Source organism: Pyrus communis, chromosome 7 (genome assembly GCF_041283825.1).
Source record: "Pyrus communis isolate YQ-2024b chromosome 7, ASM4128382v1, whole genome shotgun sequence".
NCBI classification, from domain to species: Eukaryota; Viridiplantae; Streptophyta; class Magnoliopsida; order Rosales; family Rosaceae; genus Pyrus; species Pyrus communis.
In genome coordinates, this window is record NC_142571.1 from 21,146 (window position 1) to 147,080 (window position 125,935).

Here is a 125,935-nt window from a genome sequence, read left to right on the forward strand (position 1 = left end):
AGTGATTGGAAATTTTTCCGCTAATATAGTTGGAGATGCAAAAGTATCTCATGTCATTGAAGAAAATATGTCTTCAGGTCAATCTTCCATACCTAGGGATGTGGGACGAAATAAGGCTAGAAAATTGAAGGAAAATGACGAGTTAGCCTTTCAAGAGGAAATGACCTCATTGCAATTAATAGCGGAGCAAAATGCCATTGTTGCGGAAGAAAGGAAGCAGAGACACGAAGAACAGGCAAAACAAATACAAGAAGACAATAATAGGAACATGGAAATGAACACTACAAATTATACTTCAATGGGTAAGGCATATTTTGAAAGGAAAAAAGGGAAATTATGACCTGACGGGAGTTATTTTCAACATCCGACTATACTCCTACAATGACAGATGAAGATCGTTATTATTAGTTATTGTAGTCTTTAATATTTAAGTTGTTGTAGTTTTAATATTTAAGATGTATTTCAATTAAGCTGTATTTTGTACTAAAAAAATATTGGGTAAATTACATTTTCATACCTCAGGTTTGGGGTCTATTTCAATTCCTTACAACATCTTCAAAACATTTCACTTTCATACCTTAAGTACTATTTTATTTCAAAATAATACCTCGTTACATTTTCCATCCATTGATCCGTTAAGTGCTAACGTGGCTACCACATATATGCCACGTGGCAAAAAAATTATTTAAAAAAAAAAAAAAACTTCAAAAAGCGGAAACCCACCTCTTCTCCCTCCCAAGCATCCCAACATCCCTAAACCTGCAACAACAAGAAGGAGAAGGAGGAAAAAAATCCCATAAATCATCTTCGCGCCGGGGGGGCGTGGGTCGCGCGGTGGGGAAAGGGTCCAAGAAGGAGGAGAAGGAGGGACGCGGTGGGGAAGGGATCCAGCAGGAAGAGAATGAGGGACATGGTAGGGAAGGGGTCCAGGAAGGAGAATGAGGGGAAAAAATCCCAGAAATCATCTTCGCGTGGGGGGCGGGGGGGGGGGAGATATGGGATCTAGGAACGGGAGGGATAGTTTCAATTTTTCCCCCCCCTCCTTCCTTCTTCTTATTCTTCTTCTTCTTCTTCTTCTTCTTCTTCTTCTTCTTGCAGATATGGGTCAGTTGGGAGGTGGGAGGGATAGTTTCAATTTTTTTTTTTTCTTTCTTCCTCCCTCTTCTCCTTCTTTTCTTGTAGACTGTGGGTCGCTGTGTGTTTCAATTTTATTTTATTTTTAGGTGAGAAAATTCAAGTTTTGGGTGGGATGGGATGGGTTTTTGGATGGGAGGGGAGGTGAAGAGAGTGGAGGAGAGAAGGGGGGTTGCGGGGATGGGGTGGGTTTCTACTTTTTCAAGTTTTTTTTTTTTTTTTAATTCATGTTTAAAAAAAAAAATTAAAAAATTATTTTTTTTGTCACGTGGCAGACATTTGGCAATCACGTCAGCATTTAACGGATCAATGGATGGAAAATGTAACGGAGGTATTATTTTGAAATAAAATAGTATTTAAGGTATGAAAGTGAAATGTTTTGAAGATGGTGTAAGGAATTGAAATAGACCCCAAACTTGAGGTATGAAAATGTAATTTACCCAAAAATATTTAAGTTGTATTTCAATTAAATGGTGATCTTTGAATTAATGTCTAAACCAATTACATCTCGACACGGGTCACTTGAAAATCATATCCGAAAAATTATTAAAAACAAACTTAATATAGTAGTTTAATTCAATTAACCAATAAAGTTTAAGAACAAACTTAAAAATAATAAATTCTTGGGAGGGCTAAAAAATAACTCATTCAGTTGTAAATAGTATATAAATATGATCTAATACTGTTTATTTAAAAATAATTTTTTAAAAAACTATTACACTAAACAAGGCTAAACATAGCACCTTCGAGTTAGAGATGGCCTAAGCATCTCTGTTAGGGCCCGTCAACTTTGCTGAGTGAGGCCATGGTATTGGGTTACTCCTTCCAACACGCGAGTCGTAACAAATGCACGAGCCCAACAAAGGTGTCTCCTTTGCCCAGAGAGATTCTTGAAGTGGTGTCTCGTTCATCACTAGAAGGACAGTTTCGTTAAACTGGGCTGTTTTAGTCCGCGTGTCGCCCCTCCAAGAGCCGGTACATTTGGTTCCCACACTCACTCAAAATATTGAGGCACAAATAGGTGATATCCGAATTTCTGTGTTCTCCAAAAAAAAAAACCATTTTTTACTTCTCACACACCTCTTGTTGATTTCTGTCCCTTAATCTTCTTCAATTCATTCGATCCGATGACCGAAAATTAAAAGGATGTGTAAGAAGTAAAAAAGGATGTGTGTATACCACACCCCAAAAAAAAAATGGAACATATATTATTAACAATGAACCACACAATGAGTAAAGGGGACACAGTTCCAATAGCAAGGAATTGACCAAAGAAGAAAATCCAGTAGCAATGTTGAAGTAAGCTGACAAATGACTAAACATAACCTTACTAAGTAGGATCGGCTATATGAATCCTAGAACGCCGTTCAGTTTTGAATTAAAAAATAATCCAGAATGACATGTAGTTGAGAAGAATCCCACACCTAGAATGCTATTTAAAGATTTTCCATGGGAGTGAACTGAAAAGTTTTGGGTTTCACGACCCAATACCCAATAAAGACAGAAGCACACAACGAGATTACTGATAAGAGAAGGGCAAAAACACTGGCAGCATTAACCGAGCTACTTGGTCTTGCTGTGGTCAGCAGAGAACTTCTTGAAGAGATATCTAAGGGAACCCAGTCACAGCTAATAGAATAGTGTCCAGAGCCACGCCACGGTTTTTTATCAACTGGATACCAGAATGCAACTGACATCTTACTTGATCCTCCAATTGTGAATTGAACGTCCTGCAAGAGCGAACACAATAAAAACTTGTTTAACAGAGACCTATTACACTTTGAAATTGCCTATGGAATCTATAAATATAAATATGTATATAGATATAGACCAATAATAACATTATTTCAACTATGTAATATTTCTAGTCTCAAGTTACATAAGATGGATGTGCAAACAAATTTCAAATTGAAGTTTTAAAGGAGGATCAACAGTATTGTCAGTAATCAATCGAAAAAGACCTTTTGTACAGTATGTTTTGACAGCATGTAAATATTCTAAGAGATAGTTATAGCTTAAATTGCCAAATAAAGTTTGTAAGTAAAATAACAAAGGAGAACCAAAAAACAAAGCAAAGGAAAGGATCATTACATGATTGCAACAATCTTGTCCTAGGGATATAAACGAATTTTCCACTAGCAAGAATGCTAAGTAGTGTTTGTCCATAATCCTCTTTGTTCAACAATGAGCAACTTTCATAACACATGCTACAAGGTGTACCAAAATTTAATAGGGAAAAGAACTAAATTCCAGGTCGCTAGAAATTTAAAAGCATCAAGTGAACCTGTTGGAGACGATCCATAGTTCTCAGAGGCCTTGAGAATTCAAAATAAAATGTGCCCTTTTGAGCATCTGATGAATACGGGCTATCTTCCTCCACAAAACCTGTAACAGTAAACAAAAAAAAAAGTGTAACATTGAGGGGAAAAAACATATCTTTGGGTTTAAGGAGGGTTGAGTAGGTAATTCAAGCTCATGTCACATTCATGGACCTTTCCAGCGGTGGACCATTAACACAAAGTTATACATTTCTCTTCTCAAAGTGCAACATATACAGTTACATCCATCATTATATAATATTTAGATGATATACCAATTTACCTGAGTGAACATTCAAGCTACTGTGCCACCAAGCACCTTTCCAATCATTTTGTGCACTAGAATCATTTGCTGAAAATGGGAAAAGATAAATTAAATGATTTGATCACTGAAACTTAAGCAGCTTTCTGCACGTGGGGGGAAGAGGGGTTCAGAAGATAATAGTTAACTGTTGCTAGGTAGGCCAGAGATACTCAAGATAATGAATGAGATCACTTTTTAAAATAAACCAAACTTACGAGATTATCATCTTTGACATTGAAATATCATTTCAAAAACTTAATGCGCCTTAATGACTTCCTAACTCTTGTAGCAACTTTCCCTAGTCCCTTTTTTCTATCATTATGTAGGTTTTCATGCCCATTAAGAAAAATAGATTGAAGTAGTAGTCGGATAAATAACTCCCAAAAATACCTGAAGAACCAATTCCATCTAGGTATCTACAATGCGGATTCCATGCATAAAGATCAACCAAATGACCAAACCTGTTGAAACAAAGATAAATAGAAATACAATAAAATGGAGTTTAGAAATGATAAAACAGAATCCATTTTCCCAAACAAGTGGATCATTGCAATAAATTCAAGAGAATGAGTTGTACTAGAACGCACCTGTCACCGCCATTTCCATTGCTGTTGTCTATAGGGTTTCCACCATAGAGCCGTCCAGGAATAGCATTTCCAATTGAGAAGTGCATAATGTCAACTTCATGACCTTTGCAGGTCTTGTTTGTGCAAGAGTCAACTCCTTCCTTGCAGCCACCCATCTAACAACACAAAAATCCATTTGGCTTGAATTCCCGACCGAGTAGAAAGGGATGGCCAGTATTGTATAAGTTGATAGAAAAATAGAAGTATATCCATATTCCATTGTTGGTTCAACAGGCCAGTGGAGTAACTTACGCTATGATAAGTTGCATCTCTGCCAATTTGAAACATGAGGGCAACAGATGGGCATTTATTGTTGTCCCTAAATCAAAGAAAAACAAATCTCAAAAAGTGTCTTGCTAAGAAAAAAAGGCATGAAATAATTAACTGGTAATGCAATCCAAGAAATCATGCACTTAGACATAATCAATTCAACCAACACGTCGTCAAAAGTAGAAACTTACCAGACAATGACGACTAACATAATCTTCAAAGAATATATGAGGGTAAAAACAACAGTAATTGTAAAACAAAACAAAAAAAGTAGAAGAAATCGCAACTCTTGCCACCAATACTGAATAATAAAAAGGTTTAAACATGCAATTTTAAAATGAAAATTGGATTCAGTAAGTTTTATTAAATTAAAAAATTATAACCAAATCAAAGTTCAAATAAAACTGAAACTTAGTAAAACTAAGTCTGGATAACTACGCAACCTTTTGGGGTGATTCCAAATTGGTCCTAACCTTTTAAAACATTCCAAATAACTACCTAAAGTTTTGAAAAATGGACATCTGTTAGGTTCACTACCGTTGAGCGATGACGTGGTCAAATATGAAGCGTGTTTGAACTCTCAACTCATCTATGGTGCTTTGAATCTCCAAATAAACGCAATTTAGCTAAACAAATTTAAGGTTAAACTTGGCTAAAAGGGATCGATTTGGGGATTATAGCACTAAAGATGGCGATTGGTGAGAACCTACTTTAGTATATGTCCACCTCAACATTGAATTCTAGTAACGTCATAGCTTAATGTTAGTAAGTTCTTGACTTAACATCGGTGACCTAATATATGTATAACTTTCAAAATGTTAAAATGTTAAAATGATAAGTAGTTATTTGGAATGTTTTAAAATTTTGACACTACTTTGGAATCGCCCTAAAAGTTTGGGTAGTTATTCGTACTTAACCCTAAAATTTGACCACAAAGATATGAAATATTCATCCAGTAGATAAAACTTACCCCTTAGAGTAAGCGTACGTTAGGATTTTTGGCTAGTCAAATATGTCCTAGTCGGTTGGGTTTGTTTTAGGAAAATTACAGGTATACCGACTCTTGTCCTAGAGGGATTAGGAAAGTTCAGTTTTCCTTATTCAATTTAGGTTTGGATTTCTAGAAGTCTATTTGGATTTGGATAAGTGTAATTTCCTAATCCACTTAGAAATAGGAATTCAATCAGCCTTGGGAGATGTAAGCTGACCCTGTGCCTATAAATAGGGTGAGGCAAGGCTTAATTTTGAGAGAGAGAAAATAGCCAGAGACAGCCGAGAGTTTTGAGATTAGTTCTAGGGTTTGCAAAAGTTTTGTAATCTCTATTATTAATCAAAGGAGCGGTGATTTCTCTACCTAGAGAAATCACAACTGGAGGTAGGCAAAAGTTCTGCCGAACCAATATAATTCTTGTGTGTTTCTAGTTTAGTCTATTGACGTTGGTTACATTAGAGAACAAGGTCTAGTGGGCGTGTTTTTCAACAGCGTAGTCCCCAACAATTTAGTAAAAATAAGTCTGGATAACTACGCAACCTTTTGGGGTGATTCCAAATTGGTCCTAACCTTTTAAAACATTCCAAATAACTACCTAAAGTTTTGAAAATGGACATCCGTTAGGTTCACTACCATAACCGTTAAGCGATGACGTGGTCAAATATGAAGCGTGTTTGAACTCTCAAGTCATCTATGGTGCTTTGAATCTCCAAATAAACGCAATTTAGCTAAGCAAATTTACAGTTTAACTTGGCTAAAAGGGGTCGATTTGGGGATTATAGCACTAAAGATGGCAACTGGTGAAAACCTACCTTAGTATATGTCCACCTCAACATGGAATTCTAGTAAAGTCATAGCTTAATGTTAGTAAGTTCTTGAATTAACATCGGTGACCTAACATATGTATAACTTTCAAAATGTTAAAATGTTGAGTAGTTATTTGGAATGTTTTAAAAATTTGACACTACTTTGGAATCGCCCTAAAAGTTTGGGTAGTTATTCGTACTTAACCCTAAAATTTGACCACAAGGATATGAAATATTCATACATATAAAACTTACCCCTTAGAGTAAGCGTAGTCCCCATCAACTTGAACCATGAAGAAGGCATCACGGCCATCATGCAAAGCCTGCAATAAACTCATTTCTAATTGTGCATCAAAATATAAGAAAAACAAAACTCAAATACATCATACATAGACACACAAAAACAAAATCAACCAAGATTATTTAGGATTGTTTTAAGATTTTTAAAATCACAGTAACAATACGAGTACCTTAACAGTCATCTTTCCACCTTTGTACTCGTTTTCAGCATCTGGGTCAAGAGCAGGGAGGAGGGAGAACTCGAACCCATCGATATCCTTCCAGTCGTCGGCATGACCATCCAGAGTGATAAGGCCCGATCCGAACTCGGCCTGGACCCGGATCTCAGATTCCGACTCGCAGCTCCATTCCCCCGACTCGGTGTGAGAATTGGCCTGTCGTATCAGCAACACGCAGTATGCTAGTACCACCACCACTAATCGAAGCACTGCACACAATAATTTGATGGATATGCATCCCATGAAAACTTATTGGTTCTCGCTCCTGACTTTTCTATACTGTTTTTCTTTCAAATAAAAATTAAAAGAATTAAACTGGTTTCACAAAAAATATAACCTCAAATCTTCTGTACCTAGGGTCCCCGTACCAAAAATTTTACACCAATAATATTTGGACACATGTACATTATTGGTTTCCTTAACCCTTGATTCCACAGTAGAGAAATTTAAGAATGCATAGAAAAACAGACTATTGTAAAACAATGATAAATTAGGGTTTAGGGTATGTATTAGTTCCAAACAATAAATTGAAACTTGACCTTCTATGTTCTTATAAGAAACAATGAGGACTCCAATATCTGAGCTACTTTGAAGTTTCAAAACTCCAAGGGTTAAAAGTCAGGGGCAGTTGGATCCTAATACAAAAGTTTAAGATGCCATTAGATATCGATCTTAGTCCAACTCCCTTTAAATTTTTTAGCTATGTAAGATTCATTATCTACTAGTGCCTATATCGGTGCCCCCTTGAGGTAAATAATGGAAACAAGTCCAAACTCTAAAGTTTTACACATTCTTTACTCTATTTTGGATGTTTAAATACCTTAAATCTACCCAATATCTAGGGAAAAAAAAAAAAAAAAGTTACGCCCATATTTGGTGCCTAGAAATAAATACAGTTGAAAGAAGTAATAGAACCTAATCATTAAGGAAAGTTATCCCTTCCAATCACCACTTCATCTAATTTTCTTCAAATCCATTTACAACTTCAACATGAACAACCACAACAACAGTTGATGCGAGTTTGCATCTGAGGACAGAAAGTACTGGAATTTCATGCAACTACAAAGATCTCGTTAAAATGGAAATTAGGGGTTTCAATACTAACTTAAACACGGAATAACATGTAAATCAAACCAACGAATGTATACTTTTTGGATCTATAAATTTTAATGATAATCCAAGTCCACTAAATTTTTTTTATTGCAAAAATGGTTGGGACGCCCAACAACGGAAGATTAGAAGGAATTTGGCAACGGAGTGGATACAATACATGAACAAGGAAATGGGTAGTGAAAACCATAACAAATATTCACACAACAAGAATATAATCTATGAAAAAATTGAAAGCAAGAGGAGAGACGGACCTTTGAGGTCCAGAGAGCCGTGTGAAATTACACCTGAGCCGAAAAAGGCCGCAGTAGCTTTTGGGTGAGCGGCCGAATGGGATTTTTTCTTCTTAGAGGTACCACCAATGCTAGTGCTTTTCCTTTGCCTGTAAAAACTCTTCATATTCTCTACTTTTGGATTTGATTTTGATGCCATCCCAAACCACTAATCGAAGCACTGCACACAATTTGACGGATATGTATCCCGTGAAAACTCATTGGTTCCAGCTGTTGACTTTTCTATACTTTCTCTCAACTTTCATTTCTTGATTAAAAATTCATGGTTACTGGTCATTTAAATAATTCAAACGTCTAGCTATAGTCATTTTCGTCAATTCCATTAAAATTTTTGTCAAATGAGTCACGTGTCATGCACATAAGGTTGAATCAATAGGCAAATATGAGAAACTAAATGAAAAAGTTGTAGAAATTGTTCCTCAACTTTAACCAAATTGGAGAAATAGTCCCTCAACTTTAACCTGATTGTAGCAATGATTCTTTTAACATTATTCATTTTGACTGAAATTCTGACGAAGTTGACGAAAATAACCATAGTTGCGCGTTTTGAGCTATAATTTCCTCTCTCATCATAATGTCTTTATCTTCACACCCAATTTTCTAAGTACAAATTTATCCATTTGTAAAAGGATAATGCTATGAAGACTAAATTTTTAAACTAAATTTGCAAACCAACTGATATGTCACTAATAAGAAATAAGTACGTTAATCAACACTTTAATAATCCAATCATCAACCACCACATCTTTTGATTTACAAATTTGGTTTAAAAGTTGTGGTATCATCCCTGGTGGAATCTTTGATCGTAAGAATCGATCTTATTCACTAAAAGCGAATGAATTCATGGGACCAACTAGAAAAATAGGAGGCAAGAGCATTCTCCCCAACCGAAAGAGGGAAGGGATGGGCGGTGAACATCCTAAATGAGTATTAGGTTGGAGCAACGCTACACTAGCCAATGAAATTGATGAGTTGAATAAAGGCTCGACCAACTCTTGTGTAGAGATGCAATTAGGGAGATGCGTCCTGGATAGACCTTTTGGTATCGAAAAATCTCTTGAGCAATAAGAATATTCTCACATATATGCCTACCTAATGGAGGCTGATTAACTTCTTCATCAAAGGCCTCAGACGATTCACCACTGGCTTGGTATATATTTGTTAAAAGGTGCAACTAATGGGTCTAAATTGCACTATTGTAAGATGATTCTTTGGGCACTAGGGTAATTGAGGTACAACCAAGGCCAGTTCTTCAAATTTGTAGAAAGCTTGACCATCGATAAAAAGTTTTTAGGGCCGAAGCCAAAAGGAGGTTGACCTGCTTCATTCGCCAAGCAAATGATCTTAGCTTCATGAGAACAACATGCGATCATAGTATAATTCTTCAATAGGAGATTCATAAGCGAATCGCTTTCGTTTCCTCTCGGACTGCCCATTCATGAAGTAAGGTGCATGAGTTCTTTGCACATCGTGAGTAAGAGAGGAATTGATGCTACATCTCTTTAGAGCCCATAAGAGATCCAGGGCTGGTGGCATCCCCTCAGAAGAGCCTATACGACCCCCAATTTAATATACTCTATATATTGATCTTATCTTAAGTGGATCAATCCCTATTCTGTTTCTCTTAGAAGTTGGTTAGCTAATTCTCATTTTGTTCTAGGATTCTTCCTATCCGTAGGTAATTTATGGCACCTGGTAGGGCTTGTGCAGCTATAGCACGATTTGAAAAAGAAAACTCAATTCAAGCATGGGTTTGATTCCCACTCCATGTTTTGAGAAATATTTACTATTTGAAAATAGGAACAAACAGAGTCATTGTCTAAAGAAATGCCTGGAGAAAAGGCAGATGTATAGAACATTTCAACGAAATAGTGGCCCAAGCCTAGACCTCTTGTTTGAAATTGGTTGGTCAAGATGCGCCCAAGGTTTAGATTAAGATAAAGAAGTCGCTAAACGCTGCCCGATTCATGCGAATGCTTCCTCCAACTAAAGAAAAGATCTTGGCGGAATTGCCGCACATGAAATGTCTTCGTAGTTAGCCAGTCCACTAACCCAAACTCAAATCTTGGCCGGAATTGGCCCCATTTTTTAGTTTTAATACATAACTCAATTTTGGGCCAACTGTTGGAGTGTTTTGGGGTGGGAATAGAAGTCAAATTTTCTATTGGTGGCACTATTACTTGTCTACCATCTGATAATTTCTCTAAGGGTGTGCAATGTTTGTGTCAAAAGAGCAAAGCTAAGGCCATCTCCAACCAATTTGGCCAGAGGGTCATAGGGCCAAAATTAACTCGAAATGACACGAAAACCGTCTCCAACCGAGGGTTAGGCCAAAGGGCTTGTGGACCCCACCGGGCCAAAACCACCAAATCAGCCCAGCGGGCTGGCCATCTCCAGCCAGCCCGATGCAACCATTCTGAACTGTTTCATGAACTCAAGCTCAAACAAGTGGAAAATTCAATCAAAAAATCGAGCCAGCCAATCTTAACAAACCATCCAATTGAAATCACAATGTAGTTTACAAAAGGGAAAATTTGAAATAGGTTCAATTTTATAGGCCACCTTTTGAAATAGGTCCAATTTTTAGTTATTTTGAACCCATATCAAAAAATTCCTTTACAAAATTAGGCGTTTTTTATGACATCACAAATCTAATCTATGCTTCAATTTAAATACAAAGAAGATAGATTTCTAAATTTCCAAGAAAAGCACAGAAATTTGGGACATTCAAGAAAAACCCATTAAATTGGAGCATAAATATAGCTTAAATTCAAAAAAATACGAACATGCATGAATAATTAAATTTATCATCTTTCTTGTTGACCAATACAAATCACTAATGTTATTCATCCGCTTAAATTAGAAAAGAAAGCAGACTTTATAAGGGAAGGGATTCCCATTTTTCTAAAAAAATGAGAATTATTTGCGAGACTCACTCAACGTCGAACCTCAACGATCCGAACCATCTATTTTGTAAGACTCGATTCATAGATTTTTTTGCAAAAAATTAATTCAATCTGTAACCATTTGCCTATTTAATTATCACGATGAAATTTCAATTTCTTAGAGAGCAAAGTGTTCATAAATTTCTTTGAACTCAATTAAATGCTTCAAATATTTCTGATTTCGCTAAAATTTTGCAAGGATGATCTATGAGTTGCATCTTAAAAAATAGACAGTTTAGATCGTTAAAGTTTGATGTGGTATAGGCCCCCACAATTAATCTCCATTCCTTTATAAAAAAAAAAAAAAAAAAAAAAAGGGATCCATTCCCTTAAAAGCTTATATTAGAAAGTGTATAAGTTGAAGAAGTTAGTCCATCATAAAATTAATTGGCAATAAAGGTAATGTCAAACTACTTATAAGCACATGCAAGATCTCTCATTTCTTTAATGTGAGATTTATTCTTAACATAATTTTGCAGCCCTTTGATAACTTTTTTATTTTTTATTTAAATGAAATTTTTTTTGGTAACTAGTTTTGGGTTTTTTATAAAAGAAAATGAAAGCTGAAAATTGAAATCCAAATTTTGCACACTCTAAAAGAGTAGTTTTCATTTTTTTAACAGAAATTAGTTACCAAAAATATTTTCAATTTAAAAAAAATGAAAAAAAAAAAAAAATGAAAAAAAAAAAAAAAAAACTTAAAAGGATATGGTTATCAAACGGCATCTTTGTATGTCCAAATAGTGACGAATTTCGGGCTTATATTTCACACGACAAATTCTGAGTTTGATTTCTGATTATGATGAATCACACGATGGTGAGAGAGGCTAAAATTTCTCTGCAAGTCTTCTCAGCCCCTAAAAGGATGGACTGACGTACTGAAGTCACCAGTTAGTCCCCTTTTAAGAAAAAAATATAATAATAAATTCTTCCATCCAAAATTACAATGAGTTGATCGTATCCCTTGAGTATCATCATTATTTGTGGTAGGGTTGGGATGACCATTTTTAATGCCAACGGAGATGAGAAGTTGGAGAGTACACGACAATAGTTTTCCCCTGAGAAAGCAACTTTGGGTGTACAAGACAAGTTGAACGATGTTTAGAAGCATTTATGTAGCCAAAATTGGCTTGCTTGCACGTTACATCCAAGGGAAGGGCCGGCCCTTTTATCCCCATTCTTCTTTGCATCATTTTTACATTCCCCCTTCAATTGAAACAGAATATGCTTCTGGTTCCGTCTGCTGAACTTATTGTGCTTCAAACTTCCATCCCATGAAGATTATCTATATCATTAATTTGTTTATAGACATTTAATCTTAATTTCTTTTAAGACATCAACAATGGGAAATTGCCTTTCCCTATCACCTTCAGCAACGAGTGTTTTCAAGAAAACCAAAGCTTTGCCTATCGAAACCACGTTCAAGCTTCCCTCTCCATTACCTAGCTGGCCTCCTGGTACGTACTTGTTCATCTTTCTAGCTATTTAGACAGTTCTGATATGTGTTGCAATGAGGATTTGCAATCGGTCCTCTCTTCAAATGTATTTGCAGTATAAACTTAATAACCAGTTAAAGCTTGAACCATATATATTATATCTCTATACACACACACACACACACGCCTACGCATTATATATACCTCAAGACTTTGTTGTTGTAATTTCTGAGTTTTATATAATATACTTTCCAGTTGTAATGCCAATTAATCTATATTTACCGGTGTACATGAACATGATATATGGATCATATTTTATTAGGTGATGGGTTCGCAAGTGGAATGATCGATCTGGGAGGATTACTGGTGTGTCAGATATCGTCTTTTAACAAAGTTTGGGCTACTCATGAGGGGGGACCAGGCAACCTTGGGGCAAGCTTCTTCGAACCTTCACCCCTACCCCACGGATTCTACATGCTTGGCTGCTACAGCCAACCCAACAACATACCCCTTTACGGATGGGCCCTTGCTGCTAAACCAACAAAAGACAACGACGATGACCCTTCTTCGCCCTTGCTGCGGCAACCAGTTGATTTCACTCTCATTTGGAGCAGCGAGTTCTTGAACATCAAGAAAGATGGCAATGGCTATGTCTGGTTACCCACAGCCTCAGATGGTTATAAAGCCATAGGCCTAGTTGTCACAAGCTCTCCGGAGAAGCCATCCCTCGATAAAATCAGGTGCGTTCGTTCCAGCCTCACTGACGAGTGCGAGGCCGACTCGTGGATCTGGGGACCAGGTACCGCCAGCGATGCCAATGGATTCAATGTCTTTAGCGTCAGACCCAGCAACAGGGGGACCCAAGCCATGGGTGTCTCCGCTGGCACTTTTATAGCTGCTCAACAAAATGGTGGGTTGTCAACTGTGGCTTGTTTGAAAAACGCCGCCATATCTAATCCCCAAGTATCTATGCCTAACCTAACTCAAATTGAGGCATTACTTGAAGCTTACTCTCCATTTATATACTTCCATCCAGATGAAGTATACCTCCCTTCTTCGGTGGGTTGGTTTTTCACCAATGGGGCCCTTCTGTACAAGAAAGACGATGATTTAAAACCCATTGCGATCGAAGCAACTGGCTCCAACCTTCCCCAAGGTGGCTCAAATGACGGCTCCTATTGGTTGGACCTACCCGTCGACAAAAGCGCCAATGAAAGAGTGAAAAAAGGAGATCTACCCAGCTCTCAGGTTTATGCACATATAAAGCCCATGCTGGGCTCAACATTTACTGACATCGCTATATGGGTGTTCTACCCTTTCAATGGCCCCGCCAGGGCCAAAGTTGAGTTTCTGAATATCTCCCTGGGGAAAATTGGTGAACATGTTGGCGACTGGGAGCACGTGACCCTACGAGTCAGCAATTTTACTGGGGAACTCTGGAAGGTCTACTTCTCGCAGCACAGCGGGGGCATATGGGTGGACGCTTCTGAGCTTGAGTTTCAGAATGGTGGAGGGAACAAAGCCGTGACCTATGCATCTTTGCACGGCCATGCTTTTTATGCCAAGCCAGGACTTGTATTGCAAGGCACTGGAGAAATAGGAATTAGGAATGATGCTGCCAAGAGTAAGATGGTATTGGACACTGGACGAAGCCAGCCTATAATCATTGCAGCTGACTATTTGGGCTCCGCTATATCCGAGCCGCCATGGCTCAACTACTGTCGGGAATGGGGTCCAAAACTTAGTTATGACATTACTGACGAGCTAAAAAAGGTGGAGAAACTTTTGCCCGGAAAGCTCAAATCTGCATTTGAGAAATTCGTAAAGAGTCTACCAAATGAAGTGTTAGGGGAAGAAGGGCCTACTGGTCCCAAGATGAAGAACAACTGGACTGGCGATGAAAAATGAGACTTCAGTTAATTATATATGTTGTATGTATAATTTAAGGGGATTCGTTCTACATGATCAAATGAATTCGTTTGTTGCCTTTCACCAATTAGTCTACTACTAGTTGCAGGAGGAAGGGAGAAAAATCTTAATTAAAACTTTGCGCAGTTGTAGGAGGAAGGGAGAAATCTTAATTAAAACTTGGTGTAGTGGAGAAGGGAGACGCTTTTAATGTGAAAACATTTTTATTTCTACACATATTATAAAAACTATATAACAGTGCATGGCTTTTATAGCCAATACAATACATCATAATTTATTTAGCTAATTAAGAACAACTTTGTAACTGAAACATGTAGAGAAATAACTGACTCTATAGTAATCTCAATCATCACACCTCTAGGACTTCTATCTTTTATTAATCCATATTCGTGACTCTTAACTCAATAGCTGAAATTTGGTTTAGTTCTCCAACACTGGTAAGGCCTCTTTGTCCATTACATGTGCGTTTATTTGTTACACAGTGGGACTATGTTTAATGGGATTGAAGGGGACTTGCGTTTACTAACTCTCTCACTAAAGGGCCATAGCATGGACTGCAAAGACCCTCGTTGCGTTCTTCTTCGCGTCGCGTCCTTCCCTGCTTTCTTTTTCGCGTCGCGTCCTACACTCACCAAACTCTGGCAAGATCACACCACCAGTCCAAACCACCACAGATCTCTCTCTCTCTCCCTCTCCTTTTTTTTTTTTTTTTTTTTACTTTACTTGTTCTTTGAAGTCTCATTTGATGGATTATGTGAATTCGTTTCGTTTGGTTTGTGAAGGGAGGCTGGATTTGTGGGTTTTCTGGGATTTCAATTGGTTCTAATCAAATTGAACGATTTCTGATTTCTCTGGAATTTGGGTTAAGCATTTGTTATTCGAAGTTCTGCAATTTCCAAGGTGCAAAGGAGCACCAGCAATTTGCGAAGAAGATTCCCTTTTTTTTCCATTTGTTAGTCCAGCTTCTTAGTCCAACATTGCACCAAAAGCTTCATTAAGTTAGTCCAACTTAGTCTAGTCTAAACTAGTCCAGCTTAATCCCTAAAACTAGTCCAATCCGGAATAGTCCGGTGCAATAAACACACCCTACAAGTAAATGGGAAGTATGTAACCTAGTACGACACAAACCATAATATTGAACCTATAAATTGGGACATGCATAACTAATTATGTAACCTAAAAACCAAACCAAACTGTAGAGATATCCATTTCGGTTCTAGTATGAGCGGTAAACTGGACTTGTTGATGCATAAAATTGGATGGACTTTTGGAACAACGTAAAACGTTAAGTTTGTGACTTTCGCAAGGTTGCTCCGTTCACCTAGTGAGGATAATATATAAAGAGATAGAGATATGGAAGCAAATACAAAATGTACGTGGTTCACCCTAAGTTGGGCTAAGTACACGGGGTAGAGGAATTCTTAGTAATAGTGAAGAGTTTACACAATGCATAGGTTCAAGCATTATCATCATTAGCGAGTTCTAATGACGAGTTTAAATACAATAATGACATTAGGGATTAATTGTAGGAGAATGGTTTTTTTTTTTATAGTTGAGGAGAGTCGCTCACTTTTGTTTGCGGTCGATGTGAGACTCTAAGAGCTTTATTCTAATGTTGACACGTGTCTTGTTGTGATTGGTCTTTTGATTGGAGATGAATTCTTATGCTTCAGCAGGGGTGCCCCAGCATGAATCCTTCAGTGGGTCCTTGAAGATATGAAGTTAACCGGTGCTCGGTAGTTTTGAAATTGATGAAGTATAGTACAAACAAGACCAAAATCGAACTGTGCCCACCCTTATGAAGAAATACCTTTGCTTTAATCTAGAGACTTGCAATGGCTTTTGAATAAAGTTAAGAAATAGGGTCTTATTGGGATGTTGGGCGGCATCAACTACAGGTATTAGGAGTGGAAGAATTGCTCTACCACATAGGCCATGGCTTTTAGTGGTTATAAAAAGACACCTACTGTTTTTCTAGACGTTGTAGCCTTGTTCGGAACTCCTACGGGGTCTCACAACAACATCATCGTCCTCGAGCATCTTCAATGGTGGCTTTATATATACTCTACGAGGCTACTATATATATATATATATATATATATACACACATATATAGGCCCTTTATGCAAAGGGATCCCCATTTTTTGAAAAAAAAATTGGGGATTATGAGGCCCACTCCACATCGAATTTCAACGATCTGAACCGTCTATTTTGTAAGTCACGATTCATAGATCATCCTTGCAAAAATTCAATTCAATCTGAAACCACTTACCTATAAAGAACAAATTTCAATTCAATTCAATTTGAAAAATAGACGGTTCGGATCGTTAAAGTTTGATGTGGTGTGAACCCCTCAACTAATCCTTATTTTTATAAATAAAAAAAAAAAAAAAATGGGGATACCTTCCCTTAAACATAAAATGATATAAGATGTTCTACTAAAAGGGCTTACTTTTATCAATTTCAAAATAAAAACACACTACATATTGAAATGACATTGGTAGCTTAGAGAGCTAAACCGAAAACATAAACAAACAACATGCCTAAATTGCAAGGTATTACAATTTAGTTAGTTAAATGCTACAAACACAAAACTTAGCCTCTTGTGCATGTTCATACTACATGTGTTATCAAATTATTACGAAGGGCAAAATGGGCATTTGAATCATCCACTACACTTCGGTTACGTAGATATTGATGCAGTGTTACAAGATCTTGATATGCATCACTCGTGTTGGGTTTTTGCGCATATTATTGGGATTAATTCAATTCAAATAATCACACGCAACAAAAACTAACATGCAATATGTTATCCCATTTATATATTTGGTTCGTTGTAATTGATAAATCAACAAACAAAGAAAGAGAAGAGATTAACTTACTTGAATCTCTAGCCACGTGCATGCTGCGTGATTGGATCACCCACTATTCAATATTCCTTTTCATGGTTGCAATCTTCCTCTGCATGGTTGATCACGCGAAGCTTGCAAGCGTTGAGCTTCTAAAAGTATCCACACTAATACAATAGCAACCAATGATGGAGTGATCGATTTAAATGTGCTAGCAAATCTCTCACTTGGATCAGTGTAAAATGGACGACACTAAGGTGTTTTGGCTTAGGATTTTTGTCCTTTTAATCTGAGAGACATAACTGAACAACTTTTGCATTGTGTGTATTGAGAAAAACACAGAGTATATAGATACTCTTTGCCGCACCCCTTTACACAATTTACCTAAATAAATGACGACATGAAAATAAAACCAAGAATAAACTAAGAACTTACAAAGAAAAAACGACGTTATACAACATGTTGAATCATCAAATAAAAAAATAAAAGAAAAATTAATGAAAATGACTTCAAAAATTTAAATTTTAACAAAAAAAATTATATAATAATTTTATTTAATGATAAGGACAAAAGAAAGAATAAAAAAAGAAAAAAAGAAAAAAAAGAGCCAATGCACGCCATTACACCTATAGCCCTTTGGCCCCCTCGTTTGGAGATGATTTTTTGTCACATGGCTATGTTTGGCCTATGACCCTTTAGCCCCTTGGTTGGAGATGGTAAGAAATATGGTCTGACACTGTTCATTAAAATATTAATTTCTTTGAGGGTTGTAGGGCTAAAACGAGCCTCTGGAGATGGCATTAATGAATAGTGTCATACCATATTTCATACCATCGCCAATCGAAGGGGCCAAATGGCCATAGGCCAAACGTAGCACTGTGACAAAAAACCACCTTCAACTGAGGGGGCCAAAGGGTCATGGGTCAAACATAATTTATTATTTTAATTAAATTAATATAATTAATTAAATTAAACTACCATATTAAAATAAGATTTTCGGACATATTGGAAAATTATTGAAAGAGGTGGTCATTTGAAAATTATTGAAAAAAATTAAAGTTCACGGTTGCGGTTATAGGTAACTGTTTAGATGAATAAACAGTTATGAGTATAACCGTTTATCTGTGAAATTTAAATGGGCGGTTATAGGTATTACTCATGGTTATAACTAGTATCCATCGGTTATGGGTAAAATCCGCGGTTATAACGGGTATCCATTTACCTATTTAATTTAATATATGTAAAATTAAAAAAATAAAAACCCTATTATTTCAATTAAAGACTGTTATTACCCATTTCCCTATTTTAATTTACTTTGTAATCATATGATTTATAATTAAAGACTTGTTTGGATGTAGCAGAAAAATATCGTTAATGAACTATTATTTCAATCATTGGAACTGTATGAGGATTTAAATGATTAAAATAGGGAAATGTATGCTAAAATGTACCTATAATAGTGTTTAATTGTCAGAAAATGAAAATTAAGACAACTTTTCTTTTGGTAATTTTCAAGTTGTTAAAAAAAAACATGTAAATGAGTGAAAAAGGGGTAAATGGGTAAAAAAAAAAAAAAGGTAAACAGGTTCAAAAACATTTGAACCGGTAAATGGTTATACTTGTGCCTGCATAACCATTTACCAGTAATTGAATAAACGGTATACCCATCACTGTTCACCCTTAGTTGTCAAACAAATCGCTGGTGGAAGATTTTAGCCAATCGTCATCTCCGGAGGAACTGGTGCTACAGAAGAGAGAGAGAGAGATGGGTGGAGCCCAGGCGATGAAGAGGATACCTCGCATCAAGTTTCCTCAGAGACACCCCAAATCTTCTGGTCCGTCTCTCTTTTCCTTTTCTCAAACCATTGTTTCGATTTTCATCTTTAATAAATTTAATTATTTATGCATGTTCGTATTTTTTTGAATTTAAGCTGTATTTATGCTCCAATTTAATGGGTTTCTCTTGAATGTCCCAAATTTTTGTTCTTTTCTTGTAAATTTAGAAATCTATCCTTCTCTGTATTTAAATTGAAGCATAGATTAGAATTGTGATGTCATAAAAAACCGCCTAATTTTGTAAACTACAGTGTGATTTCAATTGGATGGTTTGTTAAGATTGGCTGGCTCGATTTTTCGATTGAATTTTCCACTTGTTTGAGCTTGAGTTCATGAAACAGTTCAGATTGGCTGCATCGGGCTGGGTGGCTGGCTGGAGATGGCCAGCACGCTGGCCTGATTTGGTGGTTTTGGCCCGGTGGGACCTACAAGCCCTTTGGCCTAGCCCTTGGTTGGAGACAGTTTTTGTGTCATTTCGAGCTAATTTCGAGCTAATGTATGCATGCAAGTACGTATGTTTTTAATCTTACCTATTGATTTGAGGTTGAGAAATTGATTGATTGGTCGGCAATTCCATCCTTTGTTGTTTCCTTAATCTCGATTGATCAATTACTGGTTTGCATGATTAATTGCAAATTAATTATACTTGCTTGCTTCCTCTGTGTCTTTTTCCTAGGCTATATTGATGGATTCTTTGACATTCTCGCCTACAATTGAATACTTCAATTTGAGGATTGAAAAATTCCGCCTTAGTTCTTGAATAATATTATTACACATAACTTGCCGTAAACACGCTTCTTTATTTATTCATTTTGGTTTTCTTTGGAACTTGCTGCTTCTTTTACCGCTGGACTGAGATGGATGCTTAAAACTCAGGTTGCTTGTGCGAGCAAGTTTAGCATTATATGATGCTTCATGACTAGCTGATGAAGGGTTTTTGTGAGACGGCTGTTGCGTCGAAATGTTCTTCTAAAAGTTCAACAGATTCAACAGATAGAGGTTCATCGTCTGCTTGTTCAGATTCAGGATCTAGGGACAGTAAGCACGATAAGGCATCCCTGTGGTCAAACTTCTTTGCGTCTGCTTTCTCAATCTTCGAAACACATAGTGAGTCATCAATTACTGAAAAGAAGGAAAGTCACTCTAGAAACAATGGATGGACAGCAGCTGTGAGGAAAGCTGTGACTATTGGATCTATGAGGAGAATTCACGAGCGTGTACTTGGATCCAGAAGGACTGGAATTTCTTCTGCTAGTGACATATGGCTTCTTGGTGTGTGCTATAAGGTCTCACAAGATGATTCCTCTGGAGATGCACCTATTGATAATGGATTAGGAGCATTTGAACAGGATTTCTCATCAAGAATTTTGATGACATATCGTAAAGGTTTGGCTTGCAAACACCATTTTTAACTTTAGCACTTATGACTTTGTGGATAAAAATCAACATGTACATATTTATTTCTAGGATTTGAGGCTATTGGAGATTCAAAGTACACTAGTGATGTAAATTGGGGTTGCATGCTTCGGAGTAGTCAGATGCTTGTAGCCCAGGTATGGTACAGTGTTTTATCCATTTTGGGTTCTTGCATTCTTATGTGGTTAATAACTGGTACATGTGTGAATGTTATTGTTAAGGTTTCTTGATCATGGCTTCGGTCCTTGCAATTAGATAACTTTTTGGTGTCTTCATAGATGCTTTACTTATAGGGGGATTGTGCTTGCTGATTTTTTGTGTGCCTTTATTTTTTATTTTGTGGACATCTTGTCCACTTTTTTTGTAATTTTGTTGTCATATGCAATAATATTTTGTTTCTTCTTCTTCTTAAAAAAAAAAAAAAAAGTAGTGAATGACTAGAGTATATTTTTACAGGCGATGCTTTTCCATAGATTGGGAAGATCTTGGAGAAGGCCCTTGCACAAGGTAAAGTTGGGTGAGGTAGGATTGTTTTTTCTGTGATATAGTTTTGCCTTAAAATATTTGCAGTTCACATCTTACCCCTTTACATATATTTTCTTAAATCACATTCAGGAATCTGATTGGTCATACATGTTTTTTTATACCTCTGTTATGCAGCCTTTAGATGAAGCATATATTGAGATCTTGTATCATTTTGGTGATTCCGAAACATCAACTTTCTCCATCCACAATCTTCTTCAGGCTGGAAAGGCTTATGAACTCGCTGCCGGATCATGGGTTGGCCCATATGCCATGTGCCGCACTTGGGAGACTCTAGTACGATGTAGGAGAGAAGTAACTGACCTTGATGATCAGCCACTTCCAATGGCTGTTTATATTGTTTCCGGGGACGAAGATGGGGAGCGAGGTGGAGCCCCAGTAGTCTGCATTGAAGATGCTTCTAGACACTGTTTGGAGTTCTCAAGAGGCCAAGTTGATTGGACGCCTATTCTTTTATTGGTTCCTTTGGTTCTTGGACTTGAAAAAGTCAACCCCAGGTGCTTCTTTTATTTATAGTATACGGATGATTATGATTGATATATGCTGAGTTGCTGACGCGGGAGATATTTGGTCATTTTATTTGTTGTCTAGCAATTTGAGTTAGTGTTATTTAGCTTTTGTTGTTTCCTTTTTCTTACGTTGTTAGATTAAGAATTTAGGAAGTCCTTTCCCAAAACTGTAAGCTTAAATGTCTCACCGAACCATAAAGTTAACTTGGAGCCTAGATGACATAGGGAATTATAAAATTAGTGAAATTCATAACTCCAAACATCTAAATTTTAGACCATTTATGTTACTTAAATGGGATCATTAATTGATTATCAGGTGCTGCTTTAGGATAGTTTAGAGTTGTATTACAAAGTAAGAGGTTTATGATGGATTTTATTTTTCATTCTTTTTCCTAAGGGTTGTACCATTTTGTTGGTGGACCTTTGGTTCACTAATTTTTGTTTTGTGATTATAAGCTCTTTAATAAAATATTGTTTCTGATAAAATAAAATAAAAATTATAATCAGGTACATTCCATCGTTGCGGGCGACATTCACCTTTCCCCAAAGTCTTGGCATCATGGGTGGAAAACCTGGTGCATCAACTTACATTATTGGTGTGCAGGATGAAAAAGCACTTTACCTTGATCCCCATGAAGTTCAGCCGGTATGGAATTTCTTTTTAAATACTTCTCATTCAGATATCTTTGTATGTTTTCAACCAAAATAAAAGCTAATAATCTGAAAATCTGCATTGTTCAACGAGCAAATTGTCCTTCAAATGGCAAAGAAGTTGTATGGCTTATGTGAAACAAATACTCTGATGAATTTTGAATAAATCTCATACTAAAGACGTATAGGTTAGGATGGACTAGTGTCTAGTCATAATTTGGGTGACATCCAGTTGTCTCCCATTCCAAATGCACTCATGGTTGTCGTTTTCTTTGATTGTGGATTTTCTAGAACTAACTGTGGAGAGTAATGCTGCTAAACTCTATGGCAATTGCATCAGCTTGGAAAATCTGTATTATTGATTCAATTTGTGTAGGTGACTAGAGCTCCTCATGAGGTGTGGACTGTATGAATCCTTTGTTGTATTCCACTCAATCGAGGACTATCGCCTCACTCAAGTTTGCAAATTCATGTCCGTCCGCCCACACAATACTTTTGGGCTTCCTCTTCTGCCAATATTCTCTATTTGAATAAAGTCACTCGTATACCAAGCATTTTTATGTTGTTGTACATGTCTAAATCGAGCAAACCACCTTAGTGTGCTTGGTTGAAGATCATGTTCTCTATTATCTGGCATAATATCTGATGCAGTAGCAACACCTTGGTTAAGAAAGCCCAAGTCCAAACACAAGTCTGTTTTCCCAAATTGTTCTCTGTTTCTCAGTGTAATTCTGTTTCCTAAACTTTTTACTAGCTGAAGGCCAGCATCAACATGGCATATGTTGTCTTACAACAGATTGGTAAATAGAGCTTATTCATCCTCCGTTCTTTCAAATGTGTTTTTTTTCTTCAAGTACAGTAATATCAAAGCAAGACATTCATCTACGGTTGAGGGTTTGTCTAAAGGTTGTGTGGGCAATAAGAAGGCGCTCAATGAGTTGATTGGGAAACAGCTTAAACATATTGTTGCTTCGGTTAGGGAAGATGCGAATGGGCAAAATGCAAACGTGGATTCTCGTTCGTCAGTGTCTAGACAAGAACCTAGGGAATTTGCGGTAGAGAATGGTTTATGTGGGATGCAGATTAAATAGGAACCAAGATGAATTGCAGAATAATTCAAGCTTTGAAACTCTGCATGCATTCTGTCCGCATCTTAGAAAATTGAAAATAGTATAAAAATCAGCATGAATCAAGTTAATTTCAATTCTTCATTATGTTCCCAAAATAAAAATTTATAAAATTAGGATGTTTTAGTGACTGATCAGACTTCTCCAATTAGGGGTTTTGCCCAAATTCAATGTAAGACTCAAGTGTCTATCATGTATATAGGTTGTTTTAGTGACTGAAGAGATTAGGGTGGTGTTCAAATTTGAATACGAGTCTTAAATCGGCATGAAACAAGTTAATTTCAATGTCAATATTATATTCCTAAAGTAGACTCGTATGGTTTAGGATTTTGTTCAAATTCTAGTGTAGGTCTTTAAGTTCCAGGTGTGAAAGCTTTGGGAGACTGTCAGATTTTGGGCTACTACAGGCATCAGTAATGGCTGTCTACATGATGTGTTCTTTCTTGGGGACTTTTGTGATTGGAAAGCTGCAATAGTCTAATTTCTACGAGTTGATCTTGTAGCTGTTATTTATCCTACGGGATTTATAAGCCATTTCATGCCTCATATTATTGTTCTCTTAATTCAGATGCCATTTCTGTCTTATATGAGTTTTTATCTTCTAGTATTATTGGAATATTCCCTTCAAGTTATTCCTAAGAAGAAACAACTCTACCATCCAAATTGTTCCTTTCTTTTTCTCTTGTTGTATGTTGAAGTTTCTGTCCAATAAACTCAGTCTATCTAGAGTTTGTTTCACCGGTATAGAGTCTAGCAAACAAGCTTTTGCTTGATTTGCCTCCTAACACCATGCCTATCTAGAATTCTCTTTTTACCCGTGAAAGTTCCTGTATTCCAGGTCTTCAAAAATATTCTACTTTCCTGGACTAGTCTCTTTACCTGCAAGATGTCTGTTAAATTCTATGTCTACACAACACAATTGGTGCCACTGTGGTGCTTCCGGGAACACCTTAGACAACCACTCCCTCTTTTTCACTACACTTGGATGTGATGCAGCGCATCACTAGTAGGAAATGTTCCACTCATCTCATAGATCCAGTTCGTCTATAATCCAGTGTATGAAATTTCAAATTTACCCTTTTGACATTAAATGAGTTGAATAATAGACTGTAAAGTGATGGAAATATAATAGGTAAAATGTACTTAACAGTTTCAAGTTCCCCCACTTTTCTCGCTCACTACTATCTGCAATGACTTCATCTAACACATGTTGGCCCCACATTTATCTGGGATTTGGACTGGCTGTGGTATATGGTACCACATGAAGCATATGGAGTGATAATTATTAATTACATTGGAATGTTCTTGTTACAGGGGTTTTTATTTGTTCTTATTTAGGTTGGATACTTGTGATAATGTTTTGAATTATTACATTAGCTGTCCTATTGTTCATGGCAGACTGGTTTTTTGTCGTTGGTTGTGCCAGGTAATCAATATCAGAAGGGATGATTTGGAGGCTGATACTTTATCCTACCACTGCAAGTAAGATTCTTTAAGACTACCTGTCTTCATTGAATTGGGTGTTTAATACTAACTACTGGTAATTTGCAGTGTTATACGGCACATTCCCCTTGAATTGATTGATCCATCCTTGGCGATTGGATTTTATTGTCGTGACAGAGGTTTGCTGGTCACTCTGCTGAATTCGTATTTTTGCAAACGTTGGTTTATGTACTTTTAGTTAAGTTGATGTACTTAGTATTGTTTCATGGCTGGCAGATGATCTTAATGATTTTTGTTTTCGAGCCTCCAAGCTGGCAGATGAATCAAATGGTGCTCCACTGTTTACTGTGACTCAGACACATAGTTTTCCCAGGCCGGTTAACCACAGTGATGCGTTGGGTGATGGTGCAGTAGAAAACGATGATTCATTTTCTGTTCTGCCCATGAGCGATGCAGATGGAAGTGCACAAGAAGATGACTGGCAACTCCTATGATGACTATTTACTGGGTATGAAATGAATATGGGTGTTCGACAACGTTGTACATTGTGGGTGATTTTGGGCTGTCGTGGTTGTATCCGAGCACTTTTGGTTGGCATTTGGATTGCGTGCTTTATTCCTGGAGTTGGGGTGAATTGGACATTTGCGAAGAAAAAAAATTATGATTCTTATGACTTTAAATTATTATCAATCCCAAAGTTTTTAGCTAGCCTTTTTATTTAGAGTAAATTATGGCAATGGTTTATTAACTTTAACTCAATTGGAGCAATGATCCCTCAACTAAAAATCCATTACCATTAGTCTCTTGACTCATCAAAACTTGCAGTTATGATCTCTTAACTAAAAATTCATTGTCATTGGTCCCTCAACTTTAACTCAACTAGAGAAATGGTTTGTCAATTTTAACTTAAGTGGAGCAATGGTCTCTTAATTTTAACTCAATTGTAGCAATGATTTTTTTAACATAACTCATTTTGACAAAATTCTGACGAAGTTGACAAAAAAGATCATAACTACATGTTTTGATGAGTTGAGAGACTCTAATTGTAGCAATGGCTCTTTCAACATAATTTATTTTGACAAAATGCTAACGAAGTTGACAAAAAGGACCATAACTACACATTTTAATGAATTTTTAGTTGAGAGACTATTGTTCTAATTTAATTATAGTTGAGAGACTATTACTACAATTTACTTTTTTATTTATGATAAGAGAAATGCTACCTACATTTCCCACTTACCTTTTTCTATTTACTTTTTTTTTTATTCAACTTTTGACATGTGACTCTACTACTACTACGGAAAATGATTATAGCTGGATCATTTTCCTATAAATCATAGAAATCTTGTGATTATGACCGTTTATCGTATATCATGGAATTAGAAATCATTTCAAAATTAAAAATAAATAGTGCTTAACAAAAACTGATTGTACAATGAACGATCACGATCACGAAATTCCTACAACAATGATCCGCCGAGGATCCTTTCCCTGCTACTATTACATCAAACTATCGGGAAAAGCTTGGTCAACCATCGTTGAATCTAATCCAACGCTGCAGAAAAATAAGCCATTCAATATTACCTTCATTTTTTCTCTCTTTCCTCACATCTTTGCCCTGTCGAAAATCGATGAACGACAACCAACAAAGAATGACGAATGAAGGAGACCGACAAGCGATGGTGATTGACGGAGAAGACGAACGTCGTGTCCAAGATTTCTTTATTTACTGCTATCCAAATCTAGCTATGTTAACAACGGAGCTTGTTGAATGTGGCGGCAATGGTCATCAACAGCTCGAATCTAGCGATGGCATTGAGAGACAGACGTGGAGAGAGATGCGTTGAGGAAAGAGAGTATAACTGTTTTAAGTAAAAAAAATATTAAAACAAAAACGCTTTTATTTCTCCACCCTTGGATTTTTATCCAAGGCTGTTGACCAAGATTTCCCTGGACTTTGCGTTCCAGGTGAACGGGATTGTCAAATCCAAATTACCTATTTGATTCATAAATTTCAGTAAGTTTTTTTTGAACCAAAATGGTCCCTGAAATTTGCATAACTTCTCATTTTGGTCCTTGAGATTTGAAATCAATAGAAGTGATCCTGAGATTGTCCACCATTAATCATTTTGGTCATTTGGTGAAAAATTATGTTAAGTAAGATTCAAAATGACAAAAAATATCATCAATTTAATAAACAATAGGACAAATGATTTGACAAAATTTGAGGGTATTTTTGTCATTTTATCCTTATTCAATAGAGATATTTTAGAGAATGACCAAAATGATTGATGGTTGATAAATTCAGGGATCAATTCTACCGATTTCAAATCCCAAGGACCAAAATGAGGAGTTATGCAAATCTCAGAGACCATTTTGGCTAAAAAGCCATTTCAATATTTGTTATAAAGAAAATTGTAGCAATGGTCTTTCAATTTTAACTCAATCAGAGCGATGGTCACTCAACTAAAAATCTATAATCATTGATCCTTTAACTCATCCAATCGTGCAACTATGATACTTTTATTCAACTCTGTCAAAATGAGTCACGTTGGAATGACTATTGCAATAATTGAGTTAAAGTTAAGAGACCATTTCTCCAATTGGATTAAACTTGAGCGACTATTTCTCCAATTGTATTAAAATTGAAGGACCATTGTTACAATTTTTCTCATTTTGTTTTCCATATTTGCATCTTGATTTAGTCTCATATGCATGGCATGTGGCTCATTTTGATTGAAGTTCTAACGAAGTTAACGAAAAAGACCATAACTGCACGTTTTGATAAGTTAAGGAACTATTGGTCACAAATTTTTTGTTGAATGATCATTGCTACAATATCTTCGTTCTTATAATATTGTGTTGATCAATTTCTTCGATCACAACGCCATATCTCAATCTTTTCAACGGGGTAAATGTTTTTATTTATATAATGATATATTTACATCGAGATGGTGGGAGAATAAATTGGTTGCAGACTCACCATTCTCGAAATTCAAACCTAAGAGTCTGCACTTAAATTAAGAGGAATACGACTAGACCATAGTACTAAGTGATAATGGAGTGAATGTTTCCTTTCAAGGATGATATGTTGCACATAAAAAAATACACAGTTCAGATAGTTGAAATTCAATGTCGAGGGCCCTACATAGTCTTTATCTCTTTTTTGTGGGGATCTGTAACACCAATTTTTTTTACACAAGTTTTGTCACATGTTTTTGTAGGGCCAACTTTTTAATGTATTTCAATGATCTATCTCTTAAGTATTTCTCAAAGATCATGTCTACAAAAAATCATCTAAATCTTAAATCATATGACCGTTGGATTAAGGATTTAGAGTTATTTCGTAGAATTATATTCGTCCATTTTCTTAACTACAAATAAATAACTTATGGGGGCAGATCCGTGACACCACTTCTTTTACACAATTTTTATACACGTTTTTGTGGGGCCCACTACATAATGTAATTTTAACAACTCAAACCTTTTATCTTTTAGAACATCATTCATGCATCATCCTTGCAAAAAATTAGACAAATCCAAGACTACTAAGACACTCATTTGGAGTGAAGAAAATGGAGGAATATGGTTCTATAAAAAAGAGGAGTTTTAGCTGATCGAACTCTCGAAACTCTAAACGTTTAATTCAACGGTCATATACCATGAATTTATCCTATATATATATATATATATATATATATATATATGTCTTCAGGCGAATTTGGTGTTTTTTAAGCCATTTTTGTAGCAATGGGTTATACTGTGATTTTAGAATAATAAGTAAAAGAGAAGTGTTCGGTAAATTGTATTTTTAGTAGTGTTGAGACTAAATAAAACCGTGTCACACTGTTTGATAAATTTTGATGTAAGACTTCAATGGATGTTTATAATGATTTAAATGGACATGATGTTAAAAATTTCATGCAATAAGACATTCATAGTGAGGTGAAAAATTGAGTTTGATTCCGAATTCATCATAAGCTAAGCTCTTGAGTTCTATACAATAAGGAGTAGGATTTTCTCCCCTTTTTTTTCCCTTCCTTTCTCTCTCCTCTTATTTAAATGGTCACGGTTAAACCACATCAACATCTTATATCATTAACACAATTTGACAAGAAAATAAAACCATGAATAAACTAAGAAAATACAAAGAAAAAACGACGTTATATGCCATGTTGAATCATCAAATAAAAAAAATAAAAAAAAAACTAAGGAAAAGGGTTTCAAAACTCTAAATTTTAACCAAAAATTATATAATAATTTTATTTAATGATAAGGATAAAAGAAAGAATAAAAAATAAAAAAAATAAAATCAGCCAATGCACTCCATTACATCTTTTGCAGTCACCCTCTCGCTTTTTGGATATTGGGAAGTTAAGGCCATCTCCAACCGAGTAAAGATTTTCTTTTTTCAAAAAATAAAAAATTCGTCCAAAAAAAAAATGTGAGCAAAGTTGAACTTGATTCCGTTTTGAACTTCCTATTTACGACCCGATAGAACCCGACCTTGATGACTAGCCCAACCCAGTTTGTGAAAGAGTGGATCGGGATTTAGATTGACGTTCCGACCCGGCAACCCGCACCCTTGAACAAACCCTTGACCTTTATAGTAACTTCTGTTCATCCCTGAGTTGTCAAACAAATCGCTGGTGGAAGATTTTAGCTCTTCTTTTCAATCGTCATCTCCAGAGGAACTGGTACACCCCAAATCTTGTGGTCCGTCTCTCTTTTCCTTTTCTCAAACCGATGTTTCGATTTTCATCTGTAATAAATTTGATTATTTATGCATGTTTGTGCTCCAATTTAATGGGTTTCTCTTGAATCTCCCAAATTTCTGTGCTTTTCTTGTAAATTTAGAAATCTATCCTTCTCTATATTTAAATTGAAGCATAGATAAGATTTGTGATATCATAAAAAACGCCTAATTTTGTAAACTACAGTGTGATTTCAATTTGATGGTTTGTTAAGATTGGCTGGCTCGATTTTTCGATTGAATTTTCTGCTTGTTTGAGCTTGAGTTCATGAAACAGTTCAGATTGGCTGCATCGGGCTGGCTGGCTGGAGATGGCCAGCCCGCTGGCCTGATTTAGTGGTTTTGGCCCCACCGGGCCCACAAGCCCTTTGGCCTAGCCCTTGGTTGGAGACGGTTTTCGTGTCATTTCGAGCTAATGTATGCATGCAAGTATGCAAATATGTTTTTAATCTTATGTAATGATTTGGGGTTGAGAAATTGATTGACTAGTCGGCAATTCCATCCTTTGTTGTTTCCTTAATCTCGATTGATCAATTGCTGGTTTGCATGATTAATTGCAAATTAATTTTACTTGTTTGCTTCCTCTGTGTCTTTTTCCTGGGCTATATGGATGGATTCTTTGACATTCTTGCCTACAATTGAATACTTCAATTTGAGGATTGAAAAATTCCGCCTTAGTTCTTGAATAATATTGTTACACATAACTTGCCATAAACACGCTTCTTTATTTATTCATTTTGGTTTTCTTTGGAACTTGCTGCTTCTTTTACCACTGGACTGAGATGGATGCTTAAAACTCAGGTTGCTTGTGTGAGCAAGTATAGCATTATATGATGCTTCATGACTAGCTGATGAAGGGTTTTTGTGAGACGGCTGTTGCGTCGAAATATTCTTCTAAAAGTTCAACAGATTCAACAGATAGAGGTTCATCGTCTGCTTGTTCAGATTCAGGATCTAGGGACAGTAAGCACAATAAGGCATCCCTGTGGACAAACTTCTTTGCGTCCGCTTTCTCAATCTTCGAAACACATAGTGAGTCATCAATTACTGAAAAGAAGGAAAGTCACTCTAGAAACAATGGATGGACAGCAGCTGTGAGGAAAGCTGTGACTAGTGGATCTATGAGGAGAATTCACGAGCGTGTACTTGGATCCAGCAGGACTGGAATTTCTTCTGCTAGTGACATATGGCTTCTTGGTGTGTGCTATAAGGTCTCACAAGATGATTCCTCCGGAGATGCACCTATTAATAATGGATTAGGAGCATTTGAACAGGATTTCTCATCAAAAATTTTGATGACATATCGTAAAGGTTTGGCTTGCAAACACCATTTTAAACTTTAGCAATTATGAGTTTGTGGATAAAAATCAACATGTATATATTTATTTCTAGGATTTGAGGCTATTGGAGATTCAAAGTACACTAGTGATGTAAATTGGGGTTGCATGCTTCGGAGTAGTCAGATGCTTGTAGCCCAGGTATGGTACAGTGTTTTATCCATTTTGGGTTCTTGCATTCTTACGTGGTTAATAACTGGTACATGTGTGAATGTTATTGTTAAGGTTTCTTGATCATGGCTTCGGTCTTTGCAATTAGATAACTTTTTGGTGTCTTCATAGATGCTTTACTTATAGGGGGATTGTGCTTCTTGATTTTCTGTGTGGCTTTATTTTTTATTTTGTGGACATCTTGTCCACTTTTTTTGTAATTTTGTTGTGATATGCAATAATATTTTGTTTCTTCTTCTTAAAAAAAATAAAAAGTAGTGAATGACTAGAGTATATTTTTACAGGCGTTGCTTTTCCATAGATTGGGAAGATCTTGGAGAAGGCCCTTGCACAAGGTAAGTTGGGTGAGGTAGGATTGTTTTTTCTGTGATATAGTTTTGCCTTAAAATGTTTGCAGCTCACATCTTACCCCTTTACATATATTTTCTTAAATCACATTCAGGAATCTGATTAGTCATACATGTTTTTTTATACCTCTGTTATGCAGCCTTTAGATGAAGCATATATTGAGATCTTGTATCATTTCGGTGATTCCGAAACATCAACTTTCTCCATCCACAATCTTCTTCAGGCTGGAAAGGCTTATGACCTCGCTGCCGGATCATGGGTTGGCCCATATGCCATGTGCCGCACTTGGGAGACTCTAGTACGATGTAGGAGAGAAGTAACTGACCTTGATGATCAGCCACTTCCAATGGCTGTTTATATTGTTTCCGGGGACGAAGATGGGGAGCGAGGTGGAGCCCCAGTAGTCTGCATTGAAGATGCTTCTAGACACTGTTTGGAGTTCTCAAGAGGCCAAGTTGATTGGACTCCTATTCTTTTATTGGTTCCTTTGGTTCTTGGACTTGAAAAAGTCAACCCCAGGTGTTTCTTTTATTTATAGTATACGGATGATTATGATTGGTATATGCTGAGTTGCTGACGTGGGAATATTTGGTCATTTTATTTGTTGTCTAGATATTTGAGTTAGTGTTATTTAGCTTTTGTTGTTTCCTTTTTCTTACGTTGTTAGATTAAGAATTTAGGAAGTCCTTTCCCAAAACTGTAAGCTTATATGTCTCACCGAACCATAAAGTTAACTTGGAGCCTAGATGACATGGAGAATGATAAAATTAGTGAAATTCATGACTCCAGACATCTAAATTTTAGACCATTTATGTTACTTAAATGGGACCATTAATTGATTATCAGGTGCTGCTTTAGGATAGTTTAGAGTTGTATTACAAAGTAAGAGGTTTATGATGGATTTTATTTTTCTTTCTTTTTTCCAAGGGTTGTACCATTTTGTTGGTGGACCTTTGGTTCACTAATTTTTGTTTTGTGATTATAAGCTCTTTAATAAAATATTGTTTCTGATAAAATAAAATAAAAATTATAATCAGGTACATTCCATCGTTGCGGGCGACATTTACCTTTCCCCAAAGTCTTGGCATCATGGGTGGAAAACCTGGTGCATCAACTTACATTATTGGTGTGCAGGATGAAAAAGCACTTTACCTTGATCCCCATGAAGTTCAGCCGGTATGGAATTTCTTTTTAAATACTTCTCATTCAGATATCTTTGTATTTTTTCAACCAAAATAAAAGCTAATAATCTGAAAATCTGCATTGTTCAACGAGCAAATTGTGTTTCAAATGGCAAAGTTGTATGGCTTATGTGAAACAAATACTCCTTGATGAATTTTGAATATATCTCATACTAAGGACATATAGGTTATAAGATAGACTAGTGTCTAGTTAGTGTCTAGTCATACTTTGGGTGACATCTAGGCTAGTGGCTAGTCATAATTTGGGTGACATCCAGTTGTCTCCCATAATCCCATTGCAAATGCACTCATGGTTGTCCTTTTCTTTGATTGTGGATTTTCTAGAACTAACTGTGGAGAGTAATGCTGCTAAACTCTATGCCAATTGCATCAGCTTGGAAAATCCGTATTATTGATTTAATTTGTGTAGGTGACTAGAGCTCCTCATGAGGTGTGGACTGTAAGAATCCTTTGCTGTATTCCACTCAATCGAGGACTTTGCCTCACTCAAGTTTGCAAATTCATGTCCGTCCGCCCACACAATACTTTTGGGCTTCCTCTTCTGCCAATATTCTCTATTTGAATATAGTCACTCATATACCAAGCATTTTTATGTTGTTGTACATGTCTAAATCGAGCAAACCACCTTAGTGTGCGTGGTTGAAGGTCATGTTCTCTATTTCTGGCATAATATCTGATGCAGTAGCAACACCTTGGTTAACAAAGCCCAAGTCCAAACACAAGTCTGTTTTCCCAAATTGAACAATAAGGCAGTTTCTGTCAAAAGAAAAATTCCCGTGGTTGTGTAAGAGTCGGGCAATACAAAGATTGAGCAAGTGAAGTTCTTATAGTAAAATAGGCTAAAGAGTGAAATGAAGTGTGATATTAGTCAATATATTTGGTGCTTTAATATCTCAACTACTTTCTCGTCTCTATCTTCCTTATTGTTCTCTGTTTCTCAGTGTAATTCTGTTTCCTAAACTTTTTACTATCTGAAGGCCAGCATCAACATGGCAATACGTTGTCTTACGTCAGATTGGTAAATAGAGCTTATTCATCCTCTGTTCTTTCAAATTTCTTTTATTTCTTCAAGTACAGTAATATCAAAGCAACACATTCATCTACGGTTGAGGGTTTGTCTAAAGGTTGTGTGGGCAATAAGAAGCCGCTCAATGAGTTGATTGGGAAACAGCTTAAACGTATTGTTGCTTCGGTTAGGGAAGATGTGAATGGGCAAAATGCAAACGTGGATTCTCGTTTGTCAGTGTCTAGACAAGAACCTAGGGAATTTGCAGTAGAGATTGGTTTATGTGGGATGCAGATTAAATAGGAACCAAGATGAATTGCAGAATAATTCAAGCTTTGAAACTCTGCATGCATTCTGTCCACATCTTAGAAAATTGAAAATAGTATAAAAATCAGCATGAATCAAGTTAATTTCAATTCTTCATTACGTTCCCAAAATAAAAATTTATAAAATTAGGATGTTTTAGTGACTGATCACACTTCTCCAATTTGGGGTTTTGCTCAAATTCAATGTAAGTCTCGAGTCTCTATCATGTATATAGGTTGTTTTAGCGACTGAAGAGATTGGTGGTGTTCAAATTTGAATGCGAGTCTTAAATTGGCATGAAACAAGTTAATTTCAATGTCAATATTATATTCCTAAAGCAGACTTGTATAGTTTAGGATTTTGTTCAAATTCTGGTGCAGGTCTTTAAGTTCCAGGTGTGAAAGCTTTGTGAGACTGTCAAATTTTGGGCTACCACAGGCATCAGTAATGGCTGTCTACATGATGTGTTCTTTTTTGGGGACTTTTCTGATTGGAAAGCTGTAATAGTCAAATTTCTATGAGTTGATCTTGTAGCTGTTATTTATCCACTGGATTTATAAGCCATTTCATGCCTCATATTACCGGTCTCTTAATCCAGATGCCATTTCTGTCTTCTATGAGTTTTTATCTTCTAGTATTATTGGATTTTCCCTTCAAGATATTCCTAGTAAGAAACAACTCTACTATCCAAATTGTTCCTTTGTTTTTCTCTTCTTGTATAGTGGAGTTTCTGTCCAATAAACTCAGTCTCTCTAGAGTTTGTTCCACCGGTATAGAGTCTAGCAAACAAGCTTTTGCTTGATTTGCCTCCTAACACCATGCCTATCTAGAATTCTCTTTTTACCCATGAAAGTCCCTGTATTCCAGGTCTCCAAAAATATTCTACTTTCCTGGACTAGTCTCTTTACCTGCAAGATGTCTGTTAAATTCTGTCTACTCAGCACAATTGGTGCCACTGTGGTGCTTCCGGGAACACCTTAGATAACCACTCCCTTTTCACTACACTTGGATGTGATGCAGCGCATCACTAGTAGGAAATGTTCCACTCATCTCATAGATCCAGTTCATCTATAATCCAGTGTATGAAATTTCAAATTTACCTGCAATGACTTCATCTAACACATGTTGGCCCCACATTTATCTGGGATTTGGAGGGGCTGTGGTATATGGTTCCACATGAAGCATATGGAGTGATAATTATTAATTACATTGGAATGTTCTTGTTACAGGGGTTCTTATTTGTTCTTATTTAGGTTGGATACTTGTGATAATGTTTTGAATTATTACATTAGCTGTCCTATTGTTCATGGCAGACTGGTTTTTTGTCGTTGGTTGTGCCAGGTAATCAATATAAGAAGGGATGATTTGGAGGCTGATACTTTATCTTACCACTGCAAGTAAGATTCTTTCAGACTAATTGTCTTCATTGAATTGTGTGTTTAATACTAACTACTGGTAATTTGCAGTGTTATACGGCACATTCCCCTTGATTTGATTGATCCATCCTTGGCGATTGGATTTTATTGTCGTGACAGAGGTTTGCTCTGAATTCATATTTTTGCAAACCTTGGTTTATGTACTTGTAGTGAAGTTGATGTACTTAGTATTGTTTCATTGGTGGCAGATGATTTTAATGATTTTTGTTTTCGAGCCTCCAAGCTGGCAGATGAATCAAATGGTGCTCCACTGTTTACTGTGACTCAGACACATAGTTTTCCCAGGCCGGTTAACCACAGTGATGCGTTGGGTGATAGTGGTGCAGTAGAAAACGATGATTCATTTTCTGTTCTGCCCATGAGCGATGCAGATGGAAGTGCACAAGAAGATGACTGGCAACTCCTATGATGACTATTTACTAGGTATGAAATGAATATGGGTGTTCGACAACGTTGTACATTGTGGGCGGTTTTGGGCTGTCGTGGTTGTATCCGAGCACTTCTGGTTGGCATTTGGATTGCGTGCTTTATTCCTGGAGTTGGGGTGAAATTGACATTTGTGAAGAAAAAAAATTATGATTATGTTATAAATAGACAAAACTTAGAGAAATAACCTTTGCTAAGGACAGAAACGAAGCGAGTGCGAAATATCACACTGTTTTTGTTTTGTAACTATAACACAAATGATTGCAGATAAAAGAGGAGAGGAGGGAAATTGATATTATTGCTTTCAGTGATTTTCTCATTTTCAGTTACTATACCTTAATCACCTGCAAAGTGCTTGATTTATAAAGCCACATCCGTAGGTTTACAGTGAATGAAACATAAACAACACTATTAGGCATGTGAGAAAGTTAATGTTGGCATGTGGGCATACATTTCCACTGTTTACAACACTCCTCTTTGGATGCTCACAAATCAACATTAGTTGTCTCGTTAAAATCTTGTTTGGAAAAACTCAGTGGGAAAAAACCATAGTGAAGGAAAAAGAGTACAAGTTTACATGTATTGTTGATATAGTGTTAAGCATGTTTATGTTGCCTCATTTAAACCTTGATAGGAAAAACCTAGTGGGAAAAATCATAGTCGAAGGAAAAAGAGTACAACAGGCATGTATTATGGAAGCTCCCCCTGAATTGTATCTCCCCCTGATTTCGCATTCTTCAAATTTAGCTCATTGGTAAGCCGACGTAATCCGATACCCTGCACTAGCTTATGGAATGTGCGCTTAGGTAGAGATTTGGTGAACAGGTCTGACATATTTTCATTGGAACAAATTTGTTTGACTTCAATAACTTTAGCCTTCTGAAGCTCATGTGCATTGAAAAACTTTGGAGATATGTGTTTAGTCTTATCGCCCTTGATGAATCCTTCCTTCATTTGGGCAACACAGGCTGCATTATCTTCATGGATGACAGTTGGAGTGTCTGTCTTTGAAGGAGACCATATAAATTCCAGATATGATGGATCATTGATCTTAACCAAGAACATTCACGACTTGCTTCATGTAAAGCAAGTATTTATGAGTGATTGGAAGATGTAGCAACTAATGTTTGCTTTGTTGAGCACCATGAAATTGTTGTATCTTCATTAGTGAACACATATCCAGTTTGTGAGCAGGCTTTGTGCGGATCAAAGAGAAAACCAGCATCTACATATCCAACAAGAATCTGGTCATTTGTGGATTTCTCTGAGTAGAAGAGGCCCATGTCTGTTGTCCCACAAAGGTGTCGTAAAACATCTTTGACTCCTTTCCAATGACAAATTGTTGGAGCAGAGTTATACCTTGCTAACTAGTTGACTATAAAAGTTATATCTGGTCTAGTACATTGTGCTAAATACAATAAAGCACCTATTGCACTCAAATATGGTACTTCTGGACCAAGGACCATTTCATCATCTTCATTCGGACAAAATGAATCTTTCTTAATGTCCAAAGAACGAACGACCATTGGCATGCTGAGTGGATAAGACTTGTCCGTGTCAAATCGCTTCAGGATTTTTTCAATGTAAGTTGATTGATGGACCAAAATTCCATTAGCACAATGCTAGATCTGCAGGCCGAGACAATATTTTGTTTTCCCAAGGTCTTTCATTTCAAATTCACTTTTAAAATATTTTGTAGTTTTATTGAGCTCTTCAGGGGTTCCAACTAGGTTTATATCATCGACATATACTGCCACTATAGCAAATCAAGAATTTGATTTCTTAATGAACACACAAGGGCAGATGACATTGTTACTATATCCTTCTTTGATCAAATACTCATTGAGACGATTATACCATATTCGTCCAGATTGCTTCAGCCCATATAATGATTGCCTTAATTTGATTGAGAGCATACCTTGTGGTTTGTTTGTTGTTTCAGGCAACTTAAGTCATTCTGGGACTTTCATATATATGTCAGTATCTAATTCTCCATATAGATACGCAGTGATGACATCCATAAGTCGCATGTCAAGTTTTTCTGAAACCACCAAACTTATCAAGTAACAGAACGTAATTGCGTCCATTACAGGAGAGTATGTCTCTTTATAATCAATTTCAGGTCTTTGTGAAAAACCTTGTGCAATGAGCGTGCTTTATATCTTGCAAACTTGTTTTTCTCATTGCGTTTTCTTGTGAATACCCATTTATAACCCACAGGGTTTACACCAGGCGGGGTTTGGACTATCGGTCCAAAAACACTTCTCTTTTCCAAGGAATTTAATTTTGCCTGGATTACATCTTTCCACTTAGGTCAATCTTGTCTCTGTTTGCATTCATCAATAGAGTGGGGCTCAATATCATCACTTAATATGATTTCAGTGGCTACTGTGAATGCGAACATATCGTTGATGATTATTTCATTTCGATCCCGCAAGTTGTTAATACATGTATAATTTATGAAGATTTCTTTGCTTTCATGTACTTCTGTCTCTTCAGGGACATGTATCTCATGAAGGGCATTTTCCTTTTCTGAAAGTTCAGATTGTGGATTTGTCATTCATTTTCTTTTCTTGAATGATTTCATTTGGATTCAGTTGTGCCCTCATCTTTCTTTTTTGAGGAGCTGAATCTTTTGAACCTGGGGGTCTACCACGCTTTAGGCGTGCACTGGATGAATCATTCGCTGCCACTTTATTTTGTCCAGCAGGGACATCAATTCTTGCAGGTGCATTTGCAACTGGTATATGTGGTTTTGTCACTTTTGTAGCATCATTAAATGCATCTGACATTTGATTAGCAATATTTTGAAGATGAACGATCATTTTCACTTCATTTTCACATTGAGTGATTTGTGGATCAAAATGAGATAACGTAGGTACAACCCATGTTAGCTCTTGCCGTTCTTCTGGAACAGTTTTTTCTCCCCTATCGACGAGAATACTGTCTCATCAAAGTGACAATCCGTAAAACGAGCTGTAAACATATCACCTATCAAGGGTTCCAAATATCTAATGATAAATGGTGAATCAAAGCCCACATAAATTCCTAGTCTGCGCTGAGGTCCCATTTTAGTGCGTTGTGGCCGTGCAGTAGGCACATAAACAGCACAACCAAAAACTCATAAATGTGAAATATTTGGATGATACCCAAATATGAGTTGTATTGAGGAGTATTGGTGGTTGGCTATGGGTCTCAATCGAACCAATGATGCAACATGTAAGATAGTATGTCCCCACGTAGAGACTGGCAATTTTGTTTTCATGAGCAGAGTACGAGCTATTAATTGAAGCCGCTTGATAAAGGCTTATGCTAAACCATTTTGAGTATGGACATAAGGAACAGGGTGTTCAACATCAATGCCCAGTGTCAAGCAATAATCATCAAAGGTCTGAGACGTAAATTCACCAGCGTTATCAAGTCGGATTGACTTAATAAGGTAATCTGGGAACTGTGCTCGCAACTTAATTATCAGAGCAAGAAGTCTCGCAAAAGCTACATTTCGAGTAGACAAGAAGCAAACATGTGACCATCGGGTAGATGCATCAACCAAAACCATAAAATATCGAAATGGTGCCCAAGGTGGTTGAATAGGCCCACAAATATCCCCTTGAATTCTTTGCAAAAATGAAGGTCTAATTACCAACTTCCCTTAAGAACAAGCCTTACAAGAGTTATCATTTGAGATAGTAATGTGTGTACTCAATAACGGATGTCCATTAAAGTTGGTAATGATCATACGCATCATGGTGGATCCTGGATGACCCAGACGATCATGCCAAAGCATATAAACTTTTGAATTAATGAACTTCTGGTTCATGAAAGTATGTGCTTCAATTATCTTTATGTATTTATAATACAATCCAATCGATAAACACTCAACTTCTCCAAAATACGGTTCTAGGTATCATTGGAGGTAATGCATAGATATTCCACATTTTCTGCACTTTTTGTTTTAATGTGTTATCCATTTAAATGTATGTCTTTAAAACACAACAAATTTCAAGTAGATCGAGTAGCGTACAATGCATTTTGTATGGACAATATTGTTCCATTTGGTAACATGATCTGGGCTTTTCATGAGCCTTCAATTACATCTAATTGGCCTGATATTGTTGTTACCTTTACTTTTGTAAGCATTAAGCTTGAGAAATATTTTCTATCTCGAAGTATTGTATGCGTGGTTACACTATCTGCAAGACAAATATCTCCACTATTGCTCTTGTTTTGAGAATAACCATAATTTTTATCCATACTCTCTGAGTAAGGAAATCTTAGTTAACAAAACAATTTATTCATAATAAAGGAAATTGAAATGCCACTTTTATTGAATTGAAATGAAAGCTTTAAACTACAAATTCAGATAAGAGTACATCAAACAGAAGTGATTCAATCAGACCGATACACTTCATTCCCTCTTTCCACAATGAAGTCTGAAACATCTAGGTGGGTTGTGTTCAATTACCCTGATAAATCGAACACTGGATCAGGTTTGTTCATCGGTTTAGCATGGTCGATAAAATTGGTTTTGACACCTTTCTCCTTGAGGGAGGCTTGATACAGATTCACCAGATGTTTTGGGGTACGACATGTACGCGCCCAGTACCCATTGCCACCACACCTATAGCAAACTCTTTCAGGATTTCTACGAGTGTTATTCATTTGAGCTTTGCCTTTCTAGCGATTTGCATTCTTGAAGCTCGGGCTTGAATTATGCTTTGGAACCAAGTTGTGAAGCTAGACACCATAGTTCTTGCCTTTCCCGTCCCACTGGCCTCGCTTGTGGCCACGTCCTCGTTTATAATTATTGCCACGAAAGGATGTGGTGTTCACTTCAAGGGAAGCAGCATTCACTTCTGGGAATGGTGTTGATCCAGTAGGTCGGGACTGATGATTCTTCTTTAAGAGCTCATTGTTTTGTTCAGCCATCAGGAGTACATATATCAGTTGTTTGTACTTAGTAAAGCCTCGTTCTCTATACTGTTGTTGCAGGAGTACGTTGGAGGCATAAAAGGTGTTGAAAGTCTTTTCCAGCATACCTTTCTCAGTGATGGTTTCCCCACAAAGCTTCATATGGGAGCTGATTCTGAACATTGCAGAATTGTACTTAGCCACTGTTATGAAATCCTGGATCCTTAGGTGAGTCTACTCATAACGAGCCCTTGAAAGAATCACTGTTTCTGGTGATTGTATCTATTTCTCAGTGTTTTCCAGAGGGCTAATGGATCCTCAACAGTTAGCTACTCGCTCTTTAGTCCTTCATCAAGGTGGCGATGGATAAAGATAATGGCCTTTGCCCGATCTTGAGATGATGCATTATTCTCCTCCTTAATGGTTTCTCTAAGATTCCTTGCCTCCAGATGGATCTTGGCATCCACTAACCAGGTATGGTAGTTCTTCCCAGTAATGTCGAGGGCAACAAAATCAAGCTTTGCCAAGTTCGCCATTTTATTTTCTGAAAGCAAAATGAGATGTGTAAGAACTTGCAACAATATGTATTCTGGAGGAATGTAGTGTTAGAACTTCTGGTTCTTACAAATTTTTCATTTTGATCTTCAGGCCAAATGACAAGCACTTGAAATTTCAGGTTCGAGATTTACATGATTAATGAGGAGGGTGATTGTGCTGCACCACTCTCATTGAAACAATATAGCATAAGATGGGCAATTCTGCACCACTTAAGCAGCAGGAAAATTTAAATATGCAGAGCAGGGTGGGCGATCATACCGCACCAGCTAAAATTGTAGTAAAATTAAAGGGTAAATTACACAAAACTACCTTAACTATGAGTTGAACGACACTATCATATCTCATCTTTTTAAAATGACAATGTCATACCTCATCTTACGGATTTGTGACAATGTCATACCTTCCGTCAGTTTGTCAGTCAATTATTCCGTTAAATAGTGACGTGGCTTAAAAAAATGAATTAAACATTAAAAACTAAAATTATAAAATCATTTAACAATTTTTTTTATATGGGGACCCACCCCTTATCCCCCTCACCTTTCTTCTCTCCTTTCATCTTCCCCCACCCCAAACCCAGATCCCACCCGCTCCCATCTTCCCCTAACCCACCCCCTAAACTCATCACCCTCAACCTTCTTCCCCACCTACCTCCCCCGAACTCATCACCATCACCCACCTTCCCCATTTCAGTCCCCACCCTAATTTTCCCACTTCGCTTTCCCTCGTCATGCTCAGAACCACTATCCCTCCCCTCTTTTTCGCTTTTCTCCCGTATTCTCTCTCCCTTTCTCCTTTTCACGCTACAACAGCAGCCTCGTATGCTCCGCCATCATCCGTAAGCTCCAAGCCTTAGACTTTGCGAACCTCATCTTCCGCACCCACGCCGAGAGCCTTTTGTCTCCGAGAACCTGATCGATTCGATCGTTGACAAGTGCCTCGGCGAGCTCGCCCTTCGCACCCATAGCTGTGCCAGCAAATCTGCGGAAGGGCGAGCTCGCCGAGGCACATATCGACGATCGAATCTATCAGGTTCTCGAAGACAAAAGGTTCTCGGCGTGGGTGCAGAAGACGAGGTTCGCAAAGTCTAAGGCTTGGAGCTTACGGATGATGGCGAAGCCGACGAGGCTGCTGTTGTAGCTTGAAAAGGAGAAAGGGAGAGAGAATACGAGAGGAAAAGGAAAGAGAGGGGAGGGATGGTGGTTTTGAGCATGGCGAGGGAAAGCGAAGTGGGGAAATTAGGGTGGGGACTGAAATGGGGAAGGTGGGTGATGGTGATGAGTTCGGGGGAGACAGGTGGAGAAGAAGGTTGAGGGTGATGAGTTTGGGGGGTGGGTTAGGGGAAGACGGGAGCGGGTGGGATCTGGGTTTGGGGTGGGGGAAGATGAAATGAGAGAAGAAAGGTGAGGGGGATAAGGGGTGGGTCCCCATGTAAAAAAAAATTGTTAAATGATTTTATAATTTTAGTTTTTAATATTTAATTAATTTTTTTGAGCCACGTCACTATTTAATGGAGTAATTGACAAACAAACTGACGGAAGGTATGACATTGTCACAAATTCGTAAGATGAGATATGACATTGTCATTTTAAAAAGATGAGGTATGATAGTGTCGTTCGACCCATAATTGAGGTAGTTTTGTGTAATTTACCCAAAATTAAATCTGCAGTCCAAGATGGGCGATGATACCGCACCATCTTTGATCACAGCAAAGATAAATAAACTTTCAGTTAGTAATTAGGAACTACACTAAACAAGAAATCAAAGATATAAGTAATTGTTATATTGACAACTAGAAACAGGCATGGTGCTAGCAGTTCTTAGCGAGGGTACACCAGGTAGGTGAGGCAAAGGAAGAAGAACAGTAAAATCCTTGGTGGAAGCATTTATTGGCTAATGGAAATGAGAACTGTTTAGGGTTAGAGAGTCGTGCTGATAATGTGTTATAAATAGTCAAAAGTTAGAGAAATAACTTTGTTTTTGTTTTGTAATATCACATGAACGAAGCGTGTGTGAAATATCACTTTGTTTTTGTTTTGTAACTATAACACAAATGATTGCAGATAAAAGAACACAAATGATTGCAGATAAAAGAGGAGAGGAGAGGAGAGAAACTAATATTATTACTTTTAGTGATTTTCTCTTTTCAGTTGCTATAACTTGATCACCTGCAGAGTGCTCTATTTATAGAGCCACATCCGTAGGTTTACAGTGAATGGAAATTACACCCGTGACCAATCCAACAACGTCCGTGATTAGTTTATAGGAAGTGGATGGTTGCTATACAAAAAGCAAAAACAACACTATGTGAGAAAGTTACTGTTGGCATGTGGGCATACATTCCCACTGTTTACAACAGATTCTTATTACTTTAAATTATTATCAATCCATCTTGGAAATTTGGAAAGATGGCCAAAGTTTTTAGCTAGGCTTTTTATTTAGAGTAAATTGTAGTAATGGTCTCTTCACTTTAACTCAATTAGAGCAATGATCCCTCAACTAAAAAAACCATTACCATTGGTCTCTCAACTCATCAAAACATGTAGCTATGATCTCTCAACTAAAAATTCATTTCCATTGGTCCCTCAACTTTAATCCAACTGGAGAAATGGTCTGTCAACTTTAACTTAATTGGAGCAATGGTCCTTCAATTTTAACTCAATTGTTGCAATGGTCTTTCAAACATAACTCATTTTGACAAAATTCTGATGAAGTTGACAAAAACAATCATAGCTACACGTTTTGATGAGTTGAGAAATCCTAATTGTACCAATGGTCCTTCTAACATAACTTATTTTGACAAAATTCTAACGAAGTTGACCAAAATGACCATAGTACATTTTGATGAATTGAGGGACCAATGGTAATGAATTTTTAGTTGAGAGACTATTATTCTAATTTAATTATAGTTGAGAAATTATTGTTACAATTTAATCTTTTATTTATGATAAGAGGAATGCTTTCTTCATTTCCCATTTACCTTTTTCTATTTACTTTTTTCATTCAAATTTTGACATGTGACTCTACTGCTACAACTACATCAAACTATCAGGAAAAGCTTGGTCAACCATCGTTGAATCTAATCCAACGCTGCAGAAAAATAAGTCATTTAATATTATCTTCATTTTTTCTCTCTTTCCTCACACCTTTGCTCTGTCGGAAATCGATGAACGACAACCAACGAAGAATGACGAATGAAGGGCACTGCAAGCAATGGTGGTTGACAGAGAACACGAACGTCGCATCCAAGATTTATTTGTTTACTGCTATCCAAATCTAGCGATGGTTAACAACGGAGTTTGTTGAAAGTGGCGTGGCGGCAATGGTCATCAACACCTCGAATCTAGCGATACACTGAGAGAGACGTGGAGAGAGATGCGTTGAGGAAAGAGAGTTTGGAAAGAGAGTATAACTATTTTAAGTAAAAAAAATATTAAAACAAAAACGCTTTTATTTATTCACCCTTGGATTTTAATCCAAGGCTGTTGACCAAGATTTCCCAGGACCCTGCGTTCCAGGTGAACGGGATTGTCAAATCCAAATTACCTATTTGATTCATAAATTTCAATAGGTTTTTTTTAGCCAAAATGGTCCCTAAGAATTGCATAACTTCTCATTTTGGTCCTCGAGATTTGAAATCAATAGAAGTGATCCCTGAGATTATCCACCATCAATCATTTTGGTCATTTGATGAAAAATTATGTTAAATAAGGTTCAAAATGACAAAAAATACCCTCAATTTAATAAACAATATGACAAATGATTTGACAAAATTTGAGGGTAGTTTTGTCATTTTATCCTTATTCAATAGAGATATTTCAGAGAATGACCAAAATGATTGATGGTTGATAAACTCAGGGACCAATTCTACCGATTTCAAATCCCAAGGACCAAAGTGAGGAGTTATGCAAATCTCAAAGACCATTTTGGCTAAAAAGCCATTTCAATATTTGTTATAAAGAAAATTGTAGCAATGGTCTTTCAATTTTAACCCAATCAGAGCGATGGTCACTTAACTAAAAATCTATGATCATTGATCCCTTAACTTATCAAATTGTGCAACTATGGTCCTTTTATTCAACTCCGTCAAAATGAGTCACGTTGGAATGACTATTGCAACAATTAGGTTAAAGTTGAGGGACCATTTCTCCAATTAGGTTAAAGTTGAGCGACCATTTCTCCAATTGTATTAAAATTGAAGGACCATTGCTACAATTTTTCTCATTTGGTTTTCCATATTTGCATCTTGATTTAGTCTCACATGTGTGGCACGTGACTCATTTTAACTGAAGTTCTAACGGAGTTGACAAAAAGGACCATAATTGTACGTTTTGATAAGTTAGAGACCATTGGTCACAAATTTTTTGTTGAATGATCATTGCTACAATATCTTAGTTCTTATAATATTGTGTTGATCAATTTCTTCCGTCACAATGAAATATCTCAATCTTTTTCAATGGGGTATGACACACCTTGACCCGGAATGTCCAGCTGGATTCTGAATCAAGCTGTGTTGGCCGACACCCGAAGGGTGACAAAGCCATAAGTGTAGTGATATGAAAAATGTGAATAAATTTAAACCTGAAAGTGCCTAAATATAAGAGTGCGCTGGTGAGCGGGAATGAACCTATTTCACACTCATAAGTAAAATACAGTAAAGTAGGATAAGAATTATATCATCGAATGTAACCACTTATACCAAGATTTGCCAAGAATCCTTATCGGTACCAAAGCTCGGATGCTAAAACCTGGAGGGGCGAAAAACAAAGGTGAGTGGGCCTAAAAATAAAGTTTTATAAAAACATTTTTGAAAACTTTATAACCCATTGCCGTAAAACAAGTATAGTTTCCAAAATATACATACTACATATAGTAAGAAAATACTTACCGTAACCTGCAATATTTCAAGAATTCAATACGGCACAATACTTCGTAAGTAAATACATGACATCCGTAATCGCATAATCTTGCATAAGCAAACATATCATATCAAGTGTTCATCGACACATGCTGACGCACGAGTTCATGCAGAGATATTCTGACATGAAGAGGACTGGGTGTAATAATGATATACGTTCTAGTATTACAATCACATGAAGACTGGTGCTATGCACAATATATACGAGTCTTAATTGCCTATAAAAATCTAGGACAAGACTGGCGCCTACAATGGATCCAAAGTGAGCGTATGATGCGATGTGCACATACACGTGAAAGACTGACCCTGGCCCAAACGAGTGTTAACACCGATGCAGCAACGATGAACATATAACGTAAATATAGTCATGCCACAATGATTCAATAATTCTAGTCAACATAATATCATTCATAGCCATAAATATAATTATGGCATCAATAATAATAAGCATACCTTTGCATCCCGTAGGACGTAGCATAACGTCATAATTTCTATCAACGTGCTAAATGTTATAAACGTCACGCTAATTTAGGTGTATTGTGGAAAACTCTTTATGAAATGTATAAATGGAAACTAACAATTATATATATACTATATAAAAGAAAAGACTCACTCACAGTTACTTGCGATGCCACATCCGTTCGAGTTAAGAAGTTGGAGTCTCCAATAGTAATTACACCTAAGCATAATATTGGGACCCATTAGTAAAACTTAATTAAACCACTTGAATTTGGAGAAACGGATGGCAGATTCGAAATCAGCACATCGAAATATGCTAAGGAGTGTCCCGGGCTTTTTTTCTTAAAAAAATCAACAGTTAACGGTCAACCCTAAAAAGTCAACCGAGATGCCTCGGTGGTCAACTATGTTAAAACCTTGGAATTTCAATAAATGGATGTGAAAAACGAATTAAGGACGTCGAAATTAGCCCAGGAAGGTTTCCGAGAAATTTTCGAAAAAGTCAACTAATGGTCAATAGTTAACTTTAACGGAATATTCCATTCTCAGATGGAATATTTTGTTAAAGTTAACTGGGAGGTTAATATAATATTCCCTCCAAATCAAAAATGGATCTGGGTCAATCTAGCCAATGGATTCGAGTTATGGGCTTGGGCCAGTTCCAGGTTTGGCGCTTTTTTTTTTTTTTTTTTGTGGTTGGGTCCACACGGTTCCTCTCACGGGTCCAGTCGTCGAAACTGGGCAGCAAATTCCCGAGCTCAAAACCCAACCATTTTTCATGAAATAAAAGTCAAAATAAAGCTAGTGAAGTAAGGGTTTGAAATGTACCAGTTTGAGGTCCAAATGAGGCCTGAGGCGGCCGGAAAAATGGCCGGATGGCCACGGTTCGATTCCTAGAAATCTGGGGAAAAACTCCCCCGAGGTATTTCTGCATCAATCTTTCTCCAAATCAATTACAAGATTGTAAAAGACATCAGATCATGATTAAAAGGAGAACCTAAGGAATCCTAAGGCTTACCTTGGTCGGAATCTTGAAAAATACGCCGGAGTTGGCTTAGTTAGGTGACTATGCACTGTTGCTTTCTCCATACCAGTGGAGGTAGAAGGGACGAGAAAGAGACTGAGAGTTTGAAGAAAGGTTTAAAAGGAACAAGGATATGGTCGTGGTCGATTGAAACATCATCATCAAGGTTTGGTTTTTGGGCAAACCTTCTCGACCTCCCTAAGTGTGCAGAGAAAGAGGGAGTCTAAGAGGGATGAAGATGTGAGCTGAGAGGGTTAGAGGAAAAGGATGGGTTGGCAGCCAATAAGTGGTGGAAGTGAGGTGAGGGAATATTTAAAAAAAAACTAAAGTGAGATTGTCCTGAGAGATAGGGGACATGAGAAAGAGGTAGAGGAATGGGGTGTGGGCCCCACATGGTACACATCTCAAGGCTAAAGGACAAAATCAAATTATCTCCCGTAAACGTGAAATTACTAAAATGCCCTTTACTATCGTAGTTCCGTAAAATTTTAACCGTAGCTCCGATTTTGATTCCGCTTGCACCTACATGTTCGTAGTGACGAGCACTACAAGGATACGCTAAAAGAATAAGTTATAAATCTCTCTAAACAATGGTCAACGGAAGTCAAAATCCTTGCCTCTAGGGGCATTTTCGTCAATTCATAGTCTTAAATTTTATAAAATCATAAAATTAGGGACGGGTTGTTACAATCTACCCACCTTAAAAAAATTTCATCCCCGAAAGTTGAAATAAGTTGTAAACATAAAATACTCAAAGATAGATAGAAAATACATAAAGAAAAAATCAAGCTAGAGCGGTTGCATAAAAGAGAATGTCATTCCATCAAAATCGGAGTGCAATGATTCCTCTTTCATGCCTCCAAACTCATACTTTCCTTCTCCTTCAATACAATACTATAATATAATACTTTTTATAAAAACATAAAATCGAAAAATTTATATAAGTATAATAACATCATGTCAAAATACATATATATAATAACGTAAGGTTAAAAATAATTGTACTGAAATTAAAACCGAACATAGAAAGATTTCAGCTACGTACTCGTAGCATAATGTACTCCGAGAATAAGTGTAGTATCTTTGGGTGAAGCCCAAACAATAAATAAATAAACTAACGTAAATGGCCTAATTGTCCACTTGCTTAACGAATCCAACAAATATGTTATTGAAATTACGGTCTGCAGACAATACCGACAACTCACTGTTGTCACGATAAGCAAGCAAATAATTCCCGATGGTGCAATATTACCATCTTGCCCCTCATTGGGAAATACACCTCGATTGCGCTCACACATTATCCTCTTGGGCGACATCGTCAATAGCTCACAATTATGCTACATCGTAAACTCAATCATTCAAATACCCGTTCGTAAAACTCTTATGTTTATCAAGTATTGTCCGTAGAATGTCTATACATCATCTCGAATGGTGCCATGCTAAAAATTGAAATAGTAATTGTAGTTGCACTCAACTCTAACAGGGATAAGTGTCTAACATAACTGGCTCAAACTGTAAAACATACAGAGCAATATGTTCTCTAAGTTCCGGGCAGTTCATTGAGACTGGCTATTAGTTTGAGGGCGAAATGTGGTATTTGACAAAAACTTAGTACCCATGGTTTTCAAGGAGACTTCCCAAGACTTGGAAGTGAAATGCGCATCACATTGAGATACAGTAGTGACATGCACACCATGTAGCTGAACAATGCAATTCACAACACCTTAGCGAGTAGATTTACAATGAATTCTCTCGAATTTAGTGAAAAACTATGTCGAGAAGACTAAAAGAACACTCAAGAATTTGAGGTCAAAACAAGTTCATCACATCAAGAATACAAGGTAACTGGATTGAATGCATAACATGTCACTACAACAGTAGCTTCCGAAATATTCAATCACCAACAGTAAAGGTTCGTTCAACAGAGTATTGGTTAGGTGATTGAGGAATTAATGGCCACAACTAAAATTTCAAGGTCCGAGCGATTCTCCTAGGTGATCTATCTATTTCAAAATTAATACGAAGTGCAGTAGAATAGACAAGTATCCACGGTCGATTGAAATGCTTTCTTGCACAAGAAGATGAATATGGAATCACATTCAGAGTAAATGTTGATCAAAACACTAGAAAATCTGGTAAATTCAAGTTAATGTCATCGAAAGGTGTAAAGCAAAGGTGAGGTGAGACAACAGTTCGGTTGTCAGAAACTTTATTCATATCCACATCCCAAACCAAACTAACTTTCCTCGGTCGATAAGTGAGGAAAAACACTATAGCCAAAAAATCGCTAACAATTGTCGATAAAAATCGACAAGGCCAAAGATATCTCAAATTTCACAACACTTTGCGAGAATTTCAACTTTCTTCTGCTACAACCTTTTGGGCAAAGAAAAGAATATCGTCCACTGAGAGCACGGCTCCCAAGAAACGTACATGTTCTAAACAAGTTTAACATTTGAAGAATTTGATATAAAGCTGACTATTGGTGTTTAGAGAATTTGGTCTCACTGCCGAGGTAGATGAGAAAGTTGCGATAAGACCACTATGAATTCGTCAGGCTATGGAAGAAAACTCGGGTTACAAAAGTTGGTTGAGTAAACCATCAATTTGAAGTCAGGGTTAACGATTTTTAATCGTCACCCGATTAAGTTACTAAAATCTAGGTACGATCCTAAGGTTCAATCTTTCGCCTTCATGGATGGGTTTGAGGTTCCCAAGATAACGTGTTTAGTTGGGTGAATTCCTAATCGATAAGCTTTCGCAACTAAGTTTTCTCGGTGTCAAAGGAATTTGATGTGAAAAATGCTTTCTTACATAGTAATCTTAAAGAAGAAGTTTATATGGCTATTCCACATGGTTATGCATCAGTTTCACAGCCCGAAGTAGTGTGCAAATTGAATAAAGCATAGTATGGATTGAAACAATCACCTTAGGCAAAGTTTGGTAGATTCCGGACGGCTATGAGGAACTATGGGTTTAGGCAGAGCAATGTCGATCATACACTTTTCTTGAAACGTCAAATGGGGAAATTGACGACACTTATTATTTATGTGGATGATATGATTGTTCCAAGTGATGATAAAGAGGAAATCTGAAGGCTAAAGGATTACCTGGCAACCGAGTTTGAGATGAAAGATCTCGGTGGATTGAAATATTTCTTAGGGATATAAGTAGCTCGATCTAAACAAGGTTTATTTCTATCTCAAAAACAATATGTTCTAGACTTGTTAGCTCAAATAGGGATGCTTGATTGTAAACCGGCTGACACCCCCATAGTCCAAAATCATCATCTTGCCGTGCACCCTGATCAAGTTCCCACTAACAGAGATCGTTATCAAAGATTAGTTAGGAGATTAATTTATTTATCTCACACCAGACCTGATATTACATATGCAGTAAGTGTTGTTAGTCAGTTTATTCATTCTCCAAGTGATATGCATATGGGTGTAGTTGATCGCATCCTACGATACCTAAAGTCCTCCCTGAGGAGAGGCATCATGTTTTCAGAAAATGATCATTGCCAGATAGAAGGTTATACCGATGCAAATTGGGCAGGAAACATTTTTGATTAACGGTCTACATCTGGATACTTTACATTTGTGGAGGGAAATTTATTGACTTGGCGGAGTAAGAAATAGAAAGTGGTTGCTTTATCCAGTACAGAGGTGGAATACAGGGGTATGGCGAAAAGAGTGTGTGAATTATTATGGCTTTGGAGGTTACTTGCTGAGCTCGGGTGTCCTTCAAAGTCAACATCGGATTTGTTTTGTGATAATAAAGCAATTATTGATATCTCACACAACCTAATCCAGCACGATTACACGAAACATGTGGAAGTTGACAGACAATTCATTAAGGAGAAATTGGAGGGGGATATTATTCAATTCCTGTTCGTAAAGCAGATGATCAATTGGCGGACATCTTAACTAAAGTTGTTGCGAGTCAAGTGTTCTACAACTCTCTCGTCAAGTTGGGCATGAACGACATTTATGCACCAACTTGAGGGGGAGTGTTAGAGAGTTGACCTTTTGTAATTAGTTTAGTTACTTGTTTGGGTCCTTGTAATCATGATATAATTAGGAAAGATATTATTTGATGTTTCTTTCCTTGTAAATCAATCTTGTACATTATATATTTTCCTCCATGGTAAAAAGAATAATATCAGAAAATTAAGCCTCAAGATAAGTCCTAATTAGCATTCTACCCTTTCAATGGCCCCGCCAGGCCAAAGTTGAGTTTCTGAATCTCTCCCTAGGGAAAATTGGTGAACATATTGGTGACTGGGAGCACGTGACCCTACGAGTCAGCAATTTTACCAAGGAACTCTGGAAGGTCTACTTCTCGCAGCACAACGGGTGCATATGGGTGGACGCTTCTGAGCTTGAGTTTCAGAATGGTGGTGGGAACAAAGCCGTGACCTATGCATCTTTGCACGACCATGCTTTTTGTGCCAAGCCAAGACTTGTATTGCAAGGCACTGGAGGAATAGGAATTAGGAATGATGCTGCCAAGAGTAAGATGGTATTGGACACTGGACAAAGCCAGCCTATAATCATTACAGTTGACTATTTGGGCTCCGTTATATCCGAACCGCCATGGCTCAACTACTATTGGGAATGGGATCCAAAACTTAGTTATGACATTACTGATGAACTAAAAAAGGTGGAGAAACTTTTGCCTGGAAAGCTCAAATCTGCATTTGAGAAATTCGTAAAGAGTCTACCAAATGAAGTGTTAGGGGAAGAAGGGCCTACTGGTCCCAAGATGAAGAACAACTGGACTAGTGATGAAAAAATGAGACTTTAGTTAATTATATATGTTTATGTATAATTTAAAGGGATTCTTTCTACATGATCAAATGAATTCGTTTGTTGCCTTTCACCAATTAGTCTACTACTAGTTGCAGGAGGAAGGGAGAAAAATCTTAATTAAAACTTTGTGCAGTCGTAGGAGGAAGGGAGAAATCTTAATTAAAACTTGGAGTAGTGGAGAAAGGAGACGCTTTTAATGTGAAAACATTTTTATTTCTTCACATACAAAAACTATATAACAGTGCATGGCTTTTATAGCTAATACAATACATCATAATTTATTTAGTTAATTAAGAACAACTTTGTAACTGAAACATGTAGAGAAATAACTGACTCTAGCAATCTCAATCATCACAACTCTAAGACTTCTATCTTTTATTAATCCATATTCGTGACTCTTAACTCAATAACTAAAATTTGGTTTACTTCTCCAACACTAGTAAGGCCTCTTTGTCCATTATAGGTGCGTTTGTTTGGCTTCACTAGCCTTCACTGGACTAGACAGGACTACTCATCAGTGCAGTCCTATGTTTGTTACATAGTGGGACTATGTTTAATGGGATTGAAGGGGACTTGCGTTCACTAACTCTCTCACTAAAGGGTCATAGCGAGACCCCACAAATACCATGGGACTGCGAGGACCCTCACTGCGTTCTTCTTTGCCTCTCGTCCTTCCCTGCTTTCTTCTTCGCGTCGTGTCCTACACTCACCAAACTCCGGCAAGATCACACCACCGGTCCAAACCACCACCAATCTCTCTCTCTCTCTCTTTCTCCCTCATTTTTTTTTTTTTTTTAACTTTACTTGTTCTGTTCTTTGAAGTCTCAGAACATTTGATGGATTATGTGAATTCGTTGCGTTTGGTTTGTGAAGGGAAGCTGGATTTGTGAGTTTTCTGGGATGCCAATTAGTTCTGATAAAATTGAACGATTTCTGATTTCTCTGTAATTTGGGTTAAGCATTTGTTATTGGAAGTTCTACAATTTCCAAGGTGCAGAGGAGCACCAACAATTTGTAAAGAAGATGCCCTTTTTTCCATATTGATATTTTTAATAGAAAAGAAATTAAAGTATAATAATAATAATAATTATTATTATTATTAGTCCAACTTCTTAGTCTAACATTGCACCAAAAGCTTCATTAAATTAGTCTAACTTAGTCTAGTCTAAGCCAGTCCAACTTAGTCCCTAAAACTAGTCCAATCCGAAATAGTCTGGTGCAACAAACGCACCCTACAAGTAAATGGGAAGTATGTAACCTAGTACGACACAAAACATAATATTGAACCTATAAATTGGGACGTGCAGAACTAATTATGTAACCTAAAAACCAAACCAAACTGTAGAGATATCCATTTCGGTTCTAGTATGAGTGGTAAACTGGACTAATTGATGCATAAAATCACATGGACTTTTGGAACAACGTAAAGTGTTAAGTATGGGACCTTCGCAAGGTTGCTCCGTTCACCTAGTGAGGATAATATGTAAAGAGACAGAGATATGGAAGCAAACACAAAATGTACATGGTTCACCCTAAGTTGGGCTATGTACACGGGGTAGAGGAATTCTCATTAATAGTGAAGAGTTTACACAATGCATAGGTTCAAGCATTATCATCATTAGCAAGTTCTAATGACGAGTTTAAATACAATAATGACATTAGGGATTAATTGTAGGAGAATGGTTTTTTTTATAGTTGAGGAGAGTCGCTCACTTCCGTTTGTTGTCAATGTGAGACTCTAAGAGCTTTATTCTAATGTTGACACGTGTCTTGTTGTGATTGGTCTCTTGATTGGAGAGGAACTCTTGTGCTTCAGCAGGGGTGCCCTAGTACGAATCCTTCAATGGGTCCCTGAAGATACGACGTTAACCAGTGCTCGGTAGTTTTGGGATTTATGAAGTATGGTACAAACGAGACCAAAATCAAACTGTGCCCACCCCTATGAAGAAATACCGTTGCTCTAATCTGCAGACTTACAATGGCTTTTGAATAAAGCTAAGAAACAAGGTCTTATTGGGATGCTGGGCGGCATCAACTGCAAGCATTAGGAGTTGAAGAATTTTTCTACTACATAGGCCAGGGCTTTTAATGGTTATAAAAAGACTCCCACTATTGTTCTAGACGTTGTAGCCTCGTTAGGAACTCCTATGGTCGCACAACGACAGCACCGTCCTCGAGCATCTTCAATGGTGGCTTTATATATACTCTATGGGGCTACTATATATATACATATACAGGCCCTTTATGCAAGGGGATCCCCATTTAAAAAAAAATGGGGATTAGTTGTGGGGCCTACTCCACATCAAATTTCAACGATCCGAATAATCTATTTTGCAAGTCTCGATTTATAGATCATCCTTGCAAAAATTCAATTCAATCCGAAACCATTTACCTATTTAATTATCAAGATCAAATTTCATTGTTTCTTTATATAACAAAGTATTCGTTCATTTCTTTAAACTCAATTAGATGTGTTAAATATTTCCAATTTAGCTAATATTTTGCAAGGATGATCTATGAGGTACAACTTGAAAAATAGACGGTTTTGATGTTAAAGTTCGATGTGGTGCGGACCCCACAACTAATCCCCATTTTTATAAATAAAAAATGGGGATCCCTTTAAAAATGAGGATCCTTCCCTTAAAGGCTTCCTATACATATATATGAAGCCCTAGTGAAAATTTTCATCCCCAATACCGGAAAATATGGCTAGATCCACCACTTGGGTGGGTAACGTCTTTCCTTGTGTGGCAAAAAATTAGGTTACATCCAGCCCTAAAAAGCAGTGGGTACGAGTAAAGTAATAGCCCATTTCATATTTTTTGTTTGTATGTTTAATGGTTAAACATAAAATGATATAAGATGTTCTACTAAAAGGGCTTACTTTTATCAATTTCAAAATAAAAACACACTACATATTGAAATGACATTGGTAGCTTAGAGAGCTAAACCGAAAACATAAACAAACAACATACCTAAATTGCAAGGGTATTACAATTTAGTAATTTGAAAGCATAAACAAGCAAATGGACCTAAATTGTAAAGTCATTACAATTTAGTTAGTTAAATGCTACAAACACAAGACTTAGCCTCTTTGTACAAGTTCATACTACATGTGTTATCAAATTATTACAAAGGGCGAAATGGGCATTTGCATCATCCATGCAATATGTTATCCCGGTTATATATTTGGTTCGTTGTAATTGATAAAGCAACAAACAAAGAAAGAGAAGAGATTAACTTACTTGAATCTCTAGCCACGTGCATGCCACGTAATTGGATCACTCACTATTCAATCTTCCTATTGGGAAGCTGAGGCTATCTCCAACCGATCCTGCCAGAAGGCCACGGAGCCGAAAATAGCCCGAAATGACATGAAAATCATCTCCAACCGAGGGTTAGGCCAAATGGCTCGTGGACCCCACCAGGCCAAAAAAGGAGAAAAGGGCCAACCGGTTGGCCCAACCCAGCCAGCTTGGACCGGTCTAGTAATTTGAATCCAACGGCTACTTGATGATGTCATGATGACGTCAGCTAGCCATTATATTGATTTTTTTTTTTTACAAAATTTAAAAAAAAAAAATTTTTAATTTCTAATTTTTTTCCTATAACTACATAAGCCATTACACAACATTAAATAACATTAAGTAACATTAAACAACATTAAACCTATTAAACAACATTAAATAACATTAAAACTTAAATGTCTACTACATGCTTCTTTTGAGATTCCTTATCAACACGAAATCTGCAAAGTCACTCAAATATCGACACATATATCGACAAGAAATCTGCAAAGTCACTCAGATATCGACACCTGTCACTCGAAATCCGAGACGTAAAATTATTGAGATTCCTTATTGACAAGAAATCTACAAAGTCACTCAGATATCGACACGTGACACTCGAAATCCGAGACATAAAATTATTGAGATACCTTATCGACAATAAATATGCAAAGTCACTCAAATATAGACACGTATCACTCGAAATCCGAGACGTGCCCCTCGGTTAGAGATGGTAAGAAATATGACTTGACACTATTCATTAAAATATTAATTTCTTGGAGGGGCCCTTCTTCGGTTGGAGATTACCTAAAATCCCAAGCCATAAATCAATAATAAAAACGTCTATCTTGATTAATAAAATGAAATAAAAAGGTCTCTCTCCTCTCTAGTTATTGTTTATGCTTTTTCTGCTTCTGGGTTTTTGTTTTAATGGCATATGAGAAATGGGTTGCGGGTTCAAAACATAAAATCTTGAAATGTAGGGAATATACAGAGTTTCAAGAAGAAGAAAAGGTCTTTTGAAGCTGAGAAAGTGCCGAGAAAATTCAAGAAGAGGAGATAGAAGAATGATAGTTAAACTTCGGAGAGATGTCATATTCAGCTTAAAAAGTAGTCAGTGCATGGCAAAATGTGTTCAGTTTTAAGAATAGTGTTCGTGTTCAATTTCAAAAATAGTATGGTACCCGTGTTCAATTTCAAAAATAATGTAGTTCTTGTATTTAGTTCAAAAACAATCAGTGTTAATAGTATTCAATTTCAAAAACAATGTGGTACCATTCAATTTCAAAAATAGTGTAATACCATTTAGTTTAAAAAATAATGTAGTACCATTAAATTTGAAAAATAGTATAATATCATTCAATTTCAAAAATATTACGTGTGATGGACTCGCGGGTTCCCGCAAGGCAATTTTTTTTTTTTTTTTTTTTTCACTTTTTCTATTTTATATTTTAGACTTTTGGTATATCAAGCTTTTGTTCTTTTTGGTAAAATTTAAGTCATTTTCATTAACTAAAATTATAAGACGATTTTTTTGTTAAAATAAAGTCCGAACACTTTTCATTAAAGTTCCCAATAATAAATGTGCCGCCCTCATAGTAGAATACGCGTAAAAAACATTCTACTTATGGAAATCTTTAAAGTACACATTTTAATCTAAATAGCTCCAATCCGTTTATTAACTGAGCAGCAAAAGCCCCAGCGCCTATGTCACTTCAAAATTTCTTCAAAGTACTTGAATATGCTCAAGTGATGTGTGAGTGTTGAGGTTTTCCTGTGACAATTTCTCAACTAAAACCAACAGAAACTGAAATTTTTACACCACCGCTGCATCCTTCACAAAGCCATCATTCGGGAGCAATTATTACTCAAACAAAGTGATACAACACTCAATTTCTCAAGACGAAGCTGCTTTCTTGCAGAAATTCTCAAGCGATTCCATCGTAACACTTTTTGGCCTTTCAAGAGGCAAACCAAGAGCTCGGTCCCATATCAACTGAACCAAACCAAGAGAACATATTAACACAAAGAAAATATGACAATTAGGAATAAAAGAGAGAGAGAGAGAGAGAACCTGGGAACCAATCCCTATACTCCTCGATACACCGAAAAGAACAGTAAAATATCTGCCACGGTTGAATTTCAAGTACATTATCATCTCAAAACATGTACCGCTTTGGAATATTATGGACCATCACCAGGTACAACGTAAGGAATAATAACATGAAATATGATACCTTGCCTCAGTCAAACCAAAATGGTTCAACAGAACTCCACTGTGTGCATCTACATTGGGCCATGGGTTTTTAACCTATAAAGATGATAAAATCCCAGATAAAATCAGCATCAGATTGGTCCTAAGGTTAATAGGAAAAGACAGATACAATGATTGTAAAAATCCTCAATTTCTCACTAGGCTTTAAAGTGAAAGATCATAGTTCGAGCAGAATAAAAAATTTTGCACTTCCGTCAGTAAATATAAAGGATTACAGTAATATTCTCAAGAGGCAAAGATATAACATAATTTACATTCATAAAATAAAGTTATTAAATTACCTTGCCTAGTTCAGTAAGTATGGGAGGCACAACTTCATAAAGCTTCGAGACCTGTTTAAGGTAATGACTAAATTAGCTCATAAAGGATGGATGCAATTACAACCATGATTTGCAGTGTGCATAAAAAGGGCACACCCTCGTGCGATCAGGGTTACACCTACCAGCTGAAACAGCGGATCATCAGGCATGTGCTTCAATGCAAACTCCCTTTGACATGTGTATCGTGGGTCTGTTTTACGCAAGACTCCGTGTCCAAAACCAGGAACAACCTGCAATACGAGAAAAAGAGGAGAGAGGTGACAATTACAGACAAGAATATTAGCAGCTCATCAAACTATGGGCATCAAACGAAGTTTCAAATATATTTCAAATAGTGAAGATTCAAGAAAAGTGAAAGTCCATTTTGCTTAAGGAACAAAAAAAAAAAACTAATCAGGTCTGACAAGGTAACTTCCCTTGCAAGTTTAAATCTTCTACAAAGTCAAGGGTAGAATAGTCGACCACCCAGGGCCGGCCCTAGACCAGGGCAGCCAGGGCGACCACACGGGGTCCCAAAAAATCAAGGGCACAAAAAAATTTAATTTCTATTATTATAATGTTATGTCCAGTAAGCATATAAAAATATAAAACTGGATTATTTGTCATAATTTGTTATTTGCAGCAGTGTTTCGCTGATTTCTTGCAATGGAAAGGAACACGGGTTCAAATCTCAAAACTGCCTATTTTTTTTATGAATTATTTCACCTTTGGTTTAAATAAGTAGCTATATTTCTATATGTGCCTTTGACAAAAGTGGTTTTTACAAATTCATTTTCAATTAATTACCACCCTTTGGCAAATAATAATAATAATAGCCACCCAGGTTCAGATCAAACTGAGGGCCTTTTTCTTTTTAGCAATGATGTTCTGTTTCAATATAATGTTAAGGTTTAGGGTTACTTTTCTTTCTTATCCAAGAAAAAAATGAGTTATAATTTTAAATAACATATATGTGGTATTTGGTTTTTCAATAATTTTTTTGGTTCATTCATTGTTTATAACATTATATATAAAAAATAGAGATAGAAAAATATGACAATTCTTATGAAGCCCCAAGGGACAGTAAATCAGAAAATTATCCCCATAACCATAAGTTTTATACAAAAACACCTGTCATACTTTAATTGATTTTTGCTTGTGAAATATTTGTGTACCCTTATCTAATTACAAACCAACGTGAAATGTTATAGCTTAGATGTGAAATCTATTTTTTCTTCACGTATAAGTAGGAGGTCTTAGGTTTGAGTCTTTTAAATGACAAGTTAGATACCAAATTATGGCTAACCCATCTTGTTGCTTTAGCATAATCCCTCACACCCCGCTATCATTTTATCAAAGAAAAGTTACATCGGCACGCACAAATACGAACACTAAAACAATTGAATTTTGTTTCTTACGTGGAGTTATACTAGGGCACTTTTTTCTGGTATTGCCCTGGGCCTCAAAAATCTCAAGACCAGCACTGATTACTACATATTTTATTTATCTGTTGACAGTTCTAAGTTCAGTAGGCGAGTTCTGACAAAGATTGAATGGTTTAGCCAATTTTCTGGCAGAAAAATGTCCGTGAGCAAAGATGCACATTGCTAATTAGATACTAGATTCATACAAAAATAATAATAAATTCGTGAGCAAAGGATCAACCGTGCACGTTTACTACAAGAAGAGAATAAACTGAACATGGGCCATATTTAAATAGACTATTTAGGTAAAAGTCGATGGCATTACCTTCCCACTTTTTAATGTTTTCCAGACATAATCTTTCAACTGCTTTGTAGTTACATTCTCTCCAACTTCATCTACCACAGACTTTATCCAAAGCAATACTTCCTGCAATAAAACAGTGCGGTATGAGGAAAAGAGAATGCATCATTTCAACATGCAACCTTTCTATACATCAATAACTTTTTTAGATATACAAAATATAGTTCACGCTTTTATTAGAATAAACAGATGGAAAAAACCAAACAAAAGAAAAAAATATTACCTGATTAGCCAAACCATGGAGTGGGCCAGCCAAGCCGTTTAAAGCAGCTGCATATGAAAGATACGGATCTGAAAGTGCACTAGCAACCTGTATTCAGAATGTAAAATTAAAGAACATATACATCAACATCCAAATTGGAATAGATATCAAGTTATCGATCAAATCATCGCATGATTTACATTTTTCAAGACGAAATGATGTTAACAGGAGTCCTCATTACCAAAGTATAAGAAAATAACAAGGGAAAAAAGAACAAAAATTGGGTAGCTTACTAAGTGGCCGGTGTGAGCACTGACATTCCCACCTTCATGATCACTACAATGCATTATTACTTAAAATGTCATGTAACTTGAAACCAAAAGAAACATGTCATTCACTGTCCTTGAAAGAGAAGTTTATACAAACCTATGGATGGTGACATAAAGCCTCATGAGCTCATGCACTTTGGGATCGTCAAAACCCAGCATGTGTGAAAAATTTGCACCATAATCCAGAGAATCATTAACGGGTCTTACTTTTCCATCCTTGAAAATTCTTCAAACCACGAGGAAGAAGAGAAATAATGCCATCGTTCATCAGTCAGTTGACAATATCGTACATAAGAAACAACTTTTTACACAAAAGTTTCACAGGTTTAGATTAAATGCTATTCTAAAACATGCACAAGGGGTGCAGTTGGATTGGAAATTCTAATCCAAACCGAACATTTCCGATTCTGAAAATTTCTGAAAGATTTGGATGGCAATTGGAATGTACCTATCCAAACCGAAATTCCGACATTTCTTAAACTTAGTACTATAAAAAAACCATGCGTATTCTTATTTTATCATGTTTATTGTTATATTTATATCATACACTCACCTATTGTAAATTAAAAATGAAGAGCATAATCATACGTACTATTTTTTCTTGTCCACAATGATTTTATGTCATACACTCACCTGACAGCCTACAAGCAAAAATTCGGAAAAAAAATATTGAATGGTAGATACATAAAAGTTTGAAAATTTTCAAAGTTTTGCAAACTGTAGGAGATCCGGATCGTAAATTCCGAGATAAAACCGATTCCGAAATTTCCGATAAATTACGATAATCCCAAATTGGAACTAATAGTTGATTCCCAAATTTTTCTGGATTAGCATTGGATTGCTGGCTTCCGATCTGATCACAATGTTAAAACTTTTTTTCTTTCTAGAAAGAACACAAGGTCAAACATTCAAACATATAACTATGAGAAAGATGTAATATGCTTTACCAACCTTCGATAAATATAGGCAGCTACTACTGGCACTTGTGCAATCAAGCTAAGTGAATCCTCAAAAGTTGGCTCCCAGTACCTAAAAATAACTTATGTTAACAGGTCTGAAAAGTAATGGAAGACTGGGGTTGAAAAGAAAAATACAAGCAAACTTACTTTGATTTATGTATCCCCTTTTCATATGCCTTCTGGAATTCACTGTCTACCTGAAAGCAGTATTAAACAATGGGAAATTTAGTTGCATATACTAGAGATACTCAGCAAATCAGGTAAATGAGTACTGCCAGCCTTTTAATGAAATACTTAATTGTTTCATTCACGTGGAGAACATTTCATTCTTTTAGAAAGAAATACTGTCACTAAACCCAAAAGAAACACTGAAGCCGGTTGAATGCTCCAACAAAGAATAGTCATTCAGAAAAATTAGCCTCCTTAGCTCTAGATCAACAATCATGAAGATGAAAGACAACATGCAGTATTCACCACAGAAGTAGCATGTATTATACTTTTGCGATAAATCCTAATTGATAACTGTAATGCAAAACAGACCATACCCAAGCAAGGACTTCATCTAATTACTTGTTCGTATGTAATTCAAACTTATTGTGATAGATCAAAAATTGCATAGTAAACTCAGGACTATGAAGTTTTTATCTCAGAAAGTAATTATGAAAAATTTACAACATAAACGAAACCTCGCATTAAACATATTCAGAAAAAGTTGAATACACAAAGGAATGCTAGAAGCATATGAGATTATGAAGAGACAATCTGGGGACTCGGCACTAAGTTCTCTTACATATAAGTAGTAGTTCTCCATATCAATCTTACATAATGTACAGCAATTTCTCCTCTATTTATACAGAAACTAAAACAAAACATCCGGGAATTGATGCTGATAATATTAACACTTCACAGTTGAATGTGTGAAATCAAGTAATCAAGACTCAAGAGGGGTAATACTGTAATATTAATGAGAAATACATGCATACATTATAATAATCGATGATGTATTACAATTGCAAAATATCAAGTTATTTGCTTATGCAAATACACCCTTGGCTAAGGGAAAAGCCTAAAAGAAATGCCCCACCTTCCATTTCACAGTTACCTAGAAGCCTAGGGTTCTGCTAAAGACAATTTGGCTAACCAAGAACCAAAACTAAATGCATGAATACAGAACCAAAACTAAATGCATGAATCTGATTTTGACCAACCATGATTATGGCAAAAGGGCAAACGGAGAATAACTGAAATATGAGTATAATGCAACCCTAAGTAGCCCATATACCAACCTGGAGGGCCATGACACCAGTGGTGAACTGGGTCATTGGATGTGCTGTAATAGGCAGAGCATCAATGGCCTTATACACATGAGCTGCAATGGAGAATTACAGAGATCTGATGAGTAATCTTATATTAATGATCATAAGAGTGTAAAAATTGAGTGACTGCGCACAGAAGCACTTCAATCAAACCTTATGCACATAAGAGCCTTTCTAGATACAAGTATTAAGTGAAACTGTGAAACAAACATCTTCTGTAGGTAGGCTTCTCACATATATGACCACTTCAGAAGTAGCCAATTGAAGTCATCATAAGTATTTGGTTTTTCTTATGAAGACATATAATATAATCCAAACAGAATTATGTAGTTCATCAAATTATGGGTAGCAAAATAGACAAATATAAGCTACCAAACCTGGAACTACAGCACGAGTCCTCAATTCCTTGGATAATGCATCTACTTGCTCTTTGCTAGGTACCTATGACACATACGAATGGCAAAAGCTGTGTTCAATGTTAAAATATTCCAAAAAAAACACACCCAAAGTAAAAAAGAAAACAAAGCCAGATAATTAAATACAAATGCTCTTTGGTGCAAGTTATACGCAAGCAATGTTTTATCCAAATTTGAACTGTGACATTAATGATGACATTCAGCTGAGGCTAAGTATTTCAGGAGGTATATAGGGAGTTACAGCTATCTTGTATGGAATCATGGATACACATTACAGTAAAATGAAACTTGTATTTTTTCAAGAGTGCACCTTTAAAATATCTTGTGATGAAATATGCCTAAAAAACCATACCTTTCCTGTCAAAAGCAGCCACAGAAGACCCTCAGGCAAAGGTTCTCCACCTGGCTTTGCAGCCGGTAATACTTTCTGGCATTCTGGAATTGACAAACCCCTGAAGCGAATTCCCTGCATAAAGAAATCAAGACATCCTATTAACATCATATTTTCAATTAGCGGTTAGAATTGTCACATAAATTTATCCACATTGATTTATAAAATTTCAAGATGAGTAATTCAAATGTACACCTCATCTGGATCAAGTAAGGAGGTTTCCCACAGCAACCCTGTCATTCCTCTCATTCCACCAATCACCTACGCAGTTTTAAATCGAATCCAAACACAGTTACAACCTATGATCATATGTAAGTTCAAAATTAAAAGTTTACTCTATTTAAAAAGAAAAATAATAAAGTTCAGATGAAGGCTCACTTCTTGGCTTTTAATGGTACAAGCATTAAGTTCTTCGACTGATAACAAAGGGAAATATTTTACAGTTTCTATATGAAAGAAAAGGAAGAAAGAAAGATACTATACCATATCAACCGTGATATTGCCTAGTTGAACTTTTCCATAATCTGCCTTCAGTTTTTTCAGACGTTCCTGTAACCAAGAAAGAAACATGCAGCTGTGATAATATACAAAATACACTTACTAACATATCTAATATTCAAATATAAGTAAAATCTCAGAATTGCTCAAAGTATGAAAAACTGTGCATGACATAAGACCTCAACCTTCCACCAATCTAATGCCTATGGAAAAATGAATAGAAGGAAGAGCTTTAGCTAGCTCTTAAGCACACACTACTTGAAGCAGATGGAAAGAACTGATTCTCACCCACACATTACACCAGTCATCTAAATAAACAAAGAATGCAGCAACTCAACACTCGACATCAAGAATACAATCGAGTGATATTAGCGTACAAGTAAACCAAAAACAAGAAAACACAGCTATTGGGAAAGTGAATGCTTTCAGTCAGGACTAGGACTAGACTAGTGTAACAAACCTGTTGTTCTGGAATCAATTCCGCCAACTGAGAACGAAGGTCCTGCACGGCATTGACAACACAGACACAATGAATGTCATGACAAAACTGAGATTTATTACTTGCAACATTTGTGATTCACTACTTTGCACATACTCGGAAATTAATTGACATAAAATGAAAACGATAATATCAGAATTACAATTTAGAGGCTCCAACGTGCATGTGGTAAATAAAATTAAATGGATTCTACAAATACTAATTGATTTGTATGCAGAACATCGACTCGTTTCGTAATAGGAAGAAGAACTCACGAGATCTGTGGTGGTCTGCGTTTGAATCCATCTGACGGAATCCCTGAGACTCGACCGTTGCCCCTGCAACCATCACAATCACAATCACAAACACATTTGGTTCCAAAAAAGGAAAAATACAAATTTCGGTCTGAAACAGGTAAAAGGAAAAGGAACTCACGAGACGAGAACGGAGCTTGGAAAGCGCGGTGACGCTCCTGAAGAATACCATCGATGACTGAGATTGATCACCTCTCTTTCTCTCGCCGTACCCTGCACCGAACCAACTCAATTACGTTTTAAATGTGAAAGACCGAAAAATACAAACAATCAAGGATATTTAAGGCCCAAACCCAAAGAGAGAATGAAGAACTGAAGAGAGAATTACAATTTAATATTGGAGTTCCGATAAAAAATTAAAAATGGCAGAAAAAGGAAGGTACATGCGGACGGAGGAGTCAAAACTCTCAAAAGTCAGAGAAATAGGCCGTGAACAACTAGTAGTGTAGTGCCAAACGTAATTTGAGACCAACCACCAAATCAGACGGAGTACAAAAGGCCAAGCCGCGGTCACTCGTTTACCTTTTAAACACCTCTCACTTTATTTTGTTTTTATTTTCGCATATGTATATTTTAGTTATTTTAACATTGAACTTGCAAGTGGTCATTTACCACAATTGTGAAAAGGAATTGAGCTTTTGGATGGCGGTGTGAATTCGAATCTCGTTAGACTCTACTCTAGTAGCAATAAACAAACATACATTTGCACCTTATGCCAATTCAGTTCCCTTCAATTCACTTTTTAACGTACTTTAATAGCTTTTTTCTCTATTTATAAATTGCATGTTTTATGTTCGATTGGTATAAATGACAAACGTTACATTAAATTTTTTTTTTTTTTTAAGGAGGACAACTAGTGACAAGTCATGATCATCCATCCATTCCGAGGGCCAAAAAGTGTCACGCCTCGAACCCGACATACGTTTAAGATCGATACGTGACGTCACCCAACATCCGTATATCTAACAGATCCCGCCTCCAGGATATGTACAAGGCATAACTCAAGAATCGAATCGCATAGCAATTTTTCGTATACTTTATGGCTGCATCTAACCTCCTTGTTAGACTGCCTACGTATCCTAAACAGGAATCAAGCCATTCATAGTTCATCCTTCCCCACACTCGAGCATTTGTCACATAAACCACTAGGTCTCGACATAATGCCACAAATCAGGCATGCAGCAACTCATGGAACATTCAATAAAATACATTAATAATCTCTAGCCACATAGGTCAACGAGTCTAATCATAATGACAACCAACATCACTTCACGATCATACCAATCCATTACACATACAATATACCGAAATGCGAGGCTAGACACAGTTCGACCGAGGCCTACATCTCTGAAACTGAAATCAAATCCAAGGAACCAACAAGTCAAATGATGCGATTTCGGACCACTCAACGAAATCCATCAATATCGGGTTTCGGACCTCTTAACGGAACCATAATACCAAACAGGATTCCGGACCACTCAACTGAATCCAAACCAGGATACAATTCTGGACCACTTAACGGAATCGCGGAGTAGAAGGGATTCCAGATCTCTTAATGTAATCCGAATGGATACGATTTCGGACCACTCAACGGAATTGCGGAGTACAATGCATATCGAATTACTTAACGAAATCCAAGCTGGATACGATTCCGAACCACTCAACGGAATCGCCGATCACGAGGGATTCCAGACTTCTCAGCAGAATCCAGACGGAGTAGGGAACCGAACCACTCAACGGAACCCCAGCGGATACTCAGTTCCGAATCACTCAACAGAACCAAGTGGAGGACCAAGGAATATAGCAACGCTTGAAGAAGAAGACTTGAAACAAGTACTCAAAATACAAAAGCTCAACGAAACAAGAAATGGAACAAACGCAAGGTACACAATTAGAACAGCTAAACGAAACGAGAAATTATATAATGATATGATATGTGAAATAAGTCTTGAAGCAACAAACCCCATGACAATGGGTTAATGGTCCACTGCTAGCCTTCACATTTCATCACTTCATATCAATTATGCAAATCAACCACATTTCAAATATGCACATCAAATCACATTTCATCAAACAATTCAACAAGCACTTCAAATCACATTTCATCACATCATACTCATCATACAAATCAAACCATATTCCACAAACGTTTTCAATGCACAAATCAAAACATACTTGATAACAAGTATAATAGAATACGATGCCACTAGTACGCAAATCGAATCACACGTCATCACAATGAGTCCATCAAACTCCATGAAATCTCATCTGCACTCTAAGATAACCGACACGCTAGAAGAACTCGGGCTAGTTGACTAAAAAGCCAACAGGCAATCAAGGTCGAGAGTAGGGTCCACAACCCTAGAAATCTAAACTGAAGATCCGCCTATCAAAAGTCTAATCCGTAACTTTCTAAAGTCCACATTATGCATCTAGAACAACATGCTAAAATCTCATCACAATCCAATGGTCGGATCTCCGCCAATCACGAATTCAAGTGGCGGTTAACGTTTGATTTTACAAACTTAGAAATCCAATTCGGGAAGATCCATACGTCGGATTCCAGATCTGTAAGTTCCGATGGTCTTCAAATATTATGTACTATATTGTATTAAAGTTTACTAACGATTCAACGATCAGATCGTCGATTCATATTTTGGTCAAGTGATGTATTGTAATGAAACTAAGTTCAAACAATCAAACCATGTCATACGGATATCAATTATGAAATCGGAGCATCTAATTGAACTTAGAAATACATCGTTGGCCCACCGCGGTCGGGTGCCCCGACTTGCTGAAAAATTCAACTATTTTCAAAAATCACCAAATTTTACAGAAATGTATATCTCAATGAGTAGAGCAAGTTTCATACCTGTGTCCAATGCCAATTTGGCCGGGAAAGGCCCCAATTTCACTCAAACCCGCCGGAAACCCTAGAATGGGTGAGCTTCAATTCGTCATCTCCAATGTTCCGCCTCCAAGGTTGTTTGGGCTTTATTCTTGGGTTCAAGGAGGGTCTAATGGTGGTAGAGATCGAGGGGATTGCATTCAAAAATGACAGATCACCGTCAATGATGTCGTCAGCACCGTGCTTCTTCTTTCATGAAATTGAACCCAAAAGCCCTCAAATTTGAGCTAAGATGGTAGATATGGGGTTGTGGAATAGGTTGTAGGTGGTGGAAGGGTGAATTTAGACTGAAAAGTGCTGGAAATTGGTCGGAATCAAACTGGGTACACGAGTCGACGGGTGAGCCCATTCCCCTTTTCCTTTCCTCTCTCCTTTCCCCTCCTTTCCCTCCTTCTAATTGGTCCTCCTCCCCCATCCTTTCTCTCCTTTCTCTTCTTTTCTTTTCATCTCAACCATCCACGTGTCATAATCTGATCATTCCAGAAAATCTGGAGCCTTCTAATGAGGGCCAAATTTACTAAAATATCCCTAACTTTAAACGTTAATAACTCTTTCGTTATAACTCCATTTCATGAATGTTTGTGCCTACGCGTTCGTGAGATCGAGCTCTATTTGAAAATATAAATTGTGACCTCGAATGGTCTACGAATTTTGAATAATTAATTTCCAAACTTCAAGCCTCGTAACTACTTTAATAAAAATCTAAATTCAAACAAATTAAAAAAAAATTCTCAAACAATAAAACAAAATCTCAATAATTCAAATACGTATATCATAATAGTGAAATCCAAGAACGGGATTTCACAAAAAGACTCACAGAAGCATTTCAGCCTGCCCTGGCTATAGTTAAGGAGACTCACCAACTTGGAACCTCAAACCTCCCGATTTTTTGTATTTTAGGAGCTAGAATATGCACCCTTACCACTGAGACACTGTTGTGGTTGACAAATGTTACATTAAATTAAATTAATATTCATTACGTGACTTAGCGAAAATATGCTCAACCTAATATTGATATATCGTTGTATTAAAAAAATCCAATATTTAAGAGAACTAATAGAAAAGAGGTGGAGCATTTTACTTGTAGACACGTTGGAGGGCCGCCAGCGCATATTAGTTTTCATTTTCGAATGCTTAGCTAGCTTCGACATCACCACTCCACCAGTTGGGTATCTGATGCCTTCTGCTGTCGATTTGAGACCGTTCAAGACCATCAGCCACCATTTGCTCTTTTTTTATTGTTTTATTAATTAAAATATTTTTTTTTCTAAACAAACGATATTATCTATAATAATAATGTAGAGAAGTGAGCTAACCTTCACAATTGATTAGCAACAACGTGATTCAAATTCACTTTTAGCAAGAATTGAATCTGATACCTCTCACTTACAAGTGAAGATGAATATCATTAGACCGTAGTACTAAATGACTTAACAAAATATATTTCAAAAAATAATAACTAGTCTTGCTCTCCTAAGGTTCTCATTTTGAGGACATGTGATGACCAAATGCATATTAATCACAAGATTATATTAGTTTAGATCCAAAGATTTAAAATAATCATTAGAAAACTCTTTTTTTTGTTAAGACTAGAACAAAACACTTACTATCATATTATGTTGTATTTTTACGATTTTTTAAAATCATAATGATAGAAAGATAATTTGAGTATTATGAAAGCTTCACTCTTTTTTGCATTCTCCATGTAGATATAGATGAATGCTCAAATTCAGTACAAAATCTAATTTGATTAAGGCACGTCCAGTGTCTAGTAACATTTTACATAACAAATTTCTAAAAGTTATTTTGCATAACGAAATGACAAATAGAATTGCAGATATATTTAAGAGTGCATTTAGTTTTTCACTGGCAGTGATATCTCTCTCTCTCTCTCTCTGATGCTCTGCCACTTTCCCTTTTTTATTTTCATTTTTCGAAAAGCTTTTTTGGGATATTTAATTTAATTTTCTGGTTCGTTCGTTTGTTTTCTCTTTATTTAGGAAGACAGACAAAGAGATAGCTCAGAGGCCTGGCGCTAGGCCAATGTGGAAGCTAAGAACAGGGGCAACAAAAAGTTGAAGGCTTTAATTTTAAGAAACTTTAATGAAATGTTTTCGGTATTATTTACTTTAACAAAAAATTATATTTTTATACTAAAAAGTTAATCATAATACTATTCAATTTACTCTTTATTTTATCCTTATCGTTAAAACTCAAAGTTTTCAAGTTATTTTTATTAGTTCTTCTTTAATTTTAATGTTTATTTTTATTTTTTATTTTTATTGTAAAGTTGAATAAATTAATTTCTAGTTGCTGATCTTGGAATTCAGCAACAGTGTGAATCCCCATAAGCATTAGATGCCAATTATTGTGGACTCTCCACCTTTCCTTTCCACTTTTTTCTTTTAATTGGTTTTTAATTCTCTTGCTACAATACATTACGAACTCGAGATTAATCTAACTCAGAACTACGCAGACGTGGACCTAGTTACATTGATCACTGCACTCTCTGTATATATTTGAGTTTGCATCTCCCTCATGTATTTTAGTTAGATAAGACTAGAAAAAATGCATGCGCATTGTCGTGGGAACTAGCTGTTTCAGGCATAATCGGATGAATAAAACATATTTAAGTTGAATAAATTCAACACAATTATGAACAAACAAAGGGATACATGAGTTAATGAGGTCAATAAGATAAACAGTTTTGCTTTTATATACATTCAAGTGAGTTGGCATAAAAACACATCGTACAATGAGTGGGAAGAAACTGAACGTCTTTGATTAGAAATAGATGATTTCCAAAAAAGTTCTGTTTCCTTAAGAAATAGAAGAAACATTTAGTTCACACATATAATATATGTCCAGCAGTGTAGGCAGCCATTTCAACAGGTAATTAAACATATAAAGTGTTGAGGACTTGTTCAGTAGCTAATTTTGTAACCATAATTGTTTAAAGGCAAAAATAAGCAAAAGGTCTGTTTCCATACGAAACTGAAGAAATAGAAGCAAGCTGTAGTTTACACATATTTTGCCCCTATATGCCCTGCAACTTACATACCTCACTTGTGCAACATATGCCTTACACTGGAAAAACATCAAAAATTGAATACAAATTTGTAAATCATGGACGGCTTTTGTTTTACATTTTTATAATCAAATCAAGTGACAGTGTAGCACGTAAAATAAAAAATGCATGATGAAATGGATTCATAGTTTTCATGCATGACACAACCCTATATTATTCCATAAGTCAACTTAATATAATTCCACAAAGTGAAATTATAATGCTTACTTGTCGCAGAGCGGGCAATGCCACAATGAAGGCATATGGCGAAACTTAGTAACCTGTAGCATTCATTGCACTTTGTAGCCGATATGATTTTGCCTATCTGATGGCATTTGCCAACACAAAAAAGGCTACAAAAAGGATGCCAAGTCTACTGTGATTCTTATGACATGCGATAAATAGAACAGACAAATGATGTTTTCCATATCAATAGCATACCTAAAAATGTAAAGGAGACAACACAGTAGCTTACTAATTCAAAAGATTAAATGAACTATAAATGGACCAGTGGTTAATGGAACAAATTCAATACAACTAAATCACATTCTAATTTTAAGCTAAGCACTATATTGCGAAGAAAAGTGCCTATATTGCTGTAAATGTAAGAAAAATGAGTTAGCACTATCCACTGCTCATTTTGCTGAATGAAACGCCTAGAATCTATCCATTTCAAGTAAGTAAAAATCCAGAACAGGGAGATGGAGATATTAGATGTTGAAAAGTGATTAAATTGCCATCTTAACAATCGATTTAACCTATATACACCTACAGGTATCAAATTCGATCTTAGATAAAAATAAAGCTGCTGATGAGATAACTGATTCCTGATGTGAGTCATCACTTCTACTTTTTATGGCAACGATTACTTAAAGTTCTCATGCATACTCAATTGATCAATAATATCGACAATCCATCATTTCAAAAGGGTCATTACTAAACATCTACTAATCCGTAGTTACCTATAGTTTGATAACTGGAAGCCTGAGGCTTAACAAATTTGTAGATGTTTAGTAATGACCCTCCTGAAGCTCTTTATCAATATCTATGTATGTTAAGTTAAGAAAGGCATGAAGAAACTGGAGTCAAGACAAAATTAATTTTAATTTAAGAATTTGAACGATCAACCTTGAATTAGTACACTTGGTGATATGGATTCCATGTTCCATCAAGACCACTCAGAACAAATGCGAGATTTTGGAATGGATTCTTTGTTCCTATTCTCACTTTTGGCTTGACATCTATTGCTTTGTTTAACATGTAACATTATATGTATTACTATAACATGTATATAAACAGATAGGTAACATATTGCATTGTGTGTATATAATGTAATTTTGTTCTTATACCAAAAAATAGTTGGCAAAGAACACATTCAACCTGCAGATATAGGTTCCATTCAAGTTTACACCAAATTCATATAACATTTCCAAGTAAATTCATACATAATTCGTTTAAAAATAAACAAAAATTTTAGCAAGTTGGGCTAAAATACTGCAATTGCTCAAAGTCGAAAAAGCGGGGAAAAGGTAGTCAGCTCAGCATAATATACAAATTTTCAAGCTTAGAATTGCCTTGTTCGCAAATCAGTATTCTGTTACGTATACAACCTTTGAACTTATTATTTGAATCCAAAGCGGAAAAGTCAAGAAGACATTCACAAAACCAAATCAAACGCACCAAATGTCACATCAAAGAATAAATTATATAAATTGACAGATTGAAAGAAACTCAGTAGAGATTAGAAAGAGAAAGAGAGACCGGAGGAAGCGGGAAAGTGAAGACAGACGTAGTTGTAGAGGTTAACGAAAGAAACCATTGCCAAGAAATCAAGCTTGAATAATTAACATTTATTGTTACAGATGATTAACTCTAAGGTTTCTCAATATCTGTGATCAAAATGCATGTAAATGGTTAAATGAGTAATTTAGCTTGTTGATTTTTCTTCAACCACCAGTGCAAAATTCATACGAATTCTCTCATATATCAAGATTGGTAATAACATGCTACTCGGCAAAACATTCATATTCACCCGTTAGTATTTAGCTCATGGTTACGAATACATACATATATTCTGGAACATTTAAATACCTAATTGTGCAAAGCATATGATCAGGGAACGAAAAAACCAAAGTAGGTACCTGGCTAAACTGGAGAGTAGTGTTGTTAACATACCTAAGAACATACTAACATTCATTTAAAAATGCATTTATGTACTAACACTACATGGAACTAATAATTATTGCTACGCATTTGAGGATTAATCAACCCTTAATGGCACTAATAACGGACTTACATCTACATATTGAAGAGGATTGATATAATTGAGTGAAGTGTAATCACTAACATTTCACATTTAACATAATTTCAATTATGAAATCTACATCCCAGTTAAATAATAAAATCAGGGATTAAACTTAGTTACTATAATATGTTCATGTATTACAAATTATTAATACATGCAGTGAAGAATGGTTCCATTGTACACGTATACTGAGAGTCTGAGATGCAGAGAGGGCAAAAGATTGCATAATTGGAAGGAAGAGCTTCAAGATGAGAATTGAATTGATAAGCAAAAGATTGCACATACTGAGATGGAAATTGTAAGGAATGTGGATGTACAAATCACATGAGAATTGACTTACCTGATAAGTGCACAGTAACCAAAACCCTAAAAAAATTATAATACGCAAACAGAAAAATCTAAACGAAAAAACCAAGGAGATGGGAAAGGAGGATGAATTATTATTAACTGAAGAATACAATTCATAGAACAATAATTAGTACATAAAACAAAACAGCAATGTAATAGTCATGGGGCTACCTGAATTCTGAGGGCTGAGGATGATAGCTTAATAGCACCAAGTTCCATTTTCAGTCAGAGTTTGGAAACTGAATTCAAGACTCTTCTGGGTTCCTATTAACAAACATAACATGGCGGACCAAATTAAAAACAGCCTTAAACCGAAAATTAAAATCTGAGTTGTTCTAGTTCTTTTTGTAAGAATTCTCATAACCTTGAACAAAAAGAAAAGTTTACTGCAAGCTTGGAGCTAATCGGGGTCACTTTCTCCTTGCTCTGCAATCACACATCACAAAATTCGAAGTTGAAAACTTTTTAAACATATATATAGCAACTTGTCCTACCAACCTGACTTTAAAATACAACTTCACTAAAACTTTTAGATGGTGGTGGTTTCTTACATTACAAAAATGATATATAATGTAAACTAATGAACTTGATTCTCCGTGGAGGGGTATGTGTATCTTTTAGAACATCTATAGCTGACAAAATGGAAAGGTACAAAGCCATTAAACAATTATGTACACCTAAACAATGGTCTAAAAATAAGCTAGCTTATATAAATGTTACCAGAATCTCAAAACGACCGATGCCCCGGAAATAGCCATGCCCTATTGCACCTCCTCGTTCCCAGTTTGTCCTGAAATGGGGGTTTGACTCATAGTTTGCTCTGCAATGGGAGTTTGACTTATAGTTTGATCTACAATGGGAGTTTGAATCATGACCGAATAAAATTATTGATCGAAATCGTTCTGTTTATTAATGCTTGTTAAGAGACATAATCATACCAAACAGAGAGATATGGGGAGCGAAGAGAGAGGAGAGCAGAGGAAGAACGCAGAGAAGAGAAAGAGGAAGAGTGAGCGAGGAGAGAAAGAGTGACCCTGAGGCTCCAAGGTTTATCAGTGATATTTCCATTCTTAATTTTAGCAGACAGACATGAGTGGGAGCAGTCCTCACCAACTAAACTTTGAATTCAAAACTATTCACATGTGGAATAAATTGAAATGCATCAAAATATTATCATGATCCAATTGTATATGGAAAATGCCTGAAAGTAATCCATTCCTTTCTCAAAAATAGGTCATTCAGCGTAGAGCACTAAGTAACAGCCTCTAATATCAGAGAAGATACCTGCCAAGAACAGAAAATAAAATATTAGGCATATGAGTGCAAGGCTGCAAGCTTACATAAACTTTGTTTTTGTACACTTTCTTCTCCCTTCAATGACAGTTTGTTTCTTATCCAGAAAAATAAAATGAGCAGGTCAATGATACTCACATGTGCAAAATGCTAAACTTATGGTCTAAAGCTAACTGAGTTTTTAAGTGTAAAATCCATAATTTCACTGCATTTGGATTGATCACAGTTCGTGACTTGTTAAACTTGATATCTCCTTGTACATTTTGGGAACTTGACAGCTTAAAGAAGTGCTCATAAAAGCAAATTACACAATATCTACTAAAAACTTAGAGAAGGGACTCAATTAGTCAACAAACAGGTGCCTCACACTTAAAATATTAAAGACCAAAGAGAGAAAACCAAGCCGAACTCTTCAAAATTCTTTGGCACACATGCTTCATTGGCTCAATTGAATGTATAATGCATACTTATATACAACAATTCAAGCAATTGTTAGAGATTGACATAAGCCTCCAAACTTGAAAAAATTTGAAACCTTAAGAAAGCAGAACCTGTTTTCCTTCATATTTGTGCTGTTTCGATTAGCTTATCTCGCTATCACAAGGAAGTTCTAATCACTACGAAAACAGCTTAATAACATTTGATTATCTCTAAAACAAAGAGGGAAAACTTAGAAATACTATATGTACTCAAAATCCCAAATGTGTAACATATGGTTGTAATCTACCCTGATTTCAAAATTTAAAATTCGACACAAAAATGAAAAATGATTAGCAGGGAAACAAGAGAGAGAAGTGTGAGCAAATATACCCATGAGGCCTTCGGATCCGAGTTTGGAGCTGGAAGCAGCAGAGGTTGCGAACCCAGAGCATGGAAGAAGAGGGAAGGATTTTCCTCTGTGCTGCCTCATGAACGTGTCTTCTACTATTTATCCAAGCATTGAATGTGTCAAATATTGGCTAGTGGGTAATCTTAATACTGATATAATCATATAGAAATAACTTTGTTCAATCTTTCAGTATCTTAGCAACATGTCTTTTGTTTCATGACTTCTCAACAAAAGATGTGGCATCAACAATATTTGTGATGTTAATTTTGAATCATGTCTCTATTTTAGATTGAGAGAGAGAGAGAGAGAGAGAGAGAGAGAGAGCATGATTTAAGCAGGAACTATCTCAGGCAATTTTCCTATCTAGCAAATGGTTAAGACAGAAAAATCAATCTTCGATATAGAAAACATCCTGAGCTTATAAAAACCACCAAATCAAAGTTATGTTTTTTTATGTGCTTGTTTGCAACACAGCATATTTATTGCTTTCCGGGGTATAAATGGCTATCAAGCAAAATGAAAAAGAAGTTAAAGACTTCCAACAATGGAGAGCAACCATCATATGTGATCAAGGGCAACACTATAAAAACATGCTGGAATTAGAGAGATGAGACTGGTGGTTAGTGGAATTAGAGAGATTAGCATTACCTCCAAGATAAGTCGACCTCTCTGATCATATGGGAATCTGTAACGCATGGATTTCCTGTAGATATCTTTTGCATCATCATGGTCATTATCAAAAAGGTAAACATGATCACATGTTTCAGGACAGCATAAAGAACACGCGTATACACACCCCAATTGCAAACTCTGCAATGAAAAGGACCAAAATAAAATAAAAACTTTAGTTAAACTAAAACAAGTGCAAAATCCAAAATTCAATTCTTTCTTTTTTGCAAACTCTGCAATGAAAAGGACCAAAATAAAATAAAAACTTTAGTTAAACTAAATCAATTACAAAATGCAAAATTCAATTCTCTCTTTTTTCTTGTGTCAAAATTAATTTATAATAACAAACCTTCATAAATGCATCAATTTCTGGATCCGGCCTTATGTTCCTTTCCCTCTCTAACCGTACCAAATCATTCATGAATGCTACAGCATAAAACGATTGACAAAAACAGGGAAAGGATATTAGCAGTGATCGATTGAGTACATGAAATCAATTGTTGGAATTAAGAATATCTGCGCATTGAATGTAACAAAATTGCAATTAAAAGGAACACACCTGCATAGGCTTCACTTGCATCTTGACATCTAGCTGTAAAATCCAATGTTTCTCTTACGGTCAGCTCTGGAAAATGATTATCTGTTTGGTGGATTTATGCCCCAAAATTCGAACACCAGAGTTTCCTGAAAGAAAAAAAGACTGAAATCAGCCAGTCACACACAGCATCCAAGCACACATACAAAACCCCCAAAAATTACAAAATAAAAGCAATTGTAGGCTCACTGAAAAAGTATAAATTTTTTTTTTTTTTTTTTTTTGTTGGAAATGCTAATAGATTCATTTTCCAACCCTCATATCTATTTCCCCACAAAACCAAAAACAAAAGGTTAGTTTGCTCCCCTCAGAAGCAAAGGGAATGAAAGAAAGGAAGAGCAAAATAAAAGAAAAGGGGGAGTCTAAACTTGGACACCAAGCATAATAAGTACAACTACTGCTAAAATCATTTGTCAGATGATATGAAATATGAATCATGAACATATACGCAATAAAGTTTCCCTTATGGAATCCTCAAATAATCTGGTACAGATTGGATCACCTAGAGATGAAGAAACAATAGTCCTACCAGTATAGAAGCATGCAAAAGAAGCTCTAAGAATTAGAAAATCATCGTCCGCCATACGTGATGAAATATCTCAGGCTGCAAGGTGTAACCATTTGCAGTTCATTTATCTGCATCCCACACCATGTAGCTCCGCTAATGACCAATGAATTTATACTGCAGCGCATAGAGAAAAATGCAACTGCACATAAACTCTTAACTACATTGAAAGTCATGATATCAAAGTAATGATGAAACTTCTTCACATGATATCATTTTGAACCATACCAAAGCATGTGAATTCTATGTGATTTTGTTAAGAGTAAATGTTCATTTTCTATGTTGTATATATCCATGTACCAACTTCAAATCTACTAATTTTGAGAGAAAGGGAAATAATTACAACATTTTTCTATGCATGACCATAATAAATATGACTCATAAATAGATTTGACCTTAAACAAAAGAAAATGCTTAGGAAAATCAAATTTAACAGAGGTCCATGTTAACTACATTGCAATGTTTGGGAATTGAAGGGAAAATCAAGAAGAAAGATGATCACAGAAGGATGAACACAAAGAGTTTGAGAGAGAGAGTAAAGAGAAAGAAATATGCCTTTGTATTGACCGAAAGAATGAAGATTACACACTTTGTTTTTATACTAGTAAGTCTAACAACTCTAACCAAATACTAACAAACTTGCTAACTATATTTCTAACTGTACTGCAGACTTATACCCTTAATACTCCCCCTCAATCTCAACTGGGGAAACCCAGTTTGAGATTGGAAGAACATCTGCAATCACTGCTATGAAACCAGAAAACAGAACACAGAGTTGAACCATCTGCAATCTTGCAATCCCACTTCATCCACCTCAGATTCATTCCATGTCAAGAACAATATGACAGAAAACCTTGCAAGCTACCCTTTAATTGCCTTCTTTCAATCTGGTTGTGGGTAGTTAACCTTTCAATATTGTACTACTCTGCAATCTTCTCCTGGAAATCCTTTTCATCATTTTTCCCTTTTGAATAGTTCTACAAAGCAGTACTGCCCCCAACTTCTAGCTGAACCTTGTCATTGCAATCAATCTCACTTTCCATCACACTTTTCTTTCTATCTAAAACTACATTGAGGTCAGCGCTGCCAGAATTTGAACTGCTGTCCATGTTCAGTTTTGGCTTTGCCAAAAGATTTTCCTCAATAGATCCTCCCCTGCTTTTATTTCCAGATATAACGCTCTTTTCAGTTTCACCCTTATCGTGATCACCAGAGTCGTCGCCATTATGTATATGTGTTCGGAGAGACAACTGGTATTTTCCAAACTAGTAATAGGGTTCTGAGCAACAATTTTCTCCATAGATACTTCAATGTACTCATCCCCAGTTATAGCATACTTTTCAGTCTCATGATCACCATCATCAATAACATTTCCTTCTACGGGTCTTTTGCTGCTATAATCCGTATCATCCAGACCAACAGAGTGTGTTGTTTGATTTATTCCAGTACTGCTAAAGGAATTTGCATCAGATGTGACATTTGTATCACTTTCTGGAAAGTTCACCTGTAACGACTCGTAATTATCATAAGTCTCATGTCCTTCAGGAGAGCCAACCAAGCTTTTAGCTACCTGAGGCATCATAATGTCAGCAGGGGATGATTTTTCATCTGAACCCTGGTTTTCAGTAGTCTTGATCTCAATCTGAGACACATTGGCTTCTTCAGAAGGCACTTCCTTAACCATTGGCTTGCTGCTACCTCCATCCAAATTACAACCTTTGTAGATACAATCTTTCCATCCAAAAAATCCAATATTCCTCTGCCTCTCACATGAGTTTCAATCAAAGAACAGCCTTGTATAAACGAGTCATAGCACACCCTCATGTCGGTATAACAACTTCTTACGGGTTTACCCTTCGTGGGATTTACCGTCAACAATCTCATTCAACTTGGCTTCGGCCTTTAATATTTACAAAAAACAGAAAATTAACAAACTATAGTGTGGCATCAGCCTTAACTATAGCACCACGGGATCGCCCTTTGTGGATTTTACCAAAAACAATCTTCTTTGAACAATGGCATCGGCCTTCACAATTTCAACAACAAAAAAATCAACATCTATGTAGGATTACCCTTCGTGGGATTGACCTACTCATAAAACGGGATTACCCTTCATGGGATTTACCGTCAACAACTTGTTCAAACTTCATCTCTTCAAGAAACACACAACCGGACTTCTAGTAGATACATACTACAACTAAGCTGGTTAGACTCTGAAATTATAGGCTGATATAAGCTTCTGAACAATTTAAACCCAATGACGAGACAGCAGAAATTCAAGGACTTACATCTTGAAACTAAGTCCCATTTGGAACAAATTATGATACCAACAGCTGCATTATCAAGGACCATGAGCAACTTCAGTAGAGAGAAATATTAACCATGTTTGAGTTTTGCACCACCAGGCAGTAATTCAAGTTTAGTGAAGGAGTTGAAATAACTAAGTATTCAGATTTATCAAGGAGTGCCTTGCAGAGAATGAGAGACATGGAGTCTTCACTATCTAAAACCAGCCGTACATACCCAGATTGCTCTCCCATGTCCACAAAGCTCCGTGCTATGACTCAAAATGCTGAAGAGCAAGTTCTGTTGCAGAAGAAGCAAGTCTCTTCCCTGTTCAACCTTGCTGCAAGCACAACCCCAAAAGGCCTACACTGTCTTTCTATGCAGCTGACTGCAGAATATTTTACTCTGGATTCCAAGGAGAGGCAGTTTCGTAACCAGAAAAAAAAATTACATGATCCAAAGCTCTATCATTATCCTGTTTTCTCCGACAATGTTCAGGCTGTACAGTGGTTGTGAACTCCACTGTTTCCACTGCCTTGAAACCAGAGAAGATTGTTTTCCATGTGGTTACTGATGCACTCAATTTTCTAGAAACCATCAACAAAATACTTGTTCTGACAATACTGAACCCCAATATTAGAAAAAAAAAAACAACATGAAACTCAGAAAAGATCATCGAAAGTGAGATGAATTCATGCCTTAATTTGGATGAAAGCAAATGATTGTCACATCCCAGAAGTAATTGCAGTAAGAAATCGTTCCAATTCTCCAAAGAATTCAGAGAAAATGATTGGAAACATAACCTTCACAAAAATCTTGAGCTGTCATTTCGTCGAACATGTGGACTGCACAAATTTTGAACTTTCCTCCACACCAGCAAAGGGGTGATCTGAGAACTCCACCAAGAGGAAAGAAATAAACCCAAAACACCCGCTTCTCTCTCTCACTAGAGTTTTAGACTTTGGAGGTTTTGCCACTCGAAACCCTCCAGTTGCAGGCTCTTCGTTCTGATTTGATCCGAATACTCGAGAGGAAGCTTTCAATAGAAGCCTAATGGATATTCGTATTCTCGCTAAGGAGGGACCATAAGCTTTAAAGACATTTTAAAATTTTATTTATCACTACTGTGGTTAAATGTCTTTAATTTATATTTTGTTTTAAGTCTTGATGTCCATGTGGATAGGTATGCTCATCACTAAGGTAGATGACGATGGATGAAGTGAAGGAAATCCAGTACCTTAACTCTTCAATGAAGCCATCCACATTTGAGAAAGTATCCAACAAATCTTTGTCGCTCTGCAGGTCACCTGACGGCAACTATGATGATCTCCACATGTAGTCTTGCATTTCCTCCATTACTACTCTACCCTGTCATCTCTGCCATCATTTTCCAATCCCAACATTTTCTTGTTTGGAGTTGGTAATGAACAAGTAGAACAAGTACTCTGTTGGAATATATTTTTATTTCCTAAAGCCGCACCTATTGGGAGAAATCCCAATGATGCCTAATTAATGTGGTCTCCTAGTCACTTACAGATTGCTTGGAAATCCAATTGGGATTTGGAGTATTAACTTGGCATATCTTGTACCCACTATAGTTTTAGTGAATTTGAGTAACGGGCAAAAGGGTTCCTATTCTATTTGGACTTAATTTAGGGAAGTATAGATGCACAAGGATTCCTAACGGGCATATGATGGGTGTATTCTATTAGGATTATATACTCGTATAAGTAAGGGTTCTTGTTAGTGCTATACGCATTACACATAGTCAGTGTTTGAAATTTCTTTGATACGGTTGATATGTGGAAATATCAAAAAATTGAGAGAGAGATACGAAAATGGGGGGTGAAGACTAAACTTCACCTCATATTGGAAAAATTGACAGTTTCGTTGATATTTCTAACATATCGATTAAATATCGGAGAAACTCTTATATGTCACCAGTGTTTGACATTCTCTAATGTTTCATTTTAAATTTCCATCATTTCTCTCGAAAACAACCGACATTGATGTCGATATTTTCACAAATTTGCATATCATATTTACAACGATACTGATATTTTAAACACGGCACATAACACTCTTCATTAGGTATAGTAACCTAATGTGTAGAAACCAATAGAAGAATTTTTGCTTGCTCGCGTGGAAGGATTCAACAAGAAGATGTTTTTGAAACTCAACGTTCGAGGTTAGTACTCTAGTGGGTTTAACTATATGAACACCTTAAGATTAACATGCTCCTCCTTATTGTTTTTTTCTTACCAGCAATACTTATTGATTCCGGCGGCGGTGCAGGTTTTCCAGTGAGAATTTGCCCCAGTTCTGGAAAGTTGGCAGCTTCTGTCTTAAAGATTTCTGGTGCAAGTACGTGGATTATGAGGAGTTTGGCTTCGATGTCATACTCTGAGAAATTTTATGTGAATCTTTGTGCGGCATGCGCAGCTGCAGCTCATTAGAACTAGGAGTTGATGAGTATTGTGGCTTCATCAATCTTAACAATTTGGGGATAAAACTCACTGAACAATATGCCAAACCTAATTTATACAAAATATTACCGATCATGACAATTTTCTTTCTCCTTTTCTTTTGCATAGCTTGTAATAAGATCTAAAATTAGATTCAAGTACTGGTATGTACGATTTCATACACAGAGGCATCCAATTTCACACAAATTAATATTTCAAACTAAAACTCATGAGCCTGACAGAAATAATGTAACAAAATTCTAATGCCAATATATACCCAATGTTACTTATTACAGGACATTAAATCAAGAACAAATGAATAATAATCTCTCAAACTCGAGCGAGCATACACACATATATTAATGATGTATATGTCACATACGAATATGTGCTTAATTTAATTAGGAGAATCGAGTGGTTGAGTATTCTTGGCTACTACTTTTGCTGTTAGGGGACTGCATCATCATTGTGTTCGTGTCCGTTGAGTTTGTTGAAGGAGAGAGCTTGCCGCCAGCAGGTAAGTCAGAAAGAGCAGCGAGCATCCGGCGAATACTGACAGAGCGAGCTGGTTTGAAGCTGTGGGACCTCTTGGTGGTTTTGGAGAAGATGGTGGATGAGTTGGAAAGGATGAGATATACCAAGGCCTGAACCAGGAAGAACACGCCAACCTTCACCAGCACATGCTGCACATCTGCGAAGCTGCTTTCCATCATCATCAGCACCATATTTCTCTAAATTAAACTAAACTTTAATTGGGTGGAAGTGGACGACTGGAATGAATGAATGAATGAATTGGATTCAAAACTATAGTATCCAAACAAGTATTCATATATGTATATATGGGATTATGGAGGGCGGGAGGGAAGGAGGGATGGAGGGGGCAATGGAACACGGATAACATGGCATGGGATCATTGGAATGGGATTGGAAGGCAAGCAAGCCAACCTCTTTGACTTGCCGTCACAATCTAGAACTTGTGCTTACCTTACGTGTTCATTATGTTGACCTTGAAAAGTAAACCAGCTAGGAGGTTAGCTTAGCTTCATATGTCCACGGTCAATTAATTACCTGCTTTCCTTAATTTCCCGGAACCTAGCTGCTAAGCCATCACTGCATGAAGAAGCAGGCACTCATCAGTCATCATCATCCACGTCACCCAACTAATCCTAATCCTAATTCAGGTGTGTCGTGTGAATAAAAAAAATATAAATGTCTGAATGAATCGTTTGCATGCACATCCATTATGTCTGACTTTGGTAATGCAAGAAAGCAAGAAGCACGTGCATAATATAATTTACGCCTCTCTATGACACGACAAGAGACGTAGTAGGCTAGTAGCTAATCCATGCCTTCACTCACTTGTTTAATTTTCTTCATTGTTTTCGTAAAAGAGAAATGCTAAGGAAGCTTTCATAATTTATTTAATTTGATAGCCAAAAACAAAAACGTGTGCAAGACCTAAAAAAGCTGATGAAACTTTGTTCTCTCGAGTAATTACTTTTGTGTTTCACCCCGTAAAATTAGTCAGAACTCACAAGCTACACAAACACACACACACCACAACTTGGTATTTAGCAAAAGCAATTTCTCTCTTTCACGCCTTGACATTCATAATTGGCGATTCAATTTAACGGTTTTGCTTCCTTCATCATACATGTATAATGTGTTCCCATGAACTGGCACAAAATCTGTTATTTTGTATTGTTAAAACGAAGGTGCATTCCTGGGTGCATAAACAGCTCCAGATCCACCGCAGGCACCTAACAAACTCCAGTCCACTGCAGATTTACACCTCAGTTTTATCAAGACACTCAACATTCCTCAATGACTTCTGCTATAAATTCCCTGCAATCACATATTCAAAGTGAGTCATTAGTTAATTCTACAATCTACAGGCCTTGCTCTTTTAGCTTTTCAAAATTGATACAATGTAAAAGTTATCCCGGTGACAGAGAAAGTAAACCCCACTCCGCATGGTCCATCCCATCTTAAGAATAGTCCATGCCAAATGCGAGGCCGGATATTTTGCGAGGAATTCCACAGGCAGACAATTTCATTGTCTTGTTTTAGACTAGAGTAAATAAGATTTCGTCTCAACTTAAGGCTGCACTGGATGGACTCATGGATGATGACACAACGCAACGCCTTGCCCTTCCTATGGCAATTTTTAGATGCTCTGGAGTACTGAATAGTCCGGATGCTTTACCGTTAAATCTGGACTTATATATTTTTAAACAAAGATAGTTAAAACTTAAAACATCCGAACCTCTTAAGCTTATGCACTTTGAATGAGCTGTTTCTTCAACCGACTTGGCACCTGCCACAGATCTCAAACCACATAATACAAGGATACATGGCGCCGCAAAGTAATTGAAGTATAAATCCATACCTCGAAAATCATTGTACAAGTTCGACGAACGTTTCTTGATCTAAGTAATTGAAGTATAAACATCCATACCTCGAAAATCATTGTACAAGTTCAATGAACGGTTCTTGATCTCATAATACAATGGAAGTGTGAAAACAAGCAGATAGGATGTTGGAAAGCGGCTGAATGCTTTAGCAAGGCAAGGTAAAAGGTAATGAAAGAGAAACAAGTGAATCAATTTTCTTTACTTTCTTGCAACCCCTGCGGTAGTAAGAGTCAACTAGGCGACATGTTATTGCTGCATGGAATTTTTGAATTCCATGAATTACGTAAACAACAAATACAAAATTTATATCAAAGAGCATTCATTTGTGAATCCTGAAACACACCATATGCAGAGGAACTTCCTCAATAAAAGCACCAGGAAGCAATATCTTTTGGAGGCTGTGTAGGAGGATGTTTGACAGCAAGCGATTGTTTGAAAAAGATAAAAAAAAAGCATTTTTGCCTCCTTATTTAAAGGTGCGATCATAATCCTTATCCATCTGTATGAAACAGTAGCCATATTAGTAGTCGTTAAACAAAAACTACTCAAGAAGAAAATCCAGCTTAAAACTTACAGATTTGGAAAGCTCTGTAGCTTTATCATCATCAAAACCTAGGGACGCCAAGATCTTGTAACCTGCTGACTCTTTTTCAGACCAAATCCCAAGAAGCAGATGAGTTACTGTTATTTCCCCATTTTCTCCTGCATCAGAGAAGACAATCTCAATAAACAGTGAGGATGAAAATGCACTAGCCAACCAAACAATTATGCATGTTCAGCGTACATGCCTAGATGGGAATGGTGGAAACTGATGACAATCCTAGATTTCGAACTACAAAATCACCATCATTAGATTTTCTGAACCTAAATTTACAAACCTGATTTTAGTTTTTGATCAAAAGCCCAATCAAGGGCTCTCTGGGCTGGTTCAGTTAATGGAGGATGCTCAGGGCTGAAATAGTACATGTCTGATTTTCCAAGTAAATTTACAGTTTCATCTCGAACCTTGAAGAGTGTAATTCCATTGGCTCTAAGAAACTTTGCAGCTAGGCTTGTTCCTGAAGTCAAAAGTAATATATCTGAATAACATGAACACGAAAAACAAAAACATTAAAAAAACATTGACATAGAGGCAAAGGCACATGGAAGCCACTGAAGGAGCTGCCAGGTTTGTCTTAAGCATGGTAAGATTCTTGAAGTAAGCAACTTATGATTCAGTGAACCAAAGCTCATCCAGATAATTTTATTTGTTACAAGATCAGAGTAGAAATAAGACTAAGAATGGTACGAAAAGACAATCTCTTGTTTGGTACTCTACTTGAACCCAACTTTTTAAAATCAAGAACAATTTTCAAGTTTTAGGCCTTAAAAACTTGTTTGATAGGACTATTTTCAAAAACTGAACTCAAGACTAACTAAAAAATATAGTCTATTCTCTAAAAACATAAAAGGTGAGTTTTTAGAGTTTTTAAACTTAAAACTCACTCCTTTCTTTTCTCTCCCTCCTTCCCTATCACTCCAAATCTCTCTCTTTTCTTCGTTCTCTTTCCTCTTTTTTTTTTGTTTTTACCTTTTTCGTCTCTCCTCCAATCCGCTCTCTTCATTCTCTCACTCCTCTTCCTCTCTATCTCGTCTGATCCTCTCCCTTCTTTCTCTTTCCTTCAATCATCTCTTACTTTCTTTCCTCCTCTCTCCTCTTTCTCCCTCTCCTGCAACCCGCTCTTTTTAGATCTCTTTGTCTAGTTTAAGTCGTAAGATTTAAAATTTTTAAATCGCAAACCAATCAAGTTTTTGAGTCTTAAAGAAAATTGTTTTCAAGAAATGTTCTTAAGAAATGTTTTGGAGAAATGATAAAAAATATCAAATAGGATTAGTTTTTTATTTAAAAATGAGCAAGCTTTCCACTCTTGGTTTTGATAAAGATAACAAGAACCATAATAAAGACTTCAAAAATACAACTTTTCAAATAGAGAAATGATAAAATACACACCCTTTATCTCCTCATACACAATCTGTTTAATCATTTTTGTTGCTTCAGTGTAATTTATTCAATATGATGGTTAGAAACAAAGGGGGGTGTGTGGAAGGCTAAATGACAGAAAAAATGTATTGTTTCATCTATAGTTTTTCCATAAACCCAAGATGCAGCAGCATCAAATCAAAAAATCATGATGACAAGTTCAAAGCCATTCATACTTCTCGAAATGCCAAGTGCAGACACACTTTCTCTTAGCACAGAACCGTTTGTAATCTACAAAAGGATCCATTTCTACGCAGGCAGGGCAATTACTAGCGTTTAAACATTTCATAAACAAAAAAACAATAAAAGAAATAGGGTTAATCTCAGTTTACTACCTCAAAGTTTCATGGTTTTCAACATTTGGTACATAAAGTTTTTTTCATCCCAAAGTATATCTCAAGTCTTAATTTTTGGATAATCTCATACATCCGTTAAGTTGACTATTAAATCAATCATTAACTGATGACGTGGCACCCATGTGGACAATGATTGGGTGCCATATGTCATTAAGGCCCACGTGGAAATTTTAAATTTAAAAAACTAAAAAATAAAATAAAATTGAACCTTACACTTCCTAGTCTCAACTCTTCAACTACTTCAAGGCTTTCAACCAAATACAAATTGGATTCTACAGAATGGTGCTAAACCGTGGATGGAAGAATTCATTGCCCTTTCGAAAAGTATGTCTCTACAATGTAGACAGAGAAATCACATAGAGATGCGGCCAGAAATTTGGGGATGAATGTGAAGGCCATCTCCTCCTCTCCTCCTCTCCTCTCTTCTTCAAGATCTCCCCCTCCGATACAAATAAAATAAAATAAATCCGATTCCAGACTTCCTTGGAAACCTGCTCACAGAGGAAGAGTTCAATCCGCCCTCCTTCACTCCCCAACCCCCTTCTCCCTTCTCTCCTCTGCAACCCACCCAAACCTCCTCTCCTACTCACCCCCCACTCCCAATCCCCTTCGCTGCAACGGAATCCACCTGAACAGCGGTGTACCTGGATCTGGATATAATCAGAGGGCCGAGAGCCACCACAAGAGGGATTACTATTGCCGTAGGGACTGCAATGACCGATTCGTCGAAGCTCGAGTGGGAGTGAGTCGGCAGATTTGAGAGCAAGGTTGGAGATTACGGAGGAGAAATCGGGCGGAGGAGGATCAAGTCGAAGATCAGGCCGCCCCTGTCACGCCTCTGAGACAAATCGGGCGGAGGAGGGAGACCGAGTTGGCGAAGACAGAGGAGGAAGAAGGGGTCTGAGCAATGGGGGATGGTTAAAATTAAGGTTTAGGTTTAGTTTTGAGAATTGTTATGGACACTCCAAAAATTTCGTTTTGCACTCCAAACGTTCTATAATTAGAAAGAAAAAATACCCTTATGAGAAGGGATGAGATTTTTGGAGTGCTAATAACAATTCTCTTAATTTTAAATTTTTTAAATTTAAAATTAATTTTCTAATTTTTTTAATTTTTAATTTTTAGTTTTTAATTTTTAAATTTCCACATGGGCCATTAATCACGAGGCACCAATCATTGTCCACATAAACGCCACGTCACTAGTTAATGGCTGACTTAATAATCAACTTAAATTAACAGATGCATTAGACTATCCGAAAATTAAGGCTTAAGGTATGACTCTGAGATGAAAAAAACTTGATGTATCAAATGTTAAAAACTACGAAATTGGATAGTAAACTGAAATTAACCCAAAAAAATAACACGAAAGCACAAATACAGATGAGATTTAGCTCGCAAGAAGCTGACTAACCCTCAACCAAAATCCCCATGAGAAGTGCTTCGGTCCCTGTATTGGGATATTTAAGCTTCCTTGCTTCCAATTCAGCCATAGCAAACGACTTTATCGCTCTGGCGGACCATCTAAACACCAAAATTCAATGAATATCTCACATTCAAATTCACATGGACACATATAGGCACGCACAAAAATGCAATCAAAATGAAATAAATATAACTCACTTGGAGCTCTTCCCAGTAGAAATCCTGTCGGGCTTCCTGCAAAACAATCAGATCAGTACAGTACAACTCAGATGGGCCGGGCTTTAATCTAGGTACAATTAAAATACCATCACTTGGAAGAAGAAGAAGACTTACGCTGTTGGGAGGCTGAAGAGGACGGTGGCGATGGCCGTCCGATGCTTGGAAGCCATGTGCTTTACATTCGGAATTCGAATAGAAAGCCTTGCGCCGAGAAATGTTGTCAGGTTATAGTGGGGAACGTGGCAGGGAAGGGAGGGAGAAGAGAAGGCGCATCGGTTTCTGTGGGGTTGAGAGGTAGAGAAGGGTGAGATTGGGAGAGCTGAGAGTGCGACAGAGGTGGATGCCATATTCTTCTGCTGCGGCTGCTGCGTGCCAAAGCAATTGCAATTATCAGAAACCCTAGCCTAGCATGAGAGTGTCTGCATCGATCTTAACGGCTCAAAACAATTCGATGAGATCGTGTTTTCAATTTCTATACAGCGACATATCGTGTATTTCTAATTGTGTTTTCAGTTTCTATACAGCGACATGTCGTGTAGGGTTTTTAATTTCTAATTTTAATGACGTAGATCACTATATTTATTATTGTTAAATTAGTTTAAATTTTAAGATATGTCTAATAAATAGATATAAATTTCAAAATTTAAACTTATTCAATAATAATAAGTGGAGTTATAAAAAGGCCATAGCCCAACCTTATCTTTTGGATTGTGGGCTAGCTTGGTTAGGATCTAACCGGCCTATTTTTTTTTTTTTAAACAAACGATATTTCTATACTAAGATCATCTTCAACTCTTGAAATAAAGTTTAAAATTTTAAGCCAGAAAATTTTAAGCTATAATTACAAAACTGTTTTTCTCCTCCAACCCTTATGGCTTAAAATGTTAGCCCGAGATTATTAAATAATGATTTTAGCCTAACTTTTTTTTTTCGGTTACTTTTTTTGAAAATTAAATTTATGTAGATTATCCTAATTTATTTTTATGAACATTTCAATCTAAAAATATAATTCCGATAAGTAATAAAAAAAATTATACAAATACATAGGTATTTATAAAGTTTTAAGTTAAATTTGATTTAAATTATTTTAGACGTCAGATTTAATTTTGGGCCATCAAATCTTCTTTTAACCATTAGACTTGATCTCATTTGATCATAACCGTTAGATTATAAGTAAAAAAACAAAAAAATGTTTGAAATATAATAATTTGGTAGGTCCAAAATAATTTTAGCCAAGCTTAAATCATGGGGGGAATCTAGCCCAAAGATATACTTCCTCTCCAAGGCTTATTTTAGCCCAAGGGTTGGAGGTGGTTTAGGGGGGGTTTAAAGCTTATATTTTAAGTTTTATCCCATGAGTTGGAGATGGTCTAAGGGGGAGGGGTTAGGCTTAGCTTTATAATGGGTTCGCAATAATGTGGTTTAAATTCGCCTTTGGTGAGAATCGAATCCACGACATTTCACTTACAAATGAAGAGAAATATTACTAAACTTTAGTACTAAGTAGCAGGCCTCGCCCAATCTTAGATCTGATCTTTATTCGACCTGATTTTAAATGGGCAGGGCTAGACCTAGCATTTTAGGTCATGGGCTGACTCATAGGCCGAGTTTAGTCTTAACCCTTTCCTAGGCCTGATCAGATATGACCCAATATAATTTAAATACTTTGGAACTTTCTTTAAAATAATTAATTTGTAATACTTATTTATTTCATTTGATTGTCTATATTAACTTAACAAATACCTTAGTTCAAGGGAAGCTATGCTATGAAGTTGGTTAAGTATTTTTCATCAAAAATTAGTTTTGGTAGGCTAGTTTCATTAGTTTTCCTTAGTTCAAGGGTAATTGACAATTGATGAAAGTACAAGGTATAGGTTCAATCTTAACTATATTAATGGGAAAAAAAAAATTCTCAACTATATTACGTATTTTTTTAATTAAATGAAAATGATTAAAGGGCCAAAAATTGGGCCAGTTAGGTGGTTTGCTCGTAATGCCAAAATTTTTAACCCTATGAGCTGGGCCAGGGCCTTAGGCTATCTCCAATCGAAAGCTAGCCAAAGAGCTTATTTTAGCCCTTTGGCCCTCCAAAAAATTAATATTTTAATGAATAGTGTATGACCATATTTCTTACCATCTCCAACCAAGGGTCAAACGGCCATAGAGCTCGTTTTAGCCCTGTAAAAAAAAATCATCTCTAACCAAGGCCCAAACATATTATTTAAATTTAAAAACTAAAACAACTTAAATTAAATGCACATTTACCATCTCTAATAGGAAGCTTATATTTGGGGGTGGGAGAGGTTTAAGCAATCAAACATGCTTATAAAAGCAACATCCCCACATTAAGATTCAAATTTTTAAATTTTTGGCCCAAAAAAAAAAAAAAAATTCAAAAATAACGGCTAGCTGATGATGTCAGCTAGCCGTTGAGATTCAAATTTTGTTAGCTCGACCGGTTGGCCCTTTGGCCATTTTTTGTCCAGTGGGGCCCACGAACCATTTCGCCTGGCCCTCAGTTGGAGACGGTTTTTGGGCTATTTTTAGCCCTCTGGCCAAAGGGTCAACTGGTCGGCCCAAATTAGCCAGCCAGCCGGGCTGAAATTCAAATTGCAACTGCTAGCTGCTGACGTCAGCTAGCCGTTATTTTTAATTTTTTTATTTATTTATTCAATTTTTACAGTTTTTTTTTAATTTTTTTTTTTTACAAAATTTGTAAATATCAATTTACTACCCTCAAGTTCCGTGGTTGTCAACATTTGGTACATGAAGTTTTTTTCCGTCCCAGAGTCATACATAAAGTGTTAATTTCGGGACAGTCTCATACATCCGTTAGTCAAACTGTTAACTCTGCCGTTAACTGATGATGTGGCGCCTATGTAGACAATGACTGGATGCCACGTGTCATTAAAAGGTCCACGTGGAATTAAAATTTCAAAAAATAATTAACTAAATATTAAAAAAAATTAAAAAAACTAAACTAAACTAAAAAACCAAAAAAACCCACCCACACCCAAATCTTCCCCATCGACCGTTCCCCCACTAGCTGGGATTAAGAACTTGAAGAAAAAGAAGAAGAAGAAGAAGGTTTGGGGAGAGAGAGAGACTGTTGGGGGGGGGGGGGGGGCGAAAGGGAGTCCCGACTCGACCGTGACATCCACTCCACCAATGTTCACTATCATCCACACCCACCTCTCCCTTATCGCCATGTACATCCTCACCCTTCATTTTTGTCCTCCCACCCATCACTCTATCTCAACCACCGCCTCATGTCCTTCTCACTCACTGAACACCATACCCCTCCAAACCCCCTCCGAACCCGAACCCCACTAGAAAAACAATTTGAGACGTGGGTCCAAAAGCTTAAACCTGGGTTAAGGCGGCTCGAAGTGAACTACGCCCTGAAAGCCCAATTGGACCTGGATCTCGCAGTCGACATTTTTCGATGAACCGCCCAGCAGCGGAACTACAAGCACAACCACGCCACCTACCTCATCATGATCAAAATCTTGCTCGACGGCAGATGTTACCCCACGCCGAAACCGTAGTCGAAGAGGTAATTGTTGGGCCTGTGAAATTAGCATGCCCCTTTACAATACCATGATTCGATTTTGATGCCAAAGAAAGCTGTTTTTCAATCGTGCTTTTAATATTTATAAGAAAATGTTGAATTCTGAGAATTGCAAACCAAATCTTGAAACTTATGCATTGTTACTGAACTCGTTGCTTAGGAGGTTTAATAACATGCATGTTTTCTATGTGTACTTGCGCGCCGTGCGGTCTTTATTGAAGGGATTGAGGGGCTGGGTTTTTGGGGAGCTTGGTGGTAGGGGTGGGTATCAAGGAAGGGGGAAGGGTGTCGGTGGGTGAAGGGTGGAGGGGATGGAGGGGTGTCGGGTTTTGGGAAAGACGATTCGGGTTTTGTCTTTTTTTTTTCTTTTTTTTTTTTTAACTTTTCTTTAAATAGTTTTTTTTTTTTTTAATTTCCACGTGGACCCCTTAATGACACGTGGCATCCATTCATTGTCCACATAGGCGCCGCATCATCAGTTAACAGTTTGACTAACAGATGTACGAGACTGTCCCAAAATTAACACTTTAGGTTTGACTCTGGGACGAAAAAAACTTTATGTACCAAATGTTGAAAACCACGAAACTTGAGGGTAGTAAACTGATATTTACCCTTTTAAAAATTTCGTTAAAATATTAATTTCTTAGAGGGCCAGATTGAGCCCTCTGGCCAGCCTTCGGTTGGAGATGGTCTTAGTAGCTTCTTTCTTGAGAGTGAAAGAGTTGCACTAGAACGAGCCATCTCCAACCGAGAGCTCGTTTTAGCCCTCTGGCCCTCTAAGATATTAATATTTTAATGAATAGTACATGGTCATATTTGCCTCCATCTCCAATCGAGGGCCAAAGGGCCATATGGCTCGTTTTAGCCCTGTCACAAAAAACCGTCTCCAACTAAGGGCCAAACATAATTTATTATTTAAAACCTACAACTTAAATTCAAATCCAACGGCTAAGTGATGTCAGTTAGCCGTTGGATTTGAATTTTTTTTTTTTGCTATAAATAGGTGGAGCATTGACTAAGTCGCCTGAATAGCATAAATGATATTATTAGGAAGGATTCGTCACTCACCCTGAAACATGATCGATGGTCGTCTAGGCCGACTGAATGTCACAAATTTACCCTACAACCAACATAAGCATGGTGCCTGGATAGCCAATCCATTCCCAAGATGACATCGAACTCCATAAGTTTGAAAGGAATTAAATTAGTCTCCATGAGTTCCCCTTCAACTATGACCAGGTAATCCCTATACTTCCACCGTGTAAAAAAAAGATCTTCAGCTGGCATTTGTATAAGCATATCGAAACTGAGCGGTTAAGGTTGCGAGTTTAAAACCCCTGCAAATGATAGAGATACAAACGAATAAGTGGCACCCAGAGCAATCAGAACTCTAGCCCAATTATCACACACAAGTAACGTACCCGTAATTACTCTCGGGTCCTGCTCCGCCTCTTGCTGAGTCATGGCATTGATACGTCCATGAACCTAATGTCCCGCTCCACTGTTATGGCCGCCTCGAGTCTTAGGACCTTAGTTGTTACAGCCTGCTCTGTTCCCTTGAGTACAGCTGCCTGAAGCTGCTCCGAACTGATATGGATGTCGCTGGGCAGAACACTAGGTACTCTAGCTACCACTGCCATCATAGTTCTGAGTACTACCATAACCTTGAGTATTACTGCTCCCACTATAACTAGTATTCGGGTTATTACTCCCACCATAACCCAAACTATCAACATAATTAGTAGATGAAGGTGAAGTACCGTAATCTCGGGCTATATGTCCAATGTTGCCACACCTGTAACACAATTCGGTCTAGCTGCACCTAAATCAAAATGGATGAATGATCGCATCCCCGACTCACTGCATCGGCCGTCACTAAATGATCCCGAACCCTGACCCTGTCGCTTAAAAGAATAAAAGTGTTTAGGGTCAAAAAGGTTAAAAAAGGTAGAAGGCTCCCTCATGCTCCAGGATAGGAAATTACGATCCCTCTGATTATGATTCTAAGGGCAATTCTGACTTCGAGGCTGGTTCTGACTTTGAGGCTGATCTTTGTTAAGATTGTCTCATCTCGTCTGCTTGATCCTCAAGGCCATCTCAATCATTTCCTAATAAGACCTATGCCTCTGTGATGCCAGAAGCTCGCGATAATCCGGGTGTATAGCAATCAGCAGCTAAATCATCATCTCCCGTTGGTTCTCATAGGTTCCCTCATGATGTCTCCACAGGCGCTAGAAAATGCTATTAAACTCTTTAATGCTCAGATCGCCCTGGCGAAACTCCAGGAACTCTTATCGCTTTCTCAGCTAATAATTGGGCTAAAAAAGTATGCACTGAAGAGTTTCCTGAATGTGGCCCAAGTCATCAAGGAACCAGGTGGACGACAACCATTCGCTGACTTCCACCAAAACCTCGCGTCCCCTTGAAGAAAGTAACCAGCGGTATTTGCCCATTCAGACGCTGGGCATTTCATGCTTTCTAGAGTATCCTCCATTTTCTCCAACCAATCCTCAGCCTCCTGACAGGCTCTAACTACCCTAAAATCCGTAACACCGTGGCTACGAGCAATCCCCATGTATGTACGACTTGGCCTGCGACTACGAGGAAAAGCATTCTGTAATGCGAAGGTTAACTGCTGAATTTATCCTATTATACCAAAACGAGGTCGTCGAGGTACATTCCCACCAGGATGGTCTATAATTTTGATAAGAAACAAACAAGATTTAGAAAGACGAAAGATCTTGGATCCAAGAAAGTTTATGATTACCAAATATAATGAAGTTCTAAGTATGCTCTGATACCAAACTGACACACCCTAATCCTGATGTTCGAAGGACATCGGGATGGCCACGTGCTGGCCAACACCCGCGGGTGACGAAAGCCATTTAATGAATACATATGCTGAGAACATGTAAAACATGCGTATAAATTTCATTCGAACTACAAGATAATATACTAATATTCAACTGCCAACAATGATAAAGATAGTGATAATGCATGACATGTTCATAGTATACAACTAATTCAAAGTACACGTGGAAGATAAAATAAAGAGGTGCTATTGCAATAGAAGTCAAAGCAGAGATGATGACACGATATCACTGGTAAGGGAAAGCCCCGTAGTATGGGTCGTAATCCTCATTCCTATGTCCTAAGGGGGCGCAAAACAAACATGAGTAGACGAAGTTGATATATATATATATATATATAATATTGAAATAGTTATCAACATACTAACCCCCAAAGTTTTATGAAAACTAATAGCATAATATGTGATAGGTTTTTCCAAAAACCCTAGCATGCCATAAAACATTTCATAAAACACATGTCATATATAGTGTGCTAACTAGTGGTATCAGTATCGCCCGAAGGCATATAGAACTCTTCCTTCAAAACACTTCCTTCATAAGTATCAATCGCTCGTAGGCTTCTACAGCACCCAACTTGAATGTCAAAATAAGTATCATTGCCTGAAGGCTCCTACAACACCCAACCCAAAGGTCAATATAAGTATCATCACCCGAATGCAGAACAATGACCACTAGATACGCACAAAACCATTGAATATACTTTTTCCAAACATAGGTACATATATCTTAAAAGCATCTTCATAGCATATAGTCATCGATCATATATACTATAAAGAAGTGTAAAAACATGTTCATAAGCAGTATATAGTCATCCATCATATATACTACGAAGAACATAATTTCGATAGAATATGGTATTCCAAAATATTCGCAGTAAAGCATGATATATCATAAGTGTAGATCTAATTTACTCATAAAATATAACCACTAAATCATGCTTTTCATGTATGCATTTCTACTATTAAAACATGCATTGTAGAAAGGGTCCACTCACAGATACTCCGTCGTCGTAGAGCCGTACGAAATTGGAATGACATAATCGCCACTAATAATTGCACCTAAGCACATAAAGGGTACAATTAACAAAACTCTATTCAAATGATTGAATTTGGGAAAATGGACATCAAAAACGGATCTAGGACGTCGAAATTAGCCTAGGAGGGGTCTCGATCGAAAACCCAAAAAAGTCAACAAAAAGTCAACGTTGACCGGTCAAAGTCAAAGCCAACAGGTCGGGTCAACCGGGTCAGGTCAATCAGCTCGGGTCAACTGATTCAATGGGTTGGATTCGGGTTTTGGGTTTTGGGCTTAAGGCCCGGCCTAAGGAAATAAGGTTTAGGGTTACTGGGTTTTAATGGGCCGAGGCCCTGGGTTTTGTACAACTAAGCCTGGGCTTGGAAGCCCGGCTCAGGGTTAAAAGGTTTTGGACATGGGATTAATTGGGTTGGGTTTAAGGTTTTAGCGAGCCGAATGCCCGATGTTGGTCACGGCCCAAAGGGCCTTGGTTCAAATGGGTTAAGTGGGTTGGGCTGGCCTAACTTAATTCGTCGGTCGCCAGACCCAACGAAATAGAAAGCTGGAATCTGGCCGGATAATTCCCCCGACTTCGATGAGGGATTAAAGCTGAACCAAAATTCGTCATTCTAAAGCCAAATTGAAGATAAAATAGTAGGGGTTCGAGTCATACCAAGATAGGGTGGAGTTGGCGTCGAAGATGATTGGAAAATGGCTAGCAAGCTGCGAGATCTCGCTGGAAACTGGGAAGAATGTTCGTTGGGTATTCCTTTGTCCAATAAAACACCCCAATAGGTTTCAAAACTATCTAATCACTTTTCTTAACTCAATTTAGGGAGATTTAGAGGTGAGGTCGACTTACCTCGTCGGAAAACTCGCGTACACAGTGAATGTGCACAGTGCCGATAAGAGAGAGTGCAATCGGAAAGGTGAGGGAGAGAGAAGAGGTCCAGGTGATGATAGCGAGATGGCTAGTGTGTAGGTATGTACGTGTGTGTGTGAGTTCACCGAAAGAAGAGGAGAGAGTTGAGACGAGAAAGAGAGAGAAAAAGAGATTTGCGAGAGAGAGTGTGTGTGAAAGTTGACTCAGAGAGAAGAAGGAGAGAAAGAAAAAGGAGGTAGGGGTGGTGCCACGTGGTAGATAGAGAGAGGAGGAAAATCTAGATAGTGAGGGTGAAAATGTAATCTCATATATTTTTAAGGGCAAATGTGAAATTACATAAAGTTTTGGGGGTGGGGTTTCACATTGTGTTTATCATTCGCATTTTTCTTATCACCATAACCCCGTTAACTTTTTTCTTTCTTTTTGAAATAAGATGTGTTCTGCATTATGTCAATAATATAGTTGAATGATGTCATGATGGCATCAATTCTGAAAAATAGCCTTGAAAGAAAACTAAGAAATATATGGAAGCGGCCATCTGAAAGAGAAGTAACATGAATTAATGTTATCTTGTGGCCTTAGTGGGGTTGGTGAAGTGACGCACTCAACTGATCCCCCACTAATATTTGATGTATACTTGATTTAGCATTCTAGTTTAAACTCAAAACACCCGGAAGCTGTTATTTACACATCATCACCTTCTACTATATATATATATATATGGTTTTGCCTTTTGTCGGCCGCACGATCTTTACCACTCAAACTCAATGATTTTGTCCATTAACTCTCTATTCTGGAAGCAACTATATATCCCTTCAAGTGCAGTTCAGACCGCAGAATATATGTATACATATGAACGGATGAACCCAAAGGCCACACCACTACCAGTGTCCACCACTAAATTCTAGCTACCACCTTAATTTGTCTTATAAATTAACAAAGCGCTTCTCTCTCTCTCTCTCTCTCTCTCTCTCTCTTCTAGCTTACATCTGAAATATTATTCTTTACTGATCTGATAATATAATTACAATTCAGAAAATGGCATTAGGGTTTGGCTACTTGGTCCTAGTCCTGTTAGTTATGATATCAAGTTATACAGCGAGCTTCGCAACGGCAGATTCAGCAAAAGACAGAGAGGAATGTACGCAGCAGTTAGTAGGGATGGCCACGTGTCTGCCTTACGTTGGAGGTCAAGCCAAGGCTCCAACACCAGACTGTTGCAGTGGTCTCAAACAAGTGCTCAACAACAATAAGAAGTGCCTTTGTGTTATCATTAAAGATCGCAATGATCCTGAACTTGGTCTGCAGATGAATGTAACGCTTGCTTTGGGCCTGCCTTCCGTTTGCAAGGCCCCTGCCAATGTCTCCAAGTGTCCCGGTACATACGTACGTTCGTATTTCTAGTTATATACATACATACATTCTGCAGTAGTATTCTTTGACACACTACTTTTTCTGTTTGATTTGCTGGTTGGCATGGAATTGCTGGATGCGCGCAGAACTTCTGCATTTGGATCCTAAATCACCAGAAGCTCAAGTTTTCTATCAACTGGAAGGCAACTCTACTAAAACTGGCAGCAGTCTTGCTCCAAGTCCTAGCGGTAAGTGATAACTAATATATTACTAACATTATTAGCAATATAGAAGAATTGGAATTAATTACTTTGTTTTTGTTTTTCTCTAGCTGAATAAAAATTAGGTTTAAAAATCTTTTTGGTCACTCTGATATGGCTGGGTCAAAATTATTTTGGTCATTGTGTATTTAATTTAATCAATTTGATCACTGTATTGTTCAAAGTTTAACAATTTTTGTCACTTCAGTCAATTTGAAAGTAAAAAAAAAAATTATATTAAAATATTCATTAAATGAATTAAACTAATTAAGAGCACAAAATGAGGAGGAATGAAAATATTGGGGGGGCATCGGGGAAGATGGTCAGCCACCACGCGACCATCAACAACAACTAGAAAACCTAATCTGGCAAGTCTTGGTTCAATACGATTGCTTGAGATTTGAAACACAAATCAACAACCACTCCCCCCCCCCCCCCCCCCCCGAGATTTGAAACACAAATCAACAACCACTCCCCCCCCCCACACCACAATAATCAAGCGTTACGACAGCCCTTGACTCACAGTTCCTCTGCTAGTTTGAGCGATGAATTTATTCAATATGTGCGGATCCGCCCCCCCCCCCCCAAAAAAAAAACAATAATCAAGCGTTACGACAGCCCTTGACTCACAGTTCCTCTGCTAGTTTGAGCGATGAATTTATTCAATATGTGCGGATCCAGTAAGTGGAGTGCGTATGGTTGGGGGAGGGGGTGATCTTGGCAGCCACAATTTATATAATGATATGTAGTGTATCATTTCGTGTACCGGTTGTATTGAAAAATCTCGTCTTCTTTTTCAATCTTTATTCTTTTTAAATGAATTTTAAAGTTTTTAAATTGTTATTTTATTCATTCTAATCATTTTAAATTGTTATTTTATTCATTTTAATTATTTAATAAATGTTTTAATATTTTTCAATTAAGTGACCAGAATTGTTAATTTTGAACACCACACTAACCAAATTAACTTAATAAAAACACGTGATCAAAATAGATTTTAGAGTAATGTCACATTTATTACCTATTTGTATTATTTTTAAAAGTTCAGAAATATAAGTGGATTTTATTTTTATTAGAAAAAATGATATAAAAAAATGATAAGAATAGTATTTTTGTAGGGTTTAAATACGACCCAATTTTTTTAAGCCTAAAAATTAGCTATAACGGTTTTGGGTTCTTTAATTTCCTATATATTGCAGTGGATGGGCCGACGAGTGCCAAAAGTGTGGGGTCAAGTTCTAGCAGTGGCGCTGCCCGACAGGATATTGTCGGTCTGTTACGGTGGAACGAAATGGTTATGATTAGAGACTCGTCTTGGTGCTTCGTCTTAATGGTTTTATACTTGTTTACCTAGATGCTTGAAACGGATTAAACTCTTTTATTACAAACTCAGATCTTGAGGGCCTAGAGTCTATGACCCGTGATTTTCATGATAATGTATTATCTTGAGGTTCAATGATAAATATGTAATAACTATGGTCTCTATCTTTTGGGCCAGACGCAATTTAGAAGAATTTTTTGTTCTTTTAAATTCAGATGTCCGGATGTGCCATCACGTATGTATTGACTAACATAGGAAAAATGAAAATAATTGTATTTTGCGCCTTGATTTTGATTTTAATCAACTACATTAGATTAGAGAACCTTTTTCAGTATGAGTTAAAACAAGTTATAAAGAGCACCGATGTATGAGACCATAACCATCCCCTATAATTATACTAATCGTTGTTTTCATGACCATGATCTGTTAAAAAATGCAACCCATAACGGAAACTTGTGGTTCTACTCCTAATTGCATGAAGGCTTATTAATATAATTCAACATCTGTTGAGTCGTGTTTAAATTGAGACAATATCAATATTATTAATAGTAGGCTAGCCGTTCAAAATTTGATGCGTGATTTATGCGCACACAAATTAAACCCTTTTTTTGACGATTTGTAGTATAAGTGCAAGTAGGGATCGTTCTAGACCGGGGATTAGGAGGGCTTGCTAAAACCTTCTAAATTGACTTAAAAACATAAAAACACAATATAAAACACTATTTAATGCTCGAAGAAAGCAAAACTAAAAATAAGAAAGATTAAGACTAAGACTTCAACGAAATAGGGGGGAATTGGATTTGGACGAATTTAAACTAAAATGGATAGATTGTAAAGAAAACAAATTGTAAATATGAAATTGACGGAAATGAATGGATGGTATGGCTAGCTAAGGGGTTCATCTCCATACATGTTACACTTGCATAATAAAATGATTTCCAATTGCATTTAAACAAACCATGAATTCTCAACACCCCGGGTTAATTAGGTCCGCTTAAATTAACCGTCAAGTTTTCCTTAAGTTAATGAATTGGATGATTGCATACGACAACCCAAAGCATTCCTCACAAGTTCCCTACATGAATTGCATAATAGAGAAACAAGCAAGAATCATTAAGCATCATGAAAACTATAAGTGTTGACGAGGCATTCGTTACTATGATTGCATGAAACTTATGCCAAGAATTTGTTTAACGCGATTGTTTATAAGCAACCTCCACTACTTGTGAATATAAGTTCATAACTATTATGTGAAACTCACTTATATTCTAGCGTCAAATTCATGCATGAAAATTAAGCGTTCATTCTTAATAAACATACATAAATAGGTTATCAATCAAACAGTTAAACAAATTGAATTCACAATTTATGAAACGTAATTAAAAGTAATCAAATCATATTACAAACATAAACATAATTTCGAATCACCCCCTAGCTAAAGGGGGGTTTAGTTCCTCATACAAAACAAAGAGAATTGAAATTAAACATTGAAATCAAAGAAACGCCTAAACATTCCAACAACTCAAATTTGAATTGTATGAACGTTTAGGCCCTCTTCTCTTCCTCTTTATTGTAGCATAAGGTCTAGGGATAATTGGTTTGGGGGATGGAAGTGTGGAATGGAAAAGATGGTTTTGGATTCTAAGGGGACTCACGGCAAAGAGAAGGAATGGAAGTGTTTGTGGTGTGTTGTGTATGAAATGAGATGATATGAGGAGTGAATGAATGCAAGGGTATTTATAGGAGGAGTGGAGGTGTATATGGCTATTTGTTTAAGGTGTTTGTGTGGAGGAATGATGGAGAATGCATGTGGAATGGATATGAATGATAGCTAGGGTGTGTGATGATGAGTGTATGTGGAATAAAGAATGAATGCTTGTTTGGAAATGAATGTGAAGACATGTGAAAGCTGGAAATGCATGTGAAGATGTTGGAAATGGGAATGAAGGCCACGGCAAAGGTTGGAGAATTGATTATGGATGCATGAGTTGAATGATTCTTTAGTGAGGGATGTGGAGTGGTTGAATGTGGTGCAATGATAATGTTTTGTGGCTGAATTGGTGGTGGAATTATGATGGGAGTGCATATGATTAAAGAGTGGGAGTGCATGTGGGTGAATGTGAAGGGAAAGCATGTGTTGATGACTAGGTTAGTGGGTGGAAATCTGAAAATGGCATAAGGGAATGGGAGCTCACGGTTTTGAGTTGTTTGTTTGTGTGAAGTGTGTGTGAATGCATGTGAAGATGCTAATAAATAATGCATGTAGGGTTAGGAAATAAAATCATAACTTAAAGGGAAATGATTAAAGGATGTTGAAAGGTTTTGCATGGCTTTGAAGTGATTGTGGATTGGGCTAGGGTTTAAGTACATGAAATGGACCCAAATTGCTCCCCCTTGCATGGCAAGGAATGGTGTTTGTGTTAAGCCCAAGGCAAGGTGAATGTAATTGGGTTAGGGCCATTGTTTTGTGTCCTCAAGTGCATACAAGGCCTTCAATTTCATCCAACACTTGGGCTCCAAGCATAAGCTATCCATCCTTAGCCCAATTAGTGCTCCAAAACACTCCACAATGCATCCTTTCGTCAAACACGTCTTATTATCCTGAAAACACACAAAAGAAGCATAAAGGACTAAACTAACTAAAGAAACATAACATAAATGTACGAGAACAAGCCATTTAAGTCGCATAAATATGCTCCTATCAAATACCCCCACACTTATCTTTTGCTAGTCCTCGAGCAAAACAAAACAACAAAAGAACACGAAACTAGACAAAACGAACAAAACACAACCTACTCTTTCCAACAATCGTCTCACGGATTTCCAATGCACATGACAAGTTAAAAATCATTATTCCCACAGATTTTAGCCATCTTTACACTTAAGTACATTCTTAATCATAGTCACCACATACTAGTTCACAATTAAGCATTTAAAACACATTTCGAATGTAGTAACATGCCTTAGAGAATTTGCTCAAATCCTTACAAGATATACTCTCGTTTTTCACACAGATTTTCTGACTACACACCCTACACTAGGTATATGTGAGAAGATTGATGTAAACATAAAAATGAACACTCACATATATGTATTTCAAAGGAAGCAATTTCTGGAGTTAATAAGCATGTTTAGGTATGATCTCATGAATGGAATGCTACTACTTAGATGCAAGAACCAGTGACACCATATGCTCATATCAATTCCAAACTCCACATTATTAAACACATAACGATCAAGATAGAAGTCAAAGGGGTGTAACGGGGCTTAAAAAGTGTTTGGCTAACAAAGAAGGGATATGGAAAACAAAGGTTCTTAAAGAAATAGCGAGCAAAGAATTTGAATTAACTTAGAATTCACTTTTGAATGAAAACTCAACTTTTGAACAAAAAGGGAGAACAAGCTCTTTCTTTCTTTCTTTCTTTCTTTTCTTTTCTGTTTTTCTTTTTCATATGTTTTTCACAATTTTTTTCTTTTCTTTTGACTCTCAAAACATACATAATCGCTTAAGAACAAAACATTCTCCCCCACACTCATTTTCTTTCATAATGTACTCAAAAGGAATTCATTTAAGTCATGCTCACTATCATTTAAGAACAAGGGTGTGGACTGTCCTACACTAGGCTAGGTAAGGGGTGATGTGGTTAGCAAAGAAAATAGGCTAAACGAGGCTCAACGGGGTTAAAACTAATATATACGAAATATGGGAAGTAAGGCTATTTGGCTATGGTGGCAACTACACAACTTCATCTTGATATATGTTATGTAATTCAATGTCATGCTTTGAATGAAACGGATATAAGTTCTAGCATTTAGTTCTATCATGATACAATTGCATTCTAAGTAGCAACCAAGCAAGGAATAATGAGATCATGCAACAACTTTAGAAAACAAAGAATCACAGAAAATAACTCTCCAAAGAAGGTAATGGCTCGAGTCTCACAGGGTTGTAGCGTTTGTTTGAGTTCCTTCCTTCAAGCATGTTACAAAAACGAATTTTTCTTTTATGATTGCATGTGAAGTCATACATTATAACCATAACCAAGCATATACCAAGAGTAAATCAAACTTTTCTCCATGTTAATAACTCTCTTTAACAGTCATGCAATTACAAACCAAATCCTTATCATTGTGTTGGAAGGTACCCTAAGACACAAAAACAACTCAAAACACTCTTTTTAGGCTTTTCAAAAAAATGTTTTTCAAATTTTTATGTGATTTTCGGAGTTATAAAACAAAACACGCTAAAACAGTTTAAAAACACCTTAAAAACATTTAAAACAGCAAGGAACAACACTTGAAGTTATGGGTGATAAAATTCAACGAATTTGCATCAACATACTTAGTTACCCCCCCCACACTTAAATCAAACATTGTCCTCAATGTTTTAAGCATAGATTCACACAAAGCATAAGTAAATACACAAAAAGCACTTAAACATACTAAACATGGCAGAATGTAATTAACAAAGAGAAGAGTTTAGAGACGCAAATCTGGTTATAGAGTGTAAATTCCATCTTCTCCTTGGTAATTGCATTGAGGCTTTATCTTGGTGATTCCACAGGCTTACTCTTGAACTGGTTTCTGCCCATCGTTGATTTTCCTTTGTGCTACTTCTTGAACTGGGCAGCAGGATGGTTCTTTTGGTCTCCCCCGAAGGTCTGAGCTTATCCCTTTTATCTGTTTCTTTGTTCAATCTGTGCAGGAGTGGTCCCTTCTCTGGAAGTGTATCAACCGTTGAAGATGACTACTCGAGAGCAACGCTAGGTAAGCAATCAGGAATAGGTTCCAAGCAGTTGGCTCCAGATCGGAAGACTGACTCCAAGTGCCGGCTGATTGCTTCTTTTACTTTGCCATGCGAGTAAGAACAAGGACAAAGAAAAAGACAGGGAAAGAGCATGATATGAGATACTTTTGCTTTTGACCTTGATGATATGAGATACCTTTGCTTTTGAAGAAGCGGTGCATGAATCAGCACATGTATTTGTTGTGCTGTTTCCTCCTGGGTCATCTGTACTCCAGGCATCTGGTATCATCTTGGGGGAAGAAGAAAAGATTGAGTATTTGAAAAGGCTTTGCTGGGAGTGCGCCCTCAAAGGTGAGGGAGAGTTGGGCATTTTCTTCAGGTTTGCCTTGCCATAAAAGACGAAGGTCGACATTTATAGAGATAATATCAAGTGGTGGTACCATCCTTTTACCCTTGTCGACAGACGTTTTGATCCCGCAAATCCGGCTTTTTGAAATAGTGGCGCCTCTTCGATCTTTGAAGACGCCTCTTCGATTTCTGAGCAGGCGCCCCTTCGATTTCTGAACGACGCCCCTTCGCTCTCTGAATGACACGTGGTATTGCAGATGCGGCTCCTTTTAACAAAGCTGCACGCGTTTTCTGAAAAGCAGAGAAAGCGTCGCCGAACTTTGCGCTTGTCGGCTAAAGAGGTGTAGTTGCGATGATGGCCTCCACGTGCGTCTTCTGAAAAGCCGAGAAAACGTCGCCTAAATTACGCCGGAAAATCCGGCTCTTTGAATCGGTGGATGCGTTGCCTTGGCTTTTTATAGAGAGCTATCAATCACCGCCAACATACACACTCTGAAGATCACCCATTCTTGATAATCGTCTCCGGCCCTTCGAAATTTAACTCCATCCACCCCTTCTCTTTGAACACTTTTGAAAGAAAATGGAAAACTCATCGAACCTTAGCTTAGATTTGAGTCTCAGCAGCGATCCGGTTGCGTCCCGTCAAGGTAATGTATGGCGCCCTTCTTTTTTATCTTCTAACAGTCCTCTTTCAGGTGAAGACTCTGTGATGCAGGACGCCACAACAGCTACAATAGTAGCTAGGAACCTCCTCACTCCAAAAGATAGTAGGCTGCTGTCAGGACGGTCCGATGAGTTGGCCGTTCAAGAGTCCCTCGCACTTAGTGTTCAGTGTGCGAGCTCTGTGTCCAACATGGGCCTACGCCTGCTTGCCCGCTCCCGTCAGGTGGAATCGTTGATGGCAGAGGTGGAAAGTCTTAAGCAGGAAATCAAACAGCTTAAGTACGAGAATAGAAGTTTGCATGTGCTTGCAAATAACTATTCGGCGGGCATGAAGAGGAAGCTTGATGAGCTGCAAGAATCTGAGGGTCGAATTCACAATGACCGTCAAAGGCTTGCGTCTTATCTCCAGAGGCACCTTTTTCCTGGGTCATCCAGCGTTTGGCCAAGTATTGAGGCCTGGAATGCTCTAGCTCCGATGCCTTCCGCTCCGATGCCTTCCGCTTCTATGCCTCATGCTTCTATGCCTTCCGCTTCTATTCCTTCTGCTTCGACGCCTCGTAGCGGGGCTTCACGTAAACATCCTCTGTGAAGGCTCCATCTTTCTCCATGTTTAGTATCTTTTTTTTTTTTTTTTTTTTTTTTTTTTTTTTACATAAATAAAATCAAACGGCATGGAATTTATCTTTGAATGGGCGGTGATACTTGAAATGATCCGGTAATAGTTTAAATTCCAGATTGGGTGCCTGAATCATTAACCACATGTTAGTATAAAAAAAAATTGAAATTCGGGGAGGCGGCTTACCTGTGTGCTCCAAAATGAACTCCAGAATAAACACCCCTTCGAAAGTTATGACTTGTCCCGTGTCATAAAATCCAACTTCCTTGGGAATTGTGGTTTCAAATATGTCCTCTTTGATGCCTTCTACATCTTCTCCAGCCACTACCTTCTCTTGAATCATTCTTCTTGGTGTACAAAGTCCTTTGAAGAATTCAACACCATCTAAAACTTGCTGTGTTGCACCAAGAATTGGAATAGCATTTTGCACCTTTGGGAAGGCTTCCACGATGTCCTTTTTACTCTCTTCTTGGTTGGGAATCAAAAACCTGCTAGGAAAAGGGACATTGGGTGGAATAACATCAGAATAACATGGAATTGGGACGTCCTTACTTGTGGTGGGTGGTTTAGAGGGCTTAGGGGGCTGCGGCAAGGGTTGTTCTACCCTTGCCGTGTGCATGTCTTCTTCCTCCTCCTCAATTAGCAGCTCTTCATCCACTTCTAGGCTATGTTTGGACATTTTTAGGTCAGCTCCAACCTCCATAGCACTTCCCAAAGTGATAGCATTATGGATTTCAAAATCTTCCTTCGAGTTTTCAATAGTTGAGTTGGAAAGTTCACTTATTCTGAAATAGAACGAGAAAAATTGAATTTGATTAATTCCACTTATAAGACTTTGGAACAATTAGAGATTCAACTCTGAAATCTAATGCCTCTTCAAAATGAACCAAATCGTCATTAGCCAAACATAGCCAACACTAAGATAGTTTTGCTCTTTTTGCTAAAGTTACATGGAAACCCTTGTCTCTTTTCTTTTTTTTTTTTTTTTTTTTTTTTTTTGCTGTCCCTGTTTATTGTTCACTTATTATTCTCTTTACTATTCAATCAACTCTTTTTTTGACACCCCATTTATCTTTGCTCTCATTTCCCTAACCAGCAAAAGAGATCCCAAATATTTTACTCCTTTTTCGTTGTTCACCCAATAAAATCATCATAAACTAATAAGACCAAGAAAATTGCATTCCAAACTGAAAATTAAACCAACTAACAAGTCACAACCAAATCTGCAGCTACAAAAATTTAAGTTTGCCATCACAATTGTAATTTTCCTTATTTTGAAGAAAAGAGATGCTATCTTTCTCAATATCTGAAAGAAAAAATACTTGGGCAAAAATAAAATAAGTGAACTTTTCTATTCATGATATTCATGGGACAATAATGGATATCATTGATCATAAAAATAAGGGTAAATTACACAAAACTACCTCAATTGTGGGGCGAACCACAATCTCGTACCTTATGTTTGAAAAATTACAATGTCATATTTCATCTTACGGATTTGTTAACATTTCCAGTTGTTTTGGTAGACAGAGACAGAATTGTTAAAGCCGATGTTCCTTAGCAATGTTAGACCTTCGTTAAAAAATATCTTAATTTGTCTGTTAACTGCTGACGTGGCAGGCAAATAACCCACTCTCTTGTCCAATTGAATTAAAAATTTGATTAAATATTGAAAAATTTAAAAATTAATTAAATATTGAAAAATTAAAATATTAATTAAAAATTTAAAAATTTAAAAATTAATTAATTCCTTCCAATTCTCTCTCTCACTCTCCCTGTCACATCCCAACCCTCAGCTCCAACTATATTGTCCGCTTTGGCATTCCCTGCCCGAAGACAGAGCTACCGCACGGTTTTGTTCCTGTGGACCGGTACTCAGCCGTAGCCAGCGCCTGCTCTCCCCTCAGGGAGTCCACAAAAGGCCTAGTTGAAACTTAAGGTTGGCAATGGATATATAAGGCCCAAAGACCAAGCCCTCACGGGCGATGTGGGATACTACAATCCACCCCCCTTAGGGAGCCCGACGTCCTCGTCGGCACACCACGACCGTGAGTCTGGCTCTGATACCAAATTGTCACATCCCAACCCTCAGCTCCAACTATATTGTCCGCTTTGGCATTCCCTGCCCGAAGACAGAGCTACCGCACGGTTTTGTTCCTGTGGACCGGTACTCAGCCGTAGCCAGCGCCTGCTCTCCCCTCAGGGAGTCCACAAAAGGCCTAGTTGAAACTTAAGGTTGGCAATGGATATATAAGGCCCAAAGACCAAGCCCTCACGGGCGATGTGGGATACTACACTCCCTCCCAATCTGTGTTATTTCCCGGAGCCACCGAGTGGAACTCGACCAGCTCTGAGCCCGGGACCGAGTCAGGCACCGCCTAAACTGAAATTTGTTTGCCTTTCGCCCGAACGGAGACTTGTTTGCCACTGCTCTAATCAACCCTATACTTACACCACGCAACTAGGGATGGGCAAATACCCATTGGTTATGGGTAACCGTGGTTATATATATATATGCCTCACTTAAGAGAAAAATATAGTTGATAGAACGAGCCAATGTTTAATATATGTGATTGAATGTGCTAAAGCATTAGAGTGTTTGACAGTTTTGTTTTGGAGTCTTTGGAGCTTTGGCCAATTCAAGATAACTAGCCTCTTGCCACACACATTCGTGTGTGACAATTGGCCTTTTTATATTAGATTATGTCTTTTAATTTTTTTTAAATAACTATTTTATATTTTTATTAAAAAATTATTATTATAAAAAAAAATAAAAAATAAAAAGCAAAACCATGAAACCACCCACTAACATGGGAGTTTTTTTTTAATTAAAGTTTTAAATTTAAAATTCATTCAAAATTAAAATGTGGTGAATTACTTTAAATTCTTATGGTTCAATTGTAATTTTTAGAATTCTTGAAGGACAATTTTTGGTATTTTAACGTTTCACATTTTTATCCTTCTCACTTTATATATATATAGATGATTACCTTAAGCTTTTAGAAACATGTTATTGTCGACTGATGTGTACCTATGTATATATCAAGGTTCTAAAAATGTTAGGCGCTAGTCAAGCGGTGGGCTAGAGCTTAGCGCCTAGGCAACCTAGGTGGATTTAGGTAAATTTCTTGTATATTTTGTAAATAAATGCATATTGACATTTACAAAAAAATATTCTTGTATATCTTGGAATAAATATATTATATACCATATAAATTAGTTAAATTTATTTTATAGTAGATGATTAAATATTGAGGAATACGTTATTTAAAAAAAAATATATACGTATCTAAACATAAGAGTATAATATAAGCTGATCTTATTATGATCATAAAAAGAAAAATAATATAATGCAAGAGTGTAATATGGTGTTGTTTTAAAAAGAACAAATAATAAAATATTATCTAAATATTTTATATAATTTATTTATTAGGGGATAGTGGGTAATTATTGTTTACCCCTTTATTTTGTGAAAAGGCAAAGGTTGGTGGACTTCACCACGCCAAACTAAGCATATTTTCAGAGTCAGACTTTTCCACTTTCCCAAGTTTCCCTGTTGCCCGTTCTATCTCTCCGCTCCATCTTTTTCTTCTTCATCTTTTCAGACTTTTCTCCTTTACCTCATCTTCTCCATTTCTATCCCTCAATTTTCTTCTTTCCTGAAAACCCACAAATCAAACATTGAAAATATCTCCCTCTATCCCTCCAAATTAAAACAACTCCCTCAATCCCTTCATCTCTCCACCGCACATCTCCCTCTATCCACTACCGCACTTCTTTGTTTTCATGCACAAAAGTCTGGGGTTTGCAATACTGGTCAAATCTGAGATGCAGCACGACGAGAGACATCTAGATGTTTTGGGTTTGCAATTTGCACAGATACGGAGCAGAGAGACGAGGAACCGCCCACCATGTCGCCTAGCATCGCCTAACACCGCCTAGTCGGCCGCCTAAACCCTCTCTGTTTTATTGAGCGGTTTGCCCAAAATCGCCACGGAAGCCCACCGCCCAGTGCTTAGGCGGCCGCCTAGGCCGATTTTTAGAACATTAATATATATATATATTTAATTGGCCTCGAGTTTTCAATAAATATTTGACCCAAAAATTAGAAATCGATTAAATGGCTTCGATCGATGAACATATGTTTCTAAATAAAAATCCAAATATTTATCAAATGAGCTTATTAGCAAACTGATATGTACTTACATATATATATATATATATAATTATATATGTATACAAGAATATTAATTAACCTACAACCATGCATGATTCTTGTAATATATTGACCGTCAAATAATTGTGAGACATCGCATATATTCATAAATAATATTGCCATTAATACAAAAATACATGTTAAATGTACTTATAACGGTATTTAATTATTAGAAAAAGAAAATTATGACAAATTTCTTTTTAATTTTCAAGTTGTTAAAAAAATAGGTAGACGGGTAAAAAAAAAAAAAAAAAAGTAAACGGGTTAAAAATGGGTAAACGGGTATGCGGTTATGGATAAATGGGTATACGGTTATGGTCTTACATATTAAATATGAGTATAATTTTTTAATAAATTTTGTTTTTTTTATTGATCTAGATTACAATTGATTAAGCAGAGCCACACACACTTAATATTTCAATTTTTCTTTTTTCTCTAACAGTAAGAAAAAATTGTGTATTACTTTTTTTTTTTCTCTAGCAATAAAAACCAACTTGTGTATCACTTTAGTCGTGCCCCCTTTTTTAATGGATGAAGCTTTTATCATAAATTCATGGCAATCAGAATTTATACAATTAGTAAGAGTAAGATGATTATTTGCATTAAGTTTGAATATTGATGATTGAATTTTGTATGAATATATTGTTAAAAAAAATTATTATTATTTTTTAATACATGGGACTTTTTTATTAAATTTGCACAGGGCCCCAAAAGGGGCCTGATTATCTTACTATCACACACAAAAAAAAAGTTTCATATATGTATATGTTGTAGGCCTATTTGACTGAAATATATTTAGGACCAGAGAGGGAGAGAGGTCGGCGGCAAGAGAGAATAGAGAGGCCTCTTCAACTTAGATTGGTGCTTGGATTGCTTCCACATTATTTACCCAGGTTTGATGTTCCGGTGCAAGGTTTGAGCATGACGCACAATTACCTGTCAGGAGGAACACCATGATTTTGCCTTGGCGGTAACTTATACATACTCATAATATCATTTGAATTAGTTACATGAGCATCAGTTGTACTTATCTCAGGAATATTCAAAGAAGACACATTGGGTGACACTATTGAGCTCGAGAGAGGGGGTATGGGTTCGGTAGTTGCTGGTTTGGCAGACTCTTGTCGATACTCTGCATCATACTCGGCAAACTGTTGCCGAGAAGCATCAACTATTTCGGTGCCCGGCAGCTAAACAGTAGTCTAATTTTCCACAGGCGATTGCCAATAGCCCTCACTGTCTTCATTCTCGGCAGTGTCTTGTCGAGAGCCTTCATAATTTTCATTTTCAACACATGTTCCCCCTGAGCTACATATTACATTGTTTGGTATCTCCAACCACCCAAGATCACCGTAGTATTCTCTCATTGGTGATCGGAAGGTGATGGAATCGAAGCATAAAAGTACGAGAAAGTAGCATCCATGGTCATATACATGTGGCGAGTTTCAAGGTGGTAGCATTTATACCCTTTCTGTTGGGGAGCAAACCCAAGAAAGACACACCGAAGAACACATGGATCTAATTTACTACGATGAATCTTGTGAATATAAACATAGGCTACATCTCCAAACACACGAGGAGTGAGAGTATTAGTAGACACTATGAGAACAAATTCTGTCAACACTTGGAGAGGTGTACGAAAGTCCACAACTTGGGATGGCATACGGTTAATCACATACACGGCATAAGTAACGGCTTCTGGCCAAAACTGTTTAGGCACGAACGCACCAATAAGCAAGGCACAAGCAGTTTTGAAGATATGACGACTCTTTCTCTCAGCAACCCCATTTTGTTGCAGTGTATGCAGACATTAAGTTTGATGAATAATTCCACGATCTTGTAAAAGCCGGGATAACTTAGAATTTATGTACTCTCCACTATTGTCAGAATGCAAAACTTTAATATCAGAGGAATACTGAGTTTTAATCATCTGTTGAAACAGACGAAACACATCACAAACCTCACTTTTATTTTTCAACACATACAACCACGTCATATGAGTGCAATCATCCACCAAAGTAACAAACCACCAATCCAAATTTTCAGTGACTTAAGGTACAAACAACAAGTGATGGGACAATGACGGAATCAATGAACAATTATGTAGGGGAAGAGAGGGTGTAAAAGACATTGTTCCCACTCCAACAACAACAACAGTAGTACCATTGGCAGTGGCCACACACTTTCTATAAGGATCTTTCATGGACTGAAACAAAGTTTTATCATACGTTATATGATCCGTTGCACCGGAATCTAAAATCCAACCGGTATTGGTCATTGTAATAACAAGCAAAAAAGACAATCACAGGTACACAACAATCACAACACCCCACCAATTACGGAACCACAAGCTACAAGAACAAACAAGCAGCACCTTTTTCCCTTTTTTTATTATTTTATTTTATTTATTTTTTATTTATATGACCGCAGCAGTGGCAACTCACGAATACGGACAACAATCCACGACACTTGTAGAACAGCAATTGCAGTCAACTTTTGCGATAATTAGCAACAACAATAGCAGGTAATACACACGGCACAGCAAAACTAACTCCACCGAAAGACAGTGCAGCAGCAATTAGCGGTCTAAAAGCAAATCTCATATGCAAAAAAACAGACCATCCATATGCTGCAATCCAACAGGACCAACAATACCCATTGCACGACAAAGACCAATTCACGGCACCACCAGTAGCAATTATACACAGTGCAAAATTTCAGAAGCACAGCACCACACACAGCAGCAGCAAGATCACACTGCTGCAAACTTGGCTCTAATAATTACAAAATATAGACTGACACCAATACATGTACGGTTATATGTGTTTTTTTTTCGGATTGGGTCCTATTCAGGCATTTTGTGAACTTGTTTCTGTGGTAGTTACAACATGAAACTCCAACGTGCTCGCTCTAAATCTTTGATGGGGCTTGATGAGTCCATATTATATTATATATTTTACCCTAATTTTAGTTATAATTTATTTATTATTTTGGTAGAATTTTGATACTTTGATTTATATTTTTAATATAGGACATTCAATTTCCTCTGAAGCAAAAAGTGATCGAACAGATGAATTTTGGAGTGATTCTAATTGGAGGATGTTCATGATTCTTTCAAAATGATTGTATTAAAATTCCAGATTTTTCTACTAAGCGTTTGACCATGGTGATGAAATAAAGGCCCAGTGCATAACTTTTTTAGATTGACGTTTTTGGACTTTTTGGGTATTTTGAAGGTCAAGATGACATATTTTGAGGAAGATTCCTTCTGAGGATTTGTAGGGTACGTCTCCAGCTTTCCAAAGAGACATTTTGGGACCAAATCGGAGTTTATTTGGTTGGTCAAAAGTCTGATTTCCTGAGAAGTCCAAATTTCAGTTTAAATAAGAAACCTTTTATTTTCTGTTTTATTATTTTATTATGTTTCCTAGTTTTATTCTAAGACTTTTTAGGGTTTTATTTTGTCGTAGTATAAATAAGACTTTTTAGCCGTTAGGGTTAGAAGGAAAAGAGAGGGGGAAACGCACAAGCCTTTGACAACAAGTTTATTTTCTAGGTGTTTTCTACCCTTGTTCTTAATAATATTTTATTATGATTGTTCATAGCTAGTTCTTTTGCTAGGGCGAAGCCTTGAGTCTTAGCATAAATATGTAATTTTATTAATTTGCTTATGAATGGAAGCATGCTTGCTTTGAATTATTAATCATTGTGATTAAACTAACTAATTGTATTAGTAATTCGCGACCATTAGGATTTTTAGATAAGTAGTTTGATGCAATTTTTGTCTGAACATCACCTTGAAATTGAGGAGGGCTTCTTGTGATTAGTAATTGTAAGTTCACTTAAGGTGAATATCACGCTCTTAAGGTTGCATGATTTTTCAGAGGGTTTTCACAAAGCTTTATGAGTCTTGCATGTTTATATTTGATCTGAACATTACAGATGGGTTGCATGTTAGATATACGTTTTCACTTGAACATCACGAGGAAAATATGCATTAGGAAAACCTAACCTTCAAAGCATGTATGTCATGTATGTGGAAATTCATAAGTAATTAGTAGAATTGCATAGGATTGTAACAGTGACGGCTGAACCCTAGGCTTTACAAATTGACTTTCTTTAAATTGCATAATATTAAATTCTAAAATCAACATTTTCCAAACTTTGTTTTCAATAATTAATTAAGAGTTGGTTTTAAACACAAATTATTCATTCAATCTCTGTGGAAAACGACCTTACTTGAGCTGTTATACTACGAGCCTCTATTGGTATAGCATCCACTTGAAACCAACTTCGACTTGAAGTTCTGTATATTTTTGTTAGTTTCTATTACAAGAGAAAGAAACTAACTGAGCGGACCTAATTCTGCTTTAGGAGAAGCTGAATTTTTTTCAGCAATTGGTCATGTCAACAAGGCCATTCAGTTCGTTACTTGTTTGCGCTTTTAGTTCTTTTATTGAAGCAAGTTGATGGCATGATTGCAGGACGTTGTTCATCTGTGTATAATAATTTACTAAATATTCAGTTGTTTGAGTGACTGGGTTGTATAATATCAACGAAGAAATTAGGGTAAAGTACAAAAAATTACCTCAATTATTGGTGTCACGACACTTTCATACCTTATCTTTTAAAATTAACAATGTCATACCTCATCTTACGAAGTTGTGTCAATGTTATATCTTCCGTTAGCTTGGCGTGAATTTCTCAGTTAAATGCTGATGTGCCTTGATTCAGGATCCACTTTCTATTAAAAAAAATTAATAAAATATTATTAAAAACTAAAAAAAAAAATCATTTAATATTTTTTAAATATTAAAATAATAAAGAAAAGTAAAAATAAAAAAAATAATAAAAAAAAACAAACAAACAAACAAACAAAACATTTCCTCCCTTCCCTCCCTCCCCCCTCCCCCCAAAAAAAATCTACCTGCTGCAACCCAGAAAACAAAAGAAGAAGAAAAAAAAACAAAACTTCATCCCTTCACCCCCTCTTCTCCCCCACCTGTGCCCCTACTTGCAACCCAGAAAAAAAAAAAAAAAATTTCCTAGTTCATCTTCCCCTCGCACCCACCCTTCGCGGAATCGGCCTAGCGAACGGGATCTGGGTTTTTTTTTTTTTTTTTTCTTCTTCTTCTTCTTCCTCCTCCTTCTTTTTCTTTCTGGGTTGCAGGGTTTTTTTTTGTTGGGGGGGGGGGTACGAACTGGGTTGGGTTTTTTTTTTTTTTTTCTTCTTCTCCTCCTTCCTTCTTCTTCTTCTTCTTCTTCTTCTTCTTCGAGGGGTTGGGGGTTGATGGGTTTTCAAATTTTTATTTTTATTTTTGGATGAAGATTAAGCAGGGAAGAAGATGAAGATGGGAGGAGAGAGAGAAGGGGGGGAGGGGGTGGAAGGGACGAAATGTTTTGATTTTTGTTTTTTTGTTTTTTTGTTTTTTAACTTTTCTTTATTATTTTAATATTTAAAAATATTAAATGATTTTTTTTTTATAGTTTTTTTAATATTTTAATAGAAAATGAGGTATGGGTCAAGCCCCGTCAACATTTAACTGACAAATTAACCGCAGGCTAACAGAAGGTATAACATTGGCACAAATTCGTAAGATGAGGTATGACATTGTTAATTTTAAAAGATGAGGTATGAAAGTGTCGTGACACCAATAGTTGAGGTAGTTTTTTGTACTTTACCCAATAAATTAGTTTCACGTTCTGATTCTAGCTAACGTAAACCTGAAATGAGAACTCAATGAAATTTTATTAGCTATTAAAAGGAAAAATAACGAGTACATGTTATGACCTAACCTCATGACTCAGTGGTATTTCTCTCATATTTGGGACAAGTCACAAGGTGAGAGTTTGATCCTCCCCCTCCCCAATTGACTTAGAAAAACAAATTTTGATTTCCTTGCACATTAATTTTGTTTTGTGTAGGTAATTAATAGGTAGTGTCGTTTTCTAAAATCTCAAGGGATGAGCTTTTGAGGAGATGCTATAGAAGACAGTACATGACAGAGGATTTCAAACAATAGATCTAATAATCGAATTAGCTGGGTATGTGAATTTCGACTTGTCAATTATATATATAATAATAAACAACTGAGACTAAACATATCTTCGTAAGTATCGCATACTCGAATTCGAATATATGTTTATACACAGAACACTTATGCTGTATACATGATGTGAAGGAAAAGCAAATAAAGTGTTGTAGTTTGATATGTAGAAACAAACAAGCAAGAAACTTATTGCGTACAATATTACATAGTTATCGGAGGAACGGCGGCCTTAAGCTTCCTGGGCTCTCTAAGGGTTGGGTCGCTCCTGACTTTAACCAAATGGCCTAAAACTTTGGCACAACGACTCACCAGTTTTTTCAACTTCACTCCTCCTTGCAAACTCTCTTCTGCCTTTTGCTGCTTCTTGACCAGTTGAAGGTGTTTCCTGTTTCCTTCTTCAGTGAAGTGTTGGCCAAGTGAACTTCTTCCAGTGCTCCCTTCCTTACCTAACTTGATGACCAGCTTTGCTTTTTCATCCCCATTGATCAATTGCTTCAAGATTTTACGGTCAGAACCATTCTCTTTGGAGGGCGAGAGCAAAGGCGAACTCTGATCTTCTCCATCTCCATTTCCATCCCGAAAACTTTTAAGATCAAGAGCGGGAGCGGGAGCAGGAGCAGGGTTGCTAATTCCTCCTTCGACGTTATGATTAAAAGACGACTTTCTAGTCCTCCTTGACATTGTAATATCAAAACAGCGTTTGTTGATACTGCACTCGCTCCCCTTTCCCATTGTTTTGCTGAATTATGCGGATCAAGTGCATATCAGCACATGTTCTATCTTTTTTTTTTTTCTTTTTTTTTTTTTTTTTTTTTTTTTTTTGGGGTATGATCTCATGATCTTCTCTGCGAGTGCAAGGAATATATGACATGATAAAGCAATTGCAAGAAAAATGTTGTGGTTGTAGCTTCTACTTTAATAATTTTTAGTAGGAGCAAGGCCGGATTGCTTAGCGATTGAGCAATTGGTGAAAGAGTAGTTCCAAAGGATCTGAAAAGAAAAGGTGAAATGTCTCCGCACTCTGCAGTGCCGGTCGAATAAAACTTAATTCCATTTTAAACCAACACATCATCGTAAGTATACTTCTGCCGAGGAATTCAAAAGGTGATGGGAGGTCGCACCATATATGCATTATTTATTTATTGGTTTATATGTTTATTTTCTTATATGCTCACATCAACAGTGGTTGTGGCCTCGCCATACCTTTTCTTGATTTGATCAGTCACTTTCTCTTTTGAATTTTCTGCTTGGTTACCTTTTTCTCTCAGACTGAGGGTAGGTGACTTTCATGCTTTCAGTTGGAAGCGTTATCATCCATTAATTCGTTGAGAATAACTCGCACGGTACGGGGATTGGATTCCTTTTTATACTCTTTTTTTTTTTTTTTTTTTTGTCAAACTAAATTTACTTTCATTAAATAAAAAACTAATACAAGAACTAGAAAACCCGAAGGCAATCCAATACAAGCATATTCTATTAATAAAAAGAACTTCAAATTTTTACATTTTAATCAAAAATCATCTACTAACCTTATTTAATAATAGAGACCAAAGAATAAAATATAAAACCATAAAAAACACCACATACGCTTTGGGTTTCTCCCCCCCCCCCCACCAAAAACCACAAAACAAACATTCCCCCTTCCCCTTTCCAGTCTTTTTCCTACCCGTTGTCAGCTATCAATAAAAGACATTTTTTTCTTTTATTATGCTTAGAATAAGAGAAGGACTTCCCTTTTCTACTCTTTTTCCTCCTTGCTGTCAGCTATAAATAAGAGACATTTTTTTTTCCTTAGAATAAGAGAAAGACTTCAAATTAAATTGTATTTCCTAGTTTTATTTTTGTGGTGTTGTTTTCCAGTAATAGTCAAGATGATGAGAGATTTTTCAAAATGCCCGGAACACGGGGTGGTACACCATGTGTCTCTATACAAGTGATGAGATTCTTGTATTAAAAAAATAAAGTTTTCCACAACTTACATAATAACACGTGGTGCACCACTTATGTTATGGGCATAAGGAAATATTTCTTCCATATGACACCCAAGCTAAAGAAATTGGATGGAAAGCTACATTTAATTATTGTTGGTATGTAAAAAATGTGAGGGAATTTTAATTTGGTAATTGAAAATAGTTTTCTAAATATAATTACAAATGACATAATTTTCTCAAGGTTTTGATTCTAAAGAATTATGTGAGTTCATCGTTTTCAGCGCAATGCATGTTTTCACAAGACAAAAAAGGGTATAAGTTTCAAATCTTGTGAAATTGGACCAAGAACTAAACATTATTTATGAAACATGACTATGAACTAGGCACTATTTATGAAAGTAGACCAATAACTGACACTATTTATGATATCGGACCAAGAAAGAGACGCTATTTATGAAATTGTATCAAGTACTATACACTAATTATGAAATTAGACCAAATAACTAGGCACTATTTATGAAACATGACCAAGAACTACGCACAAGAACTAGATACTATTTATGAACTGGACCAATAAATAGTGTAGCACCGTTCAGTTTCATAAATAGTGTTTCAGTTTCATAAATAGTGTTCAGTTTCATAAATAGTGTTTCAATTTCATAAATAGTGTTCAATTTCATAAATAGTGTTCAATTTCATAAATAGTGATTAGTTTCATAAACAGTGTTTGTGATGGATGTGACGACCCATCCCAAATTAAAATATATTTTATCCTTGAACGCATAGAAATGACGATTTTACCCTCGTGAGCATTGTGATGTGAATGTATGTATATGGTTTAAATTATTGCCCCGTTGACAAAAAATTATTGATATTTGAGTTTACGAGGGTGTCGATGTGAATTAGTGACCGAGTTGGATTCATAGTGGAAATATTAGTAAGGAAGAGAGGAAATTGGGTTGGACCAAATTGCATGAGCTCGGCCATGCAGCCCAATTAGGACTTAGGACAATTTAAAATGCCCAATTACGTTGGACACACATACACACACGTGCAACTTTCTTCCCTTCTCTCTCTTTTTCTCGAAAATTCTTTTCGTCTGTACAACCGAGCCTTCAACTTTCAAACACCATCAAAACACCACAGATCGAACTCCTAAGGACGACCTTTGGATTCCTTGCAAGCCTATGAACCTAATCATACCGGTTGTTCAAAGAAAGGACGCCGGGAACTCGAGAACTCGCAAGCTCCGATGGGGTACCCAGTTACTCCAACGTGATCGTGGATCATTCATAGTATTTTAAAGCTCAAAAAGGGTCCTAAACGTTTCTACTAAGATCCTAGGCTAGTTTTGGAGTGGTTAGAACATCGAAACGCTTGGGCCTGTTGAGTTTCAGATTTGGCCAGTTGTGTCGAGCTATTTTTCGACCGTTTTCAGTCGGTGTTAGGATTTCAAAGTGGTAAGATCATGTTCTACTCGTCTAGGGCTTCAATTTGATATAAACTTTATGAAATTTGGTTGAAAAATGGCGAAGATATTAAAGTTTAAAGTTTTTTCAGAAACTGACGAGTGCAGAGGTGGTCGGCTTTGGAATACGGCGAACCATCGGAGAAGGCAAGGAATATTTCGTCAACTTTGACGGAATATACTAACAGCATAAGGTAACACCGTTAGTTTTTAGACGGTACATGCTGATATTTAACGGAATATTCCCTAACCTCGTTAGGGAATCCGTCCGTGTGCCAGGCACGTGCCCGCACGTGCCGGGCGCATATGGCCGTGCCTTAGCCGACACGTGGGACGTCGGTAAATTATTCTAAAATACGAGGATGCTCGGGGTGTTGAGTAGGCCACGATAGTATATTCAAACACCCTAATTGAGCAACGTATGATAAGTTATTTCATAGTGATGGTTATGTGCTTAAAAATAACATTAAAATAGTTGTTTCACATATAGGTGAGATGTTTCCAGAGGACGAGCGTAGCCAGGTGAGACTTGGGGGTTACGACTCGGCTACATACCAGTGAGTGGGCTTTTGAGTTATATATATGCCTTATGTTTCCCAGAAATTGTTTAAATGGTTTTTACGTTTTAAATGCCATATCGTATACATTACATATTAGAATATGCTTTATTATAGATGTGCATATTACTGCTCGACGATGTGGACGCTCAGGTAAGCTTCAGGTGAGTATATAGCAATGGTTGTGATGGTAGTGTGTATGATTATGATGAGTTGCTTTTAGTGATTTATATCTTGCACCCCGATGTTAGTGCTCCGCCCGAGGGTAGGGCCTAGCCTTCACTTGATTGTTCACCTCCCGCACCATACGCTCACCTTGGATCCAAGGCAGGTGACAACATATCGTACAGACCACATTAGGTGGTTCTAACTCATAGGTGACTTGTGATACTTCGCACAGCCTTCACGTGATCGTAGCACTTGAGCGTACTTATTTACACCTGGCCTGTCGTACAGACCACATAGGTGGTTCCGACTCGTTTGTAGGATTTGATTTGATTGTTAAGTTATTGATTCAGCCGTACATGTCACATTAGGTAACTCCAGCTGATGTGTCACTTTATATTAGTGTAATTCACCTGGCTTACTTATTCATGGTTGAGATGATTGTCATGACATACACTTGGTTTGGTTATTCTCGAGTATAGTTTTCATATATGTTTACAGTATTATTTTCTGGTAAACTTATATGGGTTTTATAGTGAGGGGTTATTACATTTGAAAAGATAAATGGCTTTGAAAGTTTTGTTTTTGCCACCAGGTTCTAGATAGAAGTTCGTGTTGGTGGCTCACTAGGACTTCACGGCGGTTCTGATAGACATCCACCAGTGTAGGGTTTCTTTTATAATCTGTATAATTATTACTTAGTCTTCTGGACTGCACTTCGATACCTATGCTCTGGTTGTGTGTGTCTTTACTCTAATCACTTTCACTCGTATTTATAGGCTAGTCTAAGGTAAGATAACTAGTGATTTTTATTTATTCGCATTTCCATATCATTACCACTTCCTCACAGCACACATGGTTACATCACCCTCATGTGACGCCCAACATGCCTTGATTGAGATTGGGGTGTGTCAATGGATGCGCGTCAGTTTTTTTTTTAAATTTCTTTTTTTATTAAAATTGTGTCATTTTCATTAAAATTTAAGTTCTTGTGTCCTTTTATTAAAATTTAAGGGGTCTTCATTAATATTTAATTATTTTTCATTAAATAAAGTTATAGCATGGTTTTTGGTTAAAATAAAATTAGCTCAAGTCTTTTTCATGAAAGCTCCCTATTCCAAAAGTAAATACAACATAAAAGTTCAAAAAGAGTAACACAACAACAAAAATCCTAGATCTGGTAGAATGCAAACTCCACCACACTAGCTGTGCCGCCATTGCATATCTGCCACCACCAAGAGGAAGGATTCACGAACAAACTGGATGAACGGAAAAATGGGGTTGAGCGAGCAACCACCGCAAAAAGCACTCTCATTGTCCTACCAAATAGTAACAACCATCCAACACCAAAATGTGATGCCAAGGAGAGACACACCATGGGCCAAGTAGTAGATGTCAACAATGAAGGACTGACAACAGGGAGAAACATCAGAGAAAAAAAGGGACATAAAAGGTCAAATTTAAGACAAGCTCAAGGAAACTAGAAATTAGAGATTATATCAAAAATCAAGAAACGCAGGTGAAAAGGGAGAAAGGAGTCAGAGGGAAAAGGAGGAAGCAAAGAAACAGAGGAATGAAGGGTTGGAAGGCACGGGGAAGATGAGAGGAAGGGGAGGATGCATAAAGAGATGAGAGCTAGGAGTCTCGAGAGGGTGGAAGGGGCACTAGTTGCCGACCCTAAGCCGGAACCAGAGGCTGACAGCCAAGAAGCTTTTAGAAGTAGGATTTTTAGGAGAGATGAAGGATGCACGAAGCTCTAAAAAGAAAAAAAGGGGAGAAGCTGATTGATCGGCTTTTCTACTTAAACATGTGTTTTTCTTTGTGTTTGATTTATACTTATGTGACGCAGAAAGAACCAAAATGGCCGAGGGAAATAGAAAGAACGGGGGATAGATATCTGGGAATCACTCAACCAGGGGCAACGAAAATCACTCACGTTGTTAATCGTGGATTCACTCACATGATCAAGCCTCACACTTGATTTAAGGAAGGAGAAAACTCTCTTCTTAGATTACTTTTAATTTACAAATTGACTACTTTAAAGATACATTTGGAGCCCTTTAAATAGGGAGATACAAACTCATTGATACAAGAGATGATAAAGAAAACATCTTGTAGTTACAATGCAACCTAATTAAGAAAGCCTTAATCATATTCTTAAGGAACGAGAAGCCACACCAGCTATCATAACTTTATGTGGCTGTATTAATTTATCATTCATGTACTGCATCAATCTCTTCTTCTCGAAAAGAACTCATCCTCGAGTTCGAATCCTTTTTTATCTTTGTTTGAGTTTAGGTTTTCCACCTGTCTAAGGTGTAAACTGGTGGAGCTTTCCAAATAATTGAGTATCAACGACTTGGGTTAATAATATCTTCAAAATAGCAAACAAAAAGTCATCACATAAGGCACCGAACCAGATTTACAAAATAGAAAAATCAGCAACATCAAAGCCACGTTTGAAATCATCTTCCAACCAGGAATTTCCTTCCTTTATTGGAAAAAGTTGAAAAACTATAGGCTCAAGACTTTCTTGTGTGGTTGATGATGCAACTTCTTGAATGAACTTAATTGGAAATACCTCTTTGGTAGGAATCATCAAATATCCATCTTAAGAATAATCATCATATATTGGAGGAAGACTCCAATCAACTCGTTGGAAAGAAAATAAATCTTGTTCCCAAAGTAGCTGCTTAGAATTAACTTGAAAAACCTGATTATCATTCTCGGCAACAAAACATTCATGCATTCTTTCCATTTGAAATATAGTTTTGTTTTTTTCTTGGTGCAAAACGTGTACCTTCAATATATTGCTGATATATTTACGCAAAACTTGGAGTGAGCGCTGCTTCTTTCTAGACAATAGGCTCGACCTTCGCAGTGATATGTAGCTTGCCGGGTAAAGCAAAAGTTAGGAAATTCAGTGTAGAGAAAGAACAAAGGCTGTTCTTTGTGGAAGCACAGCGGAGAACCTGCTCTCGTACCATGTGACGCAGGTCGAACCACTTGTAAATAGAAAGAACGAGGATAGATACCTGGGAATCACTCAACCAAGGGCAATGGATTCACTCAGGTCGCTAATCATGGATTCACTCGACACGACCAAGTCTCACACTTGATTTTAAGGAAGAAAAAACTCTCTCTTCTTAGATTAACTTTAATTCACTAACTGTCTACTTTAAAGATACATTTGGAGCCCTTTAAATATAGAGATACAAACTCATTGATACAAGAGATGATTAAAACTAAAGAAAACATCTTGCAGTTACAATGCAACCTAATTAAGAGAGCCTTAATCATATTCCTTGAGGAACGAGAAGCCACACCAGCTATCATAACTTTATGTGGCTGTATTAATTTATCATTCATGTACTGCATCATTATGTCTAATGTGGGACCATGATTTTTTAGGGCCAGAGTAAGACTACGAATACAATTACCTCAAAATGATGGTCATGCACTCACCAACTCTGGGCAGAGCTGTATCAGATCTGTTCCGGGGCAATAGGCGGAGTCTTTACGTCTCTGCTTGATGACCATGCTTGTTCCGCAAGATAAGCGATCTGATCCGGATATGGATATAATCAAATCCCTTTAAGTCTTAGAGTTCCTACAATCTAGGGATCGGTATGCGACACAAGTAATCATAACTCCTAAAAGGGTGCAATATCTACTTCTAGATATCCTCTAGGCTTCTGATCTGATGCTGCTGAGCTGACGGCCAATCCCACTAACAGCGCAAGGGGAAAGAGCATAACCAAATTTTAAGATCTTTTCTTAGGCAGATTTCGTCCCAGACCTCGTAGAGGTATATAATGAGTCTCATGGACTCCCCACACACATTGACATTAATGACTAACTTAATATAGATCATGTATGATACGATAAATTGTTTTTCTTTTCAATTTGCATATGTATGTGTTTGTATTTGAGTATGTGGTGAACTAGAGGTATAACCAAAGCTCGAACAAGAAGTTCTAGAGCATGTCGTAGAGATTTATCTCCCAAATACGAGCTACTCATGTTAATCTCCCAAATACGAGCTACTCATGTTCGAGGTCTTAGGATCTCCATGATTAATTTGTTGGATGTATCTGATTTGAATTACCCTAAGTGGGTGCAAGAAGTGAAGCTTCACCTAACTGCCAAGAATCTGATAGATACAACTGAAGCTGAGAGTGCAGCCAATGTAGCTGACAAAGCACTCGCATAATCTTTATTAGGAAGCATATGCATGATGCCCTACAAATGGAATACCTCGTGGAAAAATACCTCATGTTGTCTGGTAAGCCATGATCAATTATTTCACCCCCCAAGAGTTTATACAACTTCCACAGACAAGGCACAATTGGCTTAATCTTCAGTTTCAGGACTTTAAGACTGTAAACGAATACAATTCTGAAGTTTGACGAATTCAATCCATACTCAATTTTTTCAATGAGGTGTTGACTGGTAAGTATCTCCCAGAAAAACCTTTTTTACCTTCCATGCAGAGAATATTATCTTGCAACAAGAATATCGAGCACATGACTTTCAAAAGTTCTCGAATTTGATATCTGGCTTACTAGTAGATGAGAAGAATAACCAGCTCCTGATGGAAAAATCTGGCCTAACTGCTACAAATGTTGTTCCTTTGCGAGAAGCAAATGCAAGCATGCAACAAGGCCCAAGATGCCAAATGAGGCACATGGGGCGTAGCATGGGTGCTTCAGACAGGGGGAGACAAACTCATAGTGAAGCAAAGAGTGTGAACACAGCTTTAAGTGCGACTCTTTAGCTTCTAAGGCTCAAGATTTCAAGACTAAGGGCAAAAACAAGAGTATTTCGCTGACCTTGATATGTGCTACCACTGTGGCTTCTCTTAACATTGGTTCA

At 36.9% G+C, this 125,935-nt stretch overlaps 9 protein-coding genes, 3 long non-coding RNA genes and 1 pseudogene across 42 annotated transcripts; 5 read left to right on the plus strand and 8 right to left on the minus strand.

Annotated features, from left to right (window-relative positions):
- Nucleotides 1–2,364: 2,364 nt before the first annotated feature.
- Nucleotides 2,365–8,620, minus strand: LOC137734603 (heme binding protein). Its single transcript, XM_068473842.2, has 9 exons — nt 8,332–8,620; nt 6,920–7,176; nt 6,705–6,772; nt 4,635–4,701; nt 4,344–4,498; nt 4,147–4,217; nt 3,736–3,804; nt 3,419–3,519; nt 2,365–2,864 (listed from the first exon to the last, which is right to left on the minus strand). Exons 1-9 carry the CDS (start codon nt 8,507–8,509, stop codon nt 2,571–2,573), a joined length of 1,260 nt encoding a protein of 419 aa, XP_068329943.2. The 5' UTR covers nt 8,510–8,620; the 3' UTR covers nt 2,365–2,570.
- Nucleotides 8,621–12,491: 3,871 nt separating this feature from the next.
- On the plus strand, nt 12,492–14,743 carry LOC137735362 (DUF946 family protein (DUF946)). Its single transcript, XM_068474786.2, has 2 exons — nt 12,492–12,772; nt 13,074–14,743. The coding sequence occupies exons 1-2, from the start codon at nt 12,658–12,660 to the stop codon at nt 14,657–14,659; spliced, it is 1,701 nt and encodes a 566-aa protein (XP_068330887.2). The 5' UTR covers nt 12,492–12,657; the 3' UTR covers nt 14,660–14,743.
- A 4,478-nt stretch (nt 14,744–19,221) lies between these two features.
- LOC137734055 (cysteine protease ATG4) lies at nt 19,222–25,762 on the plus strand. 5 transcript variants are annotated; one of them, XM_068473310.2, is made up of 9 exons: nt 19,222–19,364; nt 20,242–20,751; nt 20,833–20,918; nt 21,238–21,303; nt 21,442–21,821; nt 22,341–22,479; nt 25,038–25,093; nt 25,163–25,233; nt 25,331–25,762. In XM_068473310.2, exons 2-9 carry the CDS (start codon nt 20,292–20,294, stop codon nt 25,546–25,548), a joined length of 1,476 nt encoding a protein of 491 aa, XP_068329411.2. In that variant the 5' UTR covers nt 19,222–19,364; nt 20,242–20,291; the 3' UTR covers nt 25,549–25,762. The 5 variants fall into 5 exon arrangements, with proteins under 5 accessions (XP_068329411.2, XP_088553340.1, XP_068329415.2 ...); XM_088697214.1 differs by having other exon boundaries at nt 21,526–21,821; XM_068473314.2 differs by having other exon boundaries at nt 21,238–21,288.
- Nucleotides 25,763–29,394: 3,632 nt separating this feature from the next.
- LOC137733642 (cysteine protease ATG4) lies at nt 29,395–36,346 on the plus strand. 2 transcript variants are annotated; one of them, XM_068472780.2, is made up of 9 exons: nt 29,395–29,751; nt 30,609–31,118; nt 31,200–31,285; nt 31,600–31,650; nt 31,803–32,182; nt 32,701–32,839; nt 35,519–35,574; nt 35,644–35,714; nt 35,802–36,346. In XM_068472780.2, exons 2-9 carry the CDS (start codon nt 30,659–30,661, stop codon nt 36,020–36,022), a joined length of 1,464 nt encoding a protein of 487 aa, XP_068328881.1. In that variant the 5' UTR covers nt 29,395–29,751; nt 30,609–30,658; the 3' UTR covers nt 36,023–36,346. The 2 variants fall into 2 exon arrangements, with proteins under 2 accessions (XP_068328881.1, XP_088553341.1); XM_088697215.1 differs by having other exon boundaries at nt 29,456–29,770.
- A 9,592-nt stretch (nt 36,347–45,938) lies between these two features.
- LOC137733328 (uncharacterized) lies at nt 45,939–48,196 on the minus strand. Its single transcript, XR_011068456.2, has 4 exons — nt 47,901–48,196; nt 47,711–47,810; nt 47,041–47,102; nt 45,939–46,253 (listed from the first exon to the last, which is right to left on the minus strand). It is a non-coding gene; the product is annotated as an uncharacterized LOC137733328 (long non-coding RNA).
- A 9,516-nt stretch (nt 48,197–57,712) lies between these two features.
- Nucleotides 57,713–65,769, minus strand: LOC137734044 (citrate synthase, mitochondrial). Of its 4 annotated transcripts, none has more exons than XM_088697217.1 (20): nt 65,654–65,769; nt 65,388–65,479; nt 65,228–65,290; nt 64,935–64,976; nt 64,460–64,525; nt 64,172–64,237; nt 63,938–64,051; nt 63,547–63,610; nt 63,136–63,222; nt 62,001–62,046; nt 61,846–61,923; nt 60,992–61,120; nt 60,859–60,901; nt 60,587–60,673; nt 60,328–60,429; nt 58,722–58,829; nt 58,561–58,611; nt 58,242–58,315; nt 58,079–58,130; nt 57,713–58,000 (listed from the first exon to the last, which is right to left on the minus strand). In XM_088697217.1, exons 2-20 carry the CDS (start codon nt 65,436–65,438, stop codon nt 57,902–57,904), a joined length of 1,422 nt encoding a protein of 473 aa, XP_088553343.1. In that variant the 5' UTR covers nt 65,439–65,479; nt 65,654–65,769; the 3' UTR covers nt 57,713–57,901. The 4 variants fall into 4 exon arrangements, with proteins under 4 accessions (XP_088553343.1, XP_088553342.1, XP_068329400.2 ...); XM_088697216.1 differs by having other exon boundaries at nt 65,595–65,740; XM_068473299.2 differs by having other exon boundaries at nt 62,001–62,050; nt 63,140–63,222; nt 65,654–65,725.
- A 5,161-nt stretch (nt 65,770–70,930) lies between these two features.
- LOC148695400 (uncharacterized) lies at nt 70,931–76,805 on the minus strand. Of its 4 annotated transcripts, none has more exons than XR_015964354.1 (5): nt 76,665–76,805; nt 75,998–76,111; nt 74,615–75,178; nt 74,259–74,320; nt 70,931–74,158 (listed from the first exon to the last, which is right to left on the minus strand). It is a non-coding gene; the product is annotated as an uncharacterized LOC148695400 (long non-coding RNA). The 4 variants fall into 4 exon arrangements; XR_015964356.1 differs by having other exon boundaries at nt 70,931–71,566; nt 72,370–74,158; nt 74,259–75,178; XR_015964355.1 differs by having other exon boundaries at nt 74,259–75,178; nt 75,998–76,108.
- Nucleotides 76,806–77,164: 359 nt separating this feature from the next.
- Nucleotides 77,165–81,719, minus strand: LOC148695401 (uncharacterized). Its single transcript, XR_015964357.1, has 2 exons — nt 80,935–81,719; nt 77,165–77,369 (listed from the first exon to the last, which is right to left on the minus strand). It is a non-coding gene; the product is annotated as an uncharacterized LOC148695401 (long non-coding RNA).
- A 1,113-nt stretch (nt 81,720–82,832) lies between these two features.
- Nucleotides 82,833–83,539, minus strand: LOC148695402 (uncharacterized). The gene has a single exon (XM_088697236.1). The coding sequence runs from the start codon at nt 83,319–83,321 to the stop codon at nt 82,998–83,000; it is 324 nt and encodes a 107-aa protein (XP_088553362.1). The 5' UTR covers nt 83,322–83,539; the 3' UTR covers nt 82,833–82,997.
- Nucleotides 83,540–84,166: 627 nt separating this feature from the next.
- Nucleotides 84,167–89,500, minus strand: LOC137733728 (ATP-dependent Clp protease ATP-binding subunit CLPT1, chloroplastic). 19 transcript variants are annotated; one of them, XM_088697235.1, is made up of 9 exons: nt 89,142–89,500; nt 89,007–89,042; nt 88,798–88,907; nt 85,889–86,068; nt 85,585–85,712; nt 85,354–85,509; nt 85,055–85,262; nt 84,863–84,913; nt 84,167–84,441 (listed from the first exon to the last, which is right to left on the minus strand). In XM_088697235.1, exons 1-6 carry the CDS (start codon nt 89,372–89,374, stop codon nt 85,477–85,479), a joined length of 720 nt encoding a protein of 239 aa, XP_088553361.1. In that variant the 5' UTR covers nt 89,375–89,500; the 3' UTR covers nt 84,167–84,441; nt 84,863–84,913; nt 85,055–85,262; nt 85,354–85,476. The 19 variants fall into 19 exon arrangements, with proteins under 19 accessions (XP_088553361.1, XP_088553360.1, XP_088553359.1 ...); XM_088697234.1 differs by having other exon boundaries at nt 84,167–84,913; XM_088697233.1 differs by having other exon boundaries at nt 84,863–85,262.
- Nucleotides 89,501–91,913: 2,413 nt separating this feature from the next.
- Nucleotides 91,914–92,897, plus strand: LOC137733478 (pentatricopeptide repeat-containing protein At3g25210, mitochondrial pseudogene; annotated as a pseudogene).
- A 5,225-nt stretch (nt 92,898–98,122) lies between these two features.
- On the plus strand, nt 98,123–114,437 carry LOC137733118 (non-specific lipid transfer protein GPI-anchored 14). Of its 2 annotated transcripts, none has more exons than XM_088696359.1 (3): nt 98,123–98,743; nt 98,865–98,966; nt 113,921–114,437. In XM_088696359.1, the coding sequence occupies exons 1-3, from the start codon at nt 98,404–98,406 to the stop codon at nt 114,010–114,012; spliced, it is 534 nt and encodes a 177-aa protein (XP_088552485.1). In that variant the 5' UTR covers nt 98,123–98,403; the 3' UTR covers nt 114,013–114,437. The 2 variants fall into 2 exon arrangements, with proteins under 2 accessions (XP_088552485.1, XP_068328377.2); XM_068472276.2 differs by lacking the exon at nt 113,921–114,437 and adding an exon at nt 100,178–100,587 and having other exon boundaries at nt 98,131–98,743.
- A 2,498-nt stretch (nt 114,438–116,935) lies between these two features.
- On the minus strand, nt 116,936–118,006 carry LOC148695403 (uncharacterized). The gene has a single exon (XM_088696554.1). It carries the CDS (start codon nt 117,669–117,671, stop codon nt 117,141–117,143), a length of 531 nt encoding a protein of 176 aa, XP_088552680.1. The 5' UTR covers nt 117,672–118,006; the 3' UTR covers nt 116,936–117,140.
- Nucleotides 118,007–125,935: the final 7,929 nt, after the last annotated feature.

Coding starts and splice junctions, on each gene's coding strand:
- LOC137734603 (XM_068473842.2), bottom strand. CDS start 8,509: ATGGCATCAAAATCAAATCCAAAAGTAGAGAATATGAAGAGTTTTTAC. Junction 7,177..8,331: donor CGGCTCTCTGGACCTCAAAG/GTCCGTCTCTCC, acceptor TATTGTGTGCAG/TGCTTCGATTAGTGGTGGTG. Junction 4,218..4,343: donor AATGGAAATGGCGGTGACAG/GTGCGTTCTAGT, acceptor TTGTTTCAACAG/GTTTGGTCATTTGGTTGATC.
- LOC137735362 (XM_068474786.2), top strand. CDS start 12,658: ATGGGAAATTGCCTTTCCCTATCACCTTCAGCAACGAGTGTTTTCAAG. Junction 12,773..13,073: donor ATTACCTAGCTGGCCTCCTG/GTACGTACTTGT, acceptor ATATTTTATTAG/GTGATGGGTTCGCAAGTGGA.
- LOC137734055 (XM_068473310.2), top strand. CDS start 20,292: ATGAAGGGTTTTTGTGAGACGGCTGTTGCGTCGAAATGTTCTTCTAAA. Junction 25,094..25,162: donor ACTTTATCCTACCACTGCAA/GTAAGATTCTTT, acceptor GGTAATTTGCAG/TGTTATACGGCACATTCCCC. Junction 25,234..25,330: donor ATTTTATTGTCGTGACAGAG/GTTTGCTGGTCA, acceptor CATGGCTGGCAG/ATGATCTTAATGATTTTTGT.
- LOC137733642 (XM_068472780.2), top strand. CDS start 30,659: ATGAAGGGTTTTTGTGAGACGGCTGTTGCGTCGAAATATTCTTCTAAA. Junction 31,119..31,199: donor TTTGATGACATATCGTAAAG/GTTTGGCTTGCA, acceptor ATTTATTTCTAG/GATTTGAGGCTATTGGAGAT. Junction 35,715..35,801: donor ATTTTATTGTCGTGACAGAG/GTTTGCTCTGAA, acceptor CATTGGTGGCAG/ATGATTTTAATGATTTTTGT.
- LOC137734044 (XM_088697217.1), bottom strand. CDS start 65,438: ATGGTATTCTTCAGGAGCGTCACCGCGCTTTCCAAGCTCCGTTCTCGT. Junction 64,977..65,227: donor CGCAGACCACCACAGATCTC/GTGAGTTCTTCT, acceptor AATGCCGTGCAG/GACCTTCGTTCTCAGTTGGC. Junction 58,830..60,327: donor AAACATTAAAAAGTGGGAAG/GTAATGCCATCG, acceptor CTCGTATTGCAG/GTTGTTCCTGGTTTTGGACA.
- LOC148695402 (XM_088697236.1), bottom strand. CDS start 83,321: ATGGTGCTGATGATGATGGAAAGCAGCTTCGCAGATGTGCAGCATGTG.
- LOC137733728 (XM_088697231.1), bottom strand. CDS start 89,374: ATGGCATCCACCTCTGTCGCACTCTCAGCTCTCCCAATCTCACCCTTC. Junction 89,043..89,141: donor CTCTTCAGCCTCCCAACAGC/GTAAGTCTTCTT, acceptor ATTGTTTTGCAG/GAAGCCCGACAGGATTTCTA. Junction 85,510..85,584: donor CTACAGAGCTTTCCAAATCT/GTAAGTTTTAAG, acceptor TGTTTCATACAG/ATGGATAAGGATTATGATCG.
- LOC137733118 (XM_068472276.2), top strand. CDS start 98,404: ATGGCATTAGGGTTTGGCTACTTGGTCCTAGTCCTGTTAGTTATGATA. Junction 98,744..98,864: donor CAATGTCTCCAAGTGTCCCG/GTACATACGTAC, acceptor GGATGCGCGCAG/AACTTCTGCATTTGGATCCT. Junction 98,967..100,177: donor TCTTGCTCCAAGTCCTAGCG/GTAAGTGATAAC, acceptor TATATATTGCAG/TGGATGGGCCGACGAGTGCC.
- LOC148695403 (XM_088696554.1), bottom strand. CDS start 117,671: ATGGGAAAGGGGAGCGAGTGCAGTATCAACAAACGCTGTTTTGATATT.